The following is a 102,853-nucleotide window of genomic DNA, read 5'->3' on the forward strand; positions in this document are numbered from 1 at the left end:
GGTAAACAAGTTACTTAAAGGCCCTATACCTGATTTTTGTATTGCCAATAATAAAAGGGGACGCCACTAAATTAAAACAGCAGTTGTGGTCCAAACTCATTCGTAACTTTCCTAATATCTTTGTAGCATCCAAATTCTTTACAGGGACAGGTTTATAGGCAAATTTCACAACTTGCAGGGTCACTTTTCAGTGTCACGTTCACAAAAATGCTACAAAAATATCCTGAAAGTTCATGAAATTTATACAGATAAATTCTAATTTGATACACGCCGTTTTCCCTACAAGCATTGGAGTTTGCAATATACTTAAGGAGCATAAAATAATTTTCATTCCATTTCTAGGAGTAAAATCAGGTATAGCTCCTTTAAAGGTGCTAGGGTCCATTCAGTTTTGTCAATCCAATCAGTTTTGTTGCAATCAGCAAATCCTATTGTATGTGTCTACTTTTCTAGAACCTAAGATACAGCAGAATACAAAATACAATACAATACAATACAAAACCTTTAAATACATACAAAATACAGCAGATACAAAAAAAATATGCTTAATATATATATATATATATTATTATATATATATATAGATGTATAAGACAATTGTGGTGTCCAAATGCCCCCTGGTGTATATTTGAAGCAATTACAATAGACACTGTATGAAGATGCTTGTGGTGGCTGGTGATGTGAACACCAGGGGGGGCTGCTGCATTTATCTACATACAATTTTAACTTCAAAAAGAAAGTAGGTTACATTTGGGGAATTTTATTGTATTATTTTATGGGAAATATTATCAAAAGACACAATTGAACAGTAAAAAAGCAAAAGACAAAGAAATGAAAGTACAAAGATAATCATAATGCATATGTTTGTTTTGCACCTTTAAGATCGAGATGATTTGTAAAAACAGAATCAGAACAATCGCAGGGATCGGGTTATTTTCACGTTTACTGCTTCCATTATGTGCCTCACAGCCTGTTTTACACAAGTGTCTGTGAAGGTTTTGTTTTGTTAAAGGAGTTGACCCTGTCAAAGGAGTTTGGAGACCCCTGCACTAAACCACCTTGATATAAACATGCTCAACTCTGTATCTGGAGACACAGGCGGGTAACGTTTAGGAAATAATTACAACAAATCCACTGTTCTAAGTGTTTTTAGAAGCGACACATCAAACAAAATCCACGTTACGCAGTATTTTACTTCAATCACGCAATTTATTGTAGAGTAATCCTGTTTTTTTGGGTCGTTTCTTTCTTGTACTACTGAAGCGCTCCGATCTGTATGTTACTGCGTCATGAAACAACTCTATATTTTTCAAGCCCAATCAAATATCCTGACAATCCCAAATCTCTCACTCCTCAAATATGCATGATATGTGCACTTTAACAGCAGGTTTTGCTTTTATGTTGGACAATTTGAGAGTCCAGTGAAACAGTTGGCCCTATGTTACTTTATCAACTTATCATTCATTAAATGACGCATAAACTATACATTTTTGGGCTCCATATTTATCGTCTCTACATTTCTTCGCTTTTTTCCCCCATTTTTCTAACGTAGTACCTTTTTTTTTTTACCCAAAGGAACTTTTGTTTCATTGTATTTCATGTTTACAGTGGGATATTTTAAGAGAAAGTATCACAACATGTTGAGTTTAACTAATGGACCCTAAAGCAGAGACAGAAGCCGGGGGTAAGTTTAAAGAGGGGGTATTATGCTTTTTTTCAATCACATAGCACCAGTCTATAGCACACTACAATGATAACCAAACCTTCTGTTGGTCTGTAAATGCAGTAAATTAGAATAACTGCCTTGTATAAAATTGCTCTCTCAAAATGGCTGTAGCGAATGTCTTGAAATAGGCCTCTGTCTCTTTAAGAACCTCTGAGCCTTTCTGACACGCACCCTCCACACGCTGTCTGTGGCATCAGTGGGGAGGGGGTTCTGTTGAGGAGCAGTGGTTGGTTACTCGGCTGGTGACAAAAGCTCGGAGGCGTCTCCAGGAGGTGGGGGCGTTCCTAGGAGGACTCAGGCAAACCTATCCCTAAAATGGCCGCCATCAGAGTTTTTACAGATTACTCAGAAATACGTGAATGTGCCAAGGCAACACTTCAGGCATGTTTTTAATGAGGGAGTGACACAATAACATGATGTAAAGCTTGAAAGAGTCCATTTTGCATAATACCCCCCCTTTAACAGTTTATTTTTCTCACAAACTTGGAGCAGGCAGTGGAGGCAGGGAGCTGGACGAGGAGATACAGGACGAGGTGTTGCCGGTAATTAAACCAAAATATACCTTTAAATCCAAGAGCAGGGAAGCACTACCGATCCGGACGGAGTCATCTGGCGGGCTGGTGCTGAGACATCCTGGTGCATCACACTGAGGCTGATCTGCGGCGCCAGGAGAAGTCAGCCACGCCCCTCGCCACAAACCGCTCTGCTGCAAAGAAGAGGAAACAGAGAGGAGGCAGCAGACCAACCAAATCATAACAGAACAGCTTCAGAGCACGTTTCTGAGGCATTCGGTCTTAAATGATATTGTTTATTGCAATATTTTCCTGCCTCGATATGTTGAGCTTCAGATTTTGCTATAGCGACACACCGAGCCCTAATGGAGATTTTAATGCTGCAAATGCAAAAGTTCTTGGCATAAACATTCAGTCGAAGAGATGAATGAGGGGAAATTTTGATATTCGAAACTAGATTGGACGCAACAGGAAATGTTTGTGTAAAATTTCAGTCAAAACTGTAGCCAAATTTGTGTTTTCCACCATAGATTTTGTCTTTTTGATGCATGCACGTAGAAGGAAACTTATACTTTTTAAGAAATGTACATAAAAGGCCAGCTTGTATCCTATGTAAATGCTTTTTTTAATGACTTTTAAGACCTTATTTTTTGTGAAATTAATTCAACGAAACCTTGCCTATGTGCTTGAAATTTAAAAATGCCCTCCTGGGAGTCAAACCAGTGATAGGCCAGTCCTGTCAGCTCACAAGCAACTGTCCCTGGGTGGAGTCGAACCACCGACCTCTCAGCCATCGGCCGAGTGCGCTGAGCGCCTGCGCCACAGAGACTTTTTATACTCATTCATTCAATTTCACCCTCATTTTTATTTATTCAATTTCACCCTCATTTTTATCTATTCAATTTCACCCTCATTTTCATTCATTCATTCACCCTAATTTAAGGCGAGACGCTGCAGGTGAAACATACATTTTTCAAGTTATGTTGGTTGAATGTCAGTACCAAAAAAAACATATTCATTCACAAAACGTATTCATTCACAAATTCAAAAATCTTGATAGTGGATATTTAGCCGGGACCAGTTTTTTGATTGTTATTCGTATCACGTGGTAACGTTCACTTTACAGCCTGGAAACTGTTTGAAGAAGAAGAAGAAGAAGAAGATCTTTATTTATATAGCGCCTTTCACAGACATATAGTCACAAAGCGCTGAAGGGCTTTCTCTACAGAGCGACCCTCTCATCAGAAAACCAACTAAACAATTGATCCTGAAGTTTTGTCTCCAAAACTGATGGAGCCATGCTGACCACTCGTTTAACCACTGGGTCACTACAAGGAAAAAAAGGCACACAAATATCACAATGCACCTTTAAGCTCGCACTAACCATGGCGTTTATCAGGCTGTAAAGTGAATGTTACCACGTGATATGAATAACAATCAAAAAAATGGCCAGTACAAGATCAAATATGTACAAATATAAACTTTTTATTTTTCACAGCTATCGCTAATCATGTCAAACAGGAAGATTCGATCATGTGAAGCATATTGACGAATTGTTTTAAATGCCTAATTTCTATATGAAACAGGAGAGAAGTAAATAAATGTTTTTCCCTATTCACCTGCAGCGCTTCGACATTAAGTCATTCCCACTGAGATGACTAAATCTCTTTTTCAGGGGAGTCCCGGCCCCAGAGAGGAACCGATTGTGCATGTTTTTTGTGGTAGGGGAAACCGGAGTACCCGGAGGAAACCTACGCAGACACGGGGAGAACATGCAAACTCCTCCGTGCCGCCCTTAATGGTGCCTTTGGACACCGCTGCCTGTAGAAGAATCACTGGTGTAACCTGGAGAGAGACAAACAGTGTCAAGGAGAGAGACAAACAGTATTAAGGAGAGATAGACATTAACATGACATTAAAAGGACATGACCCCTCTATAATTTTGTACGTTTCTGGACATGTGAGAACCATCAGTGCTACGAACAACCAGCATTATGTCAAAGTGGAATTCATTCATTTGTGAGCAAGGGATAAATTTGATATCAAAGCGATGTCGAATCAGATAAAGTAACTAGTTGGTCCGCTGCTGCATTGAGTCACCAGCCAGCGAAGTTCTCGTAACCTCGCTTGCTGGTTGGGTCAATACATCAGCGGGACAAACAGTGAGTATTCAAAGCCTCGCTATTGGCTACAGTTAAGGTATTGGGTCTGCTCAAACCTCCAAAGAACCTGTTAAACTGTTAAATCTGCAAATGCCCAAATGTGTCCGCCCTGCGCTCCCAGATACCTACTGTATGTTCCCTGCTTGTACGACGGCGCACCGAGATACAAACAGAGAAACTTGGGTACCGTGGAACTTAAAGGTCGGACCACGTTAAGACCAATACATAATTGTAAGCTGTTTTACAAGTCTCCTACACCTATAAACTCACCTAAATCCTTCCAGATTGTAAGTGGTTTCACAGGTCTCCTTTACCTATAAACTCACCTAAATCCTTCCAGATTCAAAGCGGTTTCACAGGTCTCCTACACCTATAAACTCGCCTAAATCCTTCCAGATTGTAAGCGGTTTTACAGGTCTCCTACACCTATAAACTCGCCTAAATCCTTCCAGATTGTAAGCGGTTTCACAGGTCTCCTACACCTATAAACTCACCTAAATCCTTCCAGATTCTCAGCGGTTTCACAGGTCTCCTACACCTATAAACTCACCTAAATCCTTCCAGATTCTAAGCGGTTTCACAGGTCTCCTACACCTATAAACTCACCTAAATCCTTCCAGATTCTAAGCGGTTTCACAGGTCTCCTACACCTATAAACTCACCTAAATCCTTCCAGATTCTAAGCGGTTTCACAGGTCTCCTACACCTATAAACTCACCTAAATCCTTCCAGATTCTAAGCGGTTTCACAGGTCTCCTACACCTGTAAACTCACCTAAATCCTTCCAGATTCTAAGCGGTTTTACAGGTCTCCTACACCTATAAACTCACCTAAATCCTTCCAGATTCTAAGCGGTTTCACAGGTCTCCTACACCTATAAACTCACCTAAATCCTTCCAGATTCTAAGCGGTTTCACAGGTCTCCTACACCTGTAAACTCACCTAAATCCTTCCAGATTCTAAGCGGTTTCACAGGTCTCCTACACCTATAAACTCACCTAAATCCTTCCAGATTCTAAGCGGTTTCACAGGTCTCCTACAACTATAAACTCACCTAAATCCTTCCAGATTGTAAGCGGTTTCACAGGTCTCCTTCACCTATAAACTCACCTAAATCCTTCCAGATTCTAAGCGGTTTCACAGGTCTCCTACACCTATAAACTCACCTAAATCCTTCCAGATTCTAAGCGGTTTCACAGGTCTCCTACACCTATAAACTCACCTAAATCCTTCCAGATTGTAAGCGGTTTCACAGGTCTCCTACACCTATAAACTCACCTAAATCCTTCCAGATTCTAAGCGGTTTCACAGGTCTCCTACACCTATAAACTCACCTAAATCCTTCCAGATTCTAAGCGGTTTCACAGGTCTCCTACACCTGTAAACTCACCTAAATCCTTCCAGATTCTAAGCGGTTTTACAGGTCTCCTACACCTGTAAACCCACCTAAATCCTTCCAGATTCTAAGCGGTTTCACAGGTCTCCTATACCTAGAAACCCACCAACTAAACTCCTGACATCCCCTCCAAAGTCCATTCACTGTCACATGTCCAAAAAAACACTACATTGACTCTGTGACTGAAGCCAATTCGTCCAGAGTCAACTCTAAAAGCATTTTCCCTGCGCCGTTGGAGTCACGCTCGCCCCCTCAGGTTGCACCAGGGTCTCGTGCAACCTGAAGTTGTAAAGGCAAGTGTGCTCGCTGTTTCCCCAGTTGCTCTCCACGTTGAGTCGGACGTCCTTGAAGGCCTTCTGGACGGCGGGATCCACGGGGAACGTCTGAAAGGCTTCTCCGCTCGCGTCATACTCGAATCGACCCAGAAACGTCTCACTGTTGTCGCTGCTTTCCACTCCCTGAAAGCACAAAAAAAACAGACATTACGTTTAGCAAACATCAAAATATTGATTGATTCTCCAGATTGGCTTTAAATAATGCCTCAAATACTTACATAGACGGAGAACAGTCTTGGCGCGGAGATAACTTCCCCTGTCGGGGACTGGGCTTTGGTGATGTGTCCCACCGTGACGTGGCTGATGTGGGTAGGTTTGTCCAGCTGGACGTGGAGTTGGCCAGCAGATCCTTGAAACGGCCAGCAGAACCCAGGCACCAGATTCTGACATTTCTGAAGGATCCAGGCGTGCTTGGGAAACATCCAGTTCAGCATTTTCTCGATGTAGCCCATGCGTGCGTACGTGTCTGAAGAGCGGGATCCAAGAATCGTGAAATCTGAGGAAGACAAAAGATTTTCGTTAGTACAGGTGTTCAGAAGTCTTTAGGCTTAATAAACATAACACTATTCATATTTTATAATCAAATGAGCTGGTCAAGAGTTCGTCTAGAGCTCCTCCCTCAGGCAGCAGTAGGAATAACATAACTAATCTAAAAACAAACTTTCAGACAGAGCGATTAACACAATTTGAGCACAGTCTATTCAGAACCGATCCAATGTTGTATTATGGGTTTTAAAATGTGTACAAATTAGGGTACTTCAACAGTAGAAGAAGCAGTGACCAAGTTAAACAGGGTCACGACAGGATTACGCAAAACTCTATGAATGACGTGGTACGTTTTAGACAAGGGAACTATACTAAAACATTATTTAAACCTCCAAAAAGTTGGCTTTGTATGCCTGTAATACTGTACAATATTACTCTGAACATACCCTGTCCATCCAGCTTTGGCGACAGGATTGACTCGTCGCTCGTCATTTTCGTCGATTCGTCTGGGAACGACCTCTGGATTGACTCCTCGCTCGTCATTTTCGGCTGTTCGCGCTGCACCGGCGAGTAGATGAACCTTATGCTGGCGTAGGCAACCACATTGAAGATGCAGAGGGCGAGAATGAATGCATGACGCCTCAGGAAGCCATGGCCAGCGGGGGGCGCTGTGGGGGACCTCTGGTCTCTCGTTTTAGGTGCCCTGGAAGAGAGAAACATGTGTTATTTGGGGCTGGATCAACAGATTTGCATTCCTATACAGTTTAAAGGCTCTACCTATTTTTTTTTTTATGCTCACAATGGAATAAAGAGTATTTTCAGCATTTTAAACTGTTAACTGTAGCTCACACTCATTTCTAAGCATCGTAATACAGTTTGAACACACCACTTCTCCAGAGGGATTGGTTTATAAGCACATTTCTCAACTTTAAAGGCGTCGTAATATAAATAACAATAGTGTACCATCAATAAAATGGCTGCAAAGATACTCACCTGTGCGGACGTTCGCAGTAGTTGACAGACGGCCTCCCATCAGCGCTGTAGTATCCGTTCTGTTGAAGACGAGGGCTTCTCCGCAAATCTGCGAAGAAACAAGGAGTTGTTAGTGACAGCGAAAGCAAAAAAACATCATGGTTTTAGGTATTCTTTTGACACTATCAATAGTTTCTGAAGTCTGGAAATAGCACTAACAGGTCTCAAGAGCCAGATACGCTCACATATGGTTTAAAATACACATACAATCCACAAACTATGGTCAGGTAGATGTTACAACATATTTTAATGCCCCTTCCCTCCCTCACTTGACGTAAGGCCAAGCCAAACGCTTATTAGCACTTAACACTTACAGGATTAACGTCCATGGAGTTATTAGTGACAGTGAAAGCAAAAAACATCATCTTAAAGTATGTTTTTGTCGAGATAACAGTGATAAAAGCTAAACAACGTTGCCTACTTGAATTCAGCTATCATTCAAGGTCATGTTTTGACACTACCAATAGTGTCAAAGTCTAGAAACAGGGCTTACAGATAAAACCCACAAACTATGGTCCGGTAGATGTTACAACATATTTTTGTCCTTCCCTCGTCCTTCACTCGATGAAAAACCAAGCCAAACGCTTATTAGCACTTGACACTTACCAGAATTACCGTCCATGGCTCCTTTGAAGGTTGAATCTCGTCTTTTTGTTGAGATAATTTGCAGAAAAGACGACTTCTGTGCCACCGTGCGATCAGTTTACTGTCAGCTAAAAACAGCAGTCTGGCAAGAATGTGCTAGTTGTTATAGATACACATACATACCGTCATCTTTAGAATCCTCCGCATGGAATTATTTAAATTAGCTATTGCCACGGCGACCGTCATACAATTGAAGGAAACATCTCATTGAAATCGTGATTTTTCACTCTCTTTACCGTTTTCTGGCGGACCATGAACATATTTATCACGCACCAATAAAGTCGAGCCAAAATCGATTCCATTTGAGAGTTTTGTCCCAGCAAATTGTTCAGTGGAAGCAAAAAACGGCAGTGTGCTAACGTTAGCATAGCGTAGCATAAAGCTAACGTAAGCTTCCTGTTAGCATTGTCTGTTTTTATGGATTGTCAAACCATTTTGTTCCTCGCCATTTTTCTGAATATTCATTTATTAGAAACATGTGTTCACAATAAAGCATTTGTTCCAGTAATAGAGAAGTTTCAGGGGGTTTTCGCTTTGTTTTTAACCCCTTTGGCTGCTACAAACATGACTTTAATGGCACTTCCCAAATGCTAATAATTATTAAAAAAAAAATACATTTTGAAAGGAAATGCACGTTTATTTGCTAAAAGGTGACTTTAATAATAAAAATAAAAATAATAATAATAATGGCTTACACTTGTATTGCGCTTTATAAGTCTGTTATACCAAGTGCTACATTATTCATTCACTCCATCCCCTTATGTTAAATTCTCTCAGGGCCCCCTAGCAATAATAATTGAAAAAACAAAGGCATTTTCTCATCATTTTACAGTCAAAATTAAATAAAAAGCAATGTCTGTAGATCAAATCTGGTTCACTGTAGTACTTTCTTTTTTTTCAATGTACTTGTTTTATAGACAGCTTTAGGGGGCCCCCTGTAGTGTCTGTGAGTCCCTCCAGGGGGGCCCAGACTCCACTCGGAGAAACACTGGCTTACAGTCATTGCCCTATTTTTTTTTTTTATGTAATTTTAGCTGTGACATAATAACAACTTCCTTTAAATAGAGTTATTTATTATTGCCCCTTCTGGAACCGTCACCTTAACGTGGTGGAGGGGTTTGAGCACCCGAATGATCCTGGGAGCTCTGTTGTCGGGGGCTTCGTGCCCCTGGTAGGGTCTCCCAGGGCAAACAGGTCCTAGATGACGGGTCAGACAAAGAGCGGTTCAGAAGCCTCTTAGAGACCAACAGGCTCGGTTAGAACCATGAGGCCGTCCTTCTGTGGACCCACCACCTGCAGGAGGAGCCGGGGCAATGGATGGATGGATGGATGGATGGATCGTTTTTTTCAATATTCAAGTTTCTGTTCAAAACATAAAAAAAAAAAACATAAACTTGAAACTAAATATAATAGTACATAAACACAAAGGAAAATGTAAAGAAAGAATATTTTAATGAATGGTTTTTGACTATGATCCCGATGGTCTGTGTGTGTTTTATTACTGAGGGAGATCTCAAACGCTTGCTCATAATCATATACGACAATGCTGCCCCCTGGTGGGCAAATAAAGCAAGCTGCATTTCAAAACATGTTGGAATGAGGATCACATGTATTTGAAAAAAACATTTTGACCCAAGAAAACAAAGAAATTCAGTGTCACAAATCACAAATCCACTTACTCAAAATATTAAAAGACTGTTAAAAAATCAGCAGAAACACTAGAAACTTAAGTCATTTCACTTGTTGAGAACTTATTACTTTCACTCCACTACATTTGAAGGATAACTGTAATACTATTTTCTCCAATACAAAGCAAAAAACACACTTATCAATATGCTATGTTCATTTTAAAAGCCTAATAACGCACAATCCAGAACAGTAGGTGGCGCTGTGCAGATGTACTGTCAAATGCCACTGACTCACAACCACTGAAGCCACTTCTACTTTGAATTAAAGGTATAGAGATGGGCAAAATGAAGCTTCATGAAATCCAAAGCAGTTACTCCACAGTGACATCTTTTGGCAACGTGTCATTACATCCGAATGTACAGAGTTTCAGGATTCAGCCATGTTATTGATGTGTCTGTGGTGGAAATAAAACCACATTCTCTTTGATTCTATTTACCAGTAAAATATGGACTTTTCCTGAATTGTTCTTAAAGAAATAAATTAAGCTATGGCCATAAATGTTTTTTCCTCAATGCTTCAATGCTCAATGCAAGTATTTTCTCCATGCTGTACTTCTCTTTAATGGAGCGCATTTTCTCCAGCTCGACTTCACCCAAATGAAAAAACTTCTTACCACCTAAAGGCCAGTTTAGCGCCTCATTTGAAAGTGAAGACCTACAAAACTTGTGTAAGATTTTTCCTTCCTTTGTCCTTATTTCTGCATTGTCATCACTTTTTTGTCAATAGATTTGTGTAATGCAGTGTTAAAGCAGAACCAACCAATTTGTTTACCTTAATATAGCCTTTCCGTAGTCCCTCTGGGGGTAATACAAGTGTTAGTGGGATGATTGGGGGGGTCTTTCATGTCTCCCCGGTGTCTCTGGCCAGAAAACCACACTTGCAACTTTCCCTGCACTGGGTCGCAGTCACCAACACACAATAATAGAATCACAAAGAAGAAGCTAACAGGCCAACTGTGGGCTAGCACCACTTAAACAGTATTTACAGCCAAGTTTGAGTAAAAAAAAAGTTATCTATTGTGTAATTGGATGCACAATATCCCTCTCTCCCCTTGTCTTTTCTGCTACGTTGTGCAGTATGGCTTTAAATATGAAATTAGATTATTGGATTGATTATTTTTGCCTTCAGTGTTCCCTAACCCCAACCCTCGCTTATCATCTATAAACAGTGAGAAAATGATCCTGCACTAATCCTGGTGTATTATTGCAATGGTGAAACATTGTGTATAGTCATGGCAGACGTTCATGTCGGCATTACAAGTTTGCGTTGTGTTGGGGCGCTCAATAAAGCTCAGTGTTGAAGTTCAGGCTACGTGTGATGGCCGTGTTACAGTTAGTGAATGTGAAACTACCTGTATGACCCACAAACTCCTATTAGTAGATCAGATTTACCCGACAACGCCACCCAGGGTTGTAGTGCCAGGGACACTATCAGAAAAGGCCTCGCTAGTTCGTGATTGAGTGGACCAGGAGACGTAATTGAAAAGTTACAATATTTATTATATAGGTCAAGTGTAAAATACAGTTTGAGGATTCACACATAAAATCCAACATTTGTACAATAGACCACGTTTCCAAAAGCAGCAGCCCCCCAAGATGTTCCAAGTCTGTGCTATATGTCCTACCAGAGCGTCGCGCCGGCCCACGTGGTGTCGACTGACTTGGCACGGCGGGTCAGCTGCGCACACCGGGCAGCCAACCTGGGACCAGGGCAGTGTCCGGGCTACTCTCTAGCAGTCTTTACGCTTCATTGTTCGGATTGGGGGCAAGGGACGAAAGGGGCGAAGGGAATCTTGAGCCAGGTGAGGCGGGAGGGGGAGGGAAAGGAATTGGGGCGAGGAACGAAAAACAACCAATGAAGGGACCAAAGGAGAAGGAACCAAGGTAGGCGGGACCAAATAAGGAGAGACCCGCTCGGATTCCAATCCTAAGAAAGGTACATTTTTAATCACAATTGAGACTATATGGCTGTAGAAAACCTGCGCAGCAGAGAAGAGCACACGTAGCCTACTTACCCAAAAGCGCTTAGGCGCGCCGCACATATTTGAAAGCCACACTAGATAAGGAAAAGCTAGTTAGTGAACTAGAATTACAGATTAAATTTAATATTAACAAAGTTCTTACCGGAGTGTGGCACGAGCGAGGCGCGGCACGAGCCTGGTGTAACACAGTCGTGCGTAAAAGCACTTGCCTGACGCTGCGCACTACAACCAGCGCCAGATTAGGTTACAGTTTTAACAAATGACGATATTGTGCACGGAGGCGGCTTACCAGGACTTTGTTAACGGAGATGCGTGCAGCACGAGCCGCAAAGTTGTTCCAAAGTGACTGAGCCAAGCTGTAGAAGCAACACACACGCTGTGCGTCAAAGGAAGCTGGAGAGAGATTTGTTTTAGTACGACGGAATGAACGAAAGATTGATTGACACGCAAGATACTCACTGTAGAACGAAAACACTTTCGGATAAATCGCTGGTTTTAAGACCAAATTGATTGGCAACATTTGTTTGGCAAGGCTCCAGTCCGGCTCGTGCTGCTGCCAGCTCCCAGGCAGCGGGTGACGTCAGAGGCGAGAGAGCTAGCGCAGGTGAGGTACCCACCTTTTAAAGGTCCTATCATGCAAAATCGACTTTTTAGAGCTTTTAGCCATGTTGTTATGCTATTTCTTTATCAAAAACACCCCCAGAGTGGTTTGCAGCTTCATTCACGCAGCTCTCAGTAATCCTCCTGAATCCTGCTCTCTGAGCAGCTGCTCCTCCCTCTCCTCATGAACGACTGAGTGTTCAGTTGTGTCGTAACAGCGGAACGGAAGTGCTCGACGTCTGTAATGTAATGTCTTACAGCCTGATTTGAATTTATAAAACAGCTTTTTCATTATTTCTGTTGTAAGAGAGATGAAAGAGGAAAAAAATAAATAAAAAGGCTGTGCCCGAGGTGCTTCCAGGTCAGCTGTGGCCAAAACAAACACCCCTGAGCGTCTGAACAGATCAGTCATGTTTGCGCTGCAGCTGTGAAGATGGAGCTAGTTATAACTGGACACACCTGTTCTTTATTCTTACCTAACGATAATGTCACGGAGAAAAAGAAGCGCGTTTGGCTACGAGGACGGGAGCTTGTTCAACCTTTTTCAAGAAGAGGCCAATCGAAGTTGTTTTTTTCTCTGGGATTCAGCGACTATCACCAAAATATTGTTTTTCTGTGACTGTCACTGATGGATGTTTGGTGAACCTTCGCCAGAATCAAAGTGGATTAACTTTTATAACCAACGCAAGTCCCACAATGTAAACAGCGATGGACCAGAATGGTGAGTTTATTAAAACGCGGGTTAGCTTGTGTGTTAGCATATTAGCATGTGTGTGTTAGCATATTAGCATGTGTGTGTTAGCCATTTATGAAGCTGTGTTGCAGATGTCAACTCCGTATAACTGCATCGTGAAGTATCTTCACTTATTGTTGTTTATTTATATTACGGTAAAGTTATTTGTGCGGAGAGAGGGGGCGGAGTTAACTGAATCGAAGCGTTTTGTCTTCCGGGTTCGAAAAATACCTCCAGAAAACACTTATATTTATCACAAAAATGAGTGCTCCATAATGGTAGAGGTACAATATATCATATACATGCCTATACTTAACTTTGGAATGATATAGATCCTTTAAAGGCTCAGTCGGCACGCCATAGGCCGCCCACGGTTAAAGGGGCCTACTACCACATATGCAGAAAAGAAAGCATGGTTTGCCCATTTCAATCAATCAAACTTTCTATTTTTAAAGCGCTTTTTGTTTTGCTTTGCAGATTTAAAGTGATTGAAAACACCCCGACCCCCAAATACGTAAACACGTACACACTTACACAAATGAAAAGACGCCGCTTCTTGTGAGTGTTTTTGTTAACTTTAGCAGTTCTGAAAGATAAGAACCAAGGCCATTCAGACATTTAAAACACTTAAAACACACTAAAACACCTTCCAAACCACTGATTCTGAAACGTCTTACAGACCCAAAAAGTAAAGGCGTTATGCTGACCACTCATACAGCTGCTGGGTCATTACAAGGTAAAATATATCAACTTTTTTTCCGTCTAAAAAGTTGAATAATGTACCTTCAAACACCCATCACCCCATCAAGGTAACTAATGTGTAGCAGAGTGGAGGTTGCTATAAAATAAATAGTGTTGCCACAACACCACCCAGCATAACTGGGAAATACCTTACAAGTCTAAGGCACACAGGTTCATTAAAGGACCGGGCAGAGGCAAATGATTTACAAAAGCATGTTTTGTTTTATTATACAAGTTAAGTTTGGTTTCTTAAAAAGTCTGTTTCGGATTTTTTCGTTCTTTAAAAGCTGAATCCAGGACGTACAGGAGAGAACAGGATTAGACAGACATACAGGCAGGGGAGGCATGATGGTGCTGCCAGGACCCTGCAATTACATTTAACATGAGTACAGAACAATGCATTTTACAGGTGCCCAAACAAATCAAAACTAAAAGATCCTACCAGGTAGCGAAAGCGAAGCGAGACACCCTACGAGCCCGCAGACCCCGGACCACGTCCAGCTATACTGCCCCACTCGGACCGGCATCAGCAGCGCTATGTGAACAGTAGGAACTTAGACAACGTACCCGCATGACAAGACACAAGCTGCGAACACGCTTACCATCGAGGCATGGAAGTTGCACACAAAGTTGACAGCCTTAAGCCTACGTCGCCGGCTTGACGCTCCCGACACGACGCACAACCAAGCAACCCCAGACTAGCTGCTAGCGAAGCCTCGCATCAGGTGTGACGTCAGAGAGGTGAGAGGACAGGTGAGGGGGAAGAGGCCTCTTTTATAGTGCACCCCCTACATTCTATTGGCTTAACGCAGGGACACCTACCCCACCTCACTACAAATGTTTGACTGATAAAGGTAAAGTACAGCTTGTGAAGCAGTGTTCGTATTCGTGTATTAGACATTTTTTATCATTGTTTCTCTTCGCTTTCACATGGTGAAAAAGAGGAAGTGTTCCGGCCGTGAGAAGGAGTGCACATTGCACTTAGTAAAATCATGCTGCCCCCACTGTGCATGGGTGAACATGCAAATGCTGCGAGCCAGAAAAGTTCCCTCTTTTATTTTTATTTCAAGACTCCTCAGTTCACGGTATGGTAACTTACGGTAAGTCTGATATTGTTACGTATTTTAGACACTATTAAGACAGAAGAAACAGAAGAAGATTTTTTTTATTATTTGTTAAACTGTAACAGGAAATGCCAACATAAATCGTTGAAATAGTTTTATGAAATCTAAAACTGTATTTTTTCTGAAAAGTGTTTATTTTAATGTACATTGATAATAGAGAAGGACAAATCAACACAGTGATTTTGTTGTGATATAATTTCTGTTTACTTCTAGGTGACTTTTGGATCTTGAATGAAAAGTGAGTGAACAGATGAAGCTGGGCGCTGTGATGGGAATGGCCTGTCAGTCAGTCAGCTGGCTCATTCTTCTGATCACAATTACAGGTATGCGAGCTATGTATGTATTAGTACTGAATGTATGAACAATAATTAGACCCTAATCCAAAAACTGTGAGATGTCTTAATTTAAAATTAAAACAATTTCTGAAATAAAATGGATAAATGATGGATTGTGTCTTCATTAACTGGAGATGACAATGAATGAAATGCGCCGTCGAAAGCCGCCTTTCAATAAGTTATTTTTTTAATACTGAAAGTGTCATTGGCCACACTTCATCAGATTTGTGCAGTATTAAGCATTTGTGAGGGGGGTCGTTCTGTGAGGGATGGGACGAGCTCAAGGCTTTAGGTAAAATATAAATCCAAAATCAACACCAATATTTCTGCTTACTTTTAAACCTACATTTATTACACAATGCTATCTCATTCTACCATACCTAAATTATGGCATGGAAGTTTGGGGGAATAATTATAAAAGTGCAATCCAACCCATTTTTGTACTGCAAAAAGCCGTCAGAAGAGTCAGCTACTGTATCAGATCATTATGCCCCAACAAATCCTGTGTTCATTAAATCAAAAATACTGAAATTAAACGATTTAGTTGATCTCAGCTCAGCTGCTACGCAGAAGGTTCATAACCATAAGCTTCCTGAATGTATTCAAGGAACCCAGAGAGACTGGGTGTAATCTAAGAGGAACTCATATTTATCAGAAAAGTATATATTTGGAACAAACATCAAAGCCCAGACCAGACAGACGACCAAACTAGACCAAAGCCAGATGTGTCTCAGTCAGAGGAGTAAATGTATGGAATAGTCTGAATGACACCTTAAAAAACTCAACATCCTTAAATGCTTTCAAAAAATGTTCAGATCTAATGTAAATGCAGTTATACAGCACGAGAACTAAATCACATATAAACTCATCTTTGAACAGTATATTTTGTCTTTACAACATAATTGATTGATTCGAGCCAAATCTATTGATGAATGTGTGACTTGTGTGAATTTACTTTTTAACCAATTGATACAAACGTTTCTGTCCTTATCTTGCAGACGGTAAAATAGCTTTATGCTGGTGCTTTGAGATGTAATTAAGCTGTAACAGGGTTTGGCTTTAGGCGAGTGTTTCACTTCAGCCAAAATGCTTTCCAGTCATTGTTTCATTGTTTTCAAGTTTTGTCGTTAATCGTGTCTGTGTGAAGATGCCAATGTGCGAGGAACGCTGTCCTTGTGCCGGGGAGCTGACAATACAGTAACACCACCCCCTCCAAGAGACACTAAGAAGCATTGATTCTAATGACACTTCTGACCTCCAAAGACCGGCTTAAAGGCCTGGCTCCAAAGAGCTTTTCTTTTTCTAAAAATTGCTTTGACCCATGTGACAACACTGGGGTAGGTGAAATATTTTTAACCACGTTGGTTCTTGTTTACCAGCCTGAAAAAGAGGAAGCATTTTCAGTGCATTGACTGGCTCCAGAGCCTGTCAATCAAGCTCTGGAGCTCTGTGGAGGCTCCGCCCGCCCCACGAGTGCAGGGCTTACCGCCTTTTTGCCCTTTTAAGGAACAGTCTGGGTAGGAGGAAACAAAGCGGCCATTAAGGTTCACACATGACTCGGGACCTTTTCTATGAATGGGGCTGAATAGGTATTAATCTATCTTTAATTATTACATCTATGGAAGATACAGACTGAAATAAACCACCACCAAATTTACCTTATGCGCCAATTTCCCATATACTATAAGTTAGTGATAAAATTTAACTCAACTCTTTGCTGACCCCAAAATACTTCTCTCAGTGGGGAGGTGGAGTGATCTGGAGGTGGCCAATCACAATCCAGAGTCCTGTCTCACCCCCCAAACTCCCCTTTCTAAAGCATGTTCAAAGCTTTCCTCCTCAAATGTTAATCATTTAAAACACCTCGACAGTGATAAAAGCCTTTATTTCTCAGACGATCCATAAACAGATCCTATAAGAGCTCAAACACTTTCCCTAATTTGAACCATTCCAGACTTGTGACTAACCGTCAAACAATGTAGGTGCTCAAACACTATGAACGGTGAGTAAAACTGTGGAGAAGTTTCCAGATGATTTTGAATTTACCAGATGCTTTCACCTTCAGAATCATTTTGTCACAGTTTCATTGCTCAAGGTCACGTTGCATCCATAGACTTTGTGTTATGATCTGTTCTTAAAACTTAAACTTCAAAACAGAAGCAAATATTCAAGATTTGTGAAGTGAAACATTTTCATTTCAGGGAAGCTGCTTTCTTGAAGAGTATCTTGTGATAATACAGCATGAAGATTAAACTAAGTTTTTCTTCCTCCTCTTGTCCATCAGCTGGTCCCTGCTACTCCTACAGTCCTGCAGTGATAGAGACCACCTCACTGAGAGCCTATGTGGGGACGTGTGTGGAGATCAAGTGTAAAGTCACTGGATATTTACCTGATGAAGACGCTCTGTGGTTCTGGATCAAGGACGGGGAATGGAGTTACACTATTAATGATGTCAGTGGCACCATCGTGTACAGTAACAAACCCACAGAACGTCCCGTCAGCTCACAGTTTGGAGGAAGAGTCAATTACACTGGATCAACACGATTATCAAACAGTGCCACATCCTCCAGAGGACCATCATGCAGTGTGTCTATCTGTGACCTGAGAGCAGAGGACAGTGGAGAGTACTTTTTCAGATACATCCCCAAGGAGCCAAAAAATAGATGGAGTACATATAACAAGCCTAAACTTACTGTTACAGGTAAGTACATTACTTACTTTTAACCTTTAGAATGATGGCAGATGATTGTACTGGTGGATGAACAAAGAAACATTAAAACCACAGTCTTTTCCTGTTCACAGTAAACCCATGTCGCATCACTTTCAAGAAACCAGACCCTGTACAAGACGGTTACAATGTCAGACTCAGTTGTTCTACTCCAAGAACATGTCCTTCATACCTGAAAATTGAAAGTGTTCCTCCGTCTGGTTTGGAAACATATCAGTCTGGGGTTAGTTACTCAGCCACAGCAGTTTACAGAGCCACATGGAGGGATGACGGCAGAGAGTTCACCTGTCAAACAAAGTGGAATAAGGATCCGCAACTTGTTAAGAAGATCAATATCACTGTGTTGTGTAAGTTGTTTTCAATAACGCTCTCACTTGAACATTTGTACAGGACACTCAAGCATCCTGGTAATTTAGAGACAATTTAAATAACAGTTTTGTCTTTTGCGTCTAAACATGGTTAGATCAAACCTTTTTAGATGATTCACCTGGTCACCTGATATGGACTTCAGTCTGTTGGCAGTTGGCCCTCAGAGAACCAAATTTGTATTCACATAATGAGAACTACTGTTGTGTCTCTTTGGTTTATACAGATTCTCCTCAAGACACAGCGGCTGAAATAAACTCTAATGATGTTAAAGAGGGTCAGTCTGTGACTCTGAGCTGTTCAGCCAAAGGAAATCCCCCTCCCACATTTACCTGGTACAGATCCAGTCAGGGAAAGACCCCCACTCCTCAACACAGTGGAGCTGTTTGGGAAATTAACTCAGCTCAGATTCAAGACAGTGAAGATTATGTGTGTCAGGCCCAAAACAGACATGGGGCACAAAGATCCCAGTATGTAAAAATAGATGTTAAATATAAGATACTTAAACGATTTGGCTTTTTCCATCATTTTGAATTGGCTCTGACACTGGCGACTTGTTTCTGAAGGACCTCGTGTAGAAGTGAGAGCGTTAGCCCAGCCTCCATATACACAAGACCAAAGACTGACTCTCACCTGTGAAGTGCTGCAGAGTAAACCCCCTCCACACACATTTACCTGGTTTAAAAACCACCAGAGACTGTCCTCCGTACAGACGTTTTCTAAGACTCTCCAGCCTGAAGACAGTGGCTCTTACTCGTGCTCAGCTCAAAACACTGTGTCTACAGCTCGCTCTGGATCACTGCAGATACAGGTTCAGTGTGAGTTTTTAGGCGTATTGTTCTGTACTCTACATTACTGGGAGATGTTGTTGATGTCCCTTCTCTGTGGAGAGCAGAGGAACCTCTTTGCAGCTTCTTTACATCAAATTTCTACTCAGCTTGTCCTCTGTTCTTCTTTCTTCTGGAGGTGCTCGGAAGCAAAAACCCCAACAAGCTGCCTGTGCTCTCCTCTTTTATAATGTCTAGAAGCCCATACTTTCCTACCCCCTCCTAGCCTCTCGTCTTTCCTGTCCACTCAGTGTGGTCATTCCCACCTAAGGTCTGTCGGTGCAGATTTCCGTTTGAGCTAATTCCTCCTTTTCTGAACTGTCTGGTACAATGAGATTCCCCTAATACATTTTGGCAGCATACCATACCGAGAGCATATATTGCCATAAACCAACAGCAGTCACCTAAGTAATTACTTAAAGTACTATGGCCCACCCTGGTCGCAAGACAATAAATTGCCCTGTTTAAATATTTCAAGTTATAGGTCAAACATGACTAATGCTCCTTGCTTGGCTATTTCAGAGGAAGCTTAAGCTATGCGAGGCAGAAAGAGGTTATAACATTAGGCACTAGTCTGAATGATCTCATCCTCTTTGACACCCCCTCTATGAAGTGAATTCAGACTATGGGGGCTCCATAATCAAAGGACTCAGGTGGAAATACATCCATCCTGTCTTCTAATTGTCCCTCATCTGGATTTTGATCTGCATTAAAGTGTCCTCTCTGGCTGTCTGCCCTGTCAACACGTTGAGCTCTCTCTACAAGTGACCTTGAGTGAAGTCCTTGAGTGAAGTTTTTAAAGTTTTATGACGAAAGTGAAGTCGTTTTAAAGGCTTTTAATGGATTGAGGTGTGTTGTTTTGGGTTTTTTTTGTGCGTCCTGGGGAGAGTCCACAGTTGGAAGTACACAAGCGTTACTGTCGGTTCTTGCCAGAGGTCCAGGCTGGGTCGGCTCTGCTTCTTGGCTTCCGGGTCCGGCCACTGGTCAAGTTCTGTGACCCCAGTGTTCCCCACGGCCACTCTGTCCTCTGTTCCAAAGACCAAAGCTCTACAAACAGGAGTGAATGAGGGAGAGAAAAGGTTCAGTTGGTTCTTTTTAACCCCTCCTGGTGTGAACGTAGCTCCACCCCTTCAAATGTGCCAAATAATTAAAGGGGGGGGTATTATGCAAAATTTACTTTTTCAAGCTTTCCATCATGTTATTATGTCATTCCCTCATTAAAACATGCCTGAAGTGTTGCCTTGGCACATTCACGTATTTTTGAGTAATCTGTAAAAACTATGATGGCAGCCATTATAGGGATAGGTTTGCCTGAGTCCTCCTAGGAACGCCCCCACCTCCTGGAGACGCCTCCGAGCTTTCGTCACCAGCCGAGTAACCAACCACTGCCTCTCAGCAGAACCCCCTCCCCACTGATGCCACAGGCAGCGTGTGGAGGGGGCGTGTCTAAAGGCTCAGAGGTTCTTAAAGAGACAGAGGCCTATTTCAAGACATTCACTACAGCCATTTTGAGAGAGCAATTTTATACAAGGCAGTTGTTCTAATTTACTGCATTCACAGACCAACAGAAGGTTTGATATAGACTGGTGCAATGTCATTGAAATGAATCTTGAAATCTTTAAATGAAATATGCCACTGGCCCAAAACAAAGGGGGAAAAAATACACTAGCAAGAAATAACCACACCCAAAATTAAAGAGGCAGTGCAGGAGGCCACAGTTCTACCATGCTACACATTTACCATGTAAAAGTCAGAGTTGAACTGTGCTTAAATATCAATGCAGAAATATAACCCAATCCTATGTAGTATATAGATACTGAGCCAAATATTTAATACAAAGAAATATAATTCAAGTTTTATTTAACTTAATGAAAAAGGAGTCAGATTAGACCCGAGAACAATCTTATTAACTAGTTCAGCAGTTCATTAGTGCAACTTTTAACAGACAAAACACTTAAAATGTGTGTATTTAATTATATTCTTGTGATGTTGCAAGCACCTGCTGAACTAATCAATGTGTGCTTTTATTTTGGTGTGCTGGATCGCAACAGGAAGTCACTTCTTGGGCATCGTTGTTATGATTTGAAATTATGCACAAAGTCAATTTTGGAAAGTTTGGGGCACTTGGAGTATAAATGAATGCCTCATGAGGTGGTTGGGAACCACTGTTCTACTGTACCCTTCATGAATACAATGCAATTTGATAATATAACACCCAGAGCCTCATTCATCAACTGAGCATCTGTTTAGACTATGCTTCTGGTATCTTTTACTAAACTGAACACACATGTTGTTAATGTGAGACTGTGTGTGTGTGTTTACTCTTCTTAATTGTATCTGTTGCAGACAAACCGAGGAACACCAGCATTGAAATTGTTGGTCAGACCAGAGAAGTAGCAGCTGGTCACTCTGTGGTTTTTAAATGTAACACTGACGCCAAACCTTTTCCATGGGGATTCGACTGGAATCAAAATAGTAATTATCGTGATCGCACAAGTGAAAACAGTCTGGAGCTGAGGAATGCGCAAAGAGCAGACCAGGGCTGTTACAGCTGCAAAGCAAACAACAGGATCGGATCAGGAACTTACAGCACAGGCCTCTGTATCAAAGTACTCTGTAAGTAACTGCTGGTTCTCAGTCACTATGGTGTTATATACAAGACGTAGGAATGTGCAATATGATGATTATAGTTTATCTCTTCATGATGAGTCGTCTATTTGATTTAACATGATGTTCAATTATTAGTTAAACATTTGTTTTTAATTATCAAAGCTTTTATTTCAGGCCTCTGTGAGAGGAAACGTTTTTGTTCCAGTTTAGAACAAAAAGTCTTCAAAGAGAAGCTCAAATAAGGCTTTTATGAGTTACTCTAATAATAGAAGAAAACAAGAAACAGAAGGGTACTTTATATACTTTGGATAACTACGAATACAGAGTTCCACTGGCTACAAGGGCTCTGTGCGTGAAATGTATTTGTCAGACTTGTCAAAGACATGTCATTTGAACCTAGACAGTGAATGTCATGTTGTTTCTTCTCCACAGATCCTCCCTCTAATCTGATTCTGTCCATGGACACAGAGGTGACTGAGGGTCAGAGTGTGTCCATCTCATGTGGCGTGGACAGTTCTCCTGCCGCCTCCCTGACCCTCAGCAGAACCTCACAGGGTTCTACAGAAGAGCTGAAGAAAACCACTGACCAAAACTCTCTGAGTTACTCTGTCACTGTGAGCTCAGCCCATTCAGGACAATACAACTGCTCCGCCCACAACGGAGTGGGGTCAAAGAGCACGCAGAGGTCACTCAGGGTCAAGTGTGAGTCAAGTCATTTTTACACAGTTATTTCACAACATTAAGTCTTCATGCACGTTTCATTCTAGTACAATATTTGAGATTGAAATGTACAATGACTTAGTGCTTGTGTCTGCAGACGGGCCTAAGGAGGTGAGAGTCCAGGCTGATCCAGGGCTGACGATTAAAGAGAACATGACTCTGACGTTACGCTGCAGCGCTCAGGGCGATCCTCCTGTGAGCTCATTCTCCTGGAGCAGAGTCACAGCGGGGCAGGAGCTCCATGTGCACACTGGGACCGTCTACACCGTGAAGTCTGTCAGTGTGAACGACAGCGGCCTCTACAGCTGCACTGCCCACAACCTCATCAGCCGAGGAACATCTGCACCAGCTGAGCTCAAAGTCACATGTGAGAGGGTTTTATACATTATGGGCCCGATCTTGTGCATCAAAATGGAGACGATAGTGTGACATTTTGCGCTCAGTTGGAGCGCACTTTGTGATCTTGCCACTCCAGACTTAGCGCATTTAAGTGGATGGAGACACACATATTTTCCTCCAACCAGATCGACTCCGCGTCCAGGAGAGTGGTTGTGTGGGAGTGGGGGGTGAACATGTGCATTTGTTTTGCTTCGCGTTCATGCCAAGCGCGGCCGATCCGCGCCACAGCGGACGCTGTAGCTCTTTTTCTCTCGAGACGTGAACATGGTTTAGCTAACGATGGGGTAAATAACGTTTTTAGTTTGACCTGTGAGAGCCTAAGGCTTAAGAAAGAACGCAAGACAGCGCAATGTAAACGAGGAAGTGAATGTCAGCCGTGTCTCCATCAGTGCAGTCACCTCCTCTTGTGACGCCCCCTCACAGGTGGCGGAGGCGAATGGCACATATAGCTCCGCCACTCGGAAAATAATTCGCCAAGAACCTGCGCCGCCACAAGATCTGGCCCTATGTGTGATAGAGATTGTGAGTTGATTGATGCAACATAGATGGAGTTTTCAGGGATCTCCAACTTTCCAGAACAAATACATTATTTGTTTTAACATTTGTGGATGCTAATTACTGCCATGTCTCTTGAGCTGTGAAAGAACTTTCATTCATCATTCCATTATGAGGCAAATATCCAATTAATTTGGCCATTGGATTTGGCAGATACAAAACACGTTTTTGTTTTCCTCAAATGGGCCATGTTGATGAAATACTTAAAAAGAATATCACATACTTTTCCTTTAATCTTGTGTCCAGTTGGTCCAAAGCAGGCGTTGGTGTTGAGAGCAGAGGAGGAGCAGGGCTCTGATGGCAGCAGGTCAGTGACTCTGAGCTGTAGTAGCCACAGCTTCCCCATCAGCCTCTACACCTGGTACAGGAGCTCAGAGGGACGAGCCACCATAGTGTCTGAGAACATCAGCTACACTGTACCGTCCACACAGCCTGGAGTCTATTACTGCACCGCCAGGAACGAACTGGGCCAGAGCACATCGGAGCCCGTCAGCCTCTTTCAACAAGGTCAGGAGCCACAAACAAACCTTGCAAAGATGATAAAAGCCCATTAATGTCAACTTTTGAACATTTTCAAATAATGAGAACCATGACTACTTCAAACACAAAATGCACAAATACAACTTCGAATTCTAAGATAAAATCAAACTGACCAAATGTACAATCAAACTGCAAGTGATGGGACTTACAACTTTGGGGTATAGAACCATCAAACGCATCAAGTGCAATAAAAATATTAAAAATGCCATACATTTTCTTTCCAATGGCATGCCAATATTATATGTACCAATCACATAGTTACACTTCCTGTTATTATAAAAATAAGTGTGTGAGCTAACTTTTACCACAATGTAATATGTATGGAGACTTACTTCCATTGTCTATCTTTTTATCTCAAACATTGCACTGAATAGCCTCCCTAACATTGGCCTAAAGTTACATCTTACAGTTTTTAACGGTATATTTGATAACGACATTAAAAAGAGGGGGGGAAATACTTTTAAAGATTAAAAAAGGAGTTGTTTCTGTTTCTGCAGGGAGCGTTGTGAAGTTCATTCTTCTCGCTCTTGTGCTGCTGATCATTATCTCCTGTGCCTTCCTTCTTTACAGGTATTTACACAAACAGTAGCTCTTGTTTTAGTTCAGGTTCTCCAACAAGTTACTTATCTGTCACTCACGTTTGTTTTTTAGACTCAAACGTAAGAATTCAGCTAAGGAGGGACGCACAAACACGCCATGGTGGAGAAGTTGTTCAGGGATTGTGGTAATAACTTCTATTTCTATAACAAACACCTTCTAACATTCATAAGTGATTGAATAGTGGACGCAGCATTGTTTCCATTTTGATATTTGTATCATACTATTTAATCAAAGGGAAAGTAACTGGGTGGTTTTCTCTTGTGCTGATGTTCTTCCCTTTACTGCAAACTGCTCCAACGCATGCTGAAGCTTGTCTTAATGATCAGACTGGATGACTGAGATCTTGTGGTCCTCTAACCAGGTGCCTTTCGGTCCCTGATTTCACCTAAAATGAATATCTCCATTGTGAGATCAAAAAAGGCTTACCTTATCGCATCATGTGAATAAACATTATGAACAGTGCTGGGGACAAAGAGCAGCCCTGGGGGACTCCAACAATGCTGTCGACCATGTGAACAAACCTCCTGATATGTTCATACCGGGACTTCATATGCAGTATTCATCCTAAAAGGGATGATAAAACACATAATGAAGCAGATTTGTTGTGGATTATTATGTTGCTTTTTCGTTCAGGGACGATGGAACAGCTCCAGGGACGGCCCAGGTGATGCCAGGGCAGAGGCGAGACGAGATGTCCCAGAAGCACAGCGAAGAGCGGACCTGACGTAAGCAAGGACGAGGATGTTGTAGTATCAATTTTGAATGCTTTAATTTGTCTTTCTATGTTGACAGGAATGGTGTATCAAGCGCCAACGCTCTTTACTCCACTGTGAACTTTCCCAAACAGGTAGTTCAGTTTAGTTTATTTGAGCTGTTTACATTCAGGTACATGCATAAGTGCAATATTTATAAGTCATGGGTTAAAGTTCTCCATCCCTCCGTCATTTTGACCAATTTGGGAAAAATGTCCGTCTCCCAGAAACGGTCAGAATAAATAAATAAAAATAATGTTGAGATAGCGTATTCAGGACGTCTGCGGTGAATGTATTGGACTACGGCTATCAGCCAATCAGAAGTGAGTTGGAGTAGTGAGAGGGGGGCATTAGCTCCTTCGAAGTTTAACCTGTTAAGCCCGGGGTTTTATTATTTTTGTCTCAGATCTTGGATCTTGGCGTTTGGTCATATTTGAGCCCCGCCCACTCTGAGTCTCTGTGATCTGATTGGCTGCAGAGTTATACTGTAGGTCAGACACCGTGAGTCACAGTAACATGACGCTAAATAGTGAGCTCTTTATTTTCAGTAAAAAGTCTGAGGCCTCATTGCTCTTCAGGCACAGGCTGAGAAGTGACGAAGGAAGTCTTGGAGATTCTGCTCTAGAACATTACTCTTCTGCTGGACGTAACATTAAAATATTTGCATTCAAGTATTCCTTAGTGATAGGTGTGAAAATCCTGAATTTATGTGTTTAAAAAGTAAGTTAATTATTTATTATTCTCACTCTAAAAAAATACATCATATCTGCTGTAGAGTCAGCAGATGGACAGATGTTACAGAAGAAGCTCATGAGGTTCATTTCTTCAACAGTTTCTATAGTAACTATTTTCTCCAAATTAAAAGTAGATCTACCACAGTCCTGTCCACATCTGTCATGTTTTTTTTAGAGTGATAGTACATACAACTAATAGTTTAATTAGATACAGGATTTTCACATTTTTTTGTATAATTGGAATGATAATTTTCATAACATTATGTTTTTAGTACATATTTGTGTTTCAGAATATGATATAACTCTTATATCCAGCAGAAGTCTGAAGTTCTGTCTAAAGCAGAAGCTCCATGACTTCCTTCACTTCTCAGTCTGTGACTGAAGAGCAATGAGGCCTCAGACTTTTTACTGCAAACAAAGAGCTCACTGTATTTAGCGTCATGTTACTGTCACTCACGGTGTCTGACCTAAAGTCTAACTCTGAAGAAAGTCAACTCACATTTACACTGAGAAGGTTGGAAGGGCGCCCCCTTGTGTCCTGTGGCGTCCAACTGCCCGGAGCAAAACTGGCCCGATCGGGGGCCGTTAGGGTTGAAGAGTTTACTTCAGTTAGCAACTTTTGAAGAGGTGTTCGCCGTCAGTCGCCTCCCGCTCGGGGACATCGATGATGCAGAGGAAGAGGCCATGCGCTCGCGGTCAGGGCCGGGATGCAGGTGACACGCACAGATCCTTCTCCAAATGTATTGCTTGTTACAACAGTCTGGTTATACATGTTAAAATGCACTGAAGCACTTCTAAAGCGGTCGTCATTGAGCGCTTATGTTACTAGCTTATTATTGACCATTAAAGTGTGGCTACAGTACAGTCACCTGACGAAACCAAAAGCTAACGAGACTTCCAAATACTCATTTTATCACAAGCAGTGGGGGAGTAGTGTGTGTCTTTAGGCGTGTTTGGTATGTTTCACGTGACAAACATGTCCATGTAACTGTCTCCTGAGGTTCAGCCCACCTAAAGTACTGTGAAACTGCAGCTTCTGAAAGTTTGGAAAAGTCTTGACAATTTGTGATTTATTACAGCAGCCTGACACTAAAATAATACACATGTATTTTCTGTTGGTACAAACCCAACCCTTAGCAGGTCTTAGCAGGAATATGACTGACACAAACAATATGCCATCCCTTGACCAATGTGCTGCACTAATCAACATCACTGAATCTTAAAGCAGATTGCTGATTATATATCACAATCCAACGCTAAAATCCACACACTGAGCTAAGTAGCCACCATACTTTGAGTTACATCTACATCCTAAAAATCGTCCCATCAAGTTGAAAACTACAGTATGCAGTTGGTTGACACTGAACCACAGAAGTTGTGTTTTAATTCAGGGACTCAAGTTAAGCAAAATCCACAAAAGCTTTTCACCATGTAATGTTTCTGCATCGAAATCTTACCTGGAGTACATCCAACCATCCGTCCATTTCCTTCCACTTTTTCCGGGACGGGGTCACGAGTGCAGCAGTCTCAACAGAGATGCCCAGACCGCCCGATCCACGCACACCTCCTCCAGCTGTTTATGAGGGCACCCCGAGGCGACACCAGGCCCGCTCGGAGACATAGCCCCACCAGCGTGTCCTGGGTCTTACACGAGGCCTCCTCCCAATAGGACGTGCCATGAATACCTCCCGCGGGAGGCGGCCAGGAGGCATCTGAAACAGATGCCCTAGCCACCCCAGTTGGCTCCTTTTGATATGAAGGAGCAGCGACTCTACTCCGAGCTCCTCCCGGGTAACTGAGCTCCTCACCCGATCTCGAAGGGTGCGCCCAGCCTCCCTGCGAAGGAAACTCATTTCGGCCGCTTGTATCCGCGATCTTGTCCTTTCGGTCACTACCCAAATCTCATGACCATAGGTTTTAGTTGAGTTTAGTTGCCTTGTGAACGAAATGCGCTTTATAAATAAAGTTGCCTTGCCTTGAGAGTGGGAACGTAGATCGATCGGTAAACCGAGAGCTTTGCCCTCTTCACCACGACAGACCGATACAGCAACCACATCACTGCTGACGCCGCACCGATCCGTCAATCGATCTCACGCTCCATCCGTCCCTCACTCGTGAACAAGACCCCGAGATACTTGAACTCCTCCACTTGAGGTAAGGACTCCCCACCGACCTGTAGAGGGGAAGCACCTTTCTCCGGTGGAGAACCACGGCCTCGGATTTGGAGGTGCTGATCCTCATCCCGGCCGCTACACACTCGGCTGCAAACCGCCCCAGAGCAGCTGAAGGTCCTGGTTTGTTGAAGCCAACAGAACAACATCGTCCGCAAACAGCAGAGATGAGATCCTGAGGGTCCCAAACCGGACACCCTCTGGCCCCTGGCTGCGCCTAGAAATTCTGTCCATAAAGGTAATGAACAGAACCGGTGACAAAGGGCAGCCCTGGCGGAGACCAACACGCACCAGGAACAGGTCTGACTTACTGCCGGCAATGCGAACCAAGCTCCTGCTGCGTCATACAGGGAACGGAATTTGTTGCCTTGAAGATGAAGCATAAATGGTCAATGGCTTCAAGTTCTATAAAAATCATATTAAAATCATGTTCAAACACAGCTTTTTGTAAGATTTGTCTTTTATTTTAACGACTACTAAATTATCGCCCCACTCAACCAGTTTGTGTCTTCTCAGGATCAACCAGGTCCCAGCAGCCAAAACGGCACAGACGGTTCACTGTACTACGCCTCACTGCACTTTGACAAGACCAAACAGTAAGTAACAGTAACATGAGTAAGAGTCCATTGAATATAATCACTAACCAGTCTGTCTATAGGAAGGTGCCCCCAAAACCAAGAGAGGATGACGTTGTCTATGCTGCGGTTAAGAAAAATGACCAGGTAGAAAACATGTATCCAATGTTTGAATTAAACGTTCCAATCTCCTAAAATCACTATTATTATGTTATTTTTGTTTCACAGGATACTGGAGATGTTTATGAGAATGTCGCTGAACTGCAAAAGCAGAAATATCCAAATTCTTCCGACAGCAGCGATGATGAGGTGGAAGTGAGTTACGCACAGGTGAACTTCAGGAGCAAAGTGCGGAGCAGCGACGGCACCGGGACGACAGCGAGGGAGGAGGAGGAGTATTCTGAGCTCAACTTCAGAAAGAACCCGTCATAAAAGGAAGAGCTGAAATATTGAACTGGAAAAGTGTCTTTACTAAAGGGAGGGGTTTGTTTTGGAGCAGCAGGTCCTTAAAGGGACAGAGGTGATTTGCAGCAGGCGTTGGAACCAAAGAACCAATACAAACAACATTGAATGACCGGTTTAGTTCGTGGTAGCTTTGTTCAGCAGACGAAATATAAGATACTGAACTCAGCAGCAAATGCTATAAAAACACCAGCTCTCAATAAGTAAATATGATCTCTCTTCTTCCTGTAACATGTGTGTTCAGCTATATGGCGCCAACACCTCCCCGTCTTCATACCAGCAGCAGAACTGACAGCCTCATCAGACTCTCAATCTTCTTCCCTTCAGCACCACTGTCATTTGAGGATTATGCTTTTTTTTTGTCTTCCTCATTTTTTATTTATGTTTTTCTGTGAGATGTGAGTCTATGTAATTAAAGTCATTGTGAAACATGTTGACAGTCTCTCGTGTGTGAATATACACTAATGACACTAATAAGGTGAAACGTAATGAAAACTTTGATCTGATTATGACGATAGGAGGTGTGTGTGGATTGTGACACACTAGAACGGGGTAGGCAACGTCAGGCCCGAGGGCCAAATCCGGCCCACCAGCAAGGAACCTCTGGCCCTCAAGAAGATTTGGACGAATATTTTTACATAAATCAGGGAGTGCTTAACATTTGTAGAGTTAAAATATAAAATGTAAGAAACAACCGTATTTTTACCTGGCCTTGTTGGCTTATGGGACTCCGGAGGCAGCTGAGAGGTACCGGCAGGCCAAGCGTGCTGCAGCTCGTGCGGTCGCAGAGGCTAAAACTCGGGTCTGGGACGAGTTCGGAGAAGCCATGGAGGAAGACTATCGGTCGGCCTCGAGGAGATTCTGGCACACCATCCGGCGCCTCAGGAGGGGGAAGCAGTGCTTCACCAACACTGTTTACAGTGCGGGTGGGGAGTTGCTCACCTCGACTGGGGATGGCGTCGGGCGGTGGAAGGAATACTTCGAGGACCTCCTCAATACCGTCGTCATGTCTTCCGATGGGGAAGCAGAGGCTGGGGACTCGGAGGTGGTCTCGCCCATCACCGGGGCTGAAGTCACCGAGGTGGTGAGAAAACTCCTCGGTGGCAAGGCTCCGGGGGTGGATGAGATTCGTCCTGAGTACCTTAAGTCTCTGGATGTTGTAGGACTGTCTTGGCTGACACGTCTCTGCAACATCGCGTGGCGGTCGGGGACAGTGCCTCTGGATTGGCAAACCGGGGTGGTGGTCCCTCTCTTTAAGAAGGGGGACCGGAGGGTGTGCTCCAATTACAGAGGGATCACCCTCCTTAGCCTCCCCGGTAAGGTCTAATCCAGGGTGCTGGAGAGGAGGATCCGGCCGATAGTTGAACCTCGGATCCAGTGTGTAGCGGCCGGGATGAGGATCAGCACTTCCAAATCTGAGGCCATGGTTCTCCACCGGAAAAAGGTGGCTTCCCCTCTACAGGTCGGTGGGGAGTCCTTGCCTCAAGTGGAGGAGTTCAAGTATCTCGGGGTCTTGTTCACGAGTGAGAGACGGATGGAGCGTGAGATCGATAGACGGATCGGTGCGGTGTCAGCAGTGATGCGGTCGCTGTATCGGTCTGTCGTGGTGAAGAGGGAGCTGAGTCGGGGCAAAGCTCTCGATTTACCGATCGATCTACGTTCCCACCCTCACCTATGGTCATGAGATTTGGGTCATGACCGAAAGGACAAGATCGCGAATACAAGCAGCCGAAATGAGTTTCCTTCTCAGGGTGGCTGGGCGCACCCTTCGAGATCGGGTGAGGAGCTCAGTTACCCAGGAGGAGCTCGGAGTAGAGTCGCTGCTCCTTCACGTCGAAAGGAGCCAGCTGAGGTGGCTAGGGCATCTGTTTCGGATGCCTCCTGGTCGCCTCCCGCATGTCCTAGTGGGACAGGGCCTCATGGAAGACCCAGGACACGGTGATGGGACTATGTCTCCGAGCTGGCCTGGTGTCGCCTCGGGGTCCCCCCAGAACAGCTGGAGGAGGTGTGTGTGGATCGGGAAGTTTAGGCATCTGTGCTGAGACTGCTGGATGGATGGATGGATGGAGTTCATCAACTCATGTGGTTCCCACAGCTGCCTGCAGAGGGAGCTTATTTTCCGAGCCTCAGATGTCCACTTTTACAGTTATTTGCTATGCTCCTAAAATCATATTCAAACTTCAAACAATATTTGTCCTTTATTTTAACAGCGAGTTTGCCTTCTGTGCAGTGGTTCTCATCAGTCTTGAACCACTGTGGTTTTCCACTCATGTGGACACATTGAGTTCATTTTCACTTTTCTGTTGACAGTGTGACTTGAGTCATTTAACGACAAAGATGAACCCATAAGATGCCTGTTGAAAATTACTAAATACTAATACTAAACAATTGAAATGAATCCACTAGAGCTCTATTTGCAGCATAATGATTGGCCTAAAAAAATCTGTCTCTTTCTCTTCGAAGAGGAAGTGGCCTGACTCAAAGGGGGACTGCACAGCACATAAATAATCATTTAACTTCCTTCAGTGAAACGCCTGAATATTGAACTGAGGACAGAATATTTTCTTATAATAAAAGGACGTATGGTTCAAAATCTGTGTGCATTTACAAGACAGAGCGACCAGTGGTAAGTTTGATTATGTATCTTTGTGTGTGTGTATACATGTGTATGTGTATATATATGTATGTGTGTTTGTGTGTGTGTGTAATGTGTATATATGTATATATGTATCTGTGTATACATGTATGTATGTATGCATGCATGTATATGGGTATGTGTGTATGTATATTGTCCTTGATACTGGCAGAAATAAAATGTCTTTAAAAATAGAATATGAAATGATCTATTTCAGACTGACTCATTTATGAGAAACGAAAGGTGCAGAACTTCAAAGTCCATTGTTTTTAATGTATTTATTATTGCACATGTTGTGTGTGTTGTATGTCTGTGGATGTACTGTTTTTATCGGGTTCGTACTGACACTTCTTCTGCAAATGAAGTTCCTAACGGATAAATAAAGTGAATTTGATTTGATTTGACTCTAAACTAACTCAAATCAAGGCCAACATTATATTATTTTTTTTGTAATTTTGCACCCATGGAAAAGATGTGAAACGCCTTTTCAAATTACACTCAAGATAAAAACGAAATAGTATAGATTCTGGGGGAATGTTTTATTTTTAAATCCTTCCAAGTTGCCTCCTGTGGCCAACAAAACACTGCGGCCTTTTCCTGTAAATGCAGATGAGTCTGGAGAAATGATGTCTGTGTGAAATCAGATTTTAAACACAGAACTGTCATTTATTCTTCATGTCAGGAGATTTACTTTGACGAACTGTTCATACTGTTGTTGTGTCCTCGGGCCTGACACACCGGGCTTTTTCTGTGTGATCGCATAGTCTGACTGAGTGGCTGGTGGTTTGAGGGGCAAATGGCACAGATTAGCAGCCTTGCTCTCATCAGTCTGTCCTAGGGCAGCTGTGACACCACATATTTACAGTCACTGTGGAGAAAGAATAATGACTTTTTAATTATTTTATTGAATTATTTCAATTTCAAATATGCATTAGAATAACTACTGCCCTAAGACGGTGCATTGTTTTCTTTATCTTTCATTCTTTTTCTTAAAATAACCGTTGCTGCAGGAAGTAGACGCTGCTGGGAAAGTCACTAAATATGGCTAAAAATGAAAATGAACAGCAGAAGTTACTGGTGGGATGAATGCAGAAGTTTAATAAATGAGTACAGTGGCAAAGTGTAATTGATTATAAACATAATCAATGTTATAATCATTGTGCAGGACATTATTACAAACTGTCTTTACTCACACAAGACATTGTTGATTCCAAAATTTTCATTTGTTCTTCTGACATGTTAATGTTTCAACGGTTCAAACATTGTTCATTTCGATGTGAGATAAAGTTATTTGTGTGTTTTGCTTTCATTTCATTTCGCCTATATATGATATGTTACTGTATATTATCCTCTTCAACCTGTTTCTTTGTAGTGTGGGCTGCCAGCCTGAGCCATTACAAAGCTAACTACGCTTTGCTGCGCCATTGCGATTGACTGCGGAATTGCGGGAAGCGAATGCAGAATTGCATAAACTGTTTAAATTGCATAAATTGGTTAATTTGCATAATCTATTTTGCATAAACCGGTGACATGCACAAAATGTCATGTTGCATAAACTGTATAAACTGCATAAACTAGTAAAATGCATAAATGGATTGATTTGCATAAATTATGTAAATTGCATAAAGTCTTTAAAACTCATAAATCCAAATGGCATAAACTCTTAAGTTGCATAAACGCTTTAAAATGCATAAACTGGTTAAATTCCATGAAGTGGTTAATTTGCATAAATTATTAATATTGCATAAACTTTTTATATTCCATAAACTGGTCAAACTGTTGAAATGGCCCCAGTGCTTAATCGGCAGAAGCTGCACAAATGGCTGAAAGGCCTGGAGTCTCCCCATTGGCTGGATTCCCCCATACACACTCATGGGCCAGGTCCACATACACACCAAGGCAAAAATGTCAAATTACCGTAAAAAAAAAAAACCTTGAAAACTGAGGAAGGACAATTTTTTCACAAAGCCCACAAATTGCAGAAGCTGATCATGCACAAATTGCAGAAATTGCAGAAAATGCAGGAAAAAGTGCCGGAAGGATTCCACAGTCAATCAATAAATGTCTATCAGTCAGTCAGTCCACGGGAACTTCTGGAATAAGATGGATACAGGGCTGGGCGTGGGAACTTCCTTTTTTGAAAATGAAATGTATTAAAAAATGATTATAATTGAAACTCCTTATTATGTGTTGCCTGTCACACAACTTTGGAGATTTATTTGAAAAGAACAGTTTTTCATTGTCAGCCTCTATTGTCAAAACGCTGATTCGTACGATTTTGAAAGATTTGGTCTACACTTTTAAGCATGTTGACCGGTATATTGGAAATTGCAGTTTGATTGTTGTTCTGTAGGTCTTCGGGGTCTGTGGACGACCGCTCTAAACCAGAGATCTGAGATAATCCCACAGGAAATAATCACAGGGGCGAAATCAGGCGAGTACGCAGGCCAGTTTACGTCCCCTCTCTGGGAGATCAGCTGCACTGGGACGGCATCGGTCGAAAAGATCCATTGCATCGTGAGAAATTCCACAATGATAACGTTCAGACATGCCACGGTCCACTGCTTATGAGCTGGAGACCAATTTCTTAGACATTTCCAGGTTTTGTAATGTCCTCGTCGGTCCTTTCTTTCTTTTAGACTCATTCCCCTTTTCCTTGAGATCGTCCACAATAAAATCAATTTGCGATCAGGGACACTGTCTCACGGGGGAATTTACAAGTGACGACTGAAACATTTGTGGAGACCAAACTTCCCAGCCCACTGTGACCCTCCAAACTTTGCAAGTTTATCTATCTATGATTTATTTACGTAGATCTCAGAGGTGGAGATGCTGGTTTGGCTGCATCGCAGAATGGTTCATACTGGATCAGAAAAAGTCGCAAATTGAAGCCTCCCATTGATGTGCTTTTGTTACGTCTGAATGTTTACATATGTTTCTAATGAATTGCAAAGGTTAATACTAACTCAGTATAGATATGATTGGGTTATAAGTATGTCCGTCTTAGAAGAAGTCACACATACAGTAAGTGTGAAAAACAGGCCTGTATTTGTAGCGAAAGGCAGTATTTTCAGACTTAAGGAGGAAGTGCCCTGACACAGAGGGGCCAGACATTGACACTGACATAGTAACAGTTTTGGGTGAACAGGCAAACTGCTTGAAGTCTGGATACAAAAAAATAAACAACACATTTAAACAATCTTTAAATGTTTTACACTTCGGTCCAGAGCCTTCAGGGTAAGTCTGATATTTGCTTATTCATGTTATATTAGAGATTCTGTTCTTTCTACACAACACTTTATAATCAGCAACTTATATTTAAACCTACAGTTTGTGCATGTGAAGAAGCCAAGAACAAGTATAAGAAGCAAAAATGTGACGTATCATTAAGGGCTGATCATCAGTTTTGGCCCTATTTTTGCTGAAGGATATTGTCTTCATAATGCCTTCCGTCCTGGTGCCTGTCTGTCCACATTTAAGGGGAGACCGGGGTTGGTTGTGTTGCATGTGCGCAAATATTTCGGTACGAAATCTTGTTTCAAATGAAAACCACTCAAACAAAAAGAACCCTCAAATTAAATTTAGTGGAAAATCGATTAAAAAAAATGACTTATACCACAGATAGCTGACCTGATACAGAAAACTGAATGTCTTTTTCAGATCCTGCGTTGCAGAAGGGACGTGTGAGAAAATGGCGTCGCATTCAGTCGTCCGTCTCCTCCTTCTGATCCTCGTTTCAGGTGTGTGAGAGAGAGAGAGAGGGTCACTCTGTTGTGAGGGATTCTTTTTTATCAACTTTTCTCTATCTTTCATCTCCATCAGCTGGTCCCTGTGACTCCTACAGTCCTGCAGTGATAGAGACCCCCTCACTGAGTGCCTATGTGGGGACGTGTGTGGAGATCAAGTGTAAAGTCACTGGAGATTTACCTGATGAAGACGCTCTGTGGTTCTGGATCAAGGACGGAACACGTGATAGAAGTATTAATGATGTCGGTGGCACCATCGTGTACAGTAACAAACCCACAGAACGTCCCGTCAGCTCACAGTTTAGAGGAAGAGTCAATTACACTGGATCAACACGATTATCAAACAGAGCCACATCCTCCAGAGGACCATCATGCAGTGTGTCTATCTGTGACCTGAGAGAACAGGACAGTGGAGTGTACTTTTTCAGATACATCCCCAAGGAGACAAAAAATAGATGGAGTACGAAAAACAAGCCTAAACTTACAGTTACAGGTAAGTACAATATTTTTGGTGGATCAACAAAGAAACATTAAAATCACATTCTTTTCCTGTTCACAGTAAACCCATGTCCCATCACTTTCAATAAACCAGCCCCTGTACAAGACGGTTACAATGTCCGACTCAGTTGTTCTACTCCGAGAACATGTTCTTCATACCTGAAAATTGAAAGTGTTCCTCCGTCTGGTTTGGAAACATATCAGTCTGGTGTTAGTTACGAAGCTACAGCAGATTACAGAGCTACATGGAGGGATGACGGCAGAGAGTTCACCTGTCAAACACGAGAAAACAAGGACCCACAACTTGTTAAGAAGATCAATGTCACTGTGTGGTGTAAGTACAGAACATTTTCAACAACGCTGTCACTTGAACAAAGTGAACTCAGGCTCCGGCCAGACCAGTTCTAGTCATTTAGAGAAAACTTTAATTACAATTTTGTCTTTTGAGTTTTGGACCTTTTCCAACGTTTTCAATCCTGCTTTCAATCTGTCTGCACTCAGAGAGCCACATTATTCACATCTGAGAACTACTGATTGTGTCTCTTTGGTTTATACAGATTCTCCTCAAGACACAGTGGCTGAAATAAACTCTAATGATGTTAAAGAGGGTCAGTCTGTGACTCTGAGCTGTTCAGCCAAAGGAAATCCCCCTCCCACATTTACCTGGTACAGGTACAGCCAGGGAAGGAACCCCACTCAACACAGTGGAGCTGTTTGGGAAATTAACTCAGCTCAGATTCAAGACAGTGGAGATTATGTGTGTCTGGCCCGAAACAGACTTGGGACACAACAATCCCAATATGTAAAAATAGATGTTCAATGTAAGCCATAACTTGGATTATTTGATTATTTGAATTGGCTCTGACACTGGCGTCTTGTTTCAGATGGACCTCGTGTAGAAGTGAGACCGTCAGCCTCACCTCCATATACACAAGACCGAAGACTGACTCTCACCTGTGAAGTGCTGCAGAGTAAACCCCCTCCACACACATTCACCTGGTTTAAAAACTACCAGAGACTGTCCTCGGGAAAGACGTTTTCTAAGACTCTCCAGCCTGAAGACAGTGGCTCTTACTCGTGCTCAGCTCAAAACTCTGTGTCTACAGCTCGCTCTGGATCACTGGAGATACAGGTTCAGTGTGAGTTTCCAGGCGTTTTGTTCCTACTTGTATAAACCTTTCTTATTTTTTGTATTTGGTTGGGACAGTGCATGTTAATGAACACACTCATGCATGTAAACACGCCAACATGGCACTCTCATTCATCCTGGCCTATTGTACATGTTTTTAGTGGTAGGGGAAAATGGAGTAACTGGAGGAAACCTACGAAGACACGGGGAGAACATGTAAACTCCACAGAAATGTCCCGTCCAGGTGGGAATCGAACCCAGACTGTCTAGATGTGAAGCACGAGTGCTGTCTGTTGCAGACAAACCGAGGAACACCAACACTGAAATTGTCGGTCAGGCCAGAGAAGCAGCAGCTGGTTTTAAATGTACCACTGACGCAAACCCTCCTCCTGGAACAACTGGAATCAAAACAGTAAATATTGTCAGGGCACAGGTGTAAACAGTGTGGTGGGAAAAGCAGACCAGGGCTGTTACAGCTGCAGAGCAAACAACTGGATCGGATCAGGAACTGATCTGTTGAAAATGTAAAAAACCACAGAAAGGTTTTATGGAATTCATAAGACAGCACTGTGAGAAGAAGAGTCCTTATGTTCTTAGTGAACAGCTCCAGTTTAGAACAAATAAAATGAATCTTCAAACAGAGGCTCAAATGAGACTTTTATGTCATTTGTCAAACTTGTCAGTCTCATGTCAGTTGAACCTAAAGTTTGTGAAGTCTTTATTAATAACTGATCATGTTGTTTCTTCTCCTCAGATCCTCCTTCTAATCTGATTCTGTCCATGGACACAGAGGTGACCGAGGGTCAGAGTGTGTCCATCTCATGTCGCGTGGACAGTTCTCCTGCCGCCTCCCTGACCCTCAGCAGAACCTCACAGGGTTCTACAGAAGAGCTGAAGAAAACCACTGACCAAAACTCTCTGAGTTACTCTGTCACTGTGAGCTCAGCCCATTCAGGACAATACACCTGCTCCGCCCACAACAGAGTGGGGTCAAAGAGCACGCAGAGGTCACTCAGGGTCAAGTGTGAGTCAAGTCATTTTTACACAGTTATTTCACAACATTAAGTCTTCAGGCACGTTTCATTCTAGTACAATATTTGAGATTGAAATGTACAATGACTTAGTGCTTGTGTCTGCAGACGGGCCTAAGGAGGTGAGAGTCCAGGCTGATCCAGGGCTGACGGTTAAAGAGAACATGACTCTGACGTTACGCTGCAGCGCTCAGGGCGATCCTCCTGTGAGCTCATTCTCCTGGAGCAGAGTCACAGCGGGGCAGGAGCTCCATGTGCACACTGGGACCGTCTACACCGTGAAGTCTGTCAGTGTTAACGACAGCGGCCTCTACAGCTGCACTGCCCACAACCCCATCAGCCGAGGAACATCTGCACCAGCTGAGCTCAAAGTCACATGTGAGAGGGTTTTATACAGTATGAGTGATGGAGATTGTGAGTTGTTGTTGGTGGCAGTGCAACATGGATGGAGTTTTTATGGGGTCGCAAACTTTCCAGAACGAGCTACTTTATTCGTTTTAACATTTGTGGATGCTAATCTTCCCATTACTTCCATGTCTCTTGAGCTGTGAAAGAACTTTCATTCATTGTTGTTCCATTATGAGGCAAATATCTGCAGCATTATGGGCCTCAGGCAGCGAATAACTAGGACAAGCTGGAACTTAAAAACTTTATTCAATTTACCCATTACCAACCAATCGAGTTTGACATCGGCAAATGATTTGATTTAATAGGATGCAGGATTGTGCACGTGATCATTTAAACATTTGACATTTGAACATGTTTTCCTCAACCATGTTCAAATGTTTGAGGAACATTTGAAGGACAGCCCCATCCCACAAAAAAGGTCATGTTCATGAAATATTTCAAAAGAATCTCACGTACCTTTCCTTTAATCTTGTGTCCAGTCGGTCCAAAGCAGGCGTTGGTGTTGAGAGCAGAGGAGGAGCAGGGCTCTGATGGCAGCAGGTCAGTGACTCTGAGCTGTAGTAGCCACAGCTTCCCCATCAGCCGCTACACCTGGTACAGGAGCTCAGAGGGACGAGCCACCAAAGTGTCTGACAACATCAACTACACTGTACCGTCCACACAGCCTGGAGTCTATTACTGCACCGCCAAGAACGAACTGGGCCAGAGCACATCGGAGCCCGTCAGCCTCTTTCAACCAGGTCAGGAGCCACAAACAAACCTTGGCCAAAGCAAAGATGATAAAAGCCCATTAATGTGAACTTTTGAACATTTTCACTACTACTTCGAACACAAAATGCACAAACAATACAAATTCTAAGATAAAATCCAACTGACCAAATGTACAATCAAACTGCAAGTGATGGGACTTACAACTCTGGAGTATAGAACCATCAAACGTATCAATACCATACACTTTCTTTCCAATGGAATGCCAATATTATATGTACCAATCACATAGTTACACTTCCTGTTTTAATCAAAATAGCTCATAAATCATGAAACTGTGTGTGTGAGCTAAATGTTTCCACAATGTAATATGTATGGGCACTTCACTTCCCATGTCTATTTTTTAGCTTTATTACATTGCACTGAATAGCCTCCCTAACATTGGCAAAAAGTTACATCTAAAGGTCAGCCCACACTACACGATTTTTCTAGTCTTAAACGATTTTATATAGAATGGGGGGGTCCGCACTACACGACTCGATTCAGTGCGATTATAGAACGACTGAGAAACGCAAGAGCGAACACACTACACGATACTAACAAATAAAGTAGTGCTGTTTCGTGTGGGGCTGTGGCCATGGAATGAAATGAGTTGTTTGTTCCGCTGTGGTGTTTTTCTTTCTTTCTTTCTTTTTCTTTCTTTCTTTCTTTCTTTCTTTCTTTCTTTCTTTCTTTCTTTCTTTCTTTCTTTCTTTCTTTCTTTCTTTCTTTCTTTCTTTCTTTCTTTCTTTTTTGTGTCTTTCTTTTTTGTGTCTTTCTTTCTTTGTGTCTTTCTTTCTTTGTTTCTTTTTTGTGTCTTTCTTTCGTTCTTTGTGTCTTTCTTTCTTTGTGTATTTCTTTCTTTGTGTCTTTCTTTCTTTTTGTCTTTCTTTCTTTGTTTCTTTCTTTCTTTGTGTCTTTCTGTCTTTGTTTCTTTCTTTCTTTGTGTCTTTCTTTCGTTCTTTGTGTCTTTCTTTCTTTGTGTCTTTCTTTCTTTGTGTCTTTCTTTCTTTTTGTCTTTCTTTCTTTGTTTCTTTCTTTCTTTGTGTCTTTCTGTCTTTGTTTCTTTCTTTCTTTGTGTCTTTCTTTCTTTGTGTCTCTCTTTCTTTGTTTGTTTCTTTCTTTCTTTGTGTCTTTCTGTCTTTGTTTCTTTCTTTCTTTGTGTCTTTCTTTCTTTGTGTCTCTCTTTCTTTGTTTGTTTCTTTGTTTCTTTCTTTCTTTGTGTCTTTCTTTCTTTCTTTTTTATGTCTTTCTTTCTTTCTTTGTGTCTTTCTTTCTTTGTGTCTTTCTTTCTGTTTGTTTGTTTGTTTGTTTGTTTGTTTCTTTCTTTCTTTGTGTCTTTCTTTCTTTCTTTCTTTCTTTGTGTCTTTCTTTCTTTGTGTCTTTCTTTCTTTCTTTGTGTCTTTCTTTGTTTGTTTGTTTCTTTGTTTCTTTCTTTCTTTGTGTCTTTCTTTGTTTCTTTGTTTCTTTCTTTGTTTCTTTCTTTCTTTGTGTCTTTCTTTCTTTCTTTGTGTCTTTCTTTGTTTCTGTCTTTATTTCTTTGTCTTTCTTTCATTGTGTCTTTCTTTCTTTGTGTCTTTGTTTGTTTCTTTCTGTCTTTGTGCCTTTCTTTCTTTCTTTCTTTGTGTCTTTCTTTGTTTCTGTCTTTCTTTCTTTGTGTCTTTCTTTCTTTGTGTCTTTGTTTGTTTGTTTCTGTCTTTGTTTCTTTGTTTCTTTCTTTCTTTCTTTCTTTGTGTCTTTCTTTGTTTCTGTCTTTGTTTCTTTCTTTCTTTCTTTGTGTCTTTCTTTGTTTCTGTCTTTCTTTCTTTGTGTCTTTCTTTCTTTGTGTCTTTGTTTGTTTGTTTCTGTCTTTGTTTCTTTGTTTCTTTCTTTCTTTGTGTCTTTCTTTGTTTCTTTCTGTCTTTCTTTCTTTCTTTCTTTCTTTGTGTCTTTCTTTCTTTGTGTCTTTCTTTCTTTCTTTCTTTGTGTCTTTCTTTCTTTGTTTCTTTCTTTCTTTGTGTCTTTCTTTCTTTGTGTCTTTCTTTCTTTGTGTCTTTCTTTCTTTGTTTCTTTCTTTCTTTCTTTGTTTGTTTCTTTCTTTGTGTCTTTCTTTGTGTCTTTCTTTCTTTGTGTCTTTCTTTCTTTGTTTCTGTCTTTCTTTGTTTCTTTCTTTGTGTCTTTCTTTCTTTCTTTGTGTCTTTCTTTCTTTGTGTCTTTCTTTCTTTGTTTGTTTCTTTCTTTGTGTCTTTGTTTCTTTGTTTCTTTGTGTCTTTCTTTGTTTCTTTGTGTCTTTCTTTCTTTCTTTCTTTCTTTCTTTCTTTGTGTCTTTCTTTCTTTCTTTCTCTCTGTCATTGACCGCTGCATTCTGTGTGTTCGCTTTGGGGACAGTACAATCACTCACGTTTCTCCTGTGAATGTTTGATTTCGTGCGAATGGAGTCTAGTCGTGTCTTTGTGCTGCCCACACTACACGATTCCAACGCCAGTCCAGTCCTGACCCCCCACACTACACGCTTCCAACGCCAGTTCAGTCCTGACCCCCCCACACTACACGACTCGACTCTGTGCTACTGCCTTCGACTAGACACAACTCAAGAAGACTCGGTGCGACTGAGAATTAGAGCAAAAAAAGTCGTGTAGTGTGTGCTGACCTGAACAATCTGCAACAGTATGTTTGATAACGACATTAAAAAGAGGGGGGGAAACACTTTAAGAATTAAAAAAGGAGTTGTTTCTATTTCTGCAGGGAGCGTTGTGAAGTTCATTCTTCTCGCTCTTGTGCCGCTGCTCATTATCTCCTGTGCCTTCCTTCTTTACAGGTATTTACACAAACAGTAACTCTTGTTTTAGATCAAGTTCGCCAACAAGTTATTTAACTGTCACTCATGTTCGTCTTTAGACTCAAACGTAAGAATTCAGCTAAGGAGGGACGCACAAACACGCCAAGGCAAGACAAGGCAAGTTTATTTATACCGCGCATTTCGTACACAAGGCAACTCAAATGATCAGACTGAATTCCAAAATGCTTTCGTAAGATTTGTCCTTTATTTTACAACTACTAAATTATCGCCCCCCCCCCAACCAGTTTGTGCCTTCTCAGGATCGACCAGGCCCCAGCAGCCAAAACGGCAACGACGGTTCACTGCACTACGCCTCTCTGCGCTTTAACAAGACCAAACAGTAAGTGACAGTAACATGAGTGTTAGAGAAATAACAACGGTGTTCGAGAGGAAGGATGAAGAATAGGCAGCGGTCTGGATGGTAACTGTTTATACAGGAGGAGTAACCATTGGTAAGGGACCCGGAGACATGAACACGAGAGGGGATAAATACCCTCTCGAGCGTCATGCTGATATGCAAGCAAACATTCAGTGGCTGAGAGTGGGCGCCTGAGCACCACAGCTAAGGCTATGACCGAGATAGTACGACTTTACAGTATGATAAAGCGATTTAGTGTTTTCCTCTTACAATGAGTAAGAGTCCATTGCATATAATCACTAACCAGTCTGTCTATAGGACGGTGCCCCCGAAACCGAGAGAGGATGACGTTGTCTACGCTGAGGTTAAGAAAAATGACCAGGTAGAAAACATGTATCCAATTCTTTTTGTTCGTTGGTTCCCTCCTCCTGAAATCACTATTGTTATATTTTCTTTCTCTTACAGGACACTGGAGATGTTTACGAGAATGTCGCCGAACTGCAAAAGCAGAAATGTCCAAATTCTTCCGACAGCAGCGATGATGAGGTGGACGTGAGTTACGCACAGGTGAACTTCAGGAGCAAAGTGCGGAGCAGAGACGGCGTCGGAACGACAGCGGGGGAGGAGGAGGAGGAGGAGGAAGAAGAGTACTCTGAGCTCAACTTCAGAAAGAATCTGTCATTAAAAAAAAAATGAGGAAAACTGTATTTATTAAAGGGAGGGGTTTGTTTTGGAGGGGAGCAGGGCCTTAAAGGGACAGAGGTGATTTGTAGCATGCTTTGGTTTAAGGAACCAGAAAAAAACTACTTTGAATAACTGTTTTAGGTCATGGGAACATTTTCAAGCAGACAAAATATAAGATACTGAAAAAGATGCACAACATAATAAATGGCATAAAAACAGCCTGCAGCCTCAAATAAATATGATCTCTCTTCCTCCTGTAACATGCGTGTTCAGCTATGGGGGCAACACCTCCCCGTCTTCATACCAGCAGCAGAACTGACAGCCTCATCAGACTCTCAGGGCCAGATCTTGTGACTGGCGCAGTCCGTGCGCAACTCTAAACGCAACGTGGTGCACGCGCGATCTTGCATGTTGCGCTAAAGGCTGCGCCACTAGGGAGAGGGGGGTTATTTAAGAAAAAGAGGCCGACTGAGGCAACACTTGGAGCCGCTCTTCTGTGGCAGCCTTCACATTATGTTCCTCTTTACATCGCGCTGCCTTGTCTTCTTCCTTAGGATCAACGTCAAATTGAAAACAAAAGTGAAATTGCCTTGAAAAGTCTGTTTGAGCGTAGGTTACGCACGGCTTACTTTGATGCTGTAGATCAACACACACACCCCGAACACCAAACCAACAACAGTTACCCATAAATAAATCACACATGCCTCAAGTGCCACAACACCAGGTGTAATCTGAGTTTTAAGGAGACATTTCCATCGTGTGTCAGTCTTTACCTCCTGATGATGCTCCTTGTGTAGCCACAGCTCAGTCCAAAAGAAAGAAGCGCATTTTACAGGGCGCATAGCAACTTTTTTTTTTTTCCAATTCAGCCGCTCCAAGAATCCTGCAGCTGTAGCGCAAATGTTCCAATAGCTACAGTTTTCTTGCAACTGCTGCATAACTCTGTAACTCCTCCACAGCCGATATGACGATGATGATCAATTAAATCCTTTACATTTCGTAACTTTGCACATTCGAACGGTGTCCAACTGTAGCGAGTGGCAGCTGTGGCTGCAGCAGCGGAGGGACCGTTTTATTTCTTTCATCTTTCGTCTTCTCTACAGCCTACAGCCTAAGAACCACAAGAGCTGGCCCTCTATCGTCTTCCCTTCAGCACCACTGTCATTTGAGGATCATGGTTACTCGCAAAAAAAAAGCTGTTGCAGACCCTGATCTTTGGTCTTGTCTTTCTGACTTTTTGATTGACTGCGGAATTCTTCCGCAGTCAATTATTGGTTTTCATGTTCTTTATTATTATTCCTCTTCCATCTTTTTCCCGATTTTCTAGAGCTTTCAGCACCTTCATGCTTTGTGCAATTTATGCAAGTTATGCATCAAAACGTTCCGCATGTTGAGGAGAAGGGTGCTATTACTTTTGGGACTTCTGCAACTTACGGTTTTTCCGCAATTGGCCGAAATGTCGGAGATTTTTCCCATTGACTTATAATGGGGCTGCCGCAAATCCATGCTTTTCTGCACTTTTTTCTGCATTTTATGCAATTTCTGCACTTTGTGCAGGTTCAGCTTCTGCAACTTGTGGGTTTTGAGAAAAAATTTGCCTTCTGCAGTTTTCCAGTTTTTTTATACGGGAGTTTGAAATTTTTGCATTGGTGTGTATGGGGGAATCCAGCCAATCAGGAGACTCCATGCCTTTCAGCCGTTTGTGCAGCTTCTGCCAATCAAGCACTGAGGCACTTTCAACAGTTTGACCAGTTTATGGAATATAAAAGTTTATGCAAATTTGATTATGCAATTTGAAGAGTTTATGCAATTTCTGCATTCGCTTCCCGCATTTCCGCAGTCAATCGCAATGGCGCAGCCATTGCATTTCTAGTTATTTTTGTTTTTCTTTGAGTTGTTCTCTCGCTCGATGCTGACAAAGTTATTTTAATTAAACTCATTGTGAAATATGTGACAGTCTCTCGTCTTGAGTCTCACTCACCATAGAACAGGGATAGGCCTGAGAGCCAAAATGTGAGAAACTACAGTCATTTAGCCTACTTAAAACAGAATGAGGTCACAGTGTACTGTATTATCAACATGGCATTTGTAGAAAGTGGTGTTGGCAGGATTTGGTCTTTTTACCGATGATGAAAGCCATTGGATGACAAGCTGCAACCTAAAATAGATGTATTCTTAACTATAAAGCACTTTGCCCTTTAACCCTAATGTTTATGCTAACTACAGTATTTTTCCACTCTCTGTTGAAGCCTGTAAATCTGAAATCATTACTGAAACAAATGACAGTGTATTTGTATTTTTTCCGTTCATCTTCCCTAGAGCTGGGTGCCGTTTGTTTTTTTCAATACCTCTGCTTTAACGATACCTGCTTTACAGAAGGTACCGCAGCAGCATCACCTGTAACTTCATTTTTTGAGCAGAATTCTCACTTAAGCAGCGATAAAAAGAGAGAAAGGACATTATTACCTCCCGCACTGTGCTGTTCGACAAAAGGAAAGCGCTCCATGAGGACACATTGAGTTGATTTTCACTTTTCTGTTGAGGGTAATTTCCTTAAAGTGAGTCATTTCACGACAAAGATGAATCCATAAGGTGCCTGTTGAAAATTACATATAATATGTTTTATATAATAAACTACTTTCTGCTTTTTGACTAAACAATTAAAATGAATCCACTACAGCTCTATTTGCAGCATAAAGATTGTGTTCGGTGACATTTACAGCTACCTGATACACAACAGCTTAGCAGGCTGTCGGTGCCACAAGTCCGGATGGGTCAGATACTCTTTGGACTCCAGCGAGGAAGGACTTTTCCATCATTACTACAAAGGTTGGTAAATGTACAACCTGTCAAAAAAACAGAGTTTACAGGGAAAAACACAATCACCAAAAAGATTCGGTGTGTCAGTTTGTAGAATCTAGTTTAATCCAAGAAAAGCGCGAGTATTAACCATCACACTACAGTGACACTGACTGTGTTTCAAATGATTTATAAGATGAAATAAAATACAAGGTGAGCATTTGGTATTTGAAAAGGAAAGAATTGGATGTGATAATACTAATAACTGATCTTGGAACGCATGCATGGGTTTAGGCCCAATGGCAGAAATTTCTTGTATGTTTTTTTATTCATTGTTTGAGTGGATGTGGATATGCAGGGGCACTGGCCCGTTGCTTCTGCTGTTTTGCTTTGTCCTGTTGGCTTTGCCATGTGCTCTGTTTGCACATTTGTGTCTAAAGAAACTGACACTTCCTCCTGTGGTCTCTGGAGGGCCTGGAGGTTTGGCACCGCAGTCCAGATCGCTTGTGCGTCCAATACTCATGCCCTCGGTTTTGTCTGCCAGGCAGAAGGGTGGCAGGCAGGAGCGCTCCTTTTAAGCCAGAGGTATTTTAATAATCAACAATTGTAAATACATTGAATACAAATGAAAAGAACTGAGATGACATGTTTTCTACCTTCAATATACTTACTTGCACGCCTTCTGGCTGTAATGCTTTACTTCCCCAGGACGTCTGGGTGGCCTTGTTGGATAGTTTATACCAGTGGTTCTCAACCTGGGGGTCGGGACCCCCAAGGGGGTCGCGAGACAAATTTGGGTGGTCGCCAGCTCATTTAGATCAAATATACATATTTTCATTACAATATAATCTGATGTTTTATTGTGTTTGCTATTTTACCAGAGTGCCATTGTTTGTTCGTAGTTTGATGCATTTTATTTCAGCCATTTTATTTTTTTTCTGTTTTTTTTAAAGGAATAGGCCACCGTTTTTACATACTGAGATATGTTCTTACCTAACCTTAGCCGAGTTAATATATCCCCGTCTGGTCTTTGTCCGTGCGCTCTGTCAGGCAAACGGAGCACATACGCAGCCTCTCCCACATGTCACATAGCTCCGAAAAAGCTCACGATAGAAGCTACCAAGCTCTTCCACGTGTTCCCTATTTAAATAAAGTTACGTGAAGTGTTTTCATGCGAAGTATATTTACACAGAAATGTAACATGTCGATTTTATAAGCAGATAAAAAGGGGTACTATATTGTGAGGCGTAATGATACGAGGAGCACAACGTCCGCGCAGTAACTCCTAAAGACTTCCCCCGCTCACTTCCGTCAATAGAAGCTGGCCTATTCCTTTAAGAATTATGTAGGCTAACGTTCCTATTTCCCACGGTGTGACCCGGGCGGGGGGTCACGAACCTCTGTTATAATGGGGGTCACAGCTCCAAAAGGTTGAGAACCACTGGTTTATACAAAGGATTATCATTTATATTCTGTTGACCCCTCAGCTGCCACATAAGGAAGATCCCAGTAGAACCATGCATTTATCTACCTATGGATCATTTCTCTACAGATCACAAAAAGACGCAAATTGAAGCCTCCCACTGATTTTTAAAGATATGTCAGTGTTAAAAGAAGTCACACATACCGCACCCTTAAAGTGTTAAAAACAGGCCTGTATTTTCAGCTCTACTTCCTCTTCTTCTTCTTTCTTCAAAGCGCCCTGACACTTTAGTTGCCCTACGCAGAAGGGACTCACTGCAGTTTTGGGTGAACAGGCAAAACACTTGAAGTCTGGATACAAAGAAATAAGCCACACATTTAAACAATCTTTAAATGTTTTACGCATCGGTCCAGAGCCTTCAGGGTAAGTCTGATATTTGCTTATTCATTTTATATTAGAGATTCTGTTCTTTCTACACAACACTTTATAATCAGCAACTTATATTTAATCCTACAGTTTGTGCATGTGAAGAGGCCAATTTGTCTTTACAACAACAAGAATATAAGAAGAAGAAGCAAAACGGTGATATAACGTGGAAGTTTTGTGAGCTGATTTTTTACCTCTTGCCCTATTGTTGCTGAAGGATATTGTCTTTATAATGCCGTCCGCCCAGGTGCCTGTCTGGGGTTGGTTGTGTTGCATTTTGGTTCAACATCTTATTTCAAATGAAAAACATTAAAATAAAAGAACCCCTGAAATTATAAATGGGTCCAATTTAGTGGAAAATCAATGAAGCTCTTAACCCCCACCTGAACTGAGAACAATTTCTCCAGTTCAGCTTTACCCAAATCTAAACAGTCACAGATTATAGGTCAATGTTATGCCTCATTTGAAAGCTAAGACCTGCAAAACTCATCTAAACAGATCTTTGTCCTCGAGTTGTTGCCGTGTTGTCACATTTTACACTTTTTTTGCCACTATTTTGTCGCTCTTTTGGGGCTTTTTTCTTGGCACTAATAGCTGACCTGAAACAGAAAACTGAATGTCTTTTTCAGATCCTGCGTTGCAGAAGGGACGTGTGAGAAAATGGCGTCGCATTCAGTCGTCCGTCTCCTTCTTCTGATCCTCGTTACAGGTGTGTGAGAGGGAGAGAAGGTCACTCGGTTGTGAGGGATTAGTTTTGAACAAATTCTTCTTTTTTCATCTCCATCAGCTGGTCCCTGTGACTCCTACAGTCCTGCAGTGATAGAGACCCCCTCACTGAGTGCCTATGTGGGGACGTGTGTGGAGATCAAGTGTAAAGTCACTGGAGATTTACCTGATGAAGACGCTCTGTGGTTCTGGATCAAGGACGGGACACGTGATAGACGAATTAATGATGTCAGTGGCACCATCGTGTACAGTAACAAACCCACAGAACGTCCCGTCAGCTCACAGTTTGGAGGAAGAGTCACTTACACTGGATCAACACGATTATCAAACAGAGCCACATCCTCCAGAGGACCATCATGCAGTGTGTCTATCTGTGACCTGAGAGCAGAGGACAGTGGAGTGTACTTTTTCAGATACATCCCTAAGGAGCCAAAAAATAGATGGAGTACGAAAAACAAGGCTAAACTTACAGTTACAGGTAAGTACAATATTTTTGGTGGATCAACAAAGAAACATTAAAATCACATTCTTTTCCTGTTCACAGTAAACCCATGTCCGATCACTTTCAATAAACCAGACCCTTTACGAGAGGGTCACAGCGTCAGACTCAGATGTTCTACTCCGACAACATGTTCTTCATATCTGAAAATTGAAAGTGTTCCTCCATCTGGTTTGGAAACATCTCAGTCTGGGGTTAGTTACTCAGCTACAGCAGATTACAGAGCTACATGGAGGGATGACGGCAGAGAGTTCACCTGTCAAACACGAGAAAACAAGGACCCACAACTTGTTAAGAAGATCAAAATCACTGTGTGGTGTAAGTACAGAACATTTTCAACAATGCTGTCACATGAACAAAGGTGGAACTCAGGCTCCTGCATTTCTAGTCATTTAGAGAAAACATTAAGTCTTCAGGCACGTTTCATTTCAGTACAATATTTGAGATTGAAATGTCCAATGACTTAGTGCTTGTGTCTGCAGACGGGCCTAAGGAGGTGAGAGTCCAGGCTGATCCAGGGCTGACGGTTAAAGAGAACATGACTCTGACGTTACGCTGCCGCTCTCAGAGCGATCCTCCTGTGAGCTCAGTCTCCTGGAGCAGAGTCACAGCGGGGCAGGAGCTCCATGTGCACACTGGGACCGTCTACACCGTGAAGTCTGTCAGTGTGAACGACAGCGGCCTCTACAGCTGCACTGCCCACAACCTCATCAGCCGAGGAACATCTGCACCAGCTGAGCTCAAAGTCACATGTGAGAGGGTTTTATACAGTATGTATGATAGGGATTGTGTGATCAATAGTAGTTAATTCCCTCGCAGTGCTAGTTAAAGAGATAGAGTTTTTATGGGTCTCTTACTTTTTTCCCTCGGGAGCTCCTTTCAAGAATTAGCCACTTTATTTGTTTGTATAAACTTGTCTTCAAGGAGCGTGGCTGCTAGACTTCCCATCTTCCTTGAGCTTTGTAACTTGTGTTCCCATTATGAAGCAAATACTTGCACCTCTGTAGTCTGTTGGCAGGGTAAAACCAAGAGAAACTGGAATTTAAAAACATCATTTAGTTTAGTGCAGTCCCTTTATGTTGTGTCCAAAATAATTTTAGCTCTTGGATTTGGCCAATTCAATTGTCAGCAGTTACAAAACAAGATTTGAACTTTGAACATGTTTTCCTCAAATGTTTATGAAGTGTTTCCATGTTTATGAAATATACCTTACATACCGTTCCAGTTGGTCCAAAGCAGGCGTTGGTGTTGAGAGCAGAGGAGGAGCAGGGCTCTGATGGCAGCAGGTCAGTGACTCTGAGCTGTAGTAGCCACAGCTTCCCCATCAGCCTCTACACCTGGTACAGGAGCTCAGAGGGACGAGCCACCAAAGTGTCTGACAACATCAACTACACTGTACCGTCCACACAGCCTGGAGTCTATTACTGCACCGCCAAGAACGAACTGGGCCAGAGCACATCGGAGCCCGTCAGCCTCTTTCAACCAGGTCAGGAGCCACAAACAAACATGACAATCTTGGTAACTTTCCAATAAAATCCAACTGACCAAATGGCTGGTTAGAGTACATTTTTACTCGCCAAGACATCAAGACCACCAGCAGGTGGCGAGTCAACTTGTAGCCTGGTTCATACATACAATTCAAATTGTAAGTAGCTTTTAGGTGATGGTCCCATATATCCCACAACTTTGGTGTATAGAACCAAGCAACAAACGTATCACGTATAAGAAAAAGGAAAAAATGCCTATACATTTTTTCCCGACGGCATGCTGATATTAGGTTATGTACCAATCACATAATCACACTTCCTGTTATTATAAAAATAACTCATAAATCATGAAACTCTGTGTGTGAGCAAACTTTTTTTTTTAGCTCTAACATTGCACTGAATGGCCAAAAGTTACATCTTACAGTTTGTAACAGTATATTTGATAATGACATTAAAAAGAGGGGGGGAAATACATTTAAGGATTAAAAAAAGAGTTTCTGTTTCTGCAGGGAGCGTTGTGAAGTTCATTCTTCTCGCTCTTGTGCCGCTGCTCATTATCTCCTGTGCCTTCCTTCTTTACAGGTATTTACACAAACAGTAGCTCTTGTTTTAGTTCAGGTTCTCCAACAAGTTATTTAACTGTCACTCATGTTCGTCTTTAGACTCAAACGTAAGAATTCAGCTAAGGAGGGACGCACAAACACGCCATGGTGGAGAAGTTGTTCAGGGATTGTGGTAATAACTTCTATTTCTATAACACACACCTTCTAACATTCATAAGTGATTGAATAGTGGATGCAGTATTGCTTCCATATTGATATTAGTATCATACTATTTAATCAAAGGGAAAGTAACTGGGTGGTTTTCCCTTGTGCTGATGTTCTTCCCTTTACTGTAAACTGCTCCAACGCATGCTGAAGCTTGTCTCAATGATCAGACTGGATGACTGAGATCTTGTGGTCCTCTAACATAGAGCCTAAAGATGTCATAACAAGTTAATTTCTCGATTGCGAGATCAACAAAAGGCTTTTCTTATCGATCCATAAAAATGACGAACAGGGCTGGGGACAAAGAGCAGCCCTGAGGGACCCTAACAATACATCAACCATGTGAACAAACCTCCTGATATGTTCATACCAGGACTTCATATTCATCCTAAAAGGGATGATAAAACTCATAATGAAGCAGATTTGTTGTAGATTATTACGTTGCTTTTTCATTCAGGGACGATGGAACAGCTCCAGGGACGGCCCAGGTGATGCCCAAGCAGAGGCGAGGCGAGATGTCCCAGAAGCACAGCGAAGAGCGGACCTGACGTAAGCCAAAACAAGGACGAACCATTCCCTAACCACCCCATGCATATTGCAGTATTAATATTGATTGCTTTAATTTGTCTTTCTATGTTGACAGGAATGGCTTATCTAGCGCCAACGCTCTTTACTCATCTGTGAACTTTCCTAAGCAGGTACATGCATAAGTTACCTTCACCACAAGCTTACGTTCCAAAGTTGGTTTGTGTTGGTTGTTGGGTGGTTTAGTGGTAATATCAGTGTCTTAGCAGCAACATAACACTGGCACAAGCAATGTACCATCCCTTGACCAATGTGCTGCAGTAATCACCACCATTGAACCTTAAAGCAGATTACTGATTATAGATCACAATCTAAAAAGCTAAGTAGCCACCATACTTTATTTTGCATCTACATCCTAAAAATCCTCCCATCAAGTTGAAAACCTCAGTATGCAGTTGGTTGACACCACAGAATTTGGCACAAAGGTTTTGACCATGTAATGTTTCTGCATCAAAAACTTACCTGGAGTAAAGTTTAATTTCATTCACTAAATTTTAAGTAATCATGTTCACCTTTAAAATCACTGTTATTATGTTATTTTTTGTTTCACAGGATACTGGAGATGTTTATGAGAATGTCGCTGAACTGCAAAAGCAGAAATGTCCGAATCCTTCCGACAGCAGCGATGATGAGGTGGAAGTGAGTTACGCACAGGTGAACTTCAGGAGCAAAGTGCGGAGCAGAGACGGCACCGGGACGACAGCGGAGGAGGAGGAGGAGGAGGAGGAGGAGGAGGAAGAGTACTCTGAGCTCAACTTCAGAAAGAACCTGTCATAAAATAATAAGAAAACTGTTTATTAAAGGGGGGGGTTTGTGTTGGAGGGGGCCCGGTGACAGAGGTGATTTGTAGCATGCGTTCCCAGGTGAAAAATATATATACTTAAGTATGTTAAAATTTAACAATAATAAATACATTTTCAGTATCCAACTTAAATTAACTTTTGGCGTGCTATATTGGAACAACTTATTTAGTATTTAATCTATTTAACTTGCATTTAATATACTTTTGCATGCTGAAGTGGACCTATTTTACACATACTCAATCTATTTATAGCATATTGGATTTTATATATTAAATTTTGGTCTAATAGAACATTTAAATTTCACGGTAGCACTTTATAATAAGGGTACATGAATTCATCCATGAATTCATCATCATGTAATACTCATATTTCAATATATTTTTTAATATATTCAACAATGTATTCTTATCATATTTGATTTTTTTTTAAATGACCAGAATGCTCACTCCAGCCACTAGGGGGCAGATTAAATAAGAATAAAAGGAAAGAATTGCACAGGTGTCCAGCAGAAGGCACTGATAAAATAAGAAATCAGGATATAAACAACACACTGGCTGTTTCTCAATTGCGAGGATCCGTCCTCTGTTTGGCCACTTCGTTGACGTCCTCGGTGGCGGCTCCTCCAAAACAGAGCGGAGTGTCCTCTCTCCGCCGCCTTTGAGCTCAAATGGAACGGCCTCCGGAGCGAGCGGCTGCGTCAGGTCACGTGTCAATCTATGCTCATTAAAACAAATGTTTTATGAATAACAGAGGCCAGGAAACTGTTTATGTGGAACAAAACTTTTTTAAAGTGAGTTCAAACTCATAAAGTTTTGCGAGAAAAGAAAAAAGAAACTATGCTGCAGTGCATCATGGGTAATTTCAGCTCTCCGAGGCAGCGGAGGATCCACAGCTGTATCCTTCGTAAATGAGCCAAACGGAGGAGTCGAGCTGCGAGGGAGCGAGTGGTCCAGGTGAAATGGAACCACTTGGCGGCGCCGTGATGACGTGAATGACGTCCGAAGTGGTCGAGACGCCGAGGATCCTGGCAATTGGGAAACAGCCATTGTGTGACTTGCAAGTGCGAAATGGACTGTCTGCCCCTGGGCAGCTGTGGCTTCAATAGTAGCTTACTACCCCGGAGTGTGGAGTGAATGAATATTGTTTGAGTCGGTGCGGCTCCAACTCAATTAAGGCTTCTCATGTAAATTAATTGCCCACCCCTGTTTTATGGTAAATGGTCTCAACTTATATAGCCACCTACATTAGGCACTCAAAGCGCTTTACAGCAAGGATCCACTCACCCATTCATACACCAATGTACGCAGACACTGGGGGCAATGTGGGTGAAGTGTCTTGCCCAAGGACACAATGACAGTGTGCACTTTCAGGAGGTGGGATTCGAACCCATGGCCTTCCGATCATGAGACGACCCGCTCTAACCATCTGCGCCACTGTCGCCCCACTGTTCTATAAGATCAACATTTTATATATAAAATCCAATATGCTATAAATAGATTAAGTATGCGTAAAATAGGCCCACTTTAGCATGCAAAGTATATGCACTTGGAATTGAATTTTATTGCAATTTCAGTTCAACTTCAATAGATTAAATACAAAATAAGTTATTAAATAAGTTACTAAAATAGCACACTAGAAGTTAATTTAAGTTGGATACTGAAAATCTATTTATTATATTACATTTTAGCATACTTAAATATAAATATATATTTTCACCTGGGTAGATATAGATTATTATAGTATTTTTTCACAAGGGTATTGTAAGGATAATTAAAAATAATGGTGCTTAAGTTTACCTGTAAAATAGAATTTTAGTTTCAGTTTCATTTACTTATATTTAGCGGTGGGACTTGATAACATGTTTTCAATCGAGTTCATTACAGGTCTGTAATTACTTAATCGCATGTTAATCAAAAAACAAAAACAACATTTTTTTGCGCCTGAATTATTCAATAACTAGATAGAAACACGAGTTCACCAACAAATGTATTTATTGTTAATCTGCAGTTATTCAAGTAACAGAGGCAAAGTGCATTTATAGCTATTTAGCTTTCAAGTGTTTAAGGAACTCTGATGACTCATGTAACTTGAGTGATCAAATTAAACAGTTGAATTACTGTTTAAATTACTAATTAAACAGTAATAATAATGCCACATCTATATAAAAATAAAAAATAAATAAAGCAAAAGGGCCATAAAACAGCGCCTTTAAGTGTTTAACAATTGCGTAAATAGAAATGAAAGTGCCATTTCTTATCCCGACAAGGGTTAGGGTTGTTGTGGCTCAGAGTGGGCGTGGCCGTAGTGTTTGTTTGAGGCTAACGCTAACACAGGGCTGTCAACTCTCACGCTTTCACCGTGAGACACACGCATTTGAGTGCCTTCACACGCTCTCACGCCACACTCCTCATATCACACGCTCAACCAAAAATCATCCCTGACTTTTTGCAGTGAGCGGCTGCAGATGCTTTATTTTGTCTGTGCCTCCACGGCTCCTCTGGCGTGTGTTTGTGTGTCTGTCGGCGGCTCTAGTGATGTGACATGAACGGGTTCGCGGAGGTGAACGGCTCATTTTATGTACAATATTATTCGAATGCATGACGCGCGGGACGTGAGCGCGGCCTGCGGAGAAAGATTTTAGAGCGCGGCTCCGGGGAAACAGCGAGAGAGCGCCCGAACGCTCCCAGCGCCAGCTCTCCCGGGCCATGGGAGAGAAAAAGGCGCGTGGGTTCTGTGAGTGACGAGGCGGCTACAGGAGCCCCGACACTCACATCGTCCACCTGTTCACTCAGCTCACTCCACTCCTCGCTGCCTCCGGAGCGACATCACCGCACACTGCCTCCTCCTCCGCCCCGGTCACCTCCACTGCTGCTGCCCCACGAGGAGCTCAAAGTGAGCAGCATAAGGCAACGAGTTTGAGAAATAAAAGTCCTAATGAAATAATAAACAACGGTTACAGCGGAGATCGCGTTGAACCAGACCTCTTTTACTTTAGTTTTTTTTCCCTCTTGCGCGACGGAGAGAGAGGCAGAGAAAAAGTAGTTATTACTGTGAATAATCATTCAAAGTTTAATCATCAAACATGCTCTAACATACTGCGAAATACAGGGATCAAATGTTCATATTTTCTAAAGCTTGTGCTGCTGTTTGTTGGTAATAATTGGAATGACTGACGCAGAGAAACAGACATTGTGTCATTGTACCTTTTGGCAGGGCTGTAACATGAAGGGGCCTCTGGGCATTTGCTGAGAGGCCCCAGTTTTAAAGGGGCCCAGAAATATAATTCTTTAACACCAGTAAATAAACCAGCTAAAATTATTGTTTATGATCTAAACTGCACCAGATTGCAGGAAATCATATCTGAAGTCCAAAAAAATTCTTGGGGGAGGACCCCCAAACCCCCCCTTCAGAGTGCCCGCCCACACTTTCAATAGGTTCTGATGGTCATGTGGGGTGGAGCCAAACGCCCTCTGATCCATCATGCAGCTCCTGATGAGCTCAGTCATGTAAAACGTAGACTTGTTTTTGGGTTAGAATTTAATACGATTACGAGACACTATCGCCATGAAAAAGGCCCCCCAGCTCAGGACCGACCAAAGTCTCACTCCAGAGTTTGGTGAAAAGTTGGCAGCCCTGCTAACATTAGCATCGAGACGTCTCTGTGTTTGCCCCAACTCTTTTTTGAACAACCTGCACACAGCAGTACAGCTGTCTAGTGTCACATCAGGATGTTTTTTAAAACAAAACCTAACGAGTCCCCAACGGGTCGAGTGAAGCATCTCCGTCCATTGCTGTTGTGGGCGGATGTGCGTCACATATACGGGCTTACCAGAAACACGCAAATAGAAAGGTTCAGGCTTGGGGGGGAAATAAAATTAATTACGTTAAAAAAAAAAAAACTTGTGTTAAAGTCCCACCCCTATTTATATTAAGTACTTTATTGAAATACATTTTAAATGTATTAGAGAAAAGCAGGTATACTAATAATATATTGAAGTGTATTTCATTTTCACCTGGGTTGGTTTAAGGAACCAATAAAAACAACTTTGAATGACCTTTCTAGATCATTTTCAAGCAGACAAAATATAAGATACTGAACAAGATGTATTACATAATAAATGGCATAAAAACAGCCTTACCTCTCAACAAGTAAATATGATCTCTCTTCCTCCTGTGACATGTGTGTTCAGCAGAACTGACATCAGCTTCTCAATCTTCCCCCTTCAGCACCACTGTCATTAGAGGATTATGGTTACTCGAGTCAAAAAAAAGAAAAGCTGTTACAGATCCTGATAATGATTCTTTGGTCTTGTCTTCTTCATTTCTGACAAAGCTATTTTAATGAAACTCATTGTGAAATATGTTGACAGTGACAGTGAGTCTCACTCACCGTAGTACCGGGATCGGCAACGTCAGCCCTCAAGAAGGTTTTTAGAAATATTCTTAAATCAGGGAGAACTTAACATTTGTAGAGTTAAAATATAAAATGTGATAAACTGCTGTCATTAAGCCTACTTCAAAGTGTCCAAACTAGTATATTATATTATCAACATGGCATTTGTAGAAAGTGGTGCTTTATTTGGGCTAAAAGTGGCAGGTTTTTGGTCTTTTTTACCGAGGATGATTGCCATATGATAACAAGCTGCAACATAAACAAGACTTATTCTAACCTATAAAGCACTTTGCCTTTTAATCTATCATGTTTATGTTCACTACACTATTTCTCCATTCTCTCTGTTGAAGCCTGTAAATCTGAAATCATTATTGAAACAATTTACCGTTTCAACTTGGAGAGTGTATTTGTACTTTTTCAGTACAAATTTGTTGAAATAAATCTTCCCTGAGAACGGCTCATGACGGCAAACGACCAGGTTTTGGGTCCCGCCCCATCAGTCTTGAACCACTGTGGTTTTCCACTCACGTGAACAACACATTCAGTTCATTTTCACTGTTCTGTTGAGAGTGCAATTTCCTTTAAGTGAGTCATTTCACGACAAAGATGAATCCATAAGGTTCCTTTTGAAAAATACATATAATATTTGATATAATAAACTACTGTGTACTTTTTGACTAAACAATTGAAATGAATCCACTCCATTTGCAGCATAATGATTGGCCTAAAAAATCTGTCTCGTTCTCTTGAAGAGGAAGTTTTATTTGAGTACAGGCCTGTATTTTTAGCTCTTCTTCTTCTTCTGGCTTCAGGAGGAAGTGCCCTGACACGTAAGTGGACTTAAGCAAAAGGAACAGACATAAATGAGTGCAGTTTTAGATGAACAGGCAAAGTGCTTGAAGTCTGGATACAAAGAAATAAGCAACACATTTAAACAATCTTTAAATTGGTGCAGAGCCTTCAGGGTGAGTCTGATATTTGCTTATTCATTTTATATTAGAGATTATATTCTTTCTACACAGCACTTTATAACCAGCAACTTATATTTAAATTGTCATATAACAAGTATATAACAAGAAGAAGTAAAAAGCTGATACAACACTGAAGTCTTGTGAGCTGATTTAGGACTATTTTGAAGTGCTGAATAAAAAAAAATGGTCTTTTTTTTAACCTCTTGGCCTTGTTGCTGAAGAATATTGTTTTAGCTTTACTCAAATCTAAACAGTCACAGACTATTGGTCAATGTAACGCCTCATTTGAAAGCTAAGACGTGCAAAAGTCATGTAAACAGATCTTTGTCCTCGAGTTGTCGACACTTTGTCACTTTTTCAACTTTTTTGTCACTATTTTGTGGCTTTTGTCACATTTTCGTCGCCTTGTTGTATTTTTGTCCTTGTTTTCATCTCATTTTTGTCGCTATTTGGACCCTTTCTTTCAAGAAGCTTTCAGATTTGGGTAAAGCCAAACTGGAGAAATGTGCTCGGTTCAGGTGTGGGTTATGAGGTTAATAAAGAATCCACTTGGCACAAATACCTGACCTGATACAGAAAACTGAATGTCTTTTTCAGATCCTGCGTTGCAAAAGGGACGTGTGAGAAAATGGCGTCGCATTCAGTCGTCCGTCTCCTTCTTCTGATCCTCGTTACAGGTGTGTGAGAGAGAGAGAGGGTCACTCTGTTGTGAGGGATTAGTTTTGAACAAATTCTTTATCTTTCATCTCCATCAGCTGGTCCCTGTGACTCCTACAGTGCTGCAGTGATAGAGACCACCTCACTGAGTGCCTATGTGGGGACGTGTGTGGAGATCAAGTGTAAAGTCACTGGACATTTACCTGATGAAGACGCTCTGTGGTTCTGGATCAAGGACGGGAAGAGTGATAGACGAATTAATGATGTCAGTGGCACCATCGTGTACAGTAACAAACCCACAGAACGTCCCGTCAGCTCACAGTTTGGAGGAAGAGTCACTTACACTGGATCAACACGATTATCAAACAGAGCCACATCCTCCAGAGGACCATCATGCAGTGTGTCTATCTGTGACCTGAGAGCAGAGGACAGTGGAGTGTACTTTTTCAGATACATCCCTAAGGAGCCAAAAAATAGATGGAGTACGAAAAACAAGGCTAAACTTACAGTTACAGGTAAGTACAATATTTTTGGTGGATCAACAAAGAAACATTAAAATCACATTCTTTTCCTGTTCACAGTAAACCCATGTCCGATCACTTTCAATAAACCAGACCCTGTACGAGACGGTCACAGCGTCAGACTCAGTTGTTCTACTCCGAGAACATGTTCTTCATACCTGAAAATTGAAAGTGTTCCTCCGTCTGGTTTGGAAACATATCAGGCTGGGGTTAGTTACTCAGCTACAGCAGATTACAGAGCTACATGGAGGGATGACGGCAGAGAGTTCACCTGTCAAACACGAGAAAACAAGGACCCACAACTTGTTAAGAAGATCAGTATCACTGTGTGGTGTAAGTACAGAACATTTTCAACAACGCTGTCACTAAGTGAACTCAGGCCGGCAGTTCTAGGTGTAAAGAGACAACTTAAATAACGGTTTTGTCTTTGACCTTTTCCAACATTGCTTTCAATCTGTCTGCACTCAGAGAGCCACATTATTCACATGTGAGAACTACTGATTGTGTCTCTTTGGTTTATACAGATTCTCCTCAAGACACAGTGGCTGAAATAAACTCTGATGATGTTAAAGAGGGTCAGTCTGTGACTCTGAGCTGTTCAGCCAAAGGAAATCCCCCTCCCACATTTACCTGGTACAGACCCATCCAGGGAAAGACCCCCACTCCTCAACACAGTGGAGCTGTTTGGGAAATTAACTCAGCTCAGATTCAAGACAGTGGAGATTATGTGTGTCGCGCCCAAAACAGACATGGGGCACAAAGATCCCAATATGTAAAAATAGATGTTCAATGTAAGCTATAACTTGGATTGTTTTATTATTTGAATTGGCTCTGACACTGGCGTCTTGTTTCAGATGGACGTCGTGTAGAAGTGAGAGCATCAGCCTCACCTCCATATACACAAGACCGAAGACTGACTCTCACCTGTGAAGTGCTGCAGAGTAAACCCCCTCCACACACATTTACCTGGTTTAAAAACCAGCAGAAACTTTCCTCGGGAAAGACGTTTTCTAAGACTCTCCAGCCTGAAGACAGTGGCTCTTACTCGTGCTCAGCTCAAAACTCTGTGTCTACAGCTCGCTCTGGATCACTGCAGATACAGGTTCAGTGTGAGTTTCGGTTTGTTCTGTATTGTGCATTTGTAAAAGTCAGAATTGAGCTGTGCGTAAATATCAATGCACAAATATATCCTGATTCTATGTAGTATATAGATACTCAGCCAAATACAAATTAAAAGGAAATATAATTCAAGCTAATGAAAATGGACTCTGATTAGACGTGTCGTACTACAGTGTTTCCCAACCAGGGGTACAAGGACCTGAAGGTACTTGAGTACTTGGTAGGGGGTTGGAATGAGTTTAAAAAAAGAAGGGGAAACTAAGTAGAATTTCAATTACAATATTACTTTCAAAGATAGCTAATTTAATGATGTTATAGATGGGACTTTGAGAGTATTTTTGCTTCATTTTGAACATAAAACTCTACTGAATAATCAATGTTTAGTTGCTCATTTTGTTCAAACTTTGGCAAGTTCGGGGAACTCGGAGGATTAATCAATGCCTCAAGGGGTGTGTGGTTGAGAACCATTGTTTTACTGTACACTTCATGAATACTGCAATTCAATATGCACAATAAAGCTAAAATACTTCAATTCAAACCTTTTTCTGGAAGAAATCCCCTGATAAGTGCTCCACCCAGATGGGAAACACAACACAAAGACACGTCTAACTCTTGGTTAATTTAAATCTATTAAGAACTCAGTATGTTACAAGGTAATAGTTAATCACAAACAGAACAGTCTCCATTGTGTGTCCAGTTGGTCCAAAGCAGGCGTTGGTGCTGAGAGCAGAGGAGGAGCAGGGCTCTGATGGCAGCAGGTCAGTGACTCTGAGCTGTAGTAGCCACAGCTTCCTCATCAGCCTCTACACCTGGTACAGGAGCTCAGAGGGACGAACCACCAAAGTGTCTGAGAACATCAACTACACTGTACCGTCCACACAGCCTGGAGTCTATTACTGCACCGCCAACAACGAACTGGGCCAGAGCACATCGGAGCCCGTCAGTCTCTTTCAACAAGGTCAGGAGCGAGACCACAAATATATTCAACTAGACCCAACTAGACAACATGAAAAACTCATAAAGGTTATGTATTTGTCTCTAAAGAAAACTACTGGAAGTTCATCTCCCCTGCTATTAAACTGGTCCTCATTGTTTTGCTGACTGTCTTCCTTTACAGGTTTGTTAAATGAGGGAATACAGGTTTTAATACAGACATATTTCTTTTTAACTACTCCTTTTATATATTATAGACTGATGAGAGATTTATGTAAGAATTCAGAAACTGAAGAACCCACTTCAAGCAGATACGTGGTAAGAACTCTGCCAAATCAAAATACACAAATACAGAGATCACCGACTTTTCCTTAACCCGCTGTGAGCTGTTTTCACACACAACAGAAATGGCCGAGAGCTGCTAAAGCTTCAAAGACGCTTCTGTAACTGTGTCACTTATGGCGGACTTTACTTCAGAGTTTGTCACCAAGATACTTCAGCTCAGTTTAAACAAAAAGACTCGACTTTGCTCTCTTGATGAACCTTTTGTGCATGTTTTAGGTTGATGGGAGAAACCGGAGCTCCAGGAGGAAACAGGGATTCAACCCGGAGTCTTCTTCCTTTGAGGTGAGAGTGCCTCCTTTCCTTCATTCTTCTGCCTGAAGTGCTTCCACACACTTTTTGTCCCCGGTTTCTTCTTGTTTAGGAAACAGCAGACTACCAGAACATAGACGAGGGGCAGGAGGAGACGAGTCCACCTCTGACAGACGGACGGGAGGAGCAGGTGCAGGTGGACGTGAGCCGGGCCCAGGTCACTTTCAGGACCGCGGCACCAGACGAGGAGGACGAGCAGGAATAACAACCTGATCCACTGGACAGCAGCTCCATCAGCGAGGACAGGGAACAGAAGCTACACTTGTACATAGCAGATATCTCGCAGATGACCTGTGGAGTCCCCCAGGGGTCGATCTTGGGACACCTCTTATTCAGCTTGTACACGCTTCCATTGGGTCAGCTAATAAACAGCAAACTATGCAGATGACTCTCAGATCTATGTGTCACTGACGGCTGGTGAACAAGACAAAACTGAGATCATTGTTTTTGTCCCACAGACACAAAGGCAAAGTGTTTTCAGTCACCTTGAGTCTCTCGCTCTAAAACCTAAAAATATTCAGATTCAAAATCTCGGAGTAATCATGGACTCAGACCTGAGCCTGAAGGAGCTGTTAGACGGCTGTAGAACATCCAGATCGCTGCTGCTCGAGTCCTGACAATAGCCAGGAAATACAACCATATTAGTCCAGTGCTCCGGTCTCTGCACTGGCTTCCTGTCACTCAGAGAACAGAATTTAAAACAGATCTGCTTCTGCACAAGTCTTTTCATGGTTGAGAACCACAGTGTTAATGTGTGCTGTCCTTGTCACATAAACAAATAAATAAATTCATCCCTGACACGTTAGAGCCGTGTGAACCATCTCGGACCCTGAGAACCTCAGGGAGGGGTCCCCTGGTGGTTCCCAGAGTCAATAATGAACACGGTGAGGCTGAGTTTCAGCTTCATGCAGCTAAAATCTGGAACAGTCTTCATGAGGACGTGAGACTCAACTGAAAGTATTTTATCTGCACTCTTTGCTTTTTACTGTAGTTAATGAATTTGTATGTTGATGTTTTATGGATTGATTTGATCTGCGTTCTTGTAATTTTCTGCAACTGTGAAGCACTCTACAAATAAACTTGCCTTGCATTACTTTTATGGTTTATTAATGGATCACACATTAGTCTTTACCTAAAGAGGAGGAACAGTGCAGTTTTCGTCAGTGGGAGAATTTTATTTCTTCTTTATATCCGATGATTTAGGACATGTTATTGTTTTTTTCCCCATTCTTACAACAGCTTTTGTACATCACTGCTCTTAAAGAATGCGGTCGCTCACAGAACCATCGCTCTGAACAGAACAGGAGGGTGTATTTTGATATTATAGCAATATGTACAGTAATGCTAATTGTTTATGAACATATTTCACCTTGTATTATGTCATCTTTAAATTCTACATTCCACATGCTCAAAACACAGGCAAGAAAAACAACATTGACGCTGAAAGCTTATTTTATTGAGACGTCTTTCTTCAATGCGTACATAAAAAGGTAAAAACGATAAAGTACATGGAGCAGACCTGACATCATTCATACAAACTGTTTTGCCATGAACAACATGGCTAAAAGCCCTAAAAAGTCGATTTTGCATGATATAGGCCCTTTAAAGCAACTCAGCAAAGATATGTCAGTGTTAAAAGAAGTCACACATACCGCACCCTTAAAGTGTTAAAAACAGGCCTGTATTTTCAGCTCTACTTCCTCTACTTCTTCTTTTCTTCAAAGCGCCCTGACACTTTAGTTGCCCTACGCAGAAGGGACTCATTGCAGTTTTAGGTGAACAGGCAAAACACTTGAAGTCTGGATACAAAGAAATAAGCCACACATTTAAACAATTTTTAAATGTTTTACACATCGGTCCAGAGCCTTCAGGGTAAGTCTGATATTTGCTTATTCATTTTATATTAGAGATTCTGTTCTTTCTACACAACACTTTATAATCAGCAACTTATATTTAATCCTACAGTTTGTGCATGTGAAGAGGCCAATTTGTCTTTACAACAACAAGAATATAAGAAGAAGAAGCAAAACGGTGATATAACGTTGAAGTTTTTCGACTTTTTTGTCACTATTTTGTGGCTTTTCGTCGCTCTTGTTGTATTTTCATTCTTGTTTTCATCTCATTTCTGTCGCCATTTGGACCCTTTCTTTAGAGAAGCTTTTAGATTTGGGTAAAGCCAAACTGGACAAATGTGCTCGGTTCAGGTGTGGGTTATGAGGTCAAAAAAGAATCCACTTGGCACAGATACCTGACCTGATACAGAAAAGTGAATGTCTTTTTCAGATCCTGCGTTGCAGAAGGGACGTGTGAGAAAATGGCGTCGCATTCAGTCGTCCGTCTCCTTCTTCTGATCCTCGTTACAGGTGTGTGAGAGAGAGAGAGAAGGTCACTCTGTTGTGAGGGATTATTTTTGAACAAATTCTTTATTTTTCACCTACATCAGCTGGTCCCTGTGACTCCTACAGTCCTGCAGTGATAGAGACCACCTCACTGAGTGCCTATGTGGGGACGTGTGTGGAGATCAAGTGTAAAGTCACTGGAGATTTACCTGATGAAGACGCTCTGTGGTTCTGGATCAAGGACGGAACACATGATAGAAGAATTAATTATGTCAGTGGCACCATCGTGTACAGTAACAAACCCACAGAACGTCCCGTCAGCTCACAGTTTGGAGGAAGAGTCACTTACACTGGATCAACACGATTATCAAACAGAGCCACATCCTCCAGAGGACCATCATGCAGTGTGTCTATCTGTGACCTGAGAGAAGAGGACAGTGGAGTGTACTTTTTCAGATACATCGCTAAGAGTCGAGATTATAAGTGGAGTACAAACAACAAGGCTGAACTTACAGTTACAGGTAAGTACAATATTTTTGTTGGATCAACAAAGAAACATTAAACCTCATTCTTTTCCTGTTCACAGTAAACCCATGTCCGATCACTTTCAATAAACCAGCCCCTGTACAAGAAGGTAACAATGTCAGACTCAGATGTTCTACTCCAAGATCATGTTCTTCATTCCTGAAAATTGAAAGTGTTCCTCCATCTGGTTTGGAAACATATCAGTCTGGGGTTAGTTACTCAGCCACAGCATATCACAGCGCCACATGGAGGGATGATGGCAAAGAGTTCATCTGTCAAACACGAGAAAACAAGGACCCACAACTTGTTAAGAAGATCAAAATCACTGTGCAGTGTAAGTACAGAACATTTTCAACAACGCTGTCACTAAGTGAACTCAGGCTCCTGCAGTTCTAGTCATTTAGAGACAACTTTAATAACGGTTTTGTCTTTGACCTTTTCCACCGTTGCTTTCAGTCTGTCTGCACTCAGAGAGCCACATTATTCACATGTGAGAACTACTGATTGTGGCTTTGGTTTATACAGATTCTCCTCAAGACACAGTGGCTGAAATAAACTCTAATGATGTTAAAGAGGGTCAGTCTGTGACTCTGAGCTGTTCAGCCAAAGGAAATCCCCCTCCCACATTTACCTGGTACAGACCCATCCAGGGAAAGACCCCCACTCCTCAACACAGTGGAGCTGTTTGGGAAATTAACTCAGCTCAGACTGAAGACAGTGGAGATTATGTGTGTGTCGCCCAAAACAGACATGGGACCCAAATATCCCAATATGTAAAAATAGATGTTCAATGTAAGCCATAACTTGGATTGTTTTATTATTTGAATCTGCTCTGACACTGGCGTCTTGTTTCAGATGGACCTCGTGTAGAAGTGAGAGCGTCAGCCCCACCTCCATATACACAAGACCAAAGACTGACTCTCACCTGTGAAGTGCTGCAGAGTAAACCCCCTCCACACACATTTACCTGGTTTAAAAACCACCAGAGACTGTCCTCGGGAAGGACGTTTTCTAAGACTCTCCAGCCTGAAGACAGTGGCTCTTACTCGTGCTCAGCTCAAAACTCTGTGTCTACAGCTCGCTCTGGATCACTGCAGATACAGGTTCAGTGTGAGTTTCCAGGCGTTTTGTTCTGTACTTGTATAAACCTTTCTTTGTTTTTATTTGGTCGGGACAGTGCATGTTAATGAACACACTCATGCATGTAAACACGCCACACTAGATCATGGCACTCTCATTCATCCTGGCCCATTGTACCCATTGTTTTAGTGGTAGGGTAAACCGGAGTACCCGGAGGAAACCTACGCAGACACGGGGAGAACATGTAAACTCCACAGAAAGGCCCCGTCCAGGTGGGAATCGAACCCAGACAATTTAGATGTGATGCTCAAGTGCTAACCGCTAACCGGTAGTACTACTACAGTGTTTCCCAACCAGGGGTACAGGGACCCCTTGGAGTACTTGAGTGCTTTGGAATGACCTCAGATTTAAAAAAAAAAAAAGAAAAAAAAAAAAAGGTGAAACCGAGTAGAATTTCAATATTACTTTCAAAGCAAAGTTCATTTTAATGATGTTTTTCAGTGAAAGGTTTTTAGCTTCATTCTGAACATAAAACTACTATATACTGAATAATCTATGTTTAGTTGCTCATTTTGTTTAAATCTTGGCAGGATCTAAACGTTAGGGGCACTCGGATTATAAATGAATGCCTCAAGAGATATGTGGTTGAGAACCAGTGTTCTACCTACTGACCCCCAGAGCCTCACACACCTGAGCATCTGTTTCATAGACTCTGCCTTTAGTCTCTTTGACTAAACACATGTGTTTTATTGTGAGACTGTTGGTAATGTCCATCCCTGAGAACATGTCTGTTTACTCTTCTCTGGACAAGAGTTTTACAACATGCAGTTATTTGAAAGTTTATGATATGAATGTATCATGATGATTGTATCTGTTGCAGACAAACCGAGGAACACCAGCATTGAAATTGTTGGTCAAACCAGAGAAGTAGCAGCTGGTCACTCTGTGGTTTTTCAATGTAACACTGACGCAAATCCTCCTCCTGCAACATACTACTGGAATAAAAACAATCAATATCGTCAGAGCACAAGAATAAACAGTCTGGAGCTGAGGAGTGTGGGAAGTGCAGACGAGGGCTGTTACAGCTGCAGAGCAAACAACGAGATCGGATCAGGAACTTACAGCACAGGCCTCTGTTTAAAAGTACTCTGTAAGTAACTGCAGGTCATCAGTCACTATGGTGTTATATACAAGTAGGAATGTGCAATATGATGATTATAGTTCATCTCTATTTGATTTCATATGATGGTCAATTATTAGTGAACCATTTGTTTTTAAAGCTTTTATATCAGGACTCTCTGATATATGAAAATGTAGAAAACACAGAAAGGTTTTATGGAATTCATACAATAGCACTGTGAGAAGAAGAGTCCTTATGTTCTTAGTGAACAGCTCCAGTTTAGAACAAATAAAATGAATCTTCAAACAGAGGCTTTTACAAGTTACTCGAAGACTAGAAGAAGACATGAAACAGAAGGGACTTTAGAAAGCTGATTTGACACATATAGGATAACTAGAATGTGTTTTTTGGCTTTTAGCCATCTTGAAACGTCATTTGTCAAACTTGTCAGTCCCATGTCAGTTGAACCTAAAGTTTGTGAAGTCTTTATTAATAACTGATCATGTTGTTTCTTCTCCACAGATCCTCCCTCTAATCCTATTCTGTCCATGGACACAGAGGTGACTGAGGGTCAGAGTGTGTCCATCTCATGTCGCGTGGACAGTTCTCCTGCCGCCTCCCTGACCCTCAGCAGAACCTCACAGGGTTCTACAGAAGAGCTGAAGAAAACCACTGACCAAAACTCTCTGAGTTACTCTGTCACTGTGAGCTCAGCCCATTCAGGACAATACACCTGCTCCGCCCACAACAGAGTGGGGTCAAAGAGCACGCAGAGGTCACTCAGGGTCAAGTGTGAGTCAAGTCATTTTTACACAGTTATTTCACAACATTAAGTCTTCAGGCATGTTTCATTCTAGTAAAATATTTGAGATTGAAATGTACAATGACTTAGTGATTGTGTCTGTCTGGATACTGATCTTCCCATTACTTCCATATCTCTTGAGCCGTGTAACAACTTTCATTCATTGTTGTTCCATTATGAGGCAAATATCTGCAGCACGATGGGCCTCAGGCAGCGAAAAGCCAGGACAAGCTGGAACTTAAAAACTTTATTCAACTTAGGCATTACCAACCAATTTGAATTGGCTCTGACACTGGCGTCTTGTTTCAGATGGACCTCGTGTAGAAGTGAGAGCGTCAGCCTCACCTCCATATACACAAGACCAAAGACTGACTCTCACCTGTGAAGTGCTGCAGAGTAAACCCCCTCCACACACATTTACCTGGTTTAAAAACAACCAGAGACTGTCCTCGGGAAAGACGTTTTCTAAGACTCTCCAGCCTGAAGACAGTGGCTCTTACTCGTGCTCAGCTCAAAACTCTGTGTCTACAGCTCGCTCTGGATCACTGCAGATACAGGTTCAGTGTGAGTTTCCAGGCGTTTTGTTCTGTACTTGTATAAACCTTTCTTTGTTTTTATTTGGTCGGGACAGTGCATGTTAATGAACACACTCATGCATGTAAACACGCCACACTAGATCATGGCACTCTCCTTCATCCTGGCCCATTGTACCCATTGTTTTAGTGGTAGGGTAAACCGGAGTACCCGGAGGAAACCTACGCAGACACGGGGAGAACATGTAAACTCCACAGAAAGGCCCCGTCCAGGTGGGAATCGAACCCAGACAATTTAGATGTGATGCTCAAGTGCTAACCGCTAACCGGTAGTACTACTACAGTGTTTCCCAACCAGGGGTACAGGGACCCCTTGGAGTACTTGAGTGCTTTGGGATGACCTCAGATTTAAAAAAAAAAAAAAAAAAAAAAAAAGGTGAAACTGAGTAGAATTTCAATATTACTTTCAAAGAAAAGTTCATTTTAATGATGTTTTTCAGTGAAAGGTTTTTAGCTTCATTCTGAACATAAAACTACTATATATTTAATAATCTATGTTTAGTTGCTCATTTTGTTAAAATCTTGGCAGGATCCAAACGTTAGGGGCACTCGGATTATAAATGAATGCCTCAAGAGATATGTGGTTGAGAACCAGTGTTCTACCTACTGACCCCCAGAGCCTCACACACCTGAGCATCTGTTTCATAGACTCTGCCTTTAGTCTCTTTGACTAAACACATGTGTTTTATTGTGAGACTGTTGGTAATGTCCATCCCTGAGAACATGTCTGTTTACTCCTCTCTGGACAAGAGTTTTACAACATGCAGTTATTTGAAAGTTTATGATATGAATGTATCATGATGATTGTATCTGTTGCAGACAAACCGAGGAACACCAGCATTGAAATTGTCGGTCAAACCAGAGAAGTAGCAGCTGGTCACTCTGTGGTTTTTCAATGTAACACTGACGCAAACCCTCCTCCTGGAACATACTACTGGAATCAAAACAATCAATATCGTCAGAGCACAGGTGTAAACAGTCTGGAGCTGAGGAGTGTGGGAAGTGCAGACGAGGGCTGTTACAGCTGCAGAGCAAACAACGAGATCGGATCAGGAACTTACAGCACAGGCCTCTGTTTAAAAGTACTCTGTAAGTAACTGCAGGTCATCAGTCACTATGGTGTTATATACAAGTAGGAATGTGCAATATGATGATTATAGTTCATCTCTATTTGATTTCATATGATGTTCAATTATTAGTGAACCATTTGTTTTTAAAGCTTTTATATCAGGACTCTCTGATATATGAAAATGTAGAAAACCACAGAAAGGTTTTCTGGAATTCATAAGACAGCACTGTGAGAAGAAGAGTCCTTATGTTCTTAGTGAACAGCTCCAGTTTAGAACAAATAAAATGAATCTTCAAACAGAGGCTTTTACAAGTTACTCGAAGACTAGAAGAAGACATGAAACAGAAGGGACTTTAGAAAGCTGATTTGACACATATAGGATAACTAGAATGTGTTTTTTGGCTTTTAGCCATCTTGAAACGTCATTTGTCAAACTTGTCAGTCTCATGTCAGTTGAACCTAAAGTTTGTGAAGTCTTTATTAATAACTGATCATGTTGTTTCTTCTCCTCAGATCCTCCCTCTAATCTGATTCTGTCCATGGACACAGAGGTGACTGAGGGTCAGAGTGTGTCCATCTCATGTCGCGTGGACAGTTCTCCTGCCGCCTCCCTGACCCTCAGCAGAACCTCACAGGGTTCTACAGAAGAGCTGAAGAAAACCACTGACCAAAACTCTCTGAGTTACTCTGTCACTGTGAGCTCAGCCCATTCAGGACAATACACCTGCTCCGCCCACAACAGAGTGGGGTCAAAGAGCACGCAGAGGTCACTCAGGGTCAAGTGTGAGTCAAGTCATTTTTACACAGTTATTTCACAACATTAAGTCTTCAGGCTCATTTCATTCTAGTACAATATTTGAGATTGAAATGTACAATGACTTAGTGCTTGTGTCTGTCTGGATACTAATCTTCCCATTACTTCCATGTCTCTTGAGCAGTGTAACAACTTTCATTCATTGTTGTTCCATTATGAGGCAAATACCTGCAGCACGATGGGCCTCAGGCAGCGAAAAGCCAGGACAAGCTGGAACTTAAAAACTTTATTCAATTTAGGCATTACCAACCAATCGAGTTTGACATCGGCAAATGATTTGATTTAATAAGATGCAGGATTGTGCACGTGATCATTTAAACATTTGAACATGTTTTCTTCATGTTCAAATGTTTGAGGAACATTTGAAGGACAGCCCCATCCCACAAAAAAGGTTATGTTTGTAGGGTATGAGGGTTTATTAATCAATTAATTTGTTTATTAATTAATTAATAAGTTGTAGATTAGCCTTAAAATTTAACGGGGCACCAGTTCGGAAAGCGAACAAAATAAAAGTAAGAATAGGAGGCTAAACTACAGATTTATCTGAAGGAAATGAGGTCTTGGACGTACACATGGACCCTTATTCTGGAATAATAAACACAGACATTACCAAAGCAAACTGTGGTTTATGGAGGTTTAATGATCAAAATCAATTAACAGACGGCATTGAATATTAAAGTGCAAACAGAGTAACCTAGAAGGCTAACAGGATGAATAATCAGATAAAATGTTCTAAAATTGTATCTGAAAGTCAATAAGGTGGTTTTCTGAGAAGTTATGTGAGTCTTATTGAGCTAGGTCTATGAGCTTACGACCGTGAGAGAAAGGCTTTCCACTCCAACTGTGGTCAGGCGGTCCAAAGTCCTGGTGTCCGACGGCCTGTGGTCGTGGTATGGTCTCGCATGGCGATTCTCAAGCTGATGCAGGCGAGGCGGGGGGTCTCTCTCCAGCTCCTCGGGGCCTTGGGGTTTGGATTGACCAGCTAGACTCCAATTGGTTTCGCTGAAAGCTCAGCGATCAAAAATGTTGTTGTCTTGTAGGAAAAATGCAAATGTTCTTAAAAGAAGTAACAGATAGTTACAAATCACGTCAAACGACGGGCTCAAACTTAAAGTTCTTGTGGTCCATCTGAGACAAAGGAGAGGTCAGAGTTCAGCGGGGGATGTCATCCTGCCGTCTCTCCTTCTCCAACCCTCTCAGAAGCGCGTTTTTAAAGAAGAGCAAGGGTAAGGGAAGTTTCTGGCTATTTCTCCTTCCTTTATACCAAGGGGGCGGCCCCTTTTTCTCCGTGGATTCGACCAATCGTTTCAGTCCGTAACTCGATATGACGATCCCAAGTGGGAATGTCTTTGGGAGAGAATTCAAGAAATACATTTCTATTGCGATAAACACATTAACAACTTCACAACTTTCCAAACAACATTTCGACAGTATGTTTGTACATTGCGTCTTTGTTGACCTGGGGAAGAATTCATCATTAGAACAGATTGGTTGAGTTCATTCTCACTGTCCATGAATTGAAGAATTGGCTTATTACTCAAATCGGATGTTTGAGATTCAGTCTTTAGTCCAATTCGAAGGTCAATACAGGGTTCTCATTTCTGGTTGTGAGGGTTAGGATAGATCGTCACAGTCTTTTTCTCCTGAACTGTATTCGATCTTATCAGCCATTCACAAGACAGGAAGTGACGACATCCCAAAAGTCATAAAATGGCCTAGGAGTTTTGGAGTGGGGGTTGAGCTGCTCTCTGGAATGCGTTAACAATGGCGAAAGGCAATAGGCGAACCTTCACACGCTACAGTCCCCTCTTCGTGGCAGGCTCCACCCTACGGCGGAGGTTGGCACGCCATTTCCGTGATGTGATGGGATGGCCGTTGACTGAAGACGATGCCCGATGTTCATTGACACAGAGTCGGCTCAGGTGTTTGCTAACTGTGGCAATATTAGGCTAAATGTGTGTAGCAATAGGCAAGTGTGTTTACAGACTAGGTTTAGTCTTACGTGTTTGTTGCTGTGGCTACAATCTTAGCTAGAAGCTACATGTGTTGCATTGTGTGCAACTATGCACGACTTAAGTCCTAAGGGTTCAGGTTTGACACCTAAATTTGGAAAAGCGGTAGAAGCGCTAAATTTACTGAGGCGGTCCATTGGAAAACAAAGTCTCTAGAGTTGCTGATATCTAAGGCTGCGAGTTCACCAAGATTTCCTTTACAACAAAAGATTTTGCACAATGGATTGAAGAGTCTTAAGCAATACTTGAGCATTGACAACTGACTGCTGATTGAATGGTATTCTGTTGTCCAGAGTTTAACTGCAGTCAAACTGAAAACAAAGCCTCAATGGTTATGACAGCATGCATAGAGGATAGCAGAGGTTAGTAAAAAGTTTAAAGTAGCTCCCCCCTTTGGTTAGAGAAGGAATTGCTATTGAAAAACTTTAGTGATTGCTATTGACACTGAATAGACTGGCTAGTGTCTATTTACAAACAGGAGCTGTGTTTCCTGTTTATTTACAAGTGTGCATCTGGAGCACCAAGTTCATCTGTCCAGTGGACTAGATGTTTTGTTTCAGAGCTTGGAGGCAGTTGCGATAACTTACCTTGTTCCCTGATAACTTACCATGCCATACTGGTTTGGTAATGGCAGGTGTTAAGTGTCTCTGCTTTTGGAGATCGTTCTGTTTATCTCCAAACATTTGGTTTGTGGGCTTTACCCATTTCTTCAGACCTGATGTCTGACATTGGCTGCAGGTTGACCTGTTAATCGTGCCTTTATCATTTGCATTTGTACATGCATGTGGGCAGCAGGATTCCTTTTGCCTTATTTCTTGCATTGTCTGAGTGCCTTTGTGGGCCGACAGAGAGGATTTATGTGCTTGAGCCAGCGCTACCCCCCTGTGGTTCGGGTGCACCATGAGCATAAGAGAAGTGAGTGTGTCCGGGCCAGGCTGGATCCGTTGGCGGGACCAAAGGCCGAAAACATGAGGTAAGGATCGTTCACAAGCAGCGTCTGTGTTAGGGACGACATTGGAGAAGGCATCAGACCGAGGTGAGGCAAGGTCTGATAAGTGTGAGCAGGGAAGCTCAGAAAGGGTGGAGGAGGGGGTTGAGGTGGCCAATGAGGCAGCGTGAGGGGCCACAATAGAAGATAGGGTGGGAAGGGTGGGAAAAGGCTGAACAGAACCTGGCTGGGTGAGCTGGGGTTCTAGGCTAGCCTTTACAGCGTTGTCATCAATGACTGCCTGCTTGGATAAGATCTTCAATGAACTTTGAAGTTCATTGTTTTGTCTGGGGTCACAAAGGTGACCTTGAGTCTTCTCTGGGCGCATTTGTGGGCAGTTCAGCTCAGGTAGAGCTGTGTCCCTGCACAAGAAGTTGGTTTGGGGTCTCCAGACGTTATTCAGAGACTGAGTTGGGTCAGAACCTGACTTCTTGTGTTTGTAGTCCTTATGTTTTGGGACAGGTGTATGTGTTAGAGTGGCACACTGAAAGATCTCACCATAGTTTCCTGGATGTGAGAAAGGCCAAGGTTTCAGCACCTGTGCATAGAGTATTGATTCTTTGAAATCAATAAGAGGCTCAAATCGATTGAGGAGATCCTTTCCGATAAGGAGAGGCATCATATCAAGTGGGGACACAAAGAATGGATGGACCACTGTCATCGGTCCAATTGTCAAGCGAATGTACGCCATTTCTGTGAATGCAGTTTGAATGTCTGCATATGGCTGGATTTCAAGGAAGCAAGAGTGAAGATTTATTTTTCTTCTTTTATGTTGTAGTGCTTCCTGAATTTCATTAAAAAGAGAGGTTGACATTATGCTGACGTCAGCACCTGTGTCAAGGATTGCTTCCTCTTGGAGAGCATTCTCAATAGTGGTTGGCATGTAAAATTTTCCAGCCAAACCTTTTTCAGTGAGATTACACAGAAAACGTTTGAAAGGTTGTTTAATTGACATTTTATCACAGCTCTGATGGATTAAAGAGGCTAATGAGGATAGCTCAGCTTTACCATCATTGTCTGGAGTCTGTTCAATAAAAGTGTCATTTTCATCACTGAAGTGAGTCAGATCAGCTGAGCTGTCAAGTTCACTGACTTGGTTTTGAAAGCCATGATTCTGATTTCTTTCAGGTTCTCCTGACGAGAAGAATTGAGAATTTTTGTGTATTCGGAGATGCTTTGTGCTATCCCGATTTTCTCTGTTCTTTCTGTGATGAGTGTAATGACCCCCCTGTTGGAGATGCTGCTTTGTTTGGCACTGTTTGCCATAGGCGGGGTTTTGCCTACACTCAAGTTCAGGGCTGGAGAGCAGCGTTTGCTTATGCTTCTCATTTGTCTGTTGACATTGGGCCGGTTTTACTTCACTTTTGCGTTTCTCTGCTGGAGAAGAACGCATGTTTGAACTGCTTGACTTGCAGTTTTGAGTTCTTATCTGTTGTGAGTTCTTTAACTCGAGATTAAGAACTGGGGAAGGTTCTGGATGTTTTATCATCGATTGTTTGTGTTTCATGAAAGCACGCATCGCTAGTTCACGAAGCTGGTAGCTCGTTTGAGTAGCGGGATCTGCGGTGATGCCAAGGTGGTACCTTGTTGTGGGATGAAGATTTAGAACAAAAAGTGTTTTAAAGTGGAGGTCTTCCTCCATCTCAAGTTCGTTTGAACTAAAGTAGGCATCGCGCAGTCTGCAGTAATAAGCCTGTGGAGACTCTTGTCGAGTCTGCTTCACATTTAAGGCTGCAGTTAGGCCAGTAGTCAGGCAGTTTGAGAACTCTTTTGTGAGAGCTTGGCAAAGGCGACCATAGTCTGCCTTTGTGTGACGGGCCTGTCTATCAATGAAACTTCCCACATTTCTACTTGAAGTAAACCTGATTAGGTAAATTCTATCTTCTGCCGTAGAGTCTGGAAATCTACGCAGGTAAAAGTCAATGTCATTTAAGTAGGTGCTTGTATCGTTAGCACCATCAGACTTGGGTTCAAAGCGAATGACATGTTGTGCAATTCTGTCAAGATCTTTGATTGGAACACGATATCCACGCTCAAACTCACCAGTGGAGATCTTGACGGGATCGTTTGTTTCCTGTGAAGCATAACATTGATCAGGTGGCTCAGAGATGAGCCTGTCCAACCGCTGCAGGTGCGGTGGCTTGGGGTTCAATGTTAAAGCAGGTGGGGGAGAAAAGTCCCTTAAGAACTTATTTGTTTTCTCCTGAAGTGTTCCCAGGGGATACACTTGAGATCTCATTCCTTGTTCAGGAGGATCTTCTTGCTCTCTTTTAAAGCTCTTTTCTTCCTCACTGATCGTGCGCCGTAGCGTCGTGTGATCTATTTTAATCTGAGCTGCTGTAAGCTGGCTCTGAATGTGAGTTAGTTTTGTTTTGTCCTTTTCTTGATTTTCTTGGAGAATCAAAATTTCCGATTTTAAATCTCTTACCTCTAGGGTGGCTTTATTGAGAAGGCACTCAGACCTGTTAAGGTTTTGAGTCGTCCTGTCTAGCTCAGCATGGGCTGTCACTAGCTCCACTTCTCGTTCCGAGAGGGTTCTGCTAGTTTTGTCAAGTTCTGAATCTGCAAATTTCAGTTCTTGCTCTTGCTCGAAGAGTTTTTGTCCAACCTCTTGATGTTGGTTTTCTAGATGTTTAGTTTCTTTGTCATTCATAAGCTTTGCATTCTCTTCTTGGAGAGAGGCATTTTGTGATGTAAGTTCATCATTTTGTCTCCTTGTGTCTGTCAGTACTTCTTGTGTTTGTTTAAGTTGTAAATGCATTGCAATTGCCATTTTAGCTAACAATGTCAGATTCTCCTCTTGTTTTCCTGTAAGTGATGTTATACTTACCAAAGATGTAATTATGGATTCAAGTTCAGAGGGATCTGTTCCCTGCATTTTGTCTACACAGTCAAGGACGTCTCCCTGGCCTGGTCTGCAGACAGCGGCGAGGTTCTCTAGTTCTCTCGGAGGCATGTTGCTTTATCAAAAACTCAGACAACTTTAAAGTCTGACTTGACCTTCTGTGGGTCTCAATGAAACAAACCAGTTTTAATTGTGCTTAACTAAAACCAGGGTTGATAGATGGAATGAAGCAAGACATGAAAGGAGAATGGGACAAAATGAATGAGAAGAAAGGACATGGACATTTTGGAGAGTGATTATTGAATTAAAATCAAATTAATTAATTAAATTCAATATCAAAATTTGACTTAACTGATTGATGACTGTCCAGCAGTCAGTCAGTTAAAATTGATTTCAAGAGGTGGATGAAAATTCACTAAGTTTTACTTAGAGAGGGTAAATTTGAATTGAGCCCTTTAGCTTAAAAATTGTAAAATTTTATGCGTTACAATTTGAGATTGCAATTTAAATTGCAAGGCTGAGCATTGGTCTAGATAAAGGCAAATAAGAGCTTGTAGTGTGGCCACAAAACAAGTCATTAAGTTAGACCCAATCAGAAAAGACCAGTTAAAGCCGAAGACAAGTGTTAGTCTTGAGAAGGAAGAACAGTACAGTAACTGTTAAAGATGGAAAAGGACAATGTTTTGGCTTTATTTTCAATAAAACAACAGTAAACTAAGGTACAACTGAATGTTTTTATAGTTTAAGTTTTATTGTCTAAGTTACTCAAGTAAAGCTTACTTACTTGGAAGAGAGCGTTGTGATCAAAGCTCACTTAAAATCACTTCTGCCTCTGTCTCCTCCTTCACGGTAGGGGGCAGAGATAGTGGCACAGCCTTCGGTAGGCGGGCTCTAAGGAAGTGATGTCATTAAGACCGGCCCACTCTGGGGGATGATTGACTCATTCTGGGGCCAGGGGTGAAACATCTCCTTGACCAGAGCTGTAGGGAGGGGGGTCTTATCTGTTTCCGCTCCTGATGAGGGGAGAACAGTTTAACACCAATGCAGTTTAAAGTTACAATTTCTGGAAAACTCGCAGACAAATTATATTACTTACTGCAAAATACAGGTAATTTTTAATACTGGAAAATTCGCAGCTATTAAAATTTGGTTACCTTAAGGCCTTTGAGAATTGTGCTTTTGATAGCACAAAGAGAACATGCATGTTTAAAAATCACATTTAAAGTAATGTGCTGCGACCTGTAAACGGTAGCATTGAGAGAGAGTTGCGCAGAGAGTTTTGTTTTCAATGGACACCTTTAAAATGCATTTTTCTTTCTTTTTCAACAACTTTTTGATAAGATTGAACCTCAAAGTTTGCTTTGGAATGATCAGTGATCATTAATAACAGATAGAGTTTATGACGGCTCACACGGGGGCGCCAAATATATATAGATAATGCTCGCACGGGCGGCATCAGATTAATGAATTAACAGAATAAGCTAGAAGGCTAACAGGATGAATAATCAGATAAAATGTTCTAAAATTGTATCTGAAAGTCAATAAGGTGGTTTTCTGAGAAGTTATGTGAGTCTTATTGAGCTAGGTCTATGAGCTTACGACCGTGAGAGAAAGGCTTTCCACTCCAACTGTGGTCAGGCGGTCCAAAGTCCTGGTGTCCGACGGCCTGTGGTCGTGGTATGGTCTCGCATGGCGATTCTCAAGCTGATGCAGGCGAGGCGGGGGGTCTCTCTCCAGCTCCTCGGGGCCTTGGGGTTTGGATTGACCAGCTAGACTCCAATTGGTTTCGCTGAAAGCTCAGCGATCAAAAATGTTGTTGTCTTGTAGGAAAAATGCAAATGTTCTTAAAAGAAGTAACAGATAGTTACAAATCACGTCAAACGACGGGCTCAAACTTAAAGTTCTTGTGGTCCATCTGAGACAAAGGAGAGGTCAGAGTTCAGCGGGGGATGTCATCCTGCCGTCTCTCCTTCTCCAACCCTCTCAGAAGCGCGTTTTTAAAGAAGAGCAAGGGTAAGGGAAGTTTCTGGCTATTTCTCCTTCCTTTATACCAAGGGGGCGGCCCCTTTTTCTCCGTGGATTCGACCAATCGTTTCAGTCCGTAACTCGATATGACGATCCCAAGTGGGAATGTCTTTGGGAGAGAATTCAAGAAATACATTTCTATTGCGATAAACACATTAACAACTTCACAACTTTCCAAACAACATTTCGACAGTATGTTTGTACATTGCGTCTTTGTTGACCTGGGGAAGAATTCATCATTAGAACAGATTGGTTGAGTTCATTCTCACTGTCCATGAATTGAAGAATTGGCTTATTACTCAAATCGGATGTTTGAGATTCAGTCTTTAGTCCAATTCGAAGGTCAATACAGGGTTCTCATTTCTGGTTGTGAGGGTTAGGATAGATCGTCACAGTCTTTTTCTCCTGAACTGTATTCGATCTTATCAGCCATTCACAAGACAGGAAGTGACGACATCCCAAAAGTCATAAAATGGCCTAGGAGTTTTGGAGTGGGGGTTGAGCTGCTCTCTGGAATGCGTTAACAATGGCGAAAGGCAATAGGCGAACCTTCACACGCTACATGTTTATGAAATATTAAAAAGAATCTCTCATGCCTTTCCTTTAATCTTGTGTCCAGTTGGTCCAAAGCAGGCGTTGGTGCTGAGAGCAGAGGAGGAGCAGGGCTCTGATGGCAACAGGTCAGTGACTCTGAGCTGTAGTAGCCACAGCTTCCCCATCAGCCTCTACACCTGGTACAGGAGCTCAGAGGGACGAACCACCAAAGTGTCTGAGAACATCAGCTACACTGTACCGTCCACACAGCCTGGAGTCTATTACTGCACCGCCAGGAACGAACTGGGCCAGAGCACATCGGAGCCCGTCAGCCTCTTTTAACCAGGTCAGGAGCGAGACCACAAATATATTCAACTAGACCCAACTAGACAACATGAAAAACTCATAAAGGTTATGTATTTGTCTCCACAGAAAAGTACTGGAAGTTCATCTCCCCTGCTATTAAACTGGTCCTCATTGTATTGCTGACTGTCTTCCTTTACAGGTTTGTTATATGAGGAAATACACGTTTTAATACAGACATATTTCTTTTTAACCACTCCTTTTATACATTATAGACTGATGAGAGATTTATGTAAGAATTCAGAAACTGAAGAACCCACTTCAAGCAGATACGTGGTAAGAACTCTGCCAAATCAAAATACACAAATACAGAGATCACCAACTTATCCTTAACCCGCTGTGAGCTGTTTTCACACACAACCGAAATGGCCGAGAGCTGCTAAAGCTTCAAAGACGCTTCTGTAACTGTGTCACTTATGGCGGACTTTACTTCGGAGTTTGTTACCAAGACATTTCAGCTCAGTTTAAACAAAAAGACTCGACTTTGCTCTCTTGATGAACCTTTTGTGCATGTTTTAGGTTGATGGGAGAAACCGGAGCTCCAGGAGGAAACAGGGATTCAACCTGGAGTCTTCTTCCTTTGAGGTGAGAGTGCCTCCTGTCCTTCATTCTTCCGCCTGAAGTGCTTCTTCACACTTTTTGTCCCCGGTTTCTTCTTGTTTAGGACACAGCAGACTACCAGAACATAGACGAGGCGCAGGAGGAGACGAGTCCACCTCTGACAGACAGACGGGAGGAGCAGGTGCAGGTGGACGTGAGCCGGGCCCAGGTCACTTTCAGGACCGCGGCGCCAGACGAGGAGGACGAGCAGGAATAACAACCTGATCCACTGGACAGCAGCTCCATCAGCGAGGACAGGGAACAGAAGCTAGACTTGTACATAGCAGATATCTCGCAGATGACCTGTGGAGTCCCCCAGGGGTGGATATTGGGACACCTCTTATTCAGCTTGTACACGCTTCCATTGGGTCAGCTAATAAACAGCAATAAACTATGCAGATGACACTCAGATCTATGTGTCACTGACGGCCGGTGAACAAGACAAAACTGAGATCATTGTTTTTGTCCCACAGACACAAAGGCAAAGTGTTTTCAGTCACCTTGAGTCTCTCGCTCTAAAACCAAAAAATATTCAGGTTCAAAATCTAGGAGCGATCATGGACTCAGACCTGAACCTGAAGGAGCTGTTAGACGGCTGTAGTACATCCAGATCGCTGCTGCTCGAGTCCTGACAATAACCAGGAAATACAACCATATTAGTCCAGTGCTCCGGTCTCTGCACTGGCTTCCTGTCACTCAGAGAACAGAATTTAAAACAGATCTGCTTCTGCACAAGTCTTTTCATGGTTGAGAACCACAGTGTTAATGTGTGCTGTCCTTGTCACATAAACAAATAAATAAATTCATCCCTGACATGTTAGAGCCGTATGAACCATCTCGGGCCCTGAGAACCTCAGGGAGGGGTCCCCTGGTGGTTCCCAGAGTCAATAATAAACACGGTGAGGCTGAGTTTCAGTTTCATGCAGCTAAAATCTGGAACAGTCTTCATGAGGATGTGAGACTCAACTGAAAGTATTTTATCTGCACTCTTTGCTTTTTACTGTAATTAATTCATTTGTATGTTGATGTTTTATGGATTGATTTGATAGGCTTTCTTGTAATTTTCTGCAACTGTGAAGCACTCTACAAATAAACTTGCCTTGCATTGCCTTGATGGTTTATTAATGGATCACACATTAGTCTTTACCTAAAGAGGAGGAGCAGTGCAGTTTTCGTCCCTGGGAGAATTTTATTTCTTCATTATATCCAATGATTTAGGACATGTTTTTTTTCCCCCCCATTCTTTTAAAACAGCTTTTGTACATCACTGCTCTTAAAGACTGAGGTCGCTCACAGAACCATCGATCTGAACAGAAAAGGAGGGTGTATTTTGATATTAGCAATATGTACAGTAATGCTAATTGTTTATGAACCTATTTCACCTTGTATTATGTCATCTTAAAATTCTACATTCCACATGCTCAAAACACATGCAAGAAAAACAACATTGACACTGAAAGCTTATTTTATTGAGACGTCTTTCTTGAATGCGTACATAAAAGGTAAAAACGATAAAGTACATGGAGCAGACCAGACATCATTTATACAAACTGTTTTGCCATGAACAACATGGCTAAAAGCCCTAAAAAGTCGATTTTGCATGATATAGGCCCTTTAAAGCAACTCAGCAAAGATATGTCAGTGTTAAAAGAAGTCACACATACCGCACCCTTAAAGTGTTAAAAACAGGCCTGTATTTTCAGCTCTACTTCTTCTTCTTCTTCTTTTCTTCAAAGCGCCCTGACATTTTAGTTGACTTACGCAGAAGGGACTCATTGCAGTTTTGGGTGAACAGGCAAAACACTTGAAGTCTGGATACAAAGAAATAAGCCACACATTTAAACAATCTTTAAATGTTTTACACATCGGTCCAGAGCCTTCAGGGTAAGTCTGATATTTGCTTATTCATTTTATATTAGAGATTCTGTTCTTTCTATAACACTTTATAATCAGCAACTTATATTTAATCCTACAGTGTGTGCATGTGAAGAGGCCAATTTGTCTTTACAACAACAAGAATATAAGAAGAAGAAGCAAAACGGTGATATAACGTTGAAGTTTTTCGACTTTTTGTCACTATTTTGTGGCTTTTCGTCGCTCTTTTTGTATTTTCATTCTTGTTTTCATCTCATTTTTGTCGCCATTTGGACCCTTTCTTTAGAGAAGCTTTTAGATTTGGGTAAAGCCAAACTGGATTAATGCGCTCGGTTCAGGTGTGGGTTATGAGGTTAAAAAAGAATCCACTTGGCACAAATACCTGACCTGATACAGAAAACTGAATGTCATTTTCAGATCCTGCGTTGCAGAAGGGACGTGTGAGAAAATGGCGTCGCATTCAGTCGTCCGTCTCCTTCTTCTGATCCTCGTTACAGGTGTGTGAGAGAGAGAGAGAGGGTCACTCTGTTGTGAGGGATTAGTTTTGAACAAATTCTTTATTTTTCACCTACATCAGCTGGTCCCTGTGACTCCTACAGTCCTGCAGTGATAGAGACCCCCTCACTGAGAGCCTATGTGGGGACGTGTGTGGAGATCAAGTGTAAAGTCACTGGAGATTTACCTGATGAAGACGCTCTGTGGTTCTGGATCAAGGACGGGACATGGAGTTACACTATTAATGATTACAGTGGCACCATCGTGTACAGTAACAAACCCACAGAACGTCCCGTCAGCTCACAGTTTGGAGGAGTTATGAACATATTTCACCTTGTATTATGTCATCTTTAAATTCTACATTCCACATGCTCAAAACACATGCAAGAAAAACAACATTGACGCTGAAAGCTTATTTTATTGAGACGTCTTTCTTCAATGCGTACATAAAAGGTAAAAACGATAAAGTACATGGAGCAGACCAGACATCATTTATACAAACTGTTTTGTCATTGATGAACACAAGGCAGTATTAGCTTGGAGAGGTTGCGACGCGCGTCAGATAAGATGGAAAGAACACGGTACCCAAAAGTGATGTAATATTAGGGTAATTACATGGAAACAGGACGGACGAGTTATAATAAAGTAATATGGTCATAACCTTAAAGGAATAGACTCTTCCACGTTTTCCCTTTTCAAACACGGTTTAATGCGGACCAGACAGGTTCAACAAGAACATATATCAGTGTGCAAAAACGGTGGCCTGTTCCTTTAAAGGGACTAGATGCAAGTTGCCATCTTTATGCTCACTACTGCCACCTCAGGCTTCTATATTAAGCTTGTGTATGATGAGCTTAATAGTCCCTTTATAGTAAACAGGTTTTGACAGGGGCGGACTGGGACTGAAAAACAGCCCTGGACTCTGACTAGCCTGGCCCAAATTAGCGTAATTGTGACACTTCCACAAATACATGTTAACCTCTTACCACCCGCCTTAACATTAACGAGTGGATTTTCCCCAGAGTCGTAGAAACAGAAGCAAAATCATTAATGTAAATAATAAATAATAGTGGTCCCAAAATTGAACCTTGTGGTACACCATACTCCACGGAATTCCTTTTAGATTCATGTTTTTTTATACTGGGCTTTACCCAAATCTAAAAGCTTCTCGACTGGAGAGCAACAATGTAACGCCTCATTTGAAAGCTAAGACCTACAAAAGTGACGGAAACTTTTCGTCACGTCGCCACATTTTTGTCATATTTTTGTTGTTTTTTTCTCACGTTTTTGTTGACTTTTCATCCTCTTTTTCTCACTATTTTGATGCTTTTCTTTGTTGCTTTTAGATTTGGGTAAAGCTCGGTTGAGGCGGGACTGGTGGCCCTAGAGCCAGTGGCCCTTCTGTGCTCTTCCAGAATGGACATATGGCCAGTCCGCCCCTGGTTTTTGATGCTTTTGGAAATATGGTTTATTTAGATAGACAACATCTGTTGTTTATTTTATTAAAGCAGCAAATTAATGAACAAATGTTGGGCAGAAAAAATATTTTCTTTGATTTTTTTTTTAAGCTGCTGACAGGAAGTGACACTGAATAGATAAGAGGTAAAGTCCCAGAGCAGTTTGACTCATTAGCTGAAATATGTTTGTCATCATTTTAGCCAAAGTACTGTTTTTTGTTGACTAAAATTAGACTAAAAACTAAATTAAAGTAAGCAATAAGACTAAAGCTATAACTAAACATTTTCATCAGATCATTAAAACTAAACAGAAATGAAAAAGAAGAGAGAGAGAGAAAACAATGAAACAGTTTGAAAGAGTCTCACATTGTTTAAATTCAATGTTCAATTCAACTGTGGTTCTTTATCCATGTGACGCAGGTTAAAATTGATGTCAGATTTTCATTTTTTTATTGTACAAATCGTTGTCATTTTTTAAATCTGAGTGTAATGTGTGTTTTTATTTCTTTGGCACAGAGTGTGTCTTAGTTTCCACCGACCTACTTCTGCTTTGTGGTCCTTTATTTTCATCTACAAAATAAGATTTAAAAAAAGCTATAATTCTGTACGTACTAAGTGGATTCCTTTTTAGTAGCACCTGGAGTGATCGCTGTGGCTCAAACTAGACTTTTCATGACTTTCACAAAATGCTAACTATTTACATCGATTCTAGAAGGATCATCTACAGCATTGATTTTAATTTGGAGAATCTAAATGACTTGTTTCCAGATTAGGGTGACCAGAGTTCCCACATTAAAAACCGGGACACAATGGGAGTTTGTGGGGGGAGCTAAATTGTGACTTTCTTCACCCACTTTGAATAGTCAAACTTCATGTTTCTAAAAGTCTAATGTGAGTTCAATCAACCAAATAGCACTGAGGTGATAGACTTTTAGCTAGGGTTGGCCAAAAGTTTCAAGGAAAGAAACGACTCTGGCGTAGTTCTGCCGAAAAACCAAGACAAATGGGAAAGCCAAAATTGGGACAACTCAATGGTTTTGGAGAAATCCACTGGTGAGATGGGACAGAGGGCTCAAAACTGGGAGCGTCCTGGGTAAACTGGGACATCTGGCCACCCATTTCCAGACAACAAGATGCAAAGGTGACAAAATTTACATGAAACTATTATTATTTGACTGAATCTTGACTAAAACTAGTTGTTTTTTTGCACAAAGACAAAAGTATCTTGTCAAAATGATCAATTGTATCAAGATTGTAAATTACCAGGAAACATTGTTAGCATTTTCTGTGTAACATAATGGAAATAAGGCACTGTATGTCACCGTGCTACTTTCATCCTATTACCAATGTTACAACTGTGCCAAAAAGGTCTGTATGGTTTGTTTCTACTCATTATCCCAAAGCCTCGTCACAGACCTGTCCATTGATACCATTGACCTCTTTAGTTTGATCAGAATGTATGTCCGACCTCATTTCTTCATCGCCTTCGTGTCCCTCATGACTGGAGGGTTGAGGAATATCTTCAACTGCCTTCGACTCGAATGCAGCTCCTTCACAGCTGTGGTACACCGGGTCCACCTCCTCAGTGTCCTGTGGGCCTTTCAGTGCTCCGTTCACCCGGGTCAGAGGCTCTTTGGGAAAACTCACCTGGGAACAAAGCACTGGTGTAAGACTGTACAATACGTTTGGACACTGGTATTTTATGTTGTATGCAGCAGCTTCTTAGAAACTCACCTCATGACCAACGATAGTGTCTGTCGATTCTCTGACCTTCTGGTATGGTAACTGGCTGTGTTTACGTTTTCTGAAATCCACAACAAAAAACACACATTCTTTATTATTTTGCCAATCATTGTTATTTAATTCTGCACTTCCGAAATAGGTCAACATTGAGTTGAGTTGTGCCTGTGCAAATGAGGGAGAAAGAGTGCAAGTTGGGACAAGTTTCTCAGTATTTTAAGCCCCTTCAAACACCACAGCAGCAACAGCAGATGCAGTTCAGACCTGCACTGTTTGGTCCACTTTAAACGGATCAGGGTTCGTTCTGAACGCTGGTACGGATTTTTTATGCAGGTGTGAATACAACAAACGAATCCTGTCAGCCTCAGCGGTGGCACTGTGTGAATGTAACAGCCACATAATTGTCTGGCAGATACGTTTGTAGATGTTTGACACTTCCAGCAATGCACAATGAAAATTCTGGAATACGAAAGTATGTCCCCCACAAGGCTGTGTGTCCTGATCCTTCCTATTTCCGAGGCTTAAACAAATCATCACTGACCTGCAAAAGAAGAGCAGCAGCGGGAGGCAGACGACACACATCCCCATCGCTCCAGCGACAGAACCAACCAGCACAGACAAGGTATGGAGTCCTGGAGAGACCAAAATACACATTACACACATGGACTTTACATACATTTTCAAAAAGTGGCCCTTGAGCTCGTAACCCTACCCAGCTGAGCGTGGCTTGACGACACGTTGTAGACCAAACTGTCCTTTCCCAGTGCGTTCAGGCTGTGGCAGACCAGCGAGGGCATGCCCCGGTCCAGAGCGTGCAGAGTGATGGTGCTCCTCGCTCGGACGACGCTCACCTGTTCCGCTGTGATGGGGGTGAGGGCCGAGTGGTTCACCCTGCCCCCGGACAACTCCCACAGCAGCGAGGGCCCCGGGTTCCCCTGACTGTCACACGTGCAGCGGATCAGGGACAGGGTCTTCACACAGCGGGACGAGGGGAGGATCTCTGGAGGAACTGGAGGAAGAGGGCAACAAAGGGCACAGGTTTGGAGCTCTTATCATCAAAGAGCTCTTATATCTAGCAAGATCAAATGGCCAATATTAATCATATTTTAGGGACCCCTTGTGGTTGATATGACTGAGTTCTCTTTACCTTCTCTCACATGTGTACGGTGTACCTACATATGTGCAGATACAGGTTCTTGTCAAATCCACTAAATGTCAAAGCTCTTGTCTACCTTAGCAGAGATTATCGGTACAATCGAGATGTCCAATTTCACATAGCAGCTTATTTGAACTTTTCTAAAAGATTTTCTAAACAATCAGCCACCGTAGTTTTTAAAAACATGTCCTCACGCAGCTCTGGAATATGTCGCACTGTTTGCAGCCGTCTTAAAAAACCAGTGAAAGTGGCATTTGTGGTGCTGGAACATGCAATGTTTGTGTGGCATTATCAGTTTTATCTAAATGCATTTTATTGAACTGATTTATTTTAATTAAAGAAACGGTCAGCAGATGGCGCTAGTGCATGCTTTGCCTGTCTTCCTTGTGATTCAATTAGTGTGTATTGGTGGCTCCGACCCAGTGGCAGAGAAGTCGCAATTGGGATTTTCTAGTCAGAGACACCAGGGGGAGATTTAAGACCCCTCCAATCATCCCATAACACGTGTATTGCCCCCAGAGGGACTACGAAAAGGATTTATTAAGGTAACCAAGTTACTTAGTACTGCTTTAAATATTGGTTTGGCCGCTAACACACGGTTTATTTTAGCGTCGCAGGTGGTTGAGAGCCTCAGCACGCACCACCCCATGGCGTCCATCGCTCTCTCGGTGTGTTGTGGTCCGGGGTCTGCTGGGGTCCTCGCGTGGTGTAGCCGGGGTGCTATTGAAGCACCAGGCCGGCCAAGGGGGGTGAGATGTGGGTGCGCGACGGTAGGATCCACCTTGCCTCGTGGTTAGCCCTCTTTTAAAGTAGCTTAACTATTCATAAACTAACCTCTGTTTAATTTAGGTGGACCCAATGGGCGATGCTGCCGTCTTGTTTCCATTGCATTTTATGATCTAAATCTGTTAATGGATATTTGTAACTCAGTAATTTGTACAATCTGTGTTTAAACGAAAACCAAACATGAACCAACTATGTGTTCAAGCTGTGAGCCAAATGAAAGCTACGGTGAACTAACGATTGTAACGAAATCTGTGAAATGAAATGACTACTGTAAGCAAAAGTATGAAACAAAAATCCGAACGCTACAAACGCAACACAGAAATAAAGTGACAGTTAAAGGAACATGCTGCCTCTGTCCTTTTGGTTCAAAGTACCTGTGTGCCTTAAAGCACATTATTTTAGTTACACTAGATGGCATTGTCTTGGCTTTTAAAATTAGAAATTACCACCACCATTTGTAATACTACATTTGGAACAGGCTCTTGGACTAAAGCTGGGCTTACACTGTCACATTTTTGGGGTGATTTTGAACATGCCAACCTTCAAAAATGTTAGATTGTGAGGTGAATTATATCTATTTTAACATCGTGGGTTACTTCTCTTCTCTTTCTGTTTGTATTGCACAAGAATTGACTTTTTGGGATCTAGCCTAGCACCACTCTAGCCGATATAGCCAATGAGCACAGGCCATCTTGAATATCCCAGTGTAACAGGCCAAATTAACCCCCGTCCAGATTAAACCCGGATATAGTTTGAAAAGTGAAACAAATGAAAGTAGTGCTTTACATGTGACGTTGATGCTGATGGGCTGGGAGAACTCCGCCCCGTGGTCATTGAGCGCTCCGCAGTAGTACTGGTCCTCTGACAGCCTGGTCACATCAACGCTGTAGTCGCTCCCATGTCCCACCAAGGCCCTGAGTCGCCCGGACACTCTGTACCAGGTAAAGTTCACGGAGCCGGGGTTAGCATCGGTGGAACAGGACAGAGTCACCGAGCTGCCCTCCTCCACCGGACCAGAGGGGGCGCTGGACACCGCGGTCTTCTTTGGAGGATCTGGAGTAGATCAGAACACAGTTTATGTGTTGCATATTTAACAACCTGTGACTTTTTCAGGGAGTGTGGTTGATAATTGTTTCACTGGTTTAAAACGTTTTAGGGAAACATTGTCAACAGAGGGCAGCAGAGTAAACTTCATGTCCTTTTTATGCTCGCTACTGCCCCCTTCTGGTCTAACGCATAACTGCAGTTTCTATATTAAGGCACTTCAGACCCAAATCAACAACATTTTGAGTTTTTAACATCAACAACATTTTTAAACTCTGTATAGTCCCTTTAACAAGCTCAAGATTGTATATTTAAGTTAGATAAGAGAAAATAAAAAAGAAAGACAACAGAAACTCGATTCCTTTTAAGCGCACATCATTAAGATTAATATAGTTATCATGAGCACCAATACAATATATTTCATGAATAAATGCAGAGTGTGTTATGTATTATTCATGCACATTGACACAAGTAATGCTACATGGGTTGTGATGATGATGATGGTGATGATGATGGTGACGATGACGATGACGACGATGACGACGATGATGATGGTGATGATGATGATGACGATGATGACGATGACGATGATGATTGTGATTATGAATAACAGTAATACTAACTGTGTCATAAATAACGCATAAGGAAAAAAAAACACAAAAAAATAAATGTATACACTTGTTATAAAGTGTAACATACTGTGATTGTTGACTTAATGTAATGCATTGTTGCATTTGATGTAAATATGTAACCATATGTTATTATTGCAACCACATTATTATTGAAGTGAATAGGGGGTGGGAGTTAATAAGCTTGTCTTCTTCCCACTCCTTTTCGAGCTAGAATGCTGTTGTTTTTTTGTAATTATTATTATTTTTTTTCTCGCTTTTGTGTCTGTTTTGTGTAGCTCGAAATAAAATACTCAATCAAAGTTATAAATAGACACTTTCATGATTGTCATGTTAAACAAAAGCCTTAAATGATACAGACTAAGGGCAACAACAGTGTTAGTGCTACTACTAACAGTGACAGTGAGGAGAATATACCGACAGAAATGTGATCATACTAATCTTGTGATTCTGGCATGAAGAAAGAAACACAATTGTACAGCGACAAGAACATGCTTTGTCTGAGAGTATTGGCACTCCAATAACGTACGACTGAAGTGTATGGACAGATAGAGCCAAGACTTTTCAGCCTGAACTTGTCTTTCTCCACGTCCGGTGACATCTTGCTGAGAGCACAATTGTTTGCAGTCACACAGAGAAAATAAAACAGTGCATTATGTGGAACAGAGGTCCTCACATCCCACAATGCAACAGTGTCCGTGTGCAGACAGGCAGGCCACGTCATGTCTGTAGGCTCACAGCTGGGCTCACAGCAGCAGAGGAGTGGAGTCTCTCTATGTTGAATGGAATGGAATTGAAGATAACCTATAACCTTGTATCGTCCTCGTATGCAGACTTTGGAGATGAACCACAATCTGGACTTTCTCAATCTGTTTTTTATGTTTCGTCAATAGCCATTCATAGCTTCCGACGCATGAAATTTGAAAAGAACTTTGAAATAAAACATTGCACTTACAAACAAGTCCGGTGTCCAAATAGGTATTTATTTTGCGTGTGGTCAATCGTGGACATTCTGCATACTCACACTGGACGTCCAGCTGAAAGGCGTCAGACTTGTCGCGTCCCAGCTGGTTCCAGGCCTCGCAGTGGTACTCTCCGCTGTGGTTGTGGTCGGCCACCTCCCAGACCAGGACGGCCCCCCTCACCTCTGCGCTCACCTGCCCGTCTTTGAACCAGGAGTAGTGGGTCAGCGGGGGGTTGGAGCGGCTCTCGCAGAGCAGGGACACTGAGCTGCCCTCCAGCACTGTGCCGGGGGGGTCCGCCTCTATGGACGTGTTCTTTGGAGGAACTGGGGGGGGGGGGGAGGAGATAAAGAGATTTCATAATAGTGGAGGTGTTCAGTCCTCACTGTCAGAGCCAATGAAGATCCATGGAAACTAAACTACTTACTACATGTTTCACCTCTAGCATCATCGACTTGTATGACTCAGTCTGATAAAGCTTCTTTACAAAGTCAGGTGATTATCAAAGGGAGCTATACTTTGAGCTGCACATCTCTGCAACTAGAAGTTAAAAGCCCTTCCCTATCGCATCAGATAACTATCTTTAAGTTGAGGGCGCAAATACAACATCAGCGCGCGCATTACACAGGGATCGAGGGCGCGTGCACTAAAAGTGAGCACAAAAACTATAACAGAGGCTGATGTGTCTTCATACGCCCGGTGTTTGCATTTCAGCTGCTGTTTTCAGCCCACTGCGCCCTCTCTCTTCCAAAGTTTGACCACTCGGGCTCCTTCTGAAACCATCAGATTGGTAAGAGCTCTTACGCCAAACCGGATGTGCGTCAGCGTCCGCCATGGCAAGTTGCTTCCGAATTGGTCTGTCAGTTAGGAAGTAGTTAGGAAAAGGAGCCTTGATGCTAACTATCATAGCCACTTTAGCATAGGGACCTCTGGTGCTAACTAACCGGTGATTAGGAGCTATGTGCCATCCCACAAGCCACTGCGCCAAACCCCCCCACCCCCCTCGCCCCCACCCTCGAGTGATTCATGCGCAACCACTGTTGATTGACAGGAGCACATTTAATAATAAAAATAATAATAATTAAAAAGTAAGATTCTGCACAAGCCAAACAGTGATAAATCCATGTTGTCATCCCCACAGCTCAGTCACATGTCAGTGTTAAAGAGGAAACTCAGGAAACAGATTAAATGCTTTTGTTTCATTTAGTAAAAAACTTAAGCCACATGGATCATTTGCATAATGTAGTTTTATGAAACAGCTGTTGAAATAAAATAACACTAAAGGGAAATGTTTGGATCATTTGGATTTATTTTTCTCCTTAAATGTCTTTGTTTGGACACTATGTTGTTGTTGACACTGTACACTAGGGGGCGACATGCACTTTTGTTTGGCCTCACTCCACCAATAACTTTAAAGAAGAAGAAAAACAGCTGTTGGTGATGTCACTTCCCTTTCCCCTGTTTAAGGACGGACGGATTGTTCAAATGCAGCTGAAGCTCTAGTTCCCTAACTGCATAAAGATCTAACAGTCGACCCCATGAAAGGTTAAGGAGTTAGTTGCCAGTGTTAGTGCTTAGAGGCTACAATTTGATGGTTTCAGACGCAGCCTCGGTTTTCTTCTTCATTCAGCACGTTACGTCATCAGAATAAGGCTGATCACAGTCGATCACAGATACTCAATGCAGATACAGTCTATGGACTGAACACGCAAACATACTGGATTTTTTACTCACAAAAAAGGCTTTATTACATTCCAACAACTACGTATTGTAGCCGAGGAGTAGTTAAGAATATTTCATTTTAATCTTTAATCCTTATAATATATAGCTATGTTTGAGCAAATCTGTTCAATCCATAGACTGTAGTAAAAATGGACGTCTTCTGCTCACTCCTCCCCGTTTACCAGAATGACCACGGCCGTGGGGCAATTCATGGTGGATTTACAGACTCCCCCTCCCCAGCTCTGACGAAGCATGTTCCTAAAAAGGACATAAGGGCGGGATCTTCACCGTAGACTCGGCCCCTGCGTGACGTGTAGCTCGCGCTGCTCCAATGCTAACAGTCCGACCCTCATTAAGTACGAGATTTCAAAAATTCTTCTTACGAAAACCAGCTTGGTTTCATATATTGTGATTAACCCAGCGTTATCTCAGGAGGAAGATCTAGCCTAGTCTAGTGTTGAAACAATTGAAACCAGGCTTTAAAGTAGTTTTTAACGTGTCTAAAGTCCAATGCTTTTCAATGGGGGCCTAGTGGCGATATGGAGGTACTACAGCAACGGCGGAGCAATGGTGGCCCCCACGTTTGTGGTCAAAAAAGCAGGGCAGCCAGCGGCCATTGGTTCAATCACACGGCTCTGCTCGCACTGGCCAATCAGATTGCAGAACATGGACTTCCTTTTTTTGTCCTATCATCATCGTCATCATCATTTATTATCATTATTTGTGTTATTTGTATTATTATTTTTAGTAGTAGTAGTAGTAGTAGTAGCATCATCTATTTTTTCCACATTTTATTTATAATATTTATTTACTACTTTTTTAACTATTTTAACGTATTAGGTGAAATATATCTGTACTGTTGTTTACTATATCTGTGATTAACTGGTCAGCCTTATTCTGATGACGTAACGTGCTGAATGAAGAAGAAAACTGAGTGGTCAAACTTTGTTAGAGCGAGGGCGCAGTGGCTGAAATGCAAACACCGGGCGCATGAAGACACATCAGCCTCTGTTATAGTTTTTGTGCTCACTTTTAGTGCATGCGCCCTCGATCCCTGTGTAATGCGCGCGTTGATGTTGCATTTGCGCCCTCAACTTAAAGATAGTTATCTGACGACATACTTCCCAGATTGTTTTATTACAAACAATGAAAGAGGAAATCACTAAATTCAAATATTCGTTGTGATCCAAAGTCATTCCTAACGTTCCTAACACATTTGTGTCATCCCACACTCACACTGCACATCTACCACGGCGACCGAGGAGTTCTGCTGTCCGCACTTGTTGCTGACTTGGCAGAAGAACTGGCTGTGAGCTTCTGAGGCCACGGTGGTGATGTTCTGCGCAGATCCCTCCTCTGTGATCTGACCTTCAGCCACCGAGTACCAGGAGAAGGAGCTCACAGCGGGGTTAGCACTGGCCACGCAGCTCAGGGTCACCGGGCTGCCCTCCCTCACAGGACCAGGGCTGAGCACGGACACGTTCTTCGGGGGATCTGGAGAAGAGGAAGACAATGTGCTTTCATAAATATTTACTGTGATATTTAGGTTGTCTACAATGATAAAGTGAAATAGATTTCCAATAACCATCATGTGACATTCTTCTATTAACTGACTATTTGGGCTTCTGTTTTCCCACTGCTGTATTAACCGTGGCATTAACAGTCGGTGCAATGTTGATACTTTTTCATTGGCGTGGCCCACTTTGCTACAGTCAGATTAGAATACTAAATTTGAGTAACTGTATTTCGGCACAGACTCTTTTCATGTAAGAGTATTTAGGATACAGTTACTTTCCAACAATCAAAGGAATACATTGCAGTACTCAGTCATTACATTTCAGCATGGCGCCTTCACTTTTCATCAGGTTCAATAGTTTGGGAGGTTTTCACAGCTGCCAGACCCTCTCACCAGAAAACCTACAAAACAATTGATGCTGGAGCGTTGTGATCGAAAGTGAAGGCGTCATGCTGACCACTCATACAGCTGCTGGGTCACTACAAGGTCAAATACAACTCTATTTTCACATAAAAAGTTCCATAAGGCACCTTTATTAATAAAGAAAGATCAAAACAGGGAAGTGTTAAAGGAACAGGCCAAAGATGTTGTTAGCATTTGGCCTCCCCCAGTATATTCCAATGGCTCCAAACGAGGATGAAGTTGGAAGCGACCACGCTCTTCCACGGGCACAAAGACCAGACAGGTACGCATCAGCTCAGCTAAGCTCAGGTAAGAACATATCTCAGTATGGCCTGTTCATTTAAGCTCTCTGTCTCACTTTTCATTATCAATGATCTGTCTCTCCTCCAAAACACAAATAAAGGTTTAAAGCTCCTCGCTTCTCGGTTCATGCAAACACATGTGCACCATGCGTCATGTGATGAGTTTGTATTCAGAATACAGTACTGGGATTGAACGGAATATGTTACAAAATACTAGTATTCAGTATTCTACATACAAATTCAAAATATTCTCCCCAACACTACAGTATCTAAAGGTAGTACCAAGGCAAAATCCTCACAGTGGTTTGAGCACAAACTGGTGAAGTAAATGTATAGCTTGTGCTCATTTATGGCCATTTTCCCCACATTTGTTTTTAAATTGTTGACTTATTATATGTAAAACGGTTATGAACTTGATTTCCAACTGCCTTAGCCCCTCTTTTTGGGGTGGTCCAGGGACCCCACACTACGTACATTTCAACCCTGTGAAGGACTGCACTGCAAAAAGTATTTAGCTAGATCAGTATAAACATCTCAATTTGAGCATAATAATCCAAATTTTAGTTGTTTTGACTAGTTAAGAAGTTCTTGGGCATTTGTCCTGGATTATTTCACTTGTTCTTAGATGTTTCTGACTCGTTTCGATACATTTCGTCCTTATTTCAGGTCATTTTTTTTGCCAATGGGGAAAGAAAATTGGTCTTATCTCATTGGCAACTTTACTTTCTTATTTCAAGTGAGATTTACCCTAGAACTGGTCTGAAATGTCCTCAAACAAGAAAAGTAAACTTGGTCCGATCAGGAAAAATGTCTAAATGAGTGAAAACCGCTCAAAACAAGATACATTTCCTCAAATCAAGTCATTTAAGCCAATGCTTGATATTTACTTTTTGTAGTGTGGGAGGCTAAAACTTTGATGTGAATGGCATTAATCCTCTTCTGACCTTAAATCTTTGAGTCTTTTTATTTTGGCCTCGATGTTTTTGTCCCTCTCGACCTTCGCCTTGTAGTCCGTTCAGGTATTTTACTGCTTTTTCTCTTGCGTGTCACATACTGGTGAAGTAAATGTATAGCTTGTGCTTATTTATGGCCATTTTCCCCACATTTGTTTTTAAATTGTTGACTTATTATATGTAAAACGGTTATGAACTTGATTTCCAACTGCCTTAGCCCCAATTTTTTGGGGTGGTCCAGGGACCCCACACTACGCTGCTGTTTTGACTCAACATAAACACTTTTACATTTCACTATATACAGGGAATAGTTCCCATGGTAAATGGCAAATGGACTCAACTTACTGTATATAGGGCTTTTCTACCTTCATCAGCCCCAAAGCGCTTTACAGTAAGGAACCAGTCACCCATTCACACTGTCATTCACACACCAATGTACGCAGGCACTGGAGGCAGGGTGAAGTGTCTTGCCCAAGGACACAACGACAGTGTGCATTTGCGGGAGCTGGGATTCAAACCCATGACCTCCCGATCACGAGATGACCTGCTCTACCCAATGGGCGCTGGCTGCTCTGCTTTATGACCACGACACTGGGGGCCGCCATTGCTGTAGTACCTCCATATCGCCACTAGGCCCCCATTGAAAAGCATTGGAGTTTATTATTATTATTATAAATTGGTTTTATATACCGCTTCTCTGGACACTCAAAGACGCTTTACATTGCACTATTCGTCCACTCCATACTCGGTGGTGGTAAGCTACTATTGTAGCCACAGCTGCCCTGGGGTAGACTGACGGAAGCGAGGCAACCAGTCTGCGCTATTGGCCCCTCTGACCACCACCAACCACTCACTCACACACTCACACACTCACTCACTCACACACTCACTCACACACTCACTCACACACTGTGTTACCAAACGGTCTCCCATCCAAGTACCGACCAGGCCCTTCCTTGCTTAGCAAAGGCGGTGTGGAGTTTAGAAAACAACTTTAACGCCTGGTTTCTAGACTAGGCTAGATATTCCTCCTGAGATAACGCTGGGTTAGTCACAATATATGAAACCAGGCTGGTTTTCGTAAGAAGAATTTTTGAATTCTCGTACTTAATGAGGCTCGGACTGTTAGCATTGGAGCAGCGCGAGCTACACGTCACGCAAGGGCCGAGTTTACAGTGAAGATCCCGCCCTTATGCCCTTTTTAGGAACATGCTTCGTCAGAGCTGGGGAAGGGAAACCCGCCATGAATTCCCCCACCGTGGTCATTATGGTAAACGGGGAGGAGTGAGCAGAAGACGTCCATTATTTTTTACAGTCTATAGCTCTACCACTTGCGCCACCGTCATACATACATACTGTACATAGTTACAATTTCATATTTTATGTCTATTACATCAATACAAATGTGCGTTTCACTCACAGAGCACATGCAGAGTCAGACTGGTCTCATACAGCAGCTCGGTGTGGACGGCGGCTCGCCTGTAGAGGGCGCTGCAGGAGACTGTCGCTCCGTTATGCTGGTGAGAGGCTGAGAAGCTCATCACAGACGACGCAAGTCCCCCCTCAGAACTCCTCACCACCTCCCCTAAGACCGGGCTCCAGTCCAGGACGGGAGCCTCAGAGGGACACGGGGCAACGGCGGAACAGCTGAGCGTCACCTGCGACCCCTCCTCCACCTCCAGCTGGGACGGACTCAGGGTTGGTTTGGGCAGGGCATCTGGGGCGACGAGAAGGGGAAATGGAACGTTCATCCAAAGCACTTCATCAAGGGACATTCTTTTCATACTCGGAGCCACAGTGCTTGTGCCCCGTGGTTCCCAACCTTTTGTGTCTCGCTTTTTTGTACGGGATGTCCTAAGCCGATATTCAGTATCGGTATCGGTAGCTGATCCAGGCATTTTTTAGGGTATCAGATCGGATTTTGTCACTGGATTGGGGCCGTTAAAGCTGCAGCGGGTCTGGCCAGCAAGTTTACAACAGCACTGTGGGGAACCTGCAGGCTGGAGCTGCTGCAGGTTCAAGACCACAGCCAAAAATGCTATCGCTGCTTCTCGAAAACTCACTCTTAAAGAAGGGGTATTATGCTTTTCTCAATCACATAGCACCAGTCTATATCTCACTACAATGATGACCAAACCTTCTGTTGGTCTGTAAATGCAGTAAATTAGAATAACTGCCTTGTATAAAATTGCTCTCTCAAAATGGCTGTAGTGAATGTCTTGAAATAGGCCTCTGTCTCTTTAAGAACCTCTGACTCTTTCCGACACGCCCCCTCCACACGCTGTCTGTGGCATCAGTGGGGAGGGGGCTCTGCTGAGGAGCAGTGGTCGGTTACTCGGCTGGTGACGAAAGCTCGGATGCGTCTCCAGGAGGTGGGGGCGTTCCTAGGAGGACTCAGGCAAACCTATCCCTAAAATGGCCGCCATCAGAGTTTTGACAGATTACTCAAAAATACGTGAATGTGCCAAGGCAACACTTCAGGCATGTTTTTAACGAGGGAATGACAGAATAACATGATGTAAAGCTTGAAAAAGTCGATTTTGCATAATACCCCCCCTTTAACAATCTGCAGCCGTTAAAAAAATGCTAATATCAGAGAAAAGATCTGCTCCCTGGTCTTGCACAGGCCCTAAACATCATGCAAGAGACCTGAAGTTGAAACCTGACCTGAGTTGAAACTATAATATATATTTTTTTCGTTGCTCCGTTACCTTGAATCCTAACGTGCACGCTGTCGTAGAAGTTGAACTTGAGCGAGTCACACTCCAGTCTGAAGTAGTAGTCGTCGTAGTGGTGCGGCGGCAGGTTGTAGAGGACGGTGCCACAGTCTCTCTCCTGCAGGTTGCCGGTTAGATTCCCCTGGAGCAGGTTGGCGGCCGCCCCGGAGTGGAACACCTGCGTGCGGCTCCAGCTCCCTCGCTTCCACACGGCCTGGCAGGAGCCGTCCAGCTGCGGCTCGAACTCCGGGGGCAGAGTGAAGGAGCAGGGGAGCAGCACACAGGAGCTGGACAGGCCCACCACCTGACGGGGCATGTCCACCGCCCAGTGCTGGCACGGGCGCGCTGAGGGCGGGGGGCAACAGAGTCAGGACATTTAACATGACCTCGAAACCCCCAACTTGACCAAACCATTCTCTCAAGTTCTATTTTATGCTTTCAGAGTTTTTTGTGTCGTGTTTTCATTGAATTGTTTGTTGCACTTTTGTTTACCGCCTGTGCACCAGTGCAATGCCTCATTTGAAAGCTAAGACCTTGTAGTTTCTGAAAATATGTGTAAGATCTGTGCGAGTAAAACGTTGCTTGCAGGTAACTAGCAATTGTCCAAAAAAAAAAAAAATCTAAAATCTAAAAATCTTTTTTTTGTTTTAATGGTTTGGATGTGTGCATCTGTAGAGAACCGAAGCAGAATATATTTACACTGCGGCGTGTCAGAAATGTCAACATATGTCCTTAATATAATCAATTAAAGCCAATGTCAGCTTAAAGGGATATTTCAGGATTTTTGACATAGGGCCTCATTTCCTAGTTATCCAGAGTGTTGTTGATTTCTGGAGATATTTTTTTTTGGAATTCATGCAGTTCTTATATTTGACGGGTTTCGTGGTGCTAGGCTAATGCAAGGCTAGCACATTTCTATGGTATCAGCTAGCCTGCATTAAAAACAGTCTGACCTGCTCCATAGAGCACCTGAGGCAAATCACTTACAACACCAGACTAACCATATAAATGTCTGTGTCCATAGGATAATGTTTGGAATATAACTGACCTTGCATCACATGAATGATCGCATTTTGAGGGACTATTTTCTGGTAGGGATGGGTGGATCGATACCAAAGTATCGATATATCGATACAAAACGTCTACTTTTTAAGTATCGATATTGGGCAAAAAGTATCGATACTAATTTGCATATGTAAAAGGAAGGCGGGGCAGCAATTGTCAACACAAAAGGATGATTTATTTCTTTGTTCTGAGCCAAAACAGTCACAACAGCAAAGGATTGAACTGAGCCAGGCATATCACTCTGGTTTAGGTTCTGTTTGTCATTTAAGTATTAATTTTAAATGTTGTTTATGTATTTAATTTCACATAAGCCATAACCAGTTAAAGTAATATAATTTTAATTGACCAATTAATTATATAAAACAACCAGTTTTAGAAATTTGTTTGATTGAAATACATTCACCCATATGAAATGACCAGTATCGGCATCGGTATCAGTATCGACAAAAAAGACCCCAAAAGTATCGGTATCGAATCGATTCCAAAAAATGTGGTATCGCCCATCCCTGTTTTCTGGCAGATCACTCCACCGCTGCGTAGTTTATACAAACACGAAGCTGCTGCTGCTCAAATATAAGGTATTTGAAATGCAAAATGGTTAAAATTATTCTATGGACACAGACATTTATATGGTTAGTCTGGTGTTATAAGTGATGTTTTTAATGTTTAATGTTTTTAATGCAGGCTAGCTGATATCGTAGAAATGCGCTAGCCTTGCATTAGCCTAGCCTAGCACCACGAAACTCTTCAAACATAAGAACTGCATGAATTACAAAACAAAAAAATATCTCCAGGCACCAGCAACACTCTGGATAACTAGGAAATGAGGCCCTGTGTCAAAAACCCTGAAATATCCCTTTAAGTTATGCCTGCAGTCTGGCCATGAACACTAGATGGCGCCATGCATAAGGTGAATAACGTCACAGCTGCAGAGTGCTATGTCATTTGGATTATTATTCTATTACAGTCACAAGCATTTTCTTTTCCTTGAAATGTTGTCTTGATCAGTGACTTTAACATAATTGTATGTACTTTAATTAGCGTTGGGACTCTTTGTATTACATTGTAATTAATTAATCACAATTAATGGCATTTAAGCATCATTTATTTCTGGGTTGTATTTATTTGAGATGCTTCTTTGTATTTCCCTACAGTTTAACTTGCCTTCATGCAGATGTGAGGCCTGTGTGATCATTTCAAACTCTTCAAAGACAAAAGCAGCTTGATTTATTTTGGAGAATTATCTTTTTGAATAAGTTTATGTCGGTTTAACTGTGTGAATAAACAGGTTTGACAGTAAAATTGCTTTTGGCTTTACACCATGTGTGTGCCGCTAAAGAAAAGTGCGATTCATATTTTTAACCTCTTAACTCCCGCCTGAACTGAGAGCCTTTTCCCAGTTCAGCTTTACCCAAATCCTGTAGGCCAGTGTAACACCTCATTTGAAAGCTAAGATCTACAAAACTCATCTAAATGGATCTTTTTCCTCACGCCATCAGATTTTTTTTCCCAGCATTTTTTGGGGTATTCAACTCATTTTGTAACTTTTTTGTAATTTTCTTTCACTTTTTGTCACATTTTTGTCAAATTTTTGACATTTTTGGCACTTTTTCATCACTTTTCGTCACTTTTTGTAATTTTTTGGTCATTTTTTAAAATACACATTTGTCATTTTTTCATCACTTCTTTGTCAACATTTTCTCACTTTTTTCTGACATTTTTGGGACTTTTTTATCACTTTTTGTCACTTTTTGTAATTTTTCGGTCAAATTTTTTTTGACATTTTCTGTGGCATTTTTGTCACATGTGTCATTTTTTGTCATTTTTTAATCATTTTTATCATTTGTTGTCACATTTTTGTCATTTTTGTCATCACCTTTTTGTCAAAATGTTCACACTTTTTTGTCACATCTTCATCATTGTTTTCGTCTCAGTTCTGTCGCTATTTTCACACCTTTTTTCCAGAAGCTTTTGGACTGGGGGCAAAGTCAAATTGGAGAAAACGTGCTCGGTTCAGGTGGGAGTTAAGGGGTTAATCGCATTAAAACCTTATGTCATGAATTAATCGGAATTCACTGCAAAAAGTCACGGCCCTAACTTGACTCTTGAATACATTCCTTTTGTCTTGTAAAGCACTAGAAACTGTGCTCTACAAATAACCTTGCCCAACACCTTAAAAAGCCTTCACGCATCACAGGTTAAATCATATTTCTTCCCATCTGCTGCTAAAATATGAATACTTATCCTACATGATTCTCATTTACCTGGCAGCAGGCAGCTCAGCAGCAGCACCTGAAGAACCCTGGTCATGCTTCGGACAGTGCAGGTTACCTAGAGGGACTGGTTGGTTGATAGGTCGAATGGAGTGATGTAAAAAAAACACCTAAAATAGCAGTAATCCGACAGAGCACTGAGTCCGTACTGTATGTACTGGGTCTGGTCAGTGTGAGAGAGGGTGGCACGTCCAGTGTGGATTATTGTGGGGGGGACACAAGGCAAAACAAGTGCCCCTCTCTCCACACAGCACTGGACTCTGAATATACTTCCACTGCACAGGACACAGGGGACACTTGTTCTCCTAGGGGACAGTAGAGCGCTACAGGAACTGAAAGATGAACTTTGGAGCACAAATCAAACACTTTCCCACAGTTAAAGTGAACTGGGTAGAGACTAGTTGAGTATCAGATATACCGTAAATGCTCTAATACTGGCCTGTATTCCATTAGCGGCCGGGGCTCTAACAGAGGTTGGGTTCGCGGCTGGCGGAGGCAAATTAAAGCCGGTCTCTAAAACAGGCCGGGGCTTTTATTAGAAACTACAGCGGTAGAAATATTCCCCATGTTAGGAATTTGTCTCATACTCGTGTAAATGAAAACTCACGTGCAGGAAGTAACAAACTGAACCCGGGCCGATGGGGACGCTGCGGAGGAGCTGATCCGAGCGTAACTTTGACACAGATTTAGCCACTTTTCAAACCTCCTGTGATTATATTTGGAAACAGGGCAAGCAACAAATGTTGTGTGACCCTCCAGGGTTTTAATAAAGTCACCATCGCGTCTTCAAAGCACGTCCAGCTGCTCCGTGTGCAGGTCAGTCCCACGCCTCAAAATAACTCCTCCCATCAGCGCGAGCGTCTCGTCTTCTCTCGGGTCAGTCTCATGATCGATCACAAACACAAACGCTCCGCCTAAACTCGCCTTTACACAAGATAACAACAAATAATCCGGTCCGCGGTCAAACGGAACAGAAACCTGCAGTGACATTGATGTCAAAGCTCCGCTAACAGCAACGAAACACTTCCTGTTGTCCTGACAAAATAAAAGGCGTCAATGTTCCAGCCGCTGGGAGAGGGTTTGAAATGTTAATTAATGAGCCTAATATTTTAGGTGCAAATGGACACAAATCTCGTTTTTTTTTTTCATTTTTCTGGTCCGTTTTGCTCAAATAGAAATAAAGGCCTGTCTCTAATTGTGGCCTGGTTCCAATAAAGGCCTGGTCCTAGAGTAAATAAAGGCCCGGGCCTATATTAGAGCATTTACGGTAGTACATTTCAACCCTGTGGACTGGGAGGCTAAAACTTTGATGTGAATGGCATCAATCCTCTTCTGACCTTAAATCTTTGAGTCTTTTTATTTTGGCCTCGATGTTTTTGCCCCTCTCGACCTTCGCCTTGTAGTCCGTCCAGGTATTTTACTGCTTTTTCTCTTGCGTGTCCTGTAGCGCTTCTGTTTTCGGCTGATCTTGTTTAAATTACTCTCTCTCTCTCGGTCTCTCGAGTTTGTGAGTCTTTCCAACAGGATTAGGTTTCCTCTCTGATGCAGCCTGAATGGTCTCCTCCAAGTAAACCATCATGTCGACACTTTTGTGAAGATTTTGCTCAAGCAGAAGGTTGTTTTCTTCTTCCACTTCGTTGCCTCTTCTGAAGCCCTGCCACAGACCGTCTTTATTACCTCTTTCTCACTTTGGAGCC

The 102,853-nt window shown here is 42.1% G+C and overlaps 5 protein-coding genes and 2 long non-coding RNA genes across 7 annotated transcripts; 6 read left to right on the forward strand and 1 right to left on the reverse strand.

Annotated features, from left to right (window-relative positions):
• Positions 1-19,166: 19,166 nt before the first annotated feature.
• Positions 19,167-24,256, forward strand: LOC306966753 (B-cell receptor CD22-like; the record flags this gene model as incomplete). The annotated part of the gene is made up of 5 exons (XM_079561567.1): positions 19,167-19,409; positions 21,765-22,034; positions 22,461-22,730; positions 22,846-23,115; positions 23,949-24,256. The coding sequence occupies exons 3-5, from the start codon at positions 22,487-22,489 to the stop codon at positions 24,254-24,256; spliced, it is 822 nt and encodes a 273-aa protein (XP_079417693.1). The 5' UTR covers positions 19,167-19,409; positions 21,765-22,034; positions 22,461-22,486.
• Positions 24,257-24,737: 481 nt separating this feature from the next.
• Positions 24,738-43,519, forward strand: LOC306967090. The gene is made up of 7 exons (XR_013793155.1): positions 24,738-24,812; positions 24,894-24,966; positions 25,476-25,567; positions 25,635-25,689; positions 42,809-42,888; positions 43,225-43,288; positions 43,372-43,519. It is a non-coding gene; the product is annotated as an uncharacterized lncRNA (long non-coding RNA).
• On the forward strand, positions 38,325-39,782 carry LOC306966754 (neural cell adhesion molecule 1-like; the record flags this gene model as incomplete). Its single annotated transcript, XM_079561568.1, has 3 exons — positions 38,325-38,568; positions 38,684-38,953; positions 39,463-39,782. The coding sequence occupies 3 exons, from the start codon at positions 38,325-38,327 to the stop codon at positions 39,780-39,782; spliced, it is 834 nt and encodes a 277-aa protein (XP_079417694.1).
• A 6,432-nt stretch (positions 43,520-49,951) lies between the features above and the next one.
• Positions 49,952-62,634, forward strand: LOC306967062 (B-cell receptor CD22-like). The gene is made up of 6 exons (XM_079561967.1): positions 49,952-50,215; positions 61,464-61,724; positions 61,811-61,883; positions 61,957-62,017; positions 62,261-62,326; positions 62,406-62,634. Exons 1-6 carry the CDS (start codon positions 50,002-50,004, stop codon positions 62,556-62,558), a joined length of 828 nt encoding a protein of 275 aa, XP_079418093.1. The 5' UTR covers positions 49,952-50,001; the 3' UTR covers positions 62,559-62,634.
• LOC306966755 (uncharacterized protein) lies at positions 50,655-53,079 on the forward strand (the record flags this gene model as incomplete). The annotated part of the gene is made up of 6 exons (XM_079561569.1): positions 50,655-50,949; positions 51,460-51,532; positions 51,613-51,685; positions 52,175-52,266; positions 52,361-52,415; positions 52,855-53,079. 6 exons carry the CDS (start codon positions 50,655-50,657, stop codon positions 53,077-53,079), a joined length of 813 nt encoding a protein of 270 aa, XP_079417695.1.
• Positions 62,635-64,635: 2,001 nt separating the features above from the next.
• On the forward strand, positions 64,636-65,361 carry LOC306967098. The gene is made up of 3 exons (XR_013793164.1): positions 64,636-64,716; positions 64,797-65,213; positions 65,279-65,361. It is a non-coding gene; the product is annotated as an uncharacterized lncRNA (long non-coding RNA).
• A 19,903-nt stretch (positions 65,362-85,264) lies between these two features.
• LOC306967013 (myelin-associated glycoprotein-like) lies at positions 85,265-101,246 on the reverse strand. The gene is made up of 10 exons (XM_079561891.1): positions 101,148-101,246; positions 97,813-98,163; positions 96,522-96,818; positions 93,165-93,422; positions 90,269-90,532; positions 88,358-88,624; positions 86,342-86,638; positions 86,171-86,261; positions 85,624-85,693; positions 85,265-85,536 (listed from the first exon to the last, which is right to left on the reverse strand). Exons 1-10 carry the CDS (start codon positions 101,191-101,193, stop codon positions 85,282-85,284), a joined length of 2,196 nt encoding a protein of 731 aa, XP_079418017.1. The 5' UTR covers positions 101,194-101,246; the 3' UTR covers positions 85,265-85,281.
• Between the last annotated feature and the right edge of the window lie 1,607 nt (positions 101,247-102,853).

The sequence above is a fragment of the Gobius niger genome (genome assembly GCF_951799975.1).
Source record: "Gobius niger genome assembly, chromosome: 8".
In the NCBI taxonomy this organism is placed as follows: Eukaryota; Metazoa; Chordata; class Actinopteri; order Gobiiformes; family Gobiidae; genus Gobius; species Gobius niger.

Coding starts and splice junctions, on each gene's coding strand:
- LOC306967013 (XM_079561891.1), bottom strand. CDS start 101,193: ATGACCAGGGTTCTTCAGGTGCTGCTGCTGAGCTGCCTGCTGCCAG. Junction 90,533..93,164: donor CGCCGTGGTAGATGTGCAGT/GTGAGTGTGGGA, acceptor CCCCCCCCCCAG/TTCCTCCAAAGAACACGTCC. Junction 85,537..85,623: donor ACACTATCGTTGGTCATGAG/GTGAGTTTCTAA, acceptor CTTTGTTCCCAG/GTGAGTTTTCCCAAAGAGCC.
- LOC306967062 (XM_079561967.1), top strand. CDS start 50,002: ATGACTCTGACGTTACGCTGCCGCTCTCAGAGCGATCCTCCTGTGAGC. Junction 62,018..62,260: donor CCACTTCAAGCAGATACGTG/GTAAGAACTCTG, acceptor TGCATGTTTTAG/GTTGATGGGAGAAACCGGAG. Junction 62,327..62,405: donor CGGAGTCTTCTTCCTTTGAG/GTGAGAGTGCCT, acceptor CTTCTTGTTTAG/GAAACAGCAGACTACCAGAA.